General features: G+C 42.9%; 1 protein-coding gene across 1 annotated transcript; it reads left to right on the top strand.

Moving 5' to 3' along the window:
- Window positions 1-13,722: 13,722 nt before the first annotated feature.
- cbln4 (cerebellin 4 precursor) lies at window positions 13,723-126,518 on the top strand. Its single transcript, XM_068000831.1, has 3 exons — window positions 13,723-13,998; window positions 15,492-15,608; window positions 126,321-126,518. The coding sequence occupies exons 1-3, from the start codon at window positions 13,723-13,725 to the stop codon at window positions 126,516-126,518; spliced, it is 591 nt and encodes a 196-aa protein (XP_067856932.1).
- The last annotated feature ends 6,812 nt before the right edge of the window (window positions 126,519-133,330 follow it).

Raw genomic sequence — 133,330 nt, 5'->3', positions numbered from 1 at the left:
GTAAACAATTTTACAACACCAAGTTATAGTCCAACAAATTTATTTTAAATTCCACAAGCTTTCGGAGGCTTCCTCCTTCCTCAGGTGGTGTGGAAATGAAATTTTCGAATCCTTCGCATTTGAAAATCACAGAACAATGCCTGGTGATTACTGCCCGTTGCCAAGGCAATCACAGTGAGCAGACAGAGAGGTGTCACCTAAAAGGCCACCGAATATACAAACCCCCCAAAAAAAAGAGAGAGAAGGAAGACCCGTTATATTAAAAACAGATAACATTTGTTCGCTGGTGGGGTTACGTGTAGTGTGACATGAACCCAAGATCCCGGTTGAGGCTGTCCTCATGGGTGCGGAACTTGGCTACCAATTTCTGCTCGATGATTTTGCGTTGTCGTGTGACTCGAAGGCCGCCTTGGAGTATGCTTACCCGAAGGTCGGTGGCTGAATGTCCATGACTGCTGAAGTGTTCCCCGACAGGGAGAGAACCCTCCTGTTTGGCGATTGTTGCGCAGTGTCCGTTCATCTGTTGTCGCAGCGTCCATGCTGGTTATAAATTTATTGCTGGTGCAGATTCTCCATGCACAACAGCCTTTTTAGAAGTGTCATGGTTGTTTCCTTTGTAGGGTTTCCTTTTGTTACGCAGTAATTGCTGTTGCTGTATCCTTGTAGTTGGGTAGAGGTTTTCTCATAGTTTTTCATTGCAATATTAATCTCAGTTGTTCTGAACAATTTCCTGCTGCTACACGTGTTAAAATATGTCAGTCATTAATTTACTGGTGGGTGGCTTGTTTTATTTATGCTACACTTATATTAGAGCACAGCTATCAAAGGCACTGTTATTCTATTGGAAGTGCTGTAATGTAAATGAGCTGGCCTCAAGAGGTGATTTCTCACTATGTCACTGGATGTGCATTGCTGCCATTGACAAACATAACCAAATGCTACTACTGACATTGTTGAAGGTTCACAATCAAGATGATAAAGACAAGTAATGCAAAATGGAAGTATGCGTACAATTGAATGATTGTGCATGAACAGAAGCTTCAATGTACCACTAGCGCTCTAAAGGCCACCTGCAATTAAACAGATTAAATTCGGAGCACTAGGGCCCTTTAATGCATTTTGAAACTATTTCCACTGAAATATATTGCACTATTCCACAATATAATGTGCTCATTGTGAACCAAACACAAGGGGCTTCTTTTGTTTTGTTTTCCTTTTTTCCACTTCCTGGTTATAGGATTAGTTATATCACATGAAATCTTATATACCCTGTTTCTTTCATATGTTTAAGAAGTTGAAAACTTGTATTTCTGAGCTATTGCAATTGTGTTTGTTTGATAAGTTGCTATTGATCTTTTTCTGGTTTTACTTGAGGCCATAAAGTTACATTAATAAAAGCAAAGATGGTAAATAGGAAAAAAAACCCCCACAAAGATGTAGAAACTACAAAACTAAGGACAAAGCTTACTATCCCATCCATCTGATACCACTTGTATTGGACCTCATAATTATTGGGGTGGTATAGTTTAATGCTTCACATTTCAAATTCTAGTAATTTCATGTACAGCTTAAACACATTTGGGTTATTAACATACCTAAGACCAATGAGTTACAACAATGCTAGTAAATCCAGGTATTGGTACAAGTAGTTGGTAGAATGGATGCATCAATGTACCTTATCCATACTTTTTAAATTTGTAGTTAATTTCATTGATTAACTTTATTTATTTTGCCAAGCTGCATTTATTTTGTAAACTGAAAACGCTTTGTAGCTATGTATGGTTTGTGGGTTCCATGGATCATGGCTACACCACTCTGTATAGCCAACGATGTGACAGTAGGAACTCACTGCCAATTTTTCTACCCTGCAGGGAGAAAGACAAACATTTTGGGGTAGGTTTTCTGATCAGTTACTTTGGAATAACAGGCATAAAATGGGTGGAGATTCATTGGACCAGATTTCTGCCCATTTAGTCCACCTTCAATCTTCTGCTTGGCTTTTACACTGGTATCAATGTTTCCCACCATTTCAGTATTAATTATATTGAAATTAGGTCCTGATGACATAATTTAGGCATTTAGACAATTTCTTGCTATTTATACCAGAAGAGCACTTATTTATCACCTGCTGATTTAAAATGGCCACCAAGAGCTGCTAGGATGTGCTGTTCATGAAGTGCATTCAAAGAATCTTACATTAAGATTCTTAGTGGCCTTTTGAGGCTATTTCTGAACCTTTTCTCTTGCTTTTTTTTGTTGTTTGACTGCTACTTCCGTTTGATTGATCAGGAGGCTCTGTGCCAAACATTGTGGCTATGCCATTTTTTGGAAAATACATGATATTGGAACAATGGGTTACCCAATGGGAATCTCTTTTTAATTATGTTTTTTAGGGGATGAACAGGGAGGCAATAGAGTGGTGGGGGGGAGGGTTGTCAGGCAGGTTGATTACACCAGAGGTAGAGTGTGCCTAACTGCCAAAACCGTCCCATCCACAGTTACAGGCAGAGGTGTATCTACCTGGCATTGACCATGCAGAACTAGTTACACAGGCTCTGGATCACCAGACAGCCAGATGCAGAGCCACCCATCTGCTGTAAGGACTCCAGTAGCTAATGTGCCCCAGAGGGTTTGTAATGCCGGTGTCAGTAATGGTCAGCTGTTCTGTCAAGTTCTCTTTTTCTGCCTCCTTCCAGGCATGCTGCAATGCTTTTAAGAGGGTGCCCTAGATTGGTAAGGAAGGCTATCCTTCTCACTACCACCTCGTTCTGCAGCACCTCTACTTCAATAGCCATCAAACACTGGGTTGGAGTGTTGTGCTGCTCCACCATTTGACCACAGACTTGGTTACCTGCCGTTATATTTATTATTCTGGCAAATAGGATTTTCCAGGTAATTTTGTTATAAAAAACAACCTTTGGAAAGTCTGAAATATATACATTAAAAATACTAACAGCTTTTGTACAATCTATCAATATTTTTATCCACATATATGGTTAGTTACCTTTAAGTGGCTTTACCCTTTTATATTTACCCATCACCACTTGTAAACAGTCCTTAAAGGGTTGCTTACACATAATTATCACCCCCTCTTCCAAGCTTTTAACACCTGGGCCAATATGCAAAATCGGTGCAAATTCATGCAGGGTCATCACACTAATCGTTAGGTAGGTGTAATGATTCACATCTGACTAATGACCGATGGGAGGCCCAATTGAAAAATCTAACCCTTTAACTCGACTTGTCACTTTCCTGTGCAATGTAGCTCCGAGCAGCAGGGAAGCAGAATGAGGATTTAGCCAGTCTTCTCTAACTTTGTGGCAATAATTTGTTCTGCAAGTTATTTTTTCAGTAGCTCAAAAACCATGAGCCACATCTTTAGAAAACCCTGATGGTGTATTCTTCATCCCATTTACATGTCATAATTTCTAATCATACAAATAATATTTAGGTGCTTAAAGGGGAAAATTTCCTCTGTGTGTTTCGTGTAACATCATAACCCCATCTATAAAGAAATCATTTACAATTTTGCTACACATAATGTGGCGATGAAATCTTCCCCTGTACAGTCTAGACTTTATCTTATGATTCAAAATATGTAATTCTACTTGAATAATGCAGATACTGTGCTAAAAGGGGAAAATTATAATAATCTTAAATAATTTTTATATGTAAATTGGAACAATAACAAATTAGATATCCCCTTAACCCAAAAATCATACCTCAAATCTTTAAGAGATCTGAAGTGCACAATTACTATTCTGTAAGTCATAATACTAATGAATTGAACAAAATTAGAGCCATTTTTAATATAGGCTCCATTGTAACATTTTCAGTCTTTTAACTGTTTGGGCCCTAAGGGATTTCTGGTTTCATTTATATTATGCTGTCAATATAAAGTCAGGCTCAGATGACTAAAGGTTAAATCCCAGAGACACACAAACCATTTAGAATGTTTAATTAGGACATTTAAGTAGAATACCAGATTGAAAAGCCATCAAATTATGTACTTTTGCTCATTGCATTAGTTTTGAGACAATGGGAAGTCATTGAGCACATCCCAGGGCAATTCACATCCAGATGTTAGAATGGGTTTTCATTCAATAGATATGGCAGGGGGGAGGGGGGACTTCCAAATCAAGGGGACGGCATTTCATTCAAGGTGATAACTTTGATTGGCAGCTTGGTGAGTCAATCCTTGACACAGAGCTGAGGGCGGGGCAGAGGACAATTTGTGTTCCCTCCCTCTCACAAGAAATGAGTATAGTGCAGTCTGGAGCAGATAGAGAGATCTCACTTTCTAATCAGTCAGGAAGGTTGAGAGACTCCAGACTTAGGTATAAACACACACAGCATGTAACAGAAAAGGTTAATCCCTGTTTGGTCAAGGGCTGCTAACTTGTAAATGAGTTCTGCCAGTAGTAGGAAATAGATGTGTCTAAGTGGAAAATTGTATTCTGTTCATTCATGTATTCTATGTAAAATTATTGTTGTTTTACAATCAGCTCCATCTGACTATAGCGCTTTTCAGTCTACCGTCACACAAACCGCTCACAGTTTGTGCTATAGCATTGACTATTTCACTTACATAACCAGAGTTGCTGCACTCCAAAGGCAGTGTTGTCTGAACCACCTTGAGACATCAATTAGCACAAAGGCTCATGTAAACCTAAGTGCCAACAGCAAAAGAAACAGAAAAACAGTTAAGAAATACCTAAAAAGGAACTCACCTAGAATTTCCATGGCATTCTCCTGATTTACTGTTGTACTTCAGTGGAAGATTGGCAGAACTCCGGGAAAAAAAACAGGGAAAACAGATGTTTTTAAGCCACTTATGCCATTTCTCCAGAGATTCCACCAAAGTTATTATGGGCGATCAGGAGAGCCATGTGAAATTCTCCCCCACTGTGTCCTTTCAGTGACCTCCAGGATATTTACCACCTACAGCAGTGAGAAAAGGCATAGAGGACCAACAATCACACCCATCCAAATTAATATTAAATTAAACCACCTGTCCATTTGGTGCGAGCTGTGTTATTGCTGTTGATCCAGTCCAGGACACTAACTTGGTGCAGTTCCAGTGGGAAAGGACTGCCACACATTTTCCGTGTCCGGCTGCTATAATACTGCCCGAAAGTGAGAAAAGTCTAGGCTTAAGTGTCATTTGTTATACTTGCAGGCTTATCAATGGGAATTTATGGATGGTTCAGTATCATTATTGCAGAGGTGTTCTGACTGGCTAGTCAATCATGTATTAGTTGAGATACAATGATCTCCGCAATCAGTGTGTTAAAGAGAAAATGAAACCTGAGTAGTTAAGTTTTATTCGCATATTGTATTAAATGTGGTCTGTAAGTGTATAATGAATAAACTCTAACATTTTTTCAAGAACACAGCATATGGTTTTTTGAGCTAATGAGAGATACTATATGATTTTTAATTGACCAATTTATACAGTTTTTCAGAATAATCTGTACAAAAATATAATTAACATAATTTGTCAATAGTGGCAACCTAATACCATAATGAGTATAGTCCTGAGTTTCATAAACTGGGATTTCCTATTTTACGTTATTGGGGAACATCAACTTTGTAGTTAGCCTCATTAGGATAATCAATTAACATGTTATTCAAATAGGAGTTACAAGTTTCCATCTGTTATTGGAAATGGGAAAACGTTTACACTTCGATTAATTACACTCCTTATCAGTTCTACTCCAATATTTGCCTTGTCACATATGCAAACCAAAAAGAAAATCCTAGCTCCACTGAGGTTATGTCCTCTTTAGTGTTTAAACAGATGTCAAATTTGCAGAGTTTGTTTACGTGTACAATATACATTTTCCTGCTATCTCCGAAAAATGCTCACTGATAGGGGGAGGGGACGAAGGAATGACCATCACTCCCAGCCTATCATAGCTGTGTCCACAGCTTACACTACTTGCTCATGATCAGTTTATTCTACTTAAGAAACTCAGATCTCTTTAACAGTGTAAACGTTTTCCCATTTCCATTTACAGAGAGGTGCAAAAACTGTAGAGTAGTGATAATGGGGGACTTCAACTATCCTAGTATAGACTGGGATAGTAATAGTGTGAAGGGCAAAGAGGGGGAGGAATTTCTGATGTGTGTTCAGGAGAACTTTCTTGATCAGTATGTTTCTGGCCCAATGAGGAAGGAAGCATTGCAAGATCTGGTTCTGGGGAATTGGTCAGTCAAGTGGAGCAAGTGTCAGTGGGGGAATATTTAGGGAACAGTGATCATAGTATCATAAGATTTAGATTAGTTATAGAAAAGGACAAGGAGAAATCTGGAGTAAAAATACTTAATTGGAGGAGGGCTAATTTCAGTGGATTGAGAACGGATCTGGCCTGGGTAAATTGGAATCAAAGATTGGCAGGCAAAACTGTAATCGAACAATGGGTGGCCTTTAAAGAGGATATGGTTCGGCTACAGTCTAAGTACATTCCTACGAGGGGGAAAGATAGAGCAACCAAAGCCAGAGCACCCTGGATGACAAGAAATAGGGAGTAAGATGAAGCAGAGAAAGGGGGTGTATGACAGATGTCAGGTTGATAATAGATGTGAGAACCAGGATTAACATAGAGGAGAAGTGAAAAAAGAAATAAGAGGGGCAGAGAGGAAGTATGAGAACAGATTGGCGACAAACATAAAAGGGAATCCAAAAGTCTTCTCCAGGCATATAAATATAAATGGGTAGAAAGAAGAGGGGAATGGTCAATTAGGGACCAAATAGGAGATCTATGCATGGAGGCACAGGACATGGCTGAGGTACCAAATAAGTACTTTGCATCTGTATTTACCAAGGAAGCAGCTGCTGCCAAAGTCACAGTAAAAGAGGGGGTAGTTGAGATACTAGAAAGGCTGGCTGTACTTAAAGTAGATAAGTCACCCGGTCCAGATGGGATGCATCCTAGGTTGCTGAGGGAAATAAGGGTGAAAATTGCAGAGGTGCTGGCCATAATCTTCCAATCCTCCTTAGATGCAGGGGTGGATAGGAGAGGACTGAAGAATTGGAAATGTTACACCCTTGTTCAAAAAAGGGTGTAAGGATAAACCCGCCAACTACAGGCCAGTCAGTTTAACCTCGGTGGTGGAGAAGCTTTTAGAAACGATAATCCCGGACAAAATTAATAGTCACTTGGACAAGTGTGGATGAATAAAGGAAAGCCAGTACAGATTTGTTAATGGCAAATCGTGTTTAAATAACATGATTGAGCTTTTTCATGAGGTAACAGAAAGGGTTGATGAGGGCAATGCGGTTGATGTGTACATGGACTTTCAAAAGGCATTTGATAAAGTGCCACATGATAGGCTTGTCAGCAAAATTGAAGCCTGTGAAATAAAAGGGGCAATGGCAGCATGAATACAAATTTGGCTAAATGACAGGAAACAGAGAGTAGTGATGAATGGATGTTTTTCGGAGTGGAGGGAGGTGTACAGTGGTGTTCTCCAGGGGTCGGTTCTGGGACCGCTGCTTTTTTAAAATATATATATATATATATATATATATATATATATATATATATGACTTGGACTTGGGTGTACAGGGCACAATTTCAAAATTTGCAGATGACATAAAACTGGGAAGTGTAGTAAACAGTGATGAGAATAGTGAAAGACTTCAAGAGGACATAGACAGGCTGGTGGAATGGGCAGACACGTGGCAGATGAAATTTAATGCAGAGAAGTGCAAAGTGATACGTTTTGGCAGGAAGAATGAGAAGAGGCAATATAAACTAAATGGTACAATTCTAAAGGGGATGCAGGAACAGATAGACCGCACGGGGTATAGGTGCACAAATCATTGGAGATGGCAGGAAAGGTTGAGAAAGCGGTTAAAAAAGCATACGGATCCTGGGCTTTATAAATAAAGGCATAGAGTACAAAAGCAAGGAAGTTATGTTGAACCTTTTATAAAACATTGGTTCGGCCACAACTGGGGTATTGTGTCCAATTCTGGGCACCACACTTTAGGAAGGATCTTAAGTCCTTAGAGAGAGAGTGCAGAAAAGATTTACTAGAATGGTTCCAGGGATGAGAGACTTCAGTTATGTGGATAGACTGGAGAAGTTGGGGTTGTTCTCCTTAGAGCAGAGAAGGTTGAGAGGAGATTCGATAGAATTGTTCAAAATCATGAAGGGTTTAAATAAAGTAAACAAAGAGAAACTGTTCCCATTGGCAGAAGGGTCGAGAACCAGAAGACACATATTTAAGGTGATTGGCAAAAGAACCAAAGGCGAAGTGTGGAAAAACTTTTTACGCTGTGAGTAGTTATGATCTGGAATGCATTGCATGAAAGGGTGGTGGAAGCAGATTCAATCATGGCTTTCAAAAAGGAATTGGATAAATATTTGAAGAGAAAAAAATTGCAGGGCTATGAGGAAAGAATGGGGGAATGGGATTACCTGGATTGCTCTTACGTAGAGCTGGCACAGGCTCGATGGACCAAATGGCCTCCTTCTGTGCTGTAACAGTTCTAGGTCCTCACACAACTAAATTAGGTTTGATTCTGATCATATGATGCTCGTAGCATCTTGGAAGGATTTCTACTGAGAATTGAAAAAAGACAAATTATTATCATTAGTATATAACAAGAAATTGTTTTCCTGGCTTATTTGTGTCTTTAGGGCTTGATGGAAATTTTCCATACATCTCCCCTCCCTTTACCCCACCATTGGTGGCTTTGCCTTCAGCCACTTAGGACCCATGCACCAGGATTCCCTCCCTAAGACCTTCTGCCTTTCCACCTCCTTCTCCTTCTTTAAGACATTCCTTAAAACTCACCTTTTTGACCATGTTCTTGGCCACCCCTCCTAATATCTCATTCTTTGGCTTGGCATCCATTTTTTTATTACACCTCTGTGAAGCACTCTGGGATGTTTATCTATGTTAAGTGTACTATTTAAATGCAAGCTGTTGACTCACTGGTGCAGTGGAGAACATCCTTCCAGAGTTAAAGTAAACCATAATGTTGGATCGGGATAGAGAAAACTTAAGGGGCTCGAATTTAGCAGGCCTGCGGGTTCCCAGCGGGTGGTCCTCCGGGAGCGTGGTCAACAAGCTCGGCGAAATTAGTGGGTTGCCCGCGCGATCGTAGCAGGCAATCCACTAATAGGAATCAATTACCTGCTCCTCCGGGGTCCACGGCGCGGGTCTGCGCGTCGGGCGGGCTGCGCATGCGCAGTACGATCTGTCAGCTGGAGGCTCTCCAGTTAAAGGGGCAGTCCTCCACTGACAGATGCTGCAACCAATGGGACAAATTGCAGCATGGAGCAGCCCAGGGGGAAGGCTGCTCCCAGTTTAATGATGCCTCACCCCAGGTATCATCAGATGGGGTGAGGAGGAGGGGGAGGACACAGATCTTCCCCCGGGCGGGCGGGAGGAAGCGGCCTGCCTCTGCCACCAAGAAGGCCTGGCTCGAGGTGGCAGAGGGGGTCACCTGCGCCACCAACATATCGCCCACCTGCATACAGTGCAGGAGGCGCTGCAATGACCGCAGTAGGTCAGCCACAGTGAGAACACGAAGTCTTTCCCCTACACTCCGTCTGCCATAACACTGCCCCCACCCCACATCTCCTTCGGCACCGCCAACACTACTCTGTCACATCACCCTTCATACCCACTCAAACCCCATCCTCATCTTACCTCCACCTACTCACCTCGCCAGTACTCATCCTGCCACTAACACGCGACCCAATCCTCATACAATCTCATTGCTCCATCCCATACTCAACCTCTCGTGCATCTCCCTCACGGCCAGCCTCACTCAACCTGCCACCACCTGTGCTGCAGCCACAGGGCATGCATCACATATGTGCAGTAGGCAGCGTAAGGCAAAAGTGTCGTGAGCATGAAGGGGGTGCACAAGGGTGTCTGAGGGTTTGTCCTGGGTGTTACCTATATTGAATTTCAGAGCAACAAACAGCACACATTATATTGACACCACCACTGCCATGTCTCCGCGAATCCTGTCCATTGTGTCCAATAATGCCCGCTCCTGGGTATCACTATGAGGACCCACCACTGATGCCACCCATCGTGTTACTGCAGAGTAGGTGCAGGTGTATTTGCAGGGCTCTTCCGCGCAGATGACTGAGAGACATCGGCGGTGTAGCCGGCTGCACCCTGGAAGGATGCGGAGGAGAAGTTGTGGAGGGCAGTGGTGACTTTGACAGCGACAGGTAAGCAGTTGGTGCTGGGGCCAGCCAGGAGCAGCTCGGCATGAAAGAGCCTGCAGATCTCCACGACTACATGTCGAGCGAATCTGCGCCTCCCTGTGCACTGCTGCTCGGAGAGGTCCGGGGAGCTGCGCCTCAGTCTATGGACCCTGCGGCGAGGGTAGTGCCCTCTGCGATGCGTCTCTCCCTGCGGTAGCCCTCCCTCCTGCTGTGCTGGTGGGCGTGCAACAACACCGTGTTGGGGGGCTCCACGTCTCTGCGGCGGACGGCGTGGACTGCGAGGCTGCTGGGGCTGGTCATGCTGTTCGTCCTCCAAGGGTGTCCACGCACCACCCATCTGGCAGGTGTTGGTCTGAGGGGTTGTGCAGGGTAGGTGGGTGGTTCCTCGCACTAGGGCTGCGGCTTTGTGTCGGTCTGTCCTCTGGCTTGGCGGGGGGTGGTGGAGGGCAGGGGTTGCCCTATGTGACGCGGTGGCCTCCTGCGTGGGTGAGGGCTCTCCCCCGTGGAGTGCACCTTGGCAGCTGCCACAGGCTGCTGGCTGCAACACGCCTGGTTGGAGAGAGACTGTTTCCCCCAGTGTGGGAAACTCACAGCCTTGAACCTAAAATCCCACACTTCCTCTTTTGACAGCTGCTTCAGCTCATTAACTGACCACAACGAGCAAGGTAAGTGCTCTCAAGTGGAACCCCGCTGGCTTTAATTGCCTGCGGGATTCCCACCAGCGGGGCTTGCGCGCGCAGCCCCGCACGTCAGCGCGGTACCCGGAAGTGGGCGGGATTTCGGCGCGATCCGGTCACGTGACCGGATATCGGGATTTTCGGGGCCCCCCCGCTGGAAACCCGCAGGTAACCCGACGCGAAAATCGAGCCCAAGATAACTGTGAATAGTCTGTGCTGACTTGGTGCATATATGGAAAAATATGATGTTTCCATTATGGACATTCCCAACCTTGCTGACAATTACTTGACCCAGAAAATTAAAGGGAAAAAAGTAACTGGGCACTTAATATCAATGAGTGACAGAGAGTAGGGATGAGGGGAATGTTCTCAAATTTTTAGGATGTGATATGTGATACTGTACTGAGGCCTCAACTTTCCACCACATATATTAATGACTTGGATGAAGGAATAGGGTATATTCAAGTTTGCAGATGTCACTAAGTTAGGAAGCATAGTAAGTTGTGTAGATGGGAGCAGAAACTTACAAAGGGACATCGACAGACTAAGTGAGCAAAACTGGGCAAAACTTTGGCAGATGGAGTTCAATGTGGGGGAAGTGTGAGGTCATCCACTTTGGATCTGAGAAAGACAAATTGGAATATATTCTTAAAGGTGAGAGACTAGGAGCTGTGGAGGAGCAAAGGGATGTAGTTGTCCATGTAAAACATCACTAAAAGCTAGTGTGCAAGTAAAAAAATAATCAAAAAGGCTAATGGAATGTTGGCCTTTATCTCAAGGAAGTTGGAATATGAAAGTGTGGAAGTGATGCTTCAATTGTATAGAGCCTTGATCAGACCCCGTCTGAAGTACTGCATTCATTTCTGGGCACTGAACCTCAGGAAAGATATATTGATCTTGGAAGTGGTACAGTGCAGATTCATCAGAATGATAACAGAGTATGATAACAGGTCGCATAAACTTGGTTTGTATTTCCATGAGTTATAAAGGTTGAGGGGTGATCTAATCGAGTTTTTTTTTAAATGGTGAAGAATTTGATAGGGTAGATACAGAAAAAATATTTCCTCTGGTGTGGGAATCCAGAACAGGACGGCATGATCTTATTTAGGAGTGAAATCATGAAGCACTTTTTCACACAAAGGGTAGTAGAAATCTGGATATCTCACACCAGGTAGTGGCTGCTAGGTCAATTGAAGACTGAGATCAATACATTTTTGAAGGTAAGGTATCAAACAATATGGAGCAAAGGTTAATGGAACTGAGGTACAGATCAACCCTGATCTACTTGAATGGCCTGCTCCTGTTCCTATGTGCCTATGTTCCTAATGGTCTTCAATGATGAATCTCAGGGAACAACAAACTCGGCAAAACACGAGGAAATATTTCTGGTTTTCAAAGTACACTTTGGTTGAATGGTGCAGTAAATGAAATGTTGACTGGAACATTTTGAAGCTATTTGGTTCCACAGTTAAGTTACAGAAGTGGCATCAAGTGCATAATATTATCCTCAGGCTTCGGGTTTGAGTATTATAACACACTCTCCGAATCACTTTTGCAACCTTCTGAACAATGATTTTCCACTATAATCCCTCAAATACTTATATAGTTAATATTGATAGAGCATTGAGTAATTTATTGGATATTTCTGACGCGAATGAATCAATAACGTTAGCTGCCACAAGGCGGCGCCATTGAAAATTAAACAGGGAGTCCGATTTAAAGCAGTATTGAGCCTCATCAGGGGTGACATTTTACTGTAGATGAACGATCAGATTAATGTTTCTTTAAAACACACACTTGCTTAAAATTTCCTATCCTTGAAACAAATGCAAGTACCGTACACTGAGTATTATTCACGAGTTGCAGCTGAACTTTCTAACCATTTATAGACAAAAATAATCCTTAGGAGTATTTCCAGTTGTTAAGTTGATATTGCATGATTTTTGCAACCATCAAAATTTTGCTGGCCAAAAGCAGATTCATTCGTGAATAAAAAAAGATTAGATAAAGAGAAACGTAGGTAGAGCAAAAATGGGAGTAACAAACTGTTAGCCATCTCTGGGTATAAAGTATTGTGAGGGTTACTGAGTAATTTTAATATGATCATTGCTTATCTATTACATCTTTAACCGTGTTCCACTTATTGTTACTTGCTTGTGTCTCTTATTTCTTTACCCTGACGTCTTACTGGAAAGGATCATTTACATTCAGACAGAATTTTTAACAAGGCGATGAAGAGCATTCATTAGCGCAACTCTTCCCAGTCTTTGAAAGTGGAGTAGGTTTGTGACATAAGACCTGAGGGATTCGCGATTACACCGACTCCAAACTGCAACCACCCTGGCACTTAGATCAGACAGAGAGCTCGGCATTTGGCAGGCAGAATCAGTAGTAAACCTCGGGAATCGATATCTCGCGTTGCATCCCGCCCAAATCGGACAGGGGGAAATGAACTGATATAGAAAGTCATGGCAGCGTCAAATAATGTTTTGTTTGGCTATGGTCTTTCCCATCAATAATTCACAACGGGACTTCTAGATCAAGAAGGGTTTGCTTTTTACTCCGAGAAGAGAGATCTACAAGAAGACAAGAAGACGGGAGGACTTTAAGGTGCAATGCAATGTTTTCTGGAGGGGCTTCTGCTAACTCGTGTTGGGATATCCAGACGTAGAACAGGTTAAGAAGAGCTGCTTTCGCTCGTGCAGCAGAAATCCAGGAAGAAGAAGAAGAAGAAGAAAAGAAGGAGGGGTGGTACAGAAGTTCGGCTGGACGGAGATCTGGGGCTTGTTTGGAGATCTTGGTTGGCCAGTGTCGCCGTGTGCTCTTGGTGGGTGCTGTTGAGAATGGTGCTGTCCATGGTACTGATGGCTGTGGCCGGACTGGCGCTCTCCACGGTGCCGGTGCTGACACAGAATGACACGGAGCCCATCGTTCTGGAAGGGAAGTGCCTGGTGGTGTGCGACTCCAATCCGACCGGCGACTCCAAGGGATCGTCCTCCTCCCCGCTTGGGATCTCTGTCCGAGCCGCTAACTCCAAGGTGGCTTTCTCTGCCGTCAGGAGCACCAACCACGAGCCATCCGAGATGAGCAACAAAACTCGGATCATTTACTTTGATCAGGTAATTTGGGAGGATTTAAAAATATAACACACACAAACAGGAGATTTCACTTCAGAAGACAGCGTGCATGTAAAGGGCTGGTGTTGAAAGATGGATAGGTGTGATTCAGTATTAAACGTTATATCATTAAAACAGTGAAGGTGGTTTAGGAGTTCGCTTGTTTAAAGCTAGAGATGCAGTGACATTGTACAAAGGGTTAAATATTTAATGGGTAATTCATACGTCTATCTGTAAATAGAGCCAGTATAAAAAAGGTTGATTAAGACTGGGTTACGCGGGCGAAAGATGCAACAAGTGTTTAATGGAGAGAGACTCGATTATATGGAACTGCCTGGTATTGCTGATATTAAATACACTGGAATGTAGCGATAGACATCACGATGAAACGGTGTTAGATTAAATAAGAGATAATTTTAAATGAGAAAATAGGAATGGATGCGCTCAGAATATGTAATTACATAATCATTACTAAGTAAATAGGAAAGGACGCATTGCCGCTGGCTGTCAATAATAAAAAAAGCTAAATATAAAACAATTCATTCAAATGGTACATTATCTGCACTTTAATATTCTAGTAAGTGAGAGATATTACAGCCATGGACTCAGCTTCATAATGTTGCGCAGTCTCGAGTTTAAAACTGCCCGTGCGGGATTTGTATTTTAATAGATAAATAAAGTTACAGGAGAGAAGTGGCTTTTGATTCTGGTTTCAGGTTATGGGGTCTACTTCACAAGCCTTAAGTAGATGTGCATTTCTTATATATATATATATATATATAAGCCTCATAGGGAATCACAAACACACATTGCATTAATAACTTCACTCACTCTTTAAAATCAGTTTGGCCTAATTACTGCGGTGATTCGTTCTGAATGGATAATGGATGAGGAAATGCAAGAATTTAATTATCAGAGCCAGGGGAGTGATTTTTGAACCCAGCGCTTTAAAATGAAAACGTCAGTGAAATTTGCATGTTGTCAGTTTATGGAACAGAGAGAATATATTGCAATTACAAGCAATCAGCATTTTGAATCACGTTGGTTAAAAGAAAAGATTATTTTTCCACAAAGCGGTGAATTATTTAAATTTACTAAACTTTTCATGTTTTTTTTCAGGCAATCAGCTGCATCAGTGTGCTAGACATCATTATTCAGCACCTGCCAGTGACTGTAGCTTGTGTCTTTATTAATATCACTCGCAGTGTAGGTTTGGAGGAATATCGATTGATCAGAAATATATTAACTCTTTCATGCCAACTTAATATTGAATCCATACAAGTATTATCTGTACCAGGTGCCAATATCCAACAGGACAAATGCTGGGGTGGAAAGTCTATGATTTTTTTTTCCATTTGGTCATTTTAAAATAGCACTAGCTTGGGAAATAATTATATGTTGAATTAACACGTGATCTCCCAGTAGCTATGAAACGCAGTATTTTCCCTCCAGGCTGACAGCGTGGAGTGATCGAGTTCTCTCTCTCTCTTTTGCAGATCTTGGTGAATGTGGGTAATTACTTTACCCTGGAGTCAGTCTTTGTAGCCCCAAGAAAAGGCATTTACAGTTTCAACTTTCATGTTATCAAAGTGTACCAGAGCCAAACTATTCAGGTCTGTATGTTTATAGCTACTGACATGCCCATCACAGCAATGTGATAATTTAACCCTTAATGTACACAATTTCTTCCGAGCTATCCAAATGCAAAAAAAAAGCTTAATCCCATAACAAGCGTGATGTGTATTTTAATGACTAACACTGCAATGATGCGGGGATAGATACAAAAATGAGCTCACGACTTTTTAAATGTATTTTAATTTTGGCATAAATCTACCACAGGCATCACTGAAGGACATTTTATCATTGCATTCTTTTTATAGGATGCTTGAGATATTCTTAAAAGTGTGAACTTGTATTATTTTAAATGTTACTTTATTATTTTCAATATGAAATATGTATATATCACAAATAGGCAATTGGGGGCAAACGCCCAATTATAGGTACCTTTAATTTCTTCTGAGGACTAACTCTGTCAGTCGAATTTGCAATTGATAAATTGGAAACTGTGTACAGATAAAATAAAAAGAGGATTCATTGAACAGAGGGCAGAGAATTTGATTAGGATTACAATGTGAGAGAGGAGAGAGAGCCAGAAGGTCTCTGGCTATAGAAAATGTGTAGGGAACCTTTCCCCTAGCTTCAGTTCTTCTGGTATAATGGATTCTATCCTGTAGCACTAACCAACTCTTCTAGTATCATTCAGTTCATCAGTTAATACTGATTTTAGCATTAAAAAAATTAAAACATTTTAAAGTTTATTTAAATTCCACCATTTTGCAATGGACTCCTAAAAGCATATTTACTTCCTTTATATTTGTGATGCCTCGTCTCGATATTTGTAATGCGACTTATTAAACCCACATTCTTTAATGCTTGTTTATTTCTGGTTAATTTCTTTTGTAAAATTTGATGCTTATAAAGTTGAGGAATATCACTGTTGGAGCAGCGAGCACTTTTTCCATTCTCAGTATCAAATATTCAGGTATAGTGGGGTTAGTTGCAGATCCAAGCTTCCTCTGTACTAATCCAAAAATATTCTTTAACAGCAGCTGTGTAACTTTTGCCTTTCCTACACCAGCAATTCTTTTTCTCAGTGAGCCTAGCAATTTAAAGCAATCCATAACAGATTACGAACATTTCATGCTGTGGCTGTATGTCAATTTGGAACTGAATTCAAACTGTCTGAGCTAGTTTCACTTAGAAACTTCACAGTCATTAGAGAGAGTTCTTTTGTCTAGGATGGACTTAACTTGAAACCCCAAAGTGAAAATGATAGAGTGCTATCCCACTCCATCCTCAATCATCATCTATACTGCTTATTTCTAATTGAACTTTACTCTGTCACTTTAGTAACTTCTTTCTGTACATGTGCAACATTGTGAGGTGTTTAATAAAGCTGGAAATTCGAAGGGTGCATATTTCAACCTCATTTTAAAAAATGATCAATAATATGTTGGATCTCTGGAGGCCTTTCTCACAGATTATAAGGCTGTTCCAACACCAGCTTTCATTTATCTACCTCCTTTAACATAGAAAAGCATCCCAAGGTTCTTCACAGAGGTGTAAGGAAAAATGGACACTGAGCCAAAGAAGGAGATATTAGGAGGCATCAGACGGATGGGTTTTAAGGAGGGTCTTAAAGGAGGAGAGGAGGGTAGAGAAGCAGAAGGGTAAAGGGAGGGAATTCCAGTGTGTGCAATCTAGGTGGCTGACAGCATAGCTGCTAATGGTGGGGTGAAAGACATGGGAGATGCGCAAGACGGTGGGTTCAGTGGAATGGAGAATTGGGATGGGGGGGGGTGGTTGTAGGATTGAAGGAGGTTAAAGACAGTGTGGGGTAGGACCATGGAGGGGTTTAAACACCAATTGCTGACTCAAGAGCAATAACCCCAACTGCTCCATCCTCTCTTGCTATTCTTCCCGTTCAATCCACCTATTTGGGACTAACCTCAACTACCTCTATCCCATCACACTCACCCACATACCACCAGCCACTGGACTCTGCTAACAGATTAACAATCATTGCCCCTCTTCACATTATCCTCCAGAATGTCACCCATTACCCTCCAGAATGTCACCCATGAACAAGGCCCTTGTTCTCCATAACCATATTATAGATGGTTGCATTGATAGTCAATGTTGAAAGTATGGGAGTAATTTTAACCTAACTCGCCCAATGGGAAACTAACAGGATCGGATTGGCCACCTATTTCACACCCTGCCAGATTTTACTTTTTGTTGACTTCAATGGAAAGTAAAATCGGACGGGTTGTAAAAAGGGTGGCTGATCCAATCCCATCAGTTTCCCACAGGGTGGGTTAGTTTAAAATTATCCCCTAAGACTTTTTCCAAATCTGCTATATCGTCATATTGTGAAATGCTTCACAGAAAACGTGAGCGATATGCCACTTCATTCAGAAGTTTTCTTTCCCTGCCAATGTGTATCACATATTTTTGCAATTCTAAATGTTAGCTAGCTTGGTTTGGAGTTTGTTTCAACATCACTGTTACGGGATTCATTATTGGCCTCAATGTGAGACATTTTACTTTCATTATATCATCATCACCACCACCACCACCATTACTTTCCTTGACCTCTTTGTTCTTATTATCTAAGGAGACTACCATTTTCTGCCCCTTTGTCATCTGCAGGTTGACTTGATCTATCATCTGCATTGACTTTTTTAATATAATCTTTTCTGGTGTTTTCAACGCTTGTACAATCCTGATTATGGAAGCAGAGCAGTAACATTGGCTTCAAAAACATCCAAACTACAATCCACCCAATGCTCGGTGAAGGACTTTGGGATGGTGATTTTATTTTAAAATTTTGTAATTCCAGAGCTCTTTCAAATCTCTTTTTATTTTCCTTTTCCTCTAAAATGTTGAATTCTAGTAACTCCATTTTTAAATTTTCGTTCATTGTATTTTTGGACTAGGATGTTCTTCCGTTCTCCTTAGTTAGTGATGCTGTTTATTTTCATCTTTCGCATCACATTTTGCTTTAACTTGCATTTTCCTTGTTATAGTTTTATATTCTTATCAAATCATCCACTCCCCATTACCGACACCATTTTGTGCAGTCATTCTCACTTCTTGCGTTTGGTTCAGCACATCCTCTGATGATAATGTTTCATCCTATGCTTCTTCATCATCCTGTAGCTCTGTCATTACCTCATTCCAACTTTTTTTAACTGCTGCTCCCACCAATGATGATGTAGGCCTGCTCCATTCGCTACATCACTGTTTCCATGAACCACTCAATACTTGCTTTCAAGTGCTTCAGATTCCCAGGTCCATAAAACTAAGTTTTCCTTCTCAATTTTAAGAAATTAGTAGATTTCCTGTGGTATTATTAATTGGTAGTCTGGGGTCTGGAGCACAGTTGTGATGTTCATGGGTAGTCTGGGGTCTGGAGCACAGTTGTAATGTTCATGGGTAGTCTGGGGTCTGGAGCTCAGTTGTAATGTTCATGGGTAGTCTGGGGTCTGGAGCTCAGTTGTGATGTTCATGGGTAGTCTGGGGTCTGGTGCACAGTTGTAATGTTCATGGGTAGTCTGGTGTCTGGAGCACAGATGTGATGTTCATGGGTAGTCTGGGGTCTGGAGCTCAGTTGTGATGTTCATGGGTAGTCTGGGGTCTGGAGCTCAGTTGTGATGTTCATGGGTAGTCTGGGGTCTGGAGCTCAGTTGTGATGTTTATGGGTAGTCTGGGGTCTGGAGCACGGATGTGATGTTCATGGGTAGTCTGGGGTCTGGAGCACAGATGTGATGTTCATGGGTAGTCTGGGGTCTGGAGCACAGATGTGATGTTCATGGGTAGTCTGGGGTCTGGAGCACAGATGTGATGTTCATGGGTAGTCTGGGGTCTGGAGCACAGATGTGATGTTCATGGGTAGTCTGGGGTCTGGAGCACAGATGTGATGTTCATGGGTAGTCTGGGGTCTGGAGCACAGATGTGATGTTCATGGGTAGTCTGGGGTCTGGTGCACAGTTGTAATGTTCATGGGTAGTCTGGGGTCTGGAGCACAGATGTGATGTTCATGGGTAGTCTGGGGTCTGGAGCACAGATGTGATGTTCATGGGTAGTCTGGGGTCTGGAGCTCAGTTGTGATGTTCATGGGTAGTCTGGGGTCTGGAGCTCAGTTGTGATGTTCATGGGTAGTCTGGGGTCTGGAGCACGGATGTGATGTTCATGGGTAGTCTGGGGTCTGGAGCACGGATGTGATGTTCATGGGTAGTCTGGGGTCTGGAGCACAGTTGTGATGTTCATGGGTAGTCTGGGGTCTGGAGCACAGATGTGATGTTCATGGGTAGTCTGGGGTCTGGAGCACAGTTGTAATGTTCATGGGTAGTCTGGGGTCTGGAGCACAGTTGTGATGTTCATGGGTAGTCTGGGGTCTGGAGCACAGATGTGATGTTCATGGGTAGTCTGGGGTCTGGAGCACAGATGTGATGTTCATGGGTAGTCTGGGGTCTGGAGCACAGATGTGATGTTCATGGGTAGTCTGGGATCCATTGAAATGAAATTTGGGAGAGTAGTATAACAGGCAGCTGATCTGATATCGCTCATTTTGCACTATCGTGCAAAGTAAAAATTATCCCCACCGTGTGCAAATTGGCTGTCGTATTTCCTTACCTCACAGTGACCACACTTCATTGGCTATGAAGCAATTTGGGATGTTATAAGTCATGAAACATGCTATATAAATGTAAGTTCATTCTTTTTCTTTTTCTTTCAATTTATTATTAAATCAATAAATATTGATTCATGGAAATGTTAAATTTATTTGCCGCAGATGATTAAATTAATAAATATTTATGAAACGAAAGTAAAAGATCTCAGGAGAATAAAGGTCTGAAAAGTTAGAATAACAAATTCTTAAAAAAATCAATCGCAGAGTGGTAAAAAGATAGCTAAGAATGAATTATTGATGTGGGGAGAGGCCAATTGACCACCAGAGATTGCACAGGAGGTCCAAGGTGCTTCAGGCAGGAGTCAGAGTTAACAGGAGGGATGTGAAGTCAGGCGGCCCAATATCAGAAAAGGTAAGCCGTAAAAGTTGTATAAAAATTGAATACTGAGAAGAAAATCAATTAGGTTCAGCAGTTGGGGTGTAAGAGCCAGAGGGCAGGAGAGACCTTTACATTTTTTTATGGAGCCAGCTGGACTGGGGCCAAGAGCCATTGTGATGATGCATTATAAATGCAGCAAGGGGTAAATTATCAGGTTGATAGGCCACAAAAAATTATTTTTCTACAGAGAAATCATACTAGCAGATGGCATACTGTCTTGTGCTGAATAATATACTGTTTTATAAAGAAAAGAGTGTTAGATAGATTTGCCAACTCTGGTTGGACCGTATTCCCTCCATTGGTTGTCTGACTCGGGAATCAGGGGGAAAACTCTCCAGTGGCTGGAGTCATACCTAGCACAAAGGAAGATGGTAGTGGTTGTAGGAGGCCAATCATCTCAGCCCCAGGACATTGCTGCAGGAGTTCCTCAGGGCAGTGTCCTAGGCCCAACCATCTTCAACTGCTTCATCAATGACCTTCCCTCCATCATAAGGTCAGAAATGGGGATGTTCGCTGATGATTGCACAGTGTTCAGTTCCATTCGCAATCCCTCAAATAATGAAGCAGTCCGAGCCTGCATGCAGCAAGACCTGGACAACATCCAGGCTTGGGCTGATAAGTGGCAAGTAACATTCGCGCCAGACAAGTGCCAGACAATGAACATCTCCAACAAGAGAGAATCTAACCACCTCCTCTTGACGTTCAACGGCATTACCATCGCGGAATCCCCCACCATCAACATCCTGGGGGTCACCATTGACCAGAAACCTAACTGGACCAGCCATATAAATACTGTGGCTACAAGAGCAGGTCAGAGGCTGGATATTCTGCGCTGAGTGACTCACCTCCTGACTCCCCAAAACCTTTCCACCATCTACAAGGCACAAGTCAGGAGTGTGATGGAATACTCTCCACTTTCCTGGATGAGAGCAGCTCCAACAACATTCAAGAAACTCGACACCATCTAGGACAAAGCAGCCCGCTTGATTGGCACCCCATCCACCACCCTAAACATTCACTCCCTTCACCACCGGTGCACAATGGCTGCAGTGTGTACCATCCACAGGATGCACTGCAGCAACTCACCAAGGCTTCTTCGACAGCACCTCCCAAACCCGCGACCTCTACCACCTGGAAGGACAAGAGCAGCAGGCACATGCACGTTCCCCTCTAAGTCACACATCATCCCGATTTGGAAATCTATCACCGTTCCTTCATCGTTGCTGGGTCAAAATCCTTGAACTCCCTTCCTAACATCACTGTGGGAGAACCTTCACCACACGGACTGCAGCGGTTCAAGAAGGCAGCTCACCACCACCTTCTCAAGGGCATTTAGGGATGGGCAATAAATGCTGGCCTCGCCAGCGACGCCCACATCCCATGAATGAATAAAAACTATCCGTGTGGCAATTGATCAATAATGGCGACGATAATATCCACAATTCTCGGTGCTCCAGAAAACACTTCATCCATCGCATGATTATGCCAGTTAGAGCACACATGCGCCAGGGCTGTAGCGCATCTCAGGTGCGTTGCAGCCCTGCTGTTTATTGTGAGTCTGGCTGGAGCAATTTTCCAGAAGATTAATTTTTAATTCCGGGAGACTAAAGGACAATCTGAGAGGGCTGGCAATCCTAGTGTTAGACCATGTAATGCACAATGTAAAATGTACATGAGTCCCTTTAAGGCCACAAAGTATAATCCTGATAAGTAAATAAATGGGTCGAGCAGAGTTTAATCGTTGTTTGGTAAGAGGGTTTTTCAGATTGTATTGTGCTTGTCAGTTTTAGGCTGCACATCAGGTGCACCCAAGATTTTAAGAATGCTTTGCATTGGTCAACAAAGTGTAACATTTGGATTGTGACACCTGCACATGATAGACACGCAGGCCCTGAAATTTCATTCGGGCCACTTTATTGGCAGAGGGAACCCTAAGGTCACCTGAGTGGAAAGGCCCAGGTCACCACCCCGAGTTACGAGGATGGGGTCATTTTAAAATGCTTGATGGGTGCATTGTGCCAGTAAAGACACTTCAGCAGCCAGCCCAAATGGAGGACTAGAATTTCGCAGCACCACCATGTGGAAAAAAAGGCAGGGGAAGGGCTCAGTGGAGAAATCTTCAGCTCCTCAGGAGATTTGTTTTTATGGATAATCGATTCCATCCAGGATCAATTACCTCGAGTTTATCAAGTTCTGAGACCTTTCCAAAGACCTCAGCAGATCTCACACCAGCTCTCAGCTGGCCAGAGTTCTAAGCATGCGCAGTGTGCACAATTTCCTAAGATACATCAGTAACATTTAAGCTAGCCATGTGATAGAATCCTTCTCTGTCAGTCTTCAACAAAATCCAATTGGTTGCTTTTCAAAGTTATTTGGAAAAAAAGCTGCAGGACAAATTTCAAAATTATTATTTAAGCAAAATTAATGGCCCAGATTTAGCTGTGAAAATATTGGTGAGGCTAACAGCACTCACCGTTATTTATTCACAAATCGGACAGCAAATTCAGGCGAGCGCACATGCGCAGTTAATCGCGGAAATCCGGAAGTTGCTGTCCGAGATGTGCTGCCCTGCTGTCAGCTTTGCGAAAATGGCAACTTGCTGTCTGATTCACCATTCAAATGTATTGAACAGTGTGAAGTTCCTATACTTACGTGGTAGATATGGACTAAACTTGCCACCAAAAGTTAGCGCTTGCCCATTCTAGTCTAAATACCCTTTTAACGGTGAGGTAGGTCTTAATTACTGCCAATCAACCTCTCTGGCACTGAGAATTAACTTTTACAAGTGTGGAGTCTCATTCCTTCAGGTTTTAATTATTGTTGGAGATTTATATATAAAAAAGTAAATACTTTTTTTTACTTTTCCTTTCAGTCTCATTTACCTCTCTCTTAATCCAATCTTTCTTTCTCTCTCTTTATTTTGCTTTCTGTACCTGATTTGACATTGAATTCACTATTCTAACTTACACTTCCTGGTTCAGACTCTGTGCCGTTATTAATGATTCTTCAAACTGATTGGTTAAGGAGATATGTAAGGAATCTTACAACACCAGGTTATAGTCCAACAATTTTATTTTAAAAACACAAGCTTTCGGAGATTATCCCCTTCGTCAGGTGAATGAGTGAAAGGTTCTCAAATCGCATATCTTATATTAGGCTGGGACACCATCACACCAATCAAAAGGTGTCGTTGTTGTTCAAACAGGCCAGTCACGGAGAACAGTACGTCCCAGCACACTGAATATACATTGTATCAATTACACAGACAGAGAGAAAGAGACCCAAATGGCAGAGAGAGAGAGAGAGAGTATTAAAAACAGATAATTTTTTTTCCCCTTTTGCTGGTGGGGTTACGTGTAGCGTGACATGAACCCAGTTGAGGCCGTCCTCATGGGTGCGGAACTTGGCTATCAACTTCTGCTCGACGATTTTGCGTTGTCGTGTGTCTCGAAGGCCGCCTTGGAGAACGCTTACCCGAAGATCGGTGGCTGAATGTCCTTGACTGCTGAAGTGTTCCCCGACTGGGAGGGAACCCTCCTGTCTGGCAATTGTTGCGCGGTGTCCGTTCATCCGTTGTCGCAGTGTCTGCATGGTCTCGCCAATGTACCATGCTCCGGGGCATCCTTTCCTGCAACGTATGAGGTAGACAACGTTGGCCGAGTCACAGGAGTATGAACCATGTACCTGGTGGGTGGTGTCCTCTCGTGTGATGGTGGTATCTGTGTCGATGATCTGGCATGTCTTGCAGAGGTTGCCGTGGCAGGGTTGTGTGGTGTCGTGGATGCTGTTCTCCTGAAAGCTGGGTAATTTGCTGCGAACGATGGTCTGTTTGAGGTTGGGTGGCTGATGAAGGCGAGTAGTGAAGGCGTGGGGATGGCCTTAGCGAGGCATTCGTCGTCATCGATGACATGTTGAAGGCTGCGGAGAACATGGTGTAGTTTCTCTGCTCCGGGGAAGTACTGGACGACGAAGGGTACTCTGTTGGTTGCGTCCCGTGTTTGTCTTCTGAGGAGGTCTATGCGATTCTTCGCTGTGGCCCGTCGGAACTGTCGATCGATAAGTGAGCGTCATATCCCGTTCTTACGAGGGTGTCTTTCAGCGTCTGTAGGTGTCCATCGCGTTCCTCCTCGTCTGAGCAGATCCTGTGTATTCGTAGGGTCTGTCCATAGGGGATGGCCTCTTTGACGTGGTTGGGGTGGAATCTGGAAAAGTGGAGCATCGTGAGCCCACGGACAACGTCACGATGCTCCACTTTTCCAGATTCCACCCCAACCACGTCAAAGAGGCCATCCCCTATGGACAGGCCCTACGAATACACAGGATCTGCTCAGACGAGGAGGAACGCGATGGACACCTACAGATGCTGAAAGGCGCCCTTGTAAGAACGGGATATGACGCTCGACTTGTCGATCGACAGTTCCGATGGGCCACAGTGAAGAATCGCATAGACCTCCTCAGAAGACAAACATGGGATGCAACCAACAGAGTACCCTTTGTCGTCCAGTACTTCCCTGGAGCGGAGAAACTACGCCATGTTCTCCGCAGCCTTAAACATGTCATCGATGACGACGAACGCCTCGCTAAGGCCATCCCCACACCTTCACTACTCGCTTTCAAACAGCCACCCAACCTCAAACAGACCACCGATCGCAGCAAATTACCCAGCTTTCAGGAGAACAGCGTCCATGACACCACACAACCCTGCCACGGCAACCTCTGCAAGACATGCCAGATCATCGACACAGATACCACCATCACACGAGAGGACACCACCCACCAGGTACATGGTTCATACTCCTGTGACTCGGCCAACGTTGTCTACCTCATACGTTGCAGGAAAGGATGCCCTGGAGCATGGTACATTGGCGAGACCATGCAGACACTGCGACAACGGATGAACAGACACCACGCAACAATCGCCAGACAGGAGGGTTCCCTCCCAGTCGGGGAACACTTTAGCAGTCAAGGACATTCAGCCACCGATCTTCGGGTAAGCGTTCTCCAAGGCGGCCTTCGAGACACACGACAACGCAAAATCGTCGAGCAGAAGTTGATAGCCAAGTTCTGCACCCATGAGGACAGCCTCAACTGGGTTCATGTCACGCTACACGTAACCCCACCAGCAAAAGGGAAAAAAAAGTTATCTGCTTTTAATACTCTCTCTCTCTCTCTGCCATTTGGGTCTCTTTCTCTCTGTCTGTGTAATTGATACAATGTATATTCAGTGTGCTGGGACGTACTGTTCTCCGTGACTGGCCTGTTTGAACAACAACGACACCTTTTGATTGGTGTGATGGTGTCCCAGCCTAATATAAGATATGCGATTTGAGAACCTTTCACTCATTCACCTGATGAAGGGGATAATCTCCGAAAGCTTGTGTTTTTAAAATAAAATTGTTGGACTATAACCTGGTGTTGTAAGATTCCTTACATTTGTCTACCCCAGTCCATCACCGGCATCTCCACATCATGGTTAAGGAGATACACAGCTGCTTGCCCTGTCCACACAGGCCCCAGATGCCCTGTAGAGGGCGCCGTGCTGTTTAGTGCTCCTGCATACAGCCACTAGTCATGCAAAACCCCATGGGAAGTCTATGGGCAAGTGCAAGGGCTGTGCCATTCATTCGCTGCTCACAGCAAAATCTGTCCCAATATTAAATGTTTTTTTGTTAAAGCAGGCTGTGTACGTGAGAATGTGAAAAAGATGACAGTGCACTGATAATACATCTGTTGTGACTTGAGTTGGTGTTCCAATTACAAATACTCTACAAACTTCAGAAAACATTTTAAAATGGAAGAGAAAGAGACATCTTAAATTGAGTTTATCAAAAAAAATTAATTGAATTTTGAGAGCAAAAAGCAAGTCTAGTTATCACCTGATTATCATTTGTGTTTTGTTGATACTTAGAAAGTGCAAACATCCTAATTACTGGTGCCTGTGAGACAGAGAGGCAGACAAATAGAGAGAGAGACATGGAGATGCACTTTCAGGAACCAATCACCAAATAAAAAAATAACGTTAGGAGAGATTACTGAGAAAGTTACAAACCATTGCTGCCAGACCTGGGATGTTCCTTTTGGTTTTCAGGCCATGCTGTTCCTCTCCTCTCACAGCTGACAGACACCAGGAATCTATTAGTGACCCCAACCCCACATTCCACCCCCTTCTTCCAAGCCACAGGTGTCCCCCTCCACAGTGATGCCAGACTAAAGGACTCCATCCTACCCCCACTGCTGCCAAGCCCCAGCAGCACACATAGTGCTGCCAAACTCTGGAACCCTCTTCCCAGGACTAAAACCTAGGACCATCCTCCAGTGCTATAAAAGTCCAGGTTCATCCACAAATGCAGCTAAACCCCACTTCTGCTACCCTGTACTGCAGTATTGCTGTGTATTATCAGCTATAAAATTAGTAATGAGTAGAAGTTAAATACATATAGGTAAAGGATCATTTATGGTTTTCACAGAATAATGCGCAGGATTGTGAAATTCAATCCCCAATGCATCAATAAAAATCATAGAATACTATTATAAAAATGGAATTAGACTTTTTCAGGCACTGTAATTAGTGGCCCTGATGTTATTCCCTGCATGGCATATTGTTATAAACCAACGAATCCTCTGACTCACTGTAAGCAATGCCATGGGTGATCCACTAGTAGTTATAAAAAGCTAAGTATATTCTATAGGGCAATTCCCTAATCAGGCAAAAGTTTGGTGCTCGCAGGGAGCATTGCTTGAGAAATAGTGGGCCTATAGACCGTAACTTTCCATCCATTTAAATTAATAGTTGGAAGATCAGAGCCCAGGCTTGCAATTTCTTAACTAATGCTCCCTACTAGCACTGCTCCTCACTGGAAGTGCCTGATTGTGGAATCAGCCCTTATATGTATTTTTTAGTATAAGTTAAATACATGATTTTGCTATGCTTTTATGGTCCCAGTTATCGTAGAAAGACTATGTCACAGTGATGTATCATGTTTGCATCTTTAAATTATTTGAAAGCAGCATTGCTATAAAAACTGGCAACTTTTGAATTTACTGCTGTTTTTGAACTCTCCTAAGACTGTGTACAGAGCTTTAGTCTTACCATCATAAAATCCTGATACCAAAACCATTTTAATGAACCTTAATTATAACTGCATAAGATTAAATGGCTCTGTGCAATTACACTAAATATCAGTAAGGAAAGCTCCTAAGGTTAGATTTGTAAACAATTTTGAAACCATTTTCTCTGTAATTATTCATTCCTGTCCAGAACATTTGTCTTTTAAGTAACCTGTCTCTGAATTGTTCTTTAAGCAGTCAAACATAGTACAGTGTAAACACAATAATCACAAAATTACAAAATGAAGCATTTCTTTCACAGTATTAGATCTAGTCCACATATGGTTCTAAATACCACCCTGTTCTACATATTAGCATTGAAAAAGAGAAACTTCTCCTGTGTTGTTTTGAAATGAGCTGTCCAGAGTCTTTATTTTACATAGCGCTCCCTGGAAAGTAAGTGGGAACATGCCAAAACTGCGGCATGAGAAGATAACTCATTTATCTATAAACTGGAGAACTTTAATATTTTAGGCATAGGCAACTATTGTTTCCTAAAGGAATCGTTCTGCAGACAATATTCTCCAAAAAATATTATTTCTCTCATTCACTTTAGCTGTGCTTCTAATTTAAGCCCTATTTGAATTTTCCGATTTGGTGAGCTGACCCTTTTTAAATCCTTTCTTTTAATGTATTTTTTAATATATTGTGTACATTTCCTTCATCTTCGGTTCACATGGCCCAGCTACCTTTTATTGATGACACATCGAGCAGTTGGTCTAATGTCACAGTTTTACTGGTTTCTCCTGCACTTGGTTTTCAGAGGCACTACAGACTCCCACGCATAACTTTGCCCTCTGATTTTCCCTCTCCCTGTGGGCAGATAGCCTCCACTCTGCAACTCCCTGATCAGCATATCAAAGATTGAGAATTGAGTAGGTGGAAGTTGAACCTCCGTCAATCTCTCACTGCACAAGGATGATTTTTTTAGCTCGTCAGTGCATAGTATAATTCGCAACACCACCAGTACTAGCTTTCTCCTATTCTTTTATTTGAGAAGGATTGGCTAGTATCAACATCAAAGCTTCTGTGGTACTTGTTATCTCATCGTCTTTCTAAAGAAACTGGCAAATTTTCCCCATAGCGTTCTATATTCGCATTCCCATTACATATGGAATAATATTCTTTCTTGTGGATCACAGGTACCCATTCTATATAGTTTACTAGGATTAAAAAAAGTTCTTTTCACTGTTTTAAGATGAATTAGCTTCCGTCTACCATTCCCTGTTGTAGTTGTGCAAACTTTCCTTCAACTATTTTAATTTATTTGAATATCTAAGTCTTTCCCAATCTTTGCAGAGACTCTCCAGTACCATGGGAATTAATTTCATCTGTGAAAAGATAAATGATTGAGAAATAATGACCCAGAATTTGCTGAGAAAATAACGACGAGCTAAATCGGGAGAGATGTATAATGGGCGAATTAATCAATATCGCCTGTTTTACTCTATTACACAAAGTCAAAATTACCCCCTTTTCCTGAATCCCAATTTGTATTTCCCAGATCAGAGTCTGCAGCCTTTGGCTATTTAAATTTGTGAAAATTTGCTTTATTTTATAAAACAACCCTTAAAAATATCTCATTCCCAAATCCTTCCCATGAAAAAAAAATCCAAAATCTGAAACGTGATAGCGCCCTTGGGTTGGTTAAATGGAGGAATGCCTGAAAAAAGCTGTGGGTGGGCTTGGGACAGGGCTCTCCATAGACCAGCGGATCTCTTGGAATCCCAGGGGCAGCCGAAGGATCCATAGACGTTCCCCAAAACCATGATCTTCAAGCCTGTCTGTTGCTCTGGTGTAGCAGCCAGCAGGGTCAAATGCTTCACGACCCTGCACCACCAGTATGCTATACCTGTTAGGTACCCATCAGAGGGCTGAGAAGAAAATTGGCCCTAATATGTTTAGCTATTTCATTAAAAGTCTCATTGAAGATTCAGATGAGCTCTCTTTGGGGCAATTAGAACTGATTTGGATCTCTACATCCATTTTTGCCCTCTACTGCCTATTTTCAAGCCCAGCAGTTGTTTTAGGGTCTGGATTGATGTTTATTCCTAAAAGCCTAATGCTATCTTTTAGCTATTAACAAATATTTCCTAGTCATGCTTCAATCCAATGACAATTGCCTCTTCCTTTGATCAGTTAATTTTGTATCTAGACAGAGTATATTAACATAGATTGATTAATATTGATCAATTTGGGAAGTCTTGTGTTGGATCCTCTAAGTATATCATCTGCTTAGAGGACCTTTTGTATATTTCAACCCCAACCAACACCCTCCTCCCCCTCCAAAAGTATGGCCGCCAAGGGCTAGAAAGAACAAAACTGGAGACAGAGGCTGCTCAGTCCATTACTTCTGAAAAGGGTACCTGAGGATAATAGGCTTTTGCCTTCTTAGTAAATAACATGATCAATGCAATGCTTAAAGTTTTATGCATCAGTCTTTCCTTAAATGCAAATGGCAATCGGTCAGTAGTAAACAACCAATTAGCCAATGCAAATACTGTTTTATTGTATGGGATCTGTAAGATAACATGATCCTGATGTTTTATTTAATGAGAACCCTCTGATTAATCTTGTAACATTTCTTAAATGTAATGATTTTTCTTGTAGTTCCCTTTGTTTCACAGAAACACATTGTTGCCCTTAATCTTTAAAGAACTTCTCCAATGCGGCCTGCAGTGGGTTACACTCAGACATATACAACACTGCTTAAAAACCTCTAAATATTTTAGTAACCAGAGAATGCTGTGTTCCCTAGTGGCTCACCGGCTAAAAGGACCATATAATCTGGTGCTGAACCATAGAACTCAGAGATGTAAAACGGGCTGCCGACTTGTTATCACCCGCTTTACACTATTGCACAAAGTCAAGATCTACCCCATAGTCTTTCAATTTTTCTCTCCAAAATTTGAATCTTCTGTTTATTTTTCTTGAAATTAACATACATTATCATGCTCACTATTGGGGCCCGATTTTACCAGGGGTGCGGGTACTCGGCGGGTAGGCCAGCGGGCGCGTTGAAAACGCGCCCGGTGAAATTAGTGGGTTGCCCGCGCGATCGTTGCAGGCAACACACTAATTGGATCCACTTACCTGCTCCTCCGGGTTCCCCGATGCTGATCTGCGCGTTGGGCGGGCTGCGCATGCGCAGTAAGATCTGTCAGCTGGAGGCACTCTATTTAAAGGGGCAGTCCTCCACTGACACATGCTGCCACAAACAGCAAAAATTACATCATGGAGCAGCCCAGGGGGAAGGCTGCTCCCAGTTTAATGATGCCTCACCCCAGGTATCATTAGATGGGGTGAGGAGGAGGGGGAGGACAGAGATCTTCCCCCCGGCGGGTGGGAGGAAGCGGCCCACCTCTGCCACCAAGAAGGCCTGGCTCGAGGTGGCAGAGGGGGTCACCTGCGCCACAAACATATCGCCCACCTGCATACAGTGCAGGAGGCGCTCCAATGACCTCGGTAGGTCAGCAACAGTGAGAACACGTAGTCTTTCCCCTACACTACGCCTGCCACAACACTGCCCCCACCCCACATCTCCTTCGGCACTGCCAACACTACTCTGTCACATGACCCCTCATACCCACTCAAACCTCATCCTCAACTTACCTGCACCTACTCACCTCGCGAGTACTCACCCCGCCACTACCACGCAACCCAATCCTCATACAATCTCATGGCTCTATCCCATACTCACCCTCTCGTGCATCTCTCTCACGGCCAGCCTCACTCAACCTGCCACCACCTGTGCTGCAGCCACAGGGCATGCATCACATATGTGCAGTAGGCAGCATAAGGCAAACGTGTCGTGAGCATGAAGGGGATGCACAAGGGTGTTTGAGGGTTTGTCATGGGTGTTACCTATATTGAATTTCAGAACAACTCACATCACACATTATATTGGCACCACCACTGCCATGTCTCCGCGAATCCTGTCTGTTTTGTGCAATAATGTCCGCTCCTGGGTATCCCTATGAGGACCCACCACTGATGCCACTCATTGTGCCACTGCAGAGTAGGTGCAGGTGTATTTGCAGGGCTCTTCCGCGCAGACGACTGAGAGACATCGGTGGTGTACCCGGCTGCACCCTGGAAGGATGCGGAGGAGAAGTTGTGGACGGCTGTGGTGACTTTGGCAGCGACAGGTAAGCAGATGGTGCTGGGGCCAGCCAGGAGCAGCTCGGCATGAAAGAGGCTGCAGATCTCCACGACTACATGTCGAGTGAATCTGCGCCTCCGTGTGCACTACTGCTCGGAGAGGTCCGGGGAGCTGCGCCTCGGTCTGTGGACCCTGTGGCGAGGGTAGTGCCCTCTGCGACGCGTCTCTCTTGCGGTAGCCCTCCCTCCTGCTGTACAGGTGGATGTGTCACAGCACTCTGTTGTGGAGCTCCACGTGTCAGAGGTGGACGGCGTGGATGGCGAGGCTGGTGATGCTGTTCGCCCTCCGAGGGGGTCATGACTGCAGCTACGACGGCCCCCATCCGCAATATGGACATCTGAGGGGGTCCGCAAGGTAGACACGTGTCTCCGGACCCCGGGGTGAGTGTGCAGGTTGGTGACTTTGACCGTCAGGAGGTGGGTGGTGGAGGCCACACTTTGTCCCAAGTGACAGAGCGGCCTCCTGCAATGGGTGAGGGTCTCCCCCCCCCCCCCCCCCCCCCTGTCAAATGGACCTTTGCAGCTGCCACAGGCTGACGGCTGCAACACGTCCAGTTCAACTAGGACTGTTTGGCCCAGTGTGTGAAACAGTCCCATGTTTCTCCAAAGTCATGATGTGGCAACGGGCAGTTGCAGGGGCAGTCTGTAAACACCATGTATTGTTCTATATGTATAAATGCGTAGGCTTCAAGGAGATCCTGAACATTTACCTGAGGAAGGAGGAAGTCTCCGAAAGCTTGTGAATTTAAAATAAAATTGCTGGACTATAACTTGGTGTTGTAAAATTGTTTACAATCTCCAAAGTCACACACAGTCCCTTAATCAGGTCAGTTAATGACCTGAACAAGCAAAATAAATACACTCAAGTGGCATCCCGCTGGCTTTAATTGCCTGCGGGATTCCCACCAGCGGGGGCTGCGCACGCACCCCCGCACGTCATCGGGGAACCCGGAAGTGGTCGGGATCGTGGCGCGATCCGGTCACGTGCCTGGATATCGGGATTTTTGGGGCCCCCCCGCTGGAAACCCACAGGAAACCCGACGGTAAAATCGAGCCCTTGATGTCTGCCTCCCAAAGAATATTCAGAGTGAACTGTCCATTATCATTATAACTATTCTAAAAAGAGCTTCATTACAATGTACTTAAGGATTAATATTTACAATTATCCTAGTTGGGCAATAATCAGAACTGTTGATAAGACTTATCTTTAAGACCAAAACTTGTAACAGGAGGGGTGGGATCAAAATAATATTGGTATCTATTTAGGAATATATATTCGGGCATATATGTGAATCTCCATTCCCATCATGGAGCTTTGCTCCTTGGGGCTGCATATTGAAGAATCAGGCACAGAGGACAGCACGACTGATTCACAGCATTCCCAATTTTCCAATGATTTCTAAAGAGTTGAAAGAGTTGAAAAAAGATGTATCCTCATGTGGTAGATTTTGAATGCATGAGACTGTTTGTTTGAGATGGTGGAGTACATCTTAGATCTCTCTATTACTGGATCTAGCATTGCATTTCAGCCCCCACTATGTACCAGTAATCTTGCAGATTTCAATGCTGAATAAAAAGTCCTTACTTGGGAGTTTTGAAAGTATATATTTCGAAGTACTAGCTCTGCATGATGTAAGCAAACACTTGGAGCAATATTTTTGCCTCCTGTTTCTCCTAATTTAAGGGTAATTTCTCCACTCCCAGAGGGGGAAGGCCATGCTCTAAGTAAGCATGGGTCAGTGATGGGGCTATAACATAGTAGCCACGATTCCCTTTGAGTGTGGCTCTCTCTGATAGCTTGGGAGCACTGAATTTACCTTATAATATAATGCAAAATCTTTTAAAAAAGGATTACAATATATTTGATTTTTGAGTTCTAAGACTTGTGCAAGACTTTGCTGACCAAGCTGTCTTCAGTTTAGTTGCTTTGTATTTGGTTCAATATGCTTCTTAACTTAAGGAGATATAGGGCAGTAATGCCCACAGTTTAGAAAGAATACAGGGGTCCTAGATTTTCTTCTGATTTGTCCGTTCATTTTTGGTGGATCTGAGGCAGCAGGAAGAGGAAAATGGATCGGCAATGTGTTGCGCCAAATCCCCTCCCCCAATAACTTCCCTCAGTGATGTTGGGTCTGGAAGGGCCCACGGAAGTACTGCCGACCAATGCAAATTCAGTTTATTTGTCCTATGATGTCTGACGTCCAATTTCTCTCCATTGCCACCTGAAGCTCACCTGTTGCTCAGAATGCTGCTGTAAAGGAGGTGTTCAGTGTTGCTTGGCCATTGTCGACAGAAATGGGTTTAAAGAGAGTCTGGTGAAGACATTGTACTTGCTTTAACTTTGCTTGTAAATAATTTCAGAGTTTTTTTTTGTTGCTCTTCACTGCCCCTTGTTCAGTGGGACCTCTTTTTTTTGCACATTTACTTACTGGAGGCAATGGTATTTTCCTGAGGAATTCCTTCCAGCTGTGCAATGAAGAAAAAAAAGAGGAGGATGAGGAAGCACTCAGGCTAATCAGGCATCATAGGAAGCAGTTGGCACCCGCTGTATGTACCCTTACCCCCATATTTACAGACCAAGGCACTCCTATCACAACCTCAGCAATGAGCAATACCTTAGGAGGCTTGCTTCCCCTTGTGGCTGTACAGGAGTTATGGCACCTGTTTGCCCCAGACCTGGAGCCCACTTTCACCAGAGGGACCACACGGTCAGCATCAGTGAGGGTACTAACTGCGATTGACTCCCTTGAGGCTACATCAGGAGATATGTGTAACATCAGTCAATCGTCTGTCCCCCAATGCAGCAAGTGACTGATGCATTGTTTGCTTGAGTTGCCTAGTTCATAATCTTTCCTATAAACATACCGCATCAGCGTGAGAGGGATGTTAACCTTCACTGAATGCAAGGTGCAATCGACTGCATTCACATCTCCCTTTCCGGAAGGCTATCAACAATCTCAACAGGAAAGGTTTTCACCCTATGAGTGGTAACTGATCATAAGCACCTAATAATGTATGCCATGATTCTTTTATTTTAAGGCAGTCAACCACACCACCACTATTTTCATCTTAACTCCACATGCTTGAATGGTTGCTCAGAGATCAGGGCTACCCTCTGCAGCAGTGGCTGACGATCCCATTTGGATCACTGCTGAGCACCAGTTCATAAGAACATAAGGAGAAATAGGAGCAGGAGTAGGCCACATGGCCCCTTGAGCCTGCTCCACTATTCAGTAAGATCATGGACAACCTTTGACCTCAACTCCACTTTCCTGCCCAATCCCTATATCCCTTGATTCCCTTGGAATCCAAAAATCTATCGATCTCAGTGTTGAATATGTTCAACGACTGAGCATCCCAGAGAGAATTCCAAAGATTCACAACTTTCTGAGTGAAGAAATTTCTCCTCATCTCAGCCCTAAACAACTGACCCCTTATCCTGAGACTATGACCCCTAATTCTAGACTCTCTAGCCAGGGGAAACAGCCTTTCAGCATCTACCCTGTCAAGCCCTCTCAGAATCATATATGTTTCAATGAGATCACCTCTCATTCTTCTAAACTCCAGAGAAGATAGATCCATTCTACTCAATCTCTCCTCATAGGACAACTCGCTCATCCTAGGAATCAATCTAGTGAACCTTTGTTGCACCACCTCTAAAGCAAGTATATCCTTCTAGCCTCTAATGAAGCTCATGAAGGCACCAGAGTCATAATAGAATAGATCATTGGTATTCTGAAGGCATGCTCAGGTGCCTTGAGGGGGAGTTCTCCAATAAGGTCCACCCAGGGTGTTCTCAAATTTTCTGCATGTTACATAATTTTGTAATTCTGAGAGGACGCCTAGTGAATGGCCTGGAGGAGAATGAAGAAATTGTACAAGTCCAGCAGGGTAAGCAGGCAGCCCAGGTCCCTCTTTATGAAGAGATTGCGCATGACAACTCTTTTCCATCTACGAGCACTTTGTGGCACAGCTCATAAAGGACACCGTTTTGTAACTACTACCTGTGGCCATTGCAAAAACAATCCTGGCATCTTTTGGCAATCCGTACACTTTTTCCACAAACACCAAATTATTTGTGTCGAGACATTTTGGTCTCATCTACAATCACAATGGATCCTATTTTTGAACATTCATGAACGCATTTTCAAAAGCATTCTCCCACCTTGCACCAAAACAATCTGCACATACTGGGACAGAAAATCCTATAGGCCCGAAAACGGGCCTGAAATGGGTGTCGCGCATGGAGCCGCACCCCAACCGGGAGGCCCAAAATTGGGCCTCGGGCCTCATTGACATTATCTGGGCGAGCTGCCGGCACCTCTTGCACCTTCACAGGCAGCTCAGCCATTTGATACAATTGAATTTTGGGTCGTTTACCTCGCTAACTTCAGCGGATATCCCAGGAGGAGGGCTAAAGTGGCAATGGAGGGGGCATCAATCGGGAGTACTGTGGAGTCGAGAGAGGACTCGAAGAGATTTTCCCATGGCAAAATTGGAAAATTTCCTTCGATAACTGTGTTGGAGCTTGGAACAGTTGTGTATGTGCGACCTGATCTAGTACTTGTGGCTGCGTTCCAAATAGCCAAGGTTTCTCCACGCAGAGGAGAGCACAAAGGATTGTTTCTAGTTAAAAAATAAATTAGAATGTAAGAAGAACTTGAAGGACAGCAGTCACAAATTAACTACAAAAAAGTTTAATGTCTGGATTTGAATCTATTTAGGATCACACTTTAGGTATGGAATATGGTCATTTATGTTTTCTGCCATTTTTGTGGCTGCTTTTAGCTGTATTTTAACTGTATAACTGTGATGTATATTTTTAACATAATCATTCAGAGTGCTTTTGACATTCTCACCATTGAGTACGATCAACGATCAAACTCTTTAACTCCAAAGGAAATGTTGGTATTCTGATTGAAAAGTCGATGGGAAAGTTTTTCAAATTATCGTTACAACTCAAATGGTCATTATTCATGGCTGGAATAATAAACTACAACCAAGGTGGATAATCAGTACATTTCAGAAGATAGCAGCTGCCATTCGATAAAATGAATAAATCATCTGAATTTTGTTGCGGGCAAGGAATCGTCTATCCTTCCTTAACAATTATGTGAGAAATTTCACTGAAAAAAAAAATCGCATTTTTGAAACTTAATCAGTCTCTCAGTTTGAGTGGCACCTTTATAATTATGAACAAAGTGCTCCACTAGCCCTACCTCCCACGGGGCTGCGATGCTTTCAGAATTAATCTTTGAAAGCAGAAAGTTCTGCACCCACACATCAACTGTCCAAGTATCAGAATATTACTTGAGCTGTCGTAGTTTGATTACATTGTAGTCAGTTCACAAGCATTTGGTTAACATCAACACTAAATTATTCACATGTGATTAAATTTATACATAACTGCATATAAATGAAACTACCATTATTTAGTGACTTCTATTTTATTTTTGAAGACTGATTTGGGTTTGAATAGCATCACCAGCTTCCATTTTTACTTTATCTAAAGAGGACTTCAACCTGATTTTACAAAAGTTTATTTATCCAACAACTTGCACAACTTATTTGCAGAGAGAATTCTCAGAGGCAGTGATCAAAGAGTAGACATTGAGCAGAAAGGGGGTAAGGAAAAAAGGGTTGGTGGAGATGATGGCACCATCAAAGATTCTGAAGGAGGCTTTTAAAGACAGGGAGGGGGTGGTGACAAGGTGGACATATTAGGGAAGAGAGTTCCAGAAGGTGGGAGCATAGTGGCTTAAGGAACAGCCACCAGTGGTGGAGGGGAAAGAGTGGGAAACAAGGGACAGGCAGGTGTTGGTGGAGCTAAGGGTGCAGGTAGTGATATATGACTGGAGGAGATTGCTGATTAGAGTCTGGGAGGACCATGCAGGCAGTTGAAGACACAGATGAGGGGCTTAAAGTCAATTCTCCAGGCTGAGGGGAACCAATGGAGCTTGGTGTGAACACGTTTAATGGGGGTGCAAGTCTTGGTGCAGATCAAGATGCAACATTTTGGATGGTTTGTAGTTTGTGGAAGATGGAAGCTGGCAATAATAGCATTGGAAAAAATGGGATTTGAAGTAATGAAGGCATGGATGACCATTTCAGCATTTTGGAGGGGGAGAGGTAGAGGGGGAGAAGGAATCTTACAGAAGTGAAAGAGAGCGGTCTTGGTGACGGAGGAGGTTGAGCAGTTGACTGAGGTTCTGGGCTTAGTCTGAGATGGCAGCTGGGGCAGTTAATGGAGTCGAAGTCAATGGTTTGTAAGTGCTTGCTGGAGCTGAAGAGAATTCAGTCTTGCCAACATTTGTCTGGAGAAGTTTCAGCTCCTCCAGGTCTTAATGTTGGACAGGCAGGTGGAGAGACTGATGGCAGAGATGGAGGAGGCAATGAGATAGAGATAAGTGTTGTCTGTGTATACGTTAAAGCTGACCGCATGCCTTCAAATTACATCACCAAGGTATATGATATAAGTTATGAAGAAGAGGAGGACAAGAATGGGAACTTGGAATACACCAGTGTGAACATGTGGCTATGGGAGGGGAAGCCATTGCAGGTGATGTAAGGGTAAAGATTCCACTGCGCTGCTTATAGTGGATGTCAGGAGGCAATGGTGTATTCCAAGGTCTTAGGAAGAGAAAATTGGATATGGGGCAGAAGCTGGAGAGAAAGCAGAGGTCAGTGTAGGTTTTTTGAGGAGGGGATGATGACAGTAGTTTTGAAGGATGTAGGGATAGAGTCAGATGATGTTGGCAAGCTTGGGGCTAAGGAAAGGAAGCTGTATGATTAGGAGCTGGTACATGAAGCAGTGACGGAAGCAGCTGAAGGGCTTCATGGACAAAATGAGGGCTGGAGGACAGATTGGTAGAAAAACTGTGAGGAAGGGGTCGGAGCTCAGATAGGATGATGGCTGGGAATCAGGAAATGGCCTTATAATGTCAAGATCCTGCCATTCTGGGCAGCATAGTGGTGCAGCATTTTGGAACACTATGGAATAGAAAGACACAGACTATTATCTGTGATTTAGATTTCCATTATCAGCCATACTGAACAGATAGAAAAAATGGAAGGTCGGTCAGTCATTTCAAGCTGCTCCTGGGGATTACTTCACCTTATTGAAAGAATATCATTGCGTGTGTTTGGAGATAGACCAACTTCTTGCTGTGGAGAATAAAGATAGAGGGAGAGAAAAAAGAAACAATGTCAGGGAAAAATCCAGTCCTGCTTATGGTAAAAAAAAAGACTGTCCAATTAATTCCTCCTGCATAAAGTTAAATATAAAAGAAAGACTTGCATTTATATATTGCCTTTCATGACCTCAGGACATCCCAAAGTGCTTAACAGCAAGTGAAATACTTTTGAAGTGTAATCACTGTTGTCATGTCGGAAATGCTGCAGCCAATTTGCCCACAGCAAGGTCCCACAAATAGCAATGTGATAGTGACCAGATAATCTGTTTTAGTGATGGTTGAGGGATAAATATTGGCCAGGACACCTGGAAGAACTCCCCTGCTCTTCAAGATAGTGGATCTTTTACACCCACCTGAAAGAGTGGACAGGGCCTCAGTTTAACATCTCATCTGAAAGACATCACCTCCAGCAGTGCAGCACTCCCTCAATACTGCATTGGAATATCAGCCTAGATTTTGCTTAAGTCTCTGGAAGGAATCTTACAACACCAGGTTATAGTCCAACAACTTTATTTTAAAATCACAAGCTTTCGGAGATTATCTCCTACGTCAGGTGAGTGAGTGAAAGGTTCTCAAATCGCATATCTTATATTAGGCTGGGACACCATCACACCAATCAAAGGTGTCGTTGGTGTTCAGACAAGTTAGCCACGGAAAACAGTAGGTCCCAGTATGCTGAATACACATTGTGTCAAATTACACAGACAGAGAGAAAGAGATCCGAAAGGCAGAGAGAGAGAGAATATTAAAAACAGATAACTTTTTTTTCCCCTTGCTGGTGGGGTTACGTGTAGCGTGACATGAACCCAAGATCCCGGTTGAGGCCGTCCTCATGGGTGCGGAACTTAGCGATCAATTTCTGCTCGATGATTTTGCGTTGTCGTGTGTCTCGAAGGCCGCCTTGGAGAACGCTTACCCGAAGATCGGTGGCTGAATGTCCTTGACTGCTAAAGTGTTCCCCGACTGGGAGGGAACCCTCCTGTCTGGCGATTGTTGCGCGGTGTCCGTTCATCCGTTGTCGCAGTGTCTGCATGGTCTCGCCAATGTACCATGCTCCGGGGCATCCTTTCCTGCAACGTATGAGGTAGACAATGTTGGCCGAGTCACAGGAGTATGAACCATGTACCTGATGGGTGGTGTCCTCTTGTGTGATGGTGGTATCCGTGTCGATGATCTGGCATGTCTTGCAGAGGTTGCCATGGCAGGGTTGTGTGGTGTCGTGGACGCTGTTCTCCTGAAAGCTGGGTAATTTGTTGCGAACGATGGTCTGTTTGAGGTTGGGTGGCTGTTTGAAGGCGAGTAGGATCCGCTCAGACGAGGAGGAACGCGATGGACACCTACAGACGCTGAAAGACGCCCACGTAAGAACGGGATATGATGCTCGACTTGTCGATCGACAGTTCCGATGGGCCACAGCTAAGAATTGCATAGACCTCCTCAGAAGACAAACACGGGACGCAACCAACAGAGTACCCTTCGTCGTCCAGTACTTCCCCGTAGCGGAGAAACTACGCCATGTTCTCCGCAGCCTTCAACATGTCATCGATGACGACGAACACCTCGCTAAGGCCATCCCCACACCCCCACTATTCGCCTTCAAACAGCCACCCAACCTCAAACAGACCATCATTCGCAGCAAATTACCCAGCCTTCAGGAGAACAGCGTCCACGACACTACACAACCCTGCCACGGCAACCTCTGCAAGACATGCCAGATCATCGACACGGATACCACCATCACACGAGAGGACACCACCCACCAGGTACATGGTTCATACGCCTGTGACTCGGCCAACATTGTCTACCTCATACGTTGCAGGAAAGGATGCCCCGGAGCATGGTACATTGGCGAGACCATGCAGACACTGCGACAACGGATGAACGGACACCGCGCAACAATCGCCAGACAGGAGGGTTCCCTCCCAGTCGGGGAACACTTTAGCAGTCAAGGACATTCAGCCACCGATCTTCGGGTAAGCGTTCTCCAAGGCGGCCTTCGAGACACACGACAACGCAAAATCATCGAGCAGAAATTGATCGCTAAGTTCCGCACCCATGAGGACGGCCTCAACCGGGATCTTGGGTTCATGTCACGCTACACGTAACCCCACCAGCAAGGGGAAAAAAAAGTTATCTGTTTTTAATATTCTCTCTCTCTCTCTCTGCCTTTCGGATCTCTTTCTCTCTGTCTGTGTAATTTGACACAATGTGTATTCAGCATACTGGGACCTACTGTTTTCCGTGGCTAACTTGTCTGAACACCAACGACACCTTTGATTGGTGTGATGGTGTCCCAGCCTAATATAAGATATGCGATTTGAGAACCTTTCACTCACTCACCTGACGAAGGAGATAATCTCCGAAAGCTTGTGATTTTAAAATAAAATTGTTGGACTGTAACCTGGTGTTGTAAGATTCCTTACATTTGTCCACCCCAGTCCATCACTGGCATCTCCACATCATAAGTCTCTGGAGTGTGATTTGAACCTACAACATACTAACTCAGAGGCAGGAGTGCTACCCACTGAGCCATGGCTGACACCTTATGGAGGAAAGATACACAGCAGAGGGCTCTTTTAGTGACTAAACCATTCAAATACCATTTGGACTTATAATTGATTACAACTGCTGTAATTAATTGTTATACATTACTGAGGTCAATAAGGTTTGAAGCACTTGCATCTGAACACAGTGTATAGAAACACTTATCAAATGTTGCAAATTATTACTGGAACTGCTTTTAATTGCTGTTTTTTCAATGGAGGAAGGGAAATTGACTGTAAGCATTTTTATTTAAGCTTTTAATTCGTAGCCTACCATCAATAGTAGCTTAATGAAAATACCTCATTTAAATAATGTTTATAACTTTCCCATAATTTGCCAGAATAAATAATGAAAACCTGAGCTCAAAACATATAAACTAAGTAATTATGTAGTTAAAACAGTAGTCAGAACACTTCACAGATTTATTCAGTTTACATTTTACATCTGACTGGCATGTATTGAACAAACAATAAATGAACTGCTGCTGTTTGAATTCACAGTACAGAATTACTGGCAAAGAACTGGCAAATAGGTACAGAAAGATCTGATTTTGATCCCACTCTTTCACATGAGATGCAATAAAAATTTTAAAGATCAGTTTAATCACAATAAATATTTCTATTTCAAACTTTACTAATGCATAAACATATAAACATTTTGCTGATCTGTCAGAATTCTTTCCTTTCAGTAATGTTTCATTCAGTCTTTTCTCCATCTATTCCATTTCTCTTGGCTTGTTTTTTTATTTTTTTCTTCACTCTACACTTCCTGGTAATCCACTGTTCTGTTCTCTCCTGTTATATCTCTTCCTTCCTTTTTTCTTTTTGCTTAGCTGTGCCTCAGCAATCTGAATGAAGATGTTAGTTTTGAATGATTTCCAATTGCTTATTGCATATAATGGACATCAGTCAGAGTGATTCCATTTCTAAAATGGCTTCTGGACAGTACAAAACAGCCTGAGATCCTCAAGCACTTTCACATCAAAACCTGGTTAAATGTACAAAGCAAATATTTTGCACAAAACTTTCAAAAAAATATGATTCCACAGATGGCCTCAACATCTGGGAAAAAATAGCAGACTGGTGGGAAATGACTGCTATAATTAATAAATATATAATTGAGCATATATTGACATACATTAAATACTTTTAGAATTTACTAAACATATAAATTAAGTAATCTCCTGATTTTTAAAACCTTTTACGTGCTATTCTATATCTAAAGCTTATTAGTGGGTAGATTAATTAAAATTAGTGATTATCGTGAGTTAAGATGGGAGGCAATAAATACAGATTCATAAGCCCCATTCAACTTTGGGATATTACCCCTGCAGCCCCTGGAGTAAATGGATAATTCTGTAAAATTCTAAGAAATTAAGGGTGCTATTTAAATTATCTGCAAAAATGGTGATATGTGTTTTCTGCTAGGAACAGGTCCTTAAGGAGCACATATGATACAGCATTGTCTCTGGAAATACTGTCATCCCATATTAGTACTCTGGGGATGGTAATATATCAGTGCTCTGGAGATAATGGACCAGATTTTGATGTGAGCGATGCCAGCCGTTCGTTGGACTTGTACTTGGCCATAGACTTTCTATGAACTTTTGCACGGCAAGTTCCTGTAAATTAGAGATCTAAAAAGCACGGCACCCCCTTCAGGGCATTTGGGACCTGCGTGAACAGGGTAAGCAGCTGTGTATCTCCTTAACAAATCAAATTGAAGCATCATTAATGAGCAGCGCAGACTGAACCAGGAAGTATAAGTTAGAATAGTGAATTCAATGTCAAATCAGGTATAGTAAGTGAAATAAAGAGGGAAAGAAAGATTGCATTAAGAGAGAGTTAAAGAAGACAGAAAGAAAATGTAAGAAAACAAATTTTGATTTAATTTTTTTAAAATGTTGAATAATAATTAAAAGCTGAAGGAATGAGACTCCACACTTGTAAAAGTTAATTTTCAGTGCCAGAGAGGTTGCTTGGCAGTAATTAAGACTTACCACGCCATTAAAATTGTATTTAGGCTTGAATTGACTTAACTTTTGTTGGCGAGTTTTGAGCGAATCTGCGATGTCAATACAGGAACTTCCCGCCGTTCAATACATTTGAACAGGGAGCCAGCTGGTGAGATGCCGTTTTTGTACAGCTTTTGGAGGAGCAGGGCATCTGGTACAGCAACTTCCGGATTTCAGTGTTTAACTGCGCATGTATGTTCGCTGGAAGTTACTGTCCGATTTGCACATGAATAATGGTGAGCGGTATTAGCCTCACAATTATTTTTACAGCAAAATCTGGCCCACAGCTGTAATATATCAGTGCTCTCGAGACTGTACTGCAACACATTAGTACACCCTAGATAGCATTGTAATGCATTTGTGCTCTGGAGATAGTGCTGAAATATATTAGTGCTGTAGAAATAGTACTGTAATACAAAGATAATCTGGAGATAGTACTCTAATGTTAAATCTCTGGAGATAAGGCTGTAATATATTAGTGCTCTGGAGATACATGCACTGGAGATCATGGTGTCATTTATTAGTGCTCAGCAGATAGTACTGTAATGTTTTAGTGCTCTTGAAATATATTAGTTCTCTGGGAATAGTGCTGTAATATATTAGTGCTGTTAAGATGATGCTGTATAATATTAGTGCACTACAGCGAGTGCTGAAATGCAGTAGTGTTCTGGTGATTGTGCTGTAATATATCAGTGTTCTGGAGATGGTGCTGTAACATACAGGTGACAGTGCTGTAATACATAGGTGTTCTGGAGATAGTGCTGTAATACATCAGGTGATAGTGCTGTAATATATAGGTGTTCTGGAGATAGTGCTGTAATACATCAGGTGATAGTGCTGTAATATATAGGTGTTCTGGAGATAGTGCTGTAATATATCAGATGATAGTGCTGTGTTATAATAGTACTCTGGAGTTAGTGCTGTACGTTATCAGTACTCTGGAGATAGTGCTCTAGAGATAGTGCTCCATGTTATTAGTGCTCTGGAAATGGTGCTCTATATTATTAGTACTCTGGAGATAGTGCTCTGTGTTATTAGTACTCTGGACAAAGTGCTCTATATTATTGGTACTCTGGAGATAGTGCTCTAGAAAGAGGGATGAGGTTCCGCAGGCAGATTTTAAGGAGTTAGGACAGAGATTAAGAAGCCGGACCTCAAAGGTAGTAGTTTCCAGATTACTCACAGTGCCATGCGCTAGCAAGTATAGAAATAGAAGGATAGAGCAGATGATTGCGTGGCTGGGGAGATGATGCATTATGATGGGGAGAGGGGGAGCATTAGATTCTTGGGGCATTGGAACCAGTTCTGGGGGAGTTGGGACCTGTGCAAGCCAGATGGGTTTCACCTCAACAGGGCCGGGACCAATATCCTCGTGGGGAGATTTGCTGGTGCTGTTGGGGAGGGTTTAAACTAGCTTGGCAGGGGGATGGGAAACTGAGCATAGATTCAGAAGGAAGAGAAGCAGGGCTGGAAATGGAAGGCAGAAAATTAGTAAATGAGTTTGGAAGGCAGAGGAAACAAAGGTTAGAAACTAGACATCAAAGGAGTTTGGCAGTGCTTAATGGTATATACCTCAATGCAAGGAGAATAGTGAATAAGGCAGATGAGCTAAGGGCACATAGACATGTGGAAGTACGATATCTTAGCTATTACTGAAACATGGCTTAAACAGGGGCAGGAATGGCAGCTCAACAGTCCTGGTTACAGGGTTTTTAGTCGAGATAGAGAGGGGGATAAAAAAGAGGGGGAGAGGTTGGCAATATTGGTTAAAGAAACAATTACGGCTGTGAGTAGGGATGATATGTTAGAAGGATCATCAAATGAGGTCATATGGGTTGAGCTAAGGAACAAAAAAGGGGCAGTCACACTTCTGGGAGTGTACTATAGACCCCAAACAGTCAGAGGGCGATAGAAGAGCAAATATGTTGGCACATTTCTGAGAAGTACAAAAACAATAGGACAATAATAGTAGGGGATTTCAACTACTCTAATATTAACTGGGTTAAAATCAGTGCAAAAGGTATAGAGGGCGCAGAATTCTTAAATTGTATTCAGGAGATCTTTTTTAGCCAGTACGCAGCAAGCCCAAAAAGAGGGGGGGCAGTTCTGGATATAGTTTTAGGGAATGAAGCTGGACAGGTGGAAGGAGTATCAGTGGGAGAGCATTTTGGTTGTAGTGATCATAATTCAGTTAGATTTAGCATAGTTATGGAAAAGGACAAAGATAGAACAGGCATAAAAGTTCTAAATTGGGGAAGGGCCAATTTTACTAAGCTGAGAAGTGATTTTGCAAAAGTGGACTGGAAACAGCTACTTGAAGGTAAATTGGTTCAGAGCAGTGGGAGGCATTCAAGGGGTTCAGAGTAAACGTGTTCACACAAAGAAAAAGGGTGGGACTGCCAAATCTAGAGGCCCCTGGATGACAAGGAGCATTCAGGGTAAGATAAGGCAAAAAAGGGAAGCTTATGTCAGACACCAAGAGCTCAATACTGTAGAAAGCCTAAAGGATTTTAGGAAGTGCAGGGGTGAAATTAAAAAGGAAATTAGGAAAGCAAAGAGAGGACATGAAAAAATACTGGCAAGTAAAATTAAGGAAAACCCCAAAATGTTTTATAAATACATAAAGAGCAAAAGGATAACTAAGGAAAGAGTAGGGCCTATTAGAGACCAAAAAGGTAACCTATGTGTGGAGGCAGAAGATGTGGGTATGGTTCTTAATGAATACTTTGCATCTGTCTTCACAAAAGAGAGGGACGATGCGGAGATTGTAGTTAAGGAGGAGGAGTGTGAAATATTAGATTGGATAAACATAGTGAGAGAGGAAGTATTAAGGGGTTTAGCATCTTTGAAAGTAGATAAATCACCAGGCCCAAGTGAAATTTATCCCAGGCTGTTAAGAGCAGCAAGGGAGGAAATAGCAGAGGCTCTGTAGGGGGTGGTGGTGTGTGTCAGCTGCACCTCTGACTTCTGAGCGGTCCGAATCGCTCCCACTCCCTGGGTTCTAGACCTTGGACTTATTTGGGGGTTGTGACAAAGTGCAGCAGCCAACTGGCAAGAAAAAAAAACTGGGTTTATTGAAGTCACAAATGAACTTATAACATTAGGATAACACTGAGATTATACAGACATACAAAGTACACTTAGTTAAGAATGGGGAACACACGGCATAACGAGGGAAAATCACCCTACTAATCCCCTTACCCTTGTCCCACCCCCAAAACCTAACTAAATTGAACTAGGAGAGGTCAGGGATCATGCTCACCAACCAGGGTTCCTTGACAGTTTGAAATCCAGCCAGGTAAGCCGGTTGCAGTTTTGGGGTACACTCTTTGTGTCCTCTGGGCCCTGCCGTCCCCACGTGGTCCTGGTCTGTGGAATCTGCGAAGGTTCTTCAGTTGGATAGAGTCTGTTGGTGCGGTAAGGCGCAGTTGTGGGTGGGCGATCTTCATGGAGGGCTGCGGTTGCACCTTGTTGCTGCTCCAAAACTGCTGTTTAAAACCTGTTCCAAAACCAACTTAAAACCTGCTCCAAAATTGCTGTACCAAAAACAAAACTGCTTAGAACCTGCTCCCAAACAAAAACCCTTTTTTTCCTTCGTAACTGGTGGCCCAGTTATACTGTTTTTTTCGAATTTCTTATCTGAATCCAAATCAAGGTTAGTTCTTTGTCCGATTATGGTGGGCTTCTTCAGGTGATTGTTGGCTTCCTGTCCCCGTAACTAGTCTTGAACTGAAAGCCATTGTATATGTGAAGTATTGATGGGTTTGCATAATTGCATTGATTGCTACCTTCCTGCTTTAGTAGTTAGTAGCGATAATTTATGCAAGGTTTTGATGGGCAATAGTTTCGTGTAAGATGAAGTCTTTCTCTGGGTTGATTGTTTTAAAGGGAAGAATGCGTATTCTGTCTTCTCTCATTGTCTGGTTTTCAGGCAACAATCCACACTGCACCCAACAAGCCCGGGCATGTCATAAAAGTCCAAAAGTTATATCCTTGTTGATGATATGAAAAAATGTGGAATTTTGAGAACCTTTCAGCCACCCCCTGTGATACTTAAACCTTGCTTCAAGTATCATGCTGGTAAAAGGTGAGCAAAATTCCCGACCCTCCATAGTCAATCTTCCCCTGTAATTACCTAACTAAGATCTCATGACACATACATTCCCCACTCTTTAAAACGTGGTGTACGTAAACATGCATAGGCAAAAATACAGTTATTTGCATACATCCAAACATTTAGGGGGTCCAACACCCCATTTGGTGCACATACATCTTTATTAAAAAGAAAACAACACGTAAAAGTCTTTCTTAAAAATAACCAAACACAAAACAAAAACAACAATCTTTATTCAGGAACACAAAAAAAATTCAAACAGGTGTGTCTCTCTCCACCTTAGCAGAATGCTTCTTCCAGGTCCTTTTGTTTTGGAACTCTAGGATTTTGCCTTTTCCCTTGCACTGAGAGCACAACAGGTACAACACTATTCCCAGCTGGCAAACCACGAGGATGTGGGAAGCCATTCTGACCCAAGACGGGACCTCTATGTTTTTGAAAATGTCCCACCAGGGCGGGACTGTGATACCTTGAATCTCTCCCTCTATCTCGTGTGTTTTCTGTTCCAAAGTATAGAAATGCTTTTGTGGTAACTCTACAGCTTTTAGTAGTTTAGTAAGATGTTCTGGTAGAGGGGGAATTTCATAACCGAAATGTGTGACATAGCTCTGCAGGTTGGTAATGTTTTCCCTAACAGTGAGGTGAACAGTGGAGGGTTCAGGAATGGGGACAATCCGTTCCTGGGCCACTTGAACTTCTGCCTCGGGTTTAAAACAAAAACTGATGTCACTCACCGGACACCAGATGTGCTGTCCAAGCTGGTAGTGGGGCGCACTTGTGGTGACACAATATGTCCCACCCCCTATATATGCGACCTGTGGGGGAACATGGCCTTGTGCCATTACCTCCATGGTACAGTTTATAGGTCGTGCAGCAGCAGTTTTAAACCCGCACTGTGGTCTGGAATAGGCATTCAAGTGCTGAGGACACAGTACTACGTGTGCACCCCAGCTTCGGCACCCAGAGAGGTCTGTACCTGTCATCATGTGCTCCCACTTTATGACGTAAGGTGGGACCGCTGCGAAACGGATGTATGCACCCCCTTGAATGACTCCAATGTTCTCCACCCTATATATCGGTGCAGGTCGGGCTGTCCCACCCATGACCAGCATCCTCACTACGATACCCATGATAGTGTGGTTGTAGCGCCCACAATCTACTGGGACAGGGTATGCTTCAGAGGCGGAACTGACACGGGCTTAGTGAATTCTCAAATGGGTGGAGGGCTGCGAGGTGCTTGTTGCTGATCCAGGAGGGGACTAAACCCTGCTTTACATCCTCCAGGTTGCTGCGGCCCTCGCCCAGCAACCATGCCCCGTACAGCACGCACACCTCATTCTGTGCAGCCTGGTCTGATGCATTCCGATCCTCTCGAATGAGTGCATTCACTGTTTTGGCGTGCCTTTCCAACTCAGCAATAATCTCCTTTAAATGGACCGTCATGGCTTGGTCCTCGTGTTGCTCTGAGCCTACCACTGTGTTTTCCTCTGTTAAGATTTTTCGTAATTGTGTTTTTAAACCGTTTATTTGTGTCTGCAATTCTATGTCATACAGACTGTTTATCACAGAGGATTCTGTATTATATGCTGTGAAAACATCATTCCAGGTTCCCCTTCTTTGTCTCCCCGCATTGCTAAAGTACTCAGTGTAGGCAGTGTACAGTTCTGTTTTGTCCACATTGGCAAAATCGAACTCGTAGAATTTCCTGAACATTTCTCTTAACAGGGCCTGGTATAGCTGTTCTGTCTCCTTGGGGCACCACTCAGGTAAGTGTACCTCTGTGAGGTTTAGAATCATGGAAGCTACCGCGTAGTGTACCCCCTGGTATAGCACCTTTTCGGTCGGCACTAGTACCAGCCCATTCCCTGGTCCCTTGGTGGTGGCAGGGCACTTCTCCATATGTGTCCTTACTGTCGGAGCCGTGGGCAGGGCCTTTCGGGCGCGTGCCACGAGTTCAGTGGCCTTAACTGAGGCTTGATGTGGAGATGCCGGTGATGGACTGGGGTTGACAAATGTAAGGAATCTTACAACACCAGGTTATAGTCCAACTGTTTTATTTGAAAATCACAAGCTTTCGGAGGCTTTCTCCTTCTCCACTTGCTCACCTGACGAAGGAGAAAGCCTCCGAAAGCTTGTGATTTTCAAATAAAACAGTTGGACTATAACCTGGTGTTGTAAGTTTCCTTACATTAACTGAGGCTGGAGAGGATGGGGTTATGCAAGTGTGTAGTGGGAATCCCATTCCACCCCCTTCCCCTTGTCCAGCCATGCTGAGGAAAAGATAATGGATATGCCCATGGGGCAGGTCTTCCGTGACCCCCACATGCAGACATAGATACCCTGTTCCGATTTCCACCACTTGTCCCAGCACACACCTACCCCCCCCATGGTTCCCCGTAATGGTCCGATGGGTGTCGTTCCCCAGTCGCTCCCAGTCAGCTGTACGGTCCCCCATGTCTCTGCTCAGCTTCCTGAGCCACCACCACCTTCCCAGGGGAATCTGTCCTCTGCAGGTCAGGCACACGCGTTTCCCCTTAGTGACCCCGACCTGTGTGGCCACAACCTGTATGCTGGGGCAGGGGAGGGAGGCCTCCCCGTAGGTGAACCCGGTCTGACTGGAGTATCGGGTGGAGTGAGATCCCAGCCACTCTGGCCATCGTCCCACATGGGAATAGGTGGTGATCTCCTCCACGTTACCTTCGCTGCCCCCCGCAGTCACAACCGGTGCTCTCTCCCCTGAGCACCCAAAAATGTGGGAGTCCTCCACGTCACCTCGTCTCCCAGCGGCCATTCCTATCAGGGCGAGTAGGAGTATGCCCCCCATCCTATCGAAATCTCTTCTGTAGGGAGACATAAGAGCATATAGCCAGGTCCCAAACAGATTCGCTGGTTTGGGTAAAGCATAGTCGAGTCTTGCGACCCCAACTCAATACAAACATTCTTAAACAATAATACTTAAACTACCAACCACCTTATTTAAAATTTAACTAAAACACCCAAACTTAACAATCTCAAAATTAAATAACAGAAGCTATGTACATCCACCGCCCGTCCCCGGGCGGCCAGGCTAATCCCTGTTCGGGCTACAGTACACTACTCCCTTCGGTGTGGCCGCCCTGTCCTGTACCTTTGGTCCCTCGCAGCCTGCGGCTGCTGGCTGGGGACCTCTGTCCTCAGATCGATCCCCGACTTGAGGGGCTGCCCTTTTAAACTGGGGAGCTGGTGACCACGGTTTCTTTGGCCGTGGCGTTCGTGGGGACCTTCTAGGGACTCTGGCTGGTCGGGGTTTTCTGGCTGGTGAGTCTTTAACCCGAGCCACTGTCCCCTCTTGTGCGGTCTGTGGAATCTCCACTGCCGTTGGCTGGGGATTTCTATCCTCAGGTTGTACCTCTTCTAAACCTATGTCAGGGGCAGGTAACTCTCTGCCCTCAGGTCCCACCTCGTCTGAGTCTCAGATGAGCGGGGGAGTGTCCCAAACGATGGGTGGGATGGCCCTTCCCTTAAAACAAGCCATTGCACCTGCTTGTGCAGTCTGTGAGTTTGCTCCTGCTGCAGGCTGAGGATTTTTATCCTCAGACCTTGCCCCAACTGGCTGTTCCCTTCTCTCGGATTTAAACAACTTACATTGGTTAATGTGGAACCATTTGGTGCGCCGAGGCAGCTTTATGGCGTATACCATGGGGCTTGCCTTATCTACAATGCTGTAGGGCCCCATGTATAATGGTTCTAGACTGCCTACCTGAGCAAAATTCCTAACCATAACCTGATCCCCTATCTCCCACTCGTGGTGCGAACGGGGTTCTAACAGCAATCGGTTACTCCGATGCTGTTTTCCCATGTTGCTAGCAGCCTGCCAGTGAACCTGTTTAAGGTGTTCAAACAGATTCCTGATGAAGCTGTCCCGGTTCACCTCTCTGAGCTGACCCTCTGTGAGCACTGGGGCTAGCACATGGGTGGGGGTCCGCATAACACTACCAGTCATGAGCTCGTGTGGGGAATACCCCGTGCTTTTTGACTGGCTGGCTCGGATCCCCATTAGGACCAACGGTAAGACTTCTACCCACTTTCTAGGTGAGTCTACTGTCTCTTTCCTCAGCCTTTCTTTCAAGGTTCTGTTCATCCTCTCTACAATCCCTGAGGACTGTGGGTTGTGTGCAACGTGCCATTTCCCCTCTATGCCAAGTACAATAAGGGTATTCTGCATGACCTGCCCGGTAAAGTGGCTCCCTTGGTTGGACTCCACGTACTGTGGTAGCCCCCATCATGAGAACACCTCCCTGACCAGGATCCTGGCTGTACTCATAGCCGTGGCTGTTCGACAGGGGAAGGCTTCTACCCACTTTGTGAACACATCCACCAGGACTAGGCAGTACTTATAGCCTCCCTGGGCGGTGGGTAGGGGCCCGATGTAGTCGACCTGGATCGACTGCCATGGTCCCTCTACCCTCCTGATGTGTCCCATAGGTACTTTCCTTTTGTGGGGGTCAGGGTTGTTAGCAGCACACACCAGACAGCTGGCACAGAACTCGCGGACATCTTCCCTGAGTCCTGGCCACCATCCTGCCTGTTCCACCCGCTGCCAGGTGGTCTCAGGCCCGGGATGCCCCGCTCCTGGACCCTCATGGGCCAGTTGAAGGAATTCACTCCTGTGCTGCTGGGGTACTACCCATTGTTCTCCCTTAAACAGCATGCCCTCCTTTACAGAGAGGGCTGCTGTGCTGTAAGGGCCCTCTACCCTTTTCCCTTCTGCCACTGCACTGAGGACTGCCTTGAGAAAGGGGTCTTGGGTTTGGACCGTCTTAAGGTCCGGGGTTAAAGCTACCCCTGCACTCCCCTGTGTCCCATTCCTACCAGTGACTGCTGCTATAGGACGGGACCCAAATGGGTCCCAGAAAGTGCCTGTGCGGGCAACCTCCTTAGCTAGCATGTCGGCCTGCCGGTTGCCCTCACTCCGGGGTTCTGCGGAGGAATGGGCTTTCACCTTGTGGATGAAAACCTCCCCTTCCTCCCCCACTGCTGCTAAGATTTTCTCCAGCAAGGGTTTCACTGTGAGGGGTCTCCCGTCAGCGGAGGTGTATCCGCGGCGGGACCAGATGGCCAGGTACTCCGTACACGAAATGCATGTGAACATGCTGTCCGAGCAGTCGTGTATGGGGTGGGGAAGATCTCGGGGTGTGTAACAACGTACACTACCGCGGACAGTTCAGCCTGCTGGGCGTTCATGGTGCTGGGGAGCTTAATTGCCAGGGCAAGGTTTGCCGCTGGGTCATAAACTCCACACCCTGTGAGTCGCTCACCAGCAGATACTGTGCTGGAGCCATCCACATAGATTTCACGGCCTGTGGGGTGTATCCCGGCCCGTAAACCTATGTTTACTTCCCAAGCCCCTTCTATGGAACACCGGTGGGCTGTTCCAGGATATACCAGGTTAGCTGCGAGCTTTGGCGGGCGTGTGATGGGTGAGGAGGGTGATGGGAGAGGTGCCTGTGAAGATCAGCGATCTTTTCACAGCCCAATATGTGGCCAAGAGGTTCCTTTCACAATTGGAGTAACTCTTCTCCACATCTGTGAGTATCCTGGAGGAGTAGACCACCGGTCTCAGCTTGCCATGCCGCTCTTGGAGCAGCACAGCACTCAGGCTGTCCCCGCTGGCTGCTACCTCCAGGAAGAACTCTTTCCCTCCATCTATGACCCCTAGAGCTGGTGCGGTCTGCAGATCTTTCTTGAGCCTGACAAATGATGCCTGGCAACCCTCATCCCAAACCCACTCCACTCCCTTATGCAGGAGTCGGAGCAGAGGGGCTGCTGTGGCCGCATAGTCCTCAATGAAGTCTCTGCAGTACCCGGTTAGCCCTAGAAACGATCTCACTCCCATGACTGTGTTGGGGACTGGTAACTCCTGTACTGCTTCCCTTCTAGCTTTATCTATGGCTCTTTCCCCAGCGCGTATTGTCAGGCCCAGGAATTTCACCTCCTGCTGGCCAATCTGTGCTTTCTTTGGGTTCACTTTAAAACCTTCCTGCCCGAGCAGTTCCAGCAGTTCGGCCAGAAGTGGGCCATGCTCCTCTCTCGAATCGGTGAATAGGAGCAGGTCATCCACGTATTGTACCAGCTGCCTGGGCTGGCTGAAGCCCTTTAAACTGTTTGCCATGCATTGGTGGAAAATGCTGGGGCTATTGTGGAAGCCCTGAGGCAGACAGTTCCAGGTGTACTGTTGCCCTTTAAAGGTAAAGGCAAACTTGTACTGATCCTCTCTCCTTAAAGGGATGGACCAAAACCTGTTGGAGATATCCAGCACCGTGAAAGTGGTCGCGGATGCTGGGATACTTCCTATCAGGTCGGCAACTGCTGCTACCGTGGGTGCACAGGCTGGGATGTTACTGTTGAGCACCCGATAGTCCACTGTGGCCCTCCAGGCGTTGTCCGGTTTTCTAACCGGCCACAGTGGAGAGTTCACGTGGGTGGCTATCGGTCTCAGGACGCCCTGTTGCACTAAAGAGGACATGGCTGCTTCCATGTCTGGCTCCGCTTCCCTGGGGAAGTTATATTGCTTTTGTGGTCGGGCCATAGGGTCCCCATCTACACTGACCTCGAACCCGTTGACCCTCCCACAGTCGTGTTTGTGTGTGGCAAATGTGGCTAGGTGGGCTCGCACAAATGCCTGGTACTCCCTTGGGGTATTGCTGACCATGAGTTCGAGGTTATAACCCTCTTTAGGCTTCATGGTGCACAGGGTCCCCTTCCCCTGTTTCCCTGGGATGACTACTACTCCGCCTTCCTTTCCTGTATTTGCTCCCCCCAGGCAGTGATTTCTCAAATCCACTAGGATCCCGTGGCCTACAATAAAGTCGGCTCCCAGGATCCCTTTTCCACCCTCCACTTCCCACTTCATTAGGACACAGGTCCACTTACAGCGGAGTGTTCCTTAACGAATGTTCAGCGGGATGGAAAATGAGCCAGCCTGTTCTTTACCTGTGAATCCCGACAAACTGTATGGGACCCCGTTAGATAGAGGTGAGGGGGTGGGGTTAGCTGAATGGATCACGGTACATGATGCTCCCGTGTCCAACAGATCGGTCCCCTTTACCTCTTCTACCTCCATCTCAACGAGGGGTCTCTTCCATAAGTCGTAGGTAAGGGAACACAGGTAAACAGGCTGCGCTGGTTCTAGTCAGGGTTGTGGGTTCGATGGGGCTGATGGGGTCAGAGCGCCGGTGGTGGCTGCTACCTTCCCTGGGCCAGTCAATAGGGTTCTCATGGCGTCAAAAAATGACGCGACCGTGGGGGGGCAGATTCCTGTCTCTGCCTTTTGGGCTGGGGTTGAGGAATTCTTTCCCTTGATATCTTTCCAAGGATTCTTACACTCCTTCCTCCAGTGTCCATCCTTCCCACACCCATAACAGTTAAGCTTTGTGCTGGAAGGGTTATTCCCTTCCTGATGCCACTCCTTCCTACCCTGGCCGGGTTTCATTTCATGCACTTTCCCTTTAGGTGAGTGTGCATCGGTTCCTTTACCATTACGGTAAGCTATGGTCAATTGTCTGATCACTGTGAGTTCGGTAGTCAGGGGATTCTTTGGGTCAAACCACATTCCTGCCGCGGCCCTGACCTGTGGCAAGCTGTTTGCCACCAGGCAACGGAGCCAGTGGGCCCGCTGATCCTGGTCCAGGTTAGCCCGGTTAGGCGTCCCACTGCTTGCGCTCCTGTACACTGGCCACAACCTGTCTGCAAAAGCCTGCGGGGTTTCTCCTACGAGCTGCACTGTTTTTTCCACCCGGGAGAAAGGACTTCCCTCATTCATCCCCATGGCCTCAAGAACTTCCTCCTTGAGCTCCCCATAATCACACTGTCCCATCTTACATTGGTCAGAGAGGGACTGGAAGAGCTTACTCTCCAGGGAGAATAGCAGCATTTTGGCCTGTTCAGCATCATTGCACTCGTTGATGCTGCTTGTTCCACTTCCCTGAAGTGGACCGAGGGGTCCCCATTTGCCGCAAGTTTAGTTAAATGGCTTACCATGGCCCTAAGCTGTTGGGTGCCGTGGGGAACTACGAACTGGTTTTGGAGGGGTCACTCATCCCGGTTATCAGCGGGCGGGCCGAACCTTTGCTGCCGGACCGGACACATCGGCCCCGGTCCCAGCCTCTCTTGCTGGGGGTTTTCCTCCTCAGCTTCTGCCCCTAATTCCACCCCCCTCTCCTGCCAGATTTCACTAAAGCTTGGCGCTACGGGTGGTGGTCGTGGGCCCTCCTGCTCCTCAACCGGGTCGTCCCTTGGCACTACCTGTGGTGTCTGAACCGTTCTCCCCAGGTTCCCTGTGAAGTCGACCTGGGCTGCACTAGGGCTTATGAGGCATACCATGCCTTTTGCCGTCCTTAGAGCAAGGTTCAGACTCTCTATCTGCTTCTGGCAGGGGCCATGGTCTGCATCCTCAAACCCCTGTGCGCTCACTATCTTATAGGCTGCCTGTAAGCCTTTTACTTTTTCCTCCTGCTCTCTTACTTGACTTGCGAGGCGGGCATTCTTTTCCCGCAACCTCAGTTCGTTGTTCTTGGCCTCAGTGACCTGACACTGTAAATATTCCTGCTGGGTCTTATGCTCACCCACTAACTGCACCCTTTCCTGGTTCAGAGTCTGCAATGCTAACAGTAACTTCTCCCCTGCTAGGGCCTTTGTTTGGACTTCAAGGGCTGACTGCCGAATCTCAGCTGCCTGTGCTTCAACGAGCCTGTCCAAAAACTGGATCTGATTCTTGAAGCACATCAGCCAGACTGCCTTTTCTATGGATTTTTTATGATCCTTCCCTTCTGTCCATTTAGCTGCAGCATCTACCGGGCGCCCAGCCTTTAACAGATTAGTGACCCATTTTTTTTCCATATTCACCTTACTGAACACATAATTTGAGATCCTCTCTTCCATTACAGTTCTCTCTTCCAAATCAGTGTCCACTGCGTTACAACCGTTTTGCCAAGGTCCCATCTGGGTTGCCATTTTGTAGGGGGTGGTGGTGTGTGTCAGCTTCACCTCTGACTTCTGAGCAGTCCGAATCGCTCCCACTCCCTGGGTTCTAGACCTTGGACTTATTTGGGGGTTGTGACAAAGTGCAGCAGACAACTGGTTTTGGTGCAAGAAAAAAAAACTGGGTTTATTGAAGTCACAAATGAACTTATAACATTAGGATAACACTGAGATTATACAGACATACAAAGTACACTTAGTTAAGAATGGGGAACACACGGCATAACGAGGGAAAATCACCCTACTAATCCCCTTACCCTTGTCCCACCCCCAAAACCTAACTAAATTGAACTAGGAGAGGTCAGGGATCATGCTCACCAACCAGGGTTCCTTGACAGTTCGAAATCCAGCCAGGTAAGCCAGTTGCAGTTTTGGGGTACGCTCTTTGTGTCCTCTGGGCCCTGCCGTCCCCACGTGGTCCTGGTCTGTGGAATCTGCGAAGGTTCTTCAGTTGGATAGAGTCTGTTGGTGCGGTAAGGCGCAGTTGTGGGTGGGCGATCTTCGTGGAGGGCTGCGGTTGCGCCTTGTTGCTGCTCCAAAACTGCTGTTTAAAACCTGTTCCAAAACCAACTTAAAACCTGCTCCAAAACTGCTGTTCCAAAAACAAAACTGCTTAGAACCTGCTCCCAAACAAAAACCCTTTTTCCCTTCGTAACTGGTGGCCCAGTTATACTGTTTTTTTCGAATTTCTTATCTGAATCCAAATCAAGGTTAGTTCTTTGTCTGATTATGGTGGGCTTCTTCAGGTGATTGTTGGCTTCCTGTCCCCGTAACTAGTCTTGAACTGAAAGCCATTGTATATGTGAAGTATTGATGGGTTTGCATAATTGCATTGATTGCTACCTTCCTGCTTTAGTAGTTAGTAGCGATAATTTATGCAAGGTTTTGATGGGCTTTAGTTTCGTGTAAGATGAAGTCTTTCTCTGGGTTGATTGTTTTAAAGGGAAGAATGCGTATTCTGTCTTCTCTCATTGTCTGGTTTTCAGGCAACAATCCACACTGCACCCAACAAGCCCGGGCATGTCATAAAAGTCCAAAAGTTATATCCTTGTTGATGATATGAAAAAATGTGGGAATTTTGAGAACCCTTCAGCTCTGACCATCATTTTCTGATCCTCCTTGGCTTCAGGTGTGGTGCCGGAGGATTGGAGGACTGCTAATGTTGTACTGTTGTTTAAAAAGGGAGAAAAGGATAGACCTAGTAATTATAGACCTGTAGACTTCAGTCTAATCTTGGTGGTGGGCAATTTATTGGAATCAATTCTGAGGGACAGTATAAACTATCATTTAGAAACACACAGATTAATCAAGGACACTCATCATGGATTTGTTAAGGGAAGGTCGTGTCTGACGACCCTGATTGAATTTTATGAGGTGGTAACAAGGAGGGTCGATGAGGGTAAGGCATTTGGTGTAGTGTATATGGATTTTAGCAAGGCTTTTGACAAGATCCCACATGGCAGACTGATCAAAAAAGTAAAAGCCCATGGGACATAAGGGAAAGTGGCTAGTTGGATCCAAAATAGACTCAGTGGCAGGAAGCAAAGGGTAATGGTTGTTGGGTGTTTTTGTGACTGGAAGGCTGTTTCCAGTGGTGTACCTCAAGGCTCAGTACTAGGTCCCTTGCTTTTTGTGGTATATATTAATGATTTGGACTTGAATGTGGGGGGCTTGATCAAGAAGTATGCAGATGATACAAAAATTGACTGTGTGATTGATAGAATCATAGAATCATAGAAGTTTACAACATGGAAACAGGCCCTTCGGCCCAACATGTCCATGTTGCCCTGTTTATACCACTAAGCTAGTCCCAATTGCCTGCACTTGGCCCATATCCCTCTATACCCATCTTACCCATGTAACTGTCCAAATGCTTTTTAAAAGACAAAATTGTACCCGCCTCTACTACTGCCTTTGGCAGCTCGTTCCAGACACTCACCACCCTTTGAGTGAAAAAATTGCCCCTCTGGACCCTTTTGTATCTCTCCCTTCTCACCTTAAATCTATGCCCCCTCGTTATAGACTCCCCTACCTTTGGGAAAAGATTTTGACTATCTACCTTATCTATGCCCCTCATTATTTTATAGACTTGTATAAGATCACCCCTCAACCTCCTACTCTCCAGGGAAAAAAGTCTCAGCCTATCCAACCTCTCCCTATAAGTCAAACCATCAAGTCCCGGTAGCATCCGAGTAAATCTTTTCTGCACTCTTTCTAGTTTATTAATATCCTTTCTATAATAGGGCGACCAGAACTGTACACAGTATTCCAAGTGTGGCCTTACTAATGTCTTGTACAACTTCAACAAGACATCCCAACTCATGTATTCGATGTTCTGACCAATGAAACCAAGCATGCTGAATGCCTTCTTCACCACCCTATCCACCTGTGACTCCACTTTCAAGGAGCTATGAACCTGTACTCCCAGATCTCTTTGTTCTATAACTCTCTCCAACGCCCTACCATTAACAGAGTAGGTCCTGGCCTGATTTGATCTACCAAAATGCATCACCTCACATTTATCTAAATTAAACTCCATCTGCCATTCATCGGCCCACGGGCCCAATTTATCAAGATCCCGTTGCAATCCTAGATAACCTTCTTCACTGTCCACAACGCCACCAATCTTGGTGTCATCTGCAAACTTACTAACCATGCCTCCTAAATTCTCATCCAAATCATTAATATAAATAACAAATAACAGCGGACCCAGCACCGATCCCTGAGGCACACCGCTGGTCACAGGCCTCCAGTTTGAAAAACAACCCTCTACAACCACCCTCTGTCTTCTGCCGTCAATCCAATTTTGTATCCAATTGGCTACCTCACCTTGGATCCCGTGAGATCTAACCTTAAGTAACAACCTACCATGCGGTACCTTATCAAAGGCTTTGCTAAAGTCCAAGCAGACCACGTCTACTGCACAGCCCTCATCTATCTTCTTGGTTACCCCTTCAAAAAACTCAATCAAATTTGTGAGACATGATTTTCCTCTCACAAAACCATGCTGACTGTTCCTAATCAGTCCCTGCCTCTCCAAATGCCCATAGATCCTGTCTCTCAGAATACCCTCTAACAACTTACCCACTACAGATGTCAGGCTCACCGGTCTGTAGTTCCCAGGCTTTTCCCTGCCGCCCTTCTTAAACAATAGTGAGGAGGAAAGCTGTAGGCTGCAGGAAGATGTCAGTGGACTGGTCAGGTGGGCAGAAAAGTACTAAATGGAATTCAATCCAGAGAAGTGTGAGTTAATGCATTTGGGGAGAGCAAACAAGGCAAGGGAGTACACAATAAATGGGAGGATACTGAGAGGTGTAGAGGAACAAAGGGACCTTGGAGTGAATGTCCACAGATCCCTGAAGGTAGCAGGACAGGTAGATAAGGTGGTTAAAAATGCATACTGGATACTTCCCTTTATTAGCCGAGGCAGAGAATGTAAGAGCAGGGAGGTTATACTAGAACTGTATAAAACATTGGTTAGGCCACAGATTGAGTACTGCGTACAGTTCTGGTCATCACATTACAGGATAGATATGGTTGCACAAAGAGGGTACAGAGGAGATTTACGAGGATGTTGCCAGGGCTGGAGAATTTTAGTTATGAGAAAAGATTGGATAAGCTGGGGTTGTTTTCTTTGGAACAAAGGAGGCTAAGGGGAGATTTAATTGAGATATATAAAATTATGATGGGACTAGATAGAACGGATAGGGAGGACGTATTTGCCTTAGCAGAGGGATCAATGACCAGGGGGCATAGATTCAAAATATTTGGTAGAAGGATTAGAAGATTGTTGAGGAGAAATTTTTTCATCCAGAAAAATGGTGGGAGTCAGGAACTCACGGCCTGAAAGGGTGGTAGAGGCAGAAACCCTCAACACATTTAAAAAGTTCTTGGATGTGCACTTGAAGTGCCATAAAATACAGGGCTATAGACTAAGTGCTGGAAAGTGGGATTAAACTGATTAGCTCTTTTTTGGCTGGCACGGACGTGTTGGGCTGAATGGCCTCCTTCTGTGCCGTAACTTTCTATGATTCTATGCTATTAGTACTCTAGAGATAGTGCTCTATGTTATTAGTGTTCGGGAAATAGTGATCCATGTTATTACTGCTCTGGACAAAGTGCTCTACATTATTAGCACACTGGAGATAGTGCTCTATGTCATTAATACTCTGGAGATAATGCTCTAAGTTATTAGTACTCTGGTGATAATGTTGCAGCCGATGTGGCTGGATGTCACTGGTCACCTATTTTTCTGGCTATTGGCAGACTGAGTTTACTGGCTGCCCATACAGGGTAGAAGTGTGGGTTTTACATTTCTGGTTTGTAGCTTCCCTTGAAAGTGGGGCAGTTTCTTTTTACTCGTTCATGGGATGTGGGCGTCGCTGGCCAGGTCGGCATTTATTGCCCATCCTGAATTGCCCTTGAGAAGGTGGTGGTGAGCCGCCTTCTTGAACCGCTGCAGTCCGTGTGGTGAAGGTTCTCCCACAGTGCTGTTAGGAAGGGAATTCCAGAATTTTGACCCAGCGATGATGAAGGAACGGCGATATATTTCGGGATGGTGTGTGACTTGGAGGGGAACGTGCAGGTGGTGTTGTTCCCATGTACCTGCTGCTCTTGTCCTTCTAGGTGGTAGAGGTCGCGGGTTTGGGAGGTGCTGTCGAAGAAGCCTTGGCGAGTTGATGCAGTGCATCCTGTGGATGGTACACACTGCAGCCACAGTGCGCCGGTGGTGAAGGGAGTGAATGTTTAGGGCGGTGGATGGGGTGCCAATCAAGCGGGCTGCTTTGTCCTGGATGGTGTCGAGCTTCTTGAGTGTTGGAGCTGCACTCATCCAGGCAAGTGGAGAGTATTCCATCACACTCCTGACTTGTGCCTTGTAGATGGTGGAAAGGCTTTGGGGAGTCAGGAGGTGAGTCACTTGCCACAGAATACCCAGACTCTGACCTGCTCTTGTAGCCACAGTATTTATGTGGCTGGTCCAGTTAAGTTTCTGGTCAATGGTGACCCCCAGGATGTTGATGGTGGGTGATTCGGCGATGGTAATGCCGTTGAATGTCAAGGGGAGGTGGTAAGACTCTCTCTTGTTGGAGATGGTCATTGCCTGGCATTTGTCTGGCACGAATGTTACTTGCCACTTATGAGCCCAAGCCTGGATGTTGTCCAGATCTTGCTGCATGCGGGCTCGGACTGCTTCATTATCTGAGGGGTTGCGAATGGAACTGAACACTGTGCAATCATCAGCGAACATCCCCATTTCTGACCTTATGATGGAGGGAAGGTCATTGATGAAGCAGCTGAAGATGGTTGGGCCTGGGACACTGCCTTGAGGAACTCCTGCAGCAATGTCCTGGGGCTGAGATGATTGGCCTCCAACAACCACTACCATCTTCCTTTGTGCTAGGTATGACTCCAGCCACTGGTGAGTTTTCCCCCTGATTCCCATTGACTTCAATTTTACTAGGGCTCCTTGGTGCCACACTTGGTCAAATGCTGCCTTGATGTCAAGGGCAGTCACTCTCACCTCACCTCTGGAATTCAGCTGTTTTGTCCATGTTTGGACCAAGACTGTAATGAGGTCTGGAGCCGAGTGGTCCTGGCGGAACCCAAACTGAGCATCGGTGAGCAGGTTATTGGTGAGTAAGTGCCACTTGATAGTACTGTCGACGACACCTTCCATCACTTTGCTGATGATTGAGAGTAGACTGATGGGGCGGTAATTGGCCGGATTGGATTTGTCCTGCTTTTTGTGGACAGGATAAACCTGGGCAATTTTCCACATTGTTGGGTAGATGCCAGTGTTGTAGCTGTGCTGGAACAGCTTGGCTAGAGGCGCAGCTAGTTCTGGAGCACAAGTCTTCAGCACTACAGCCGGGATGTTGTCGGGGCCCATAGCCTTTGCTGTATCCAGTGCACTCAGCTGTTTCTTGATATCATGTGGAGTGAATCGAATTGGCTGAAGACTGGCTTCTGTGATGGTGGGGATATCGGGAGGAGGCCGAGATGGATCATCCACTTGGCACTTCTGGCGGAAGATGGTTGCAAACGCTTCTTTTGCACTCACTTGCTGGACTCCGCCATCATCGAGGATGGGGATGTTTACAGAGCCTACTCCTCCCGTTAGTTGTTTAATTGTCCACCACCATTCACGACTGGATGTGGCAGGACTGCAGAGCTTTGATCTGATCCGTTGGTTGTGGAATCACTTAGCTCTGTCTATAGCATGTTGCTTCCGCTGTTTAGCATGCATGTAGTCCTGAGTTGTAGCTTCACCAGGTTGGCACCTCAATTTTAGGTAGGCCGGGTGCTGCTCCTGGCATGCTCTTCTACACTCCTCATTGAACCAAGGTTGATCCCCTGGCTTGTTGGTAATGGTAGAGTGAGGAATATGCCTGGTCATGAGGTTACAGATTGTGCTGGAATACAATTCTGTTGCTGCTGATGGCCCACAGCGCCTCATGGATACCCAGTTTTGAGCTGCTAGATCTGTTCTGAATCTATGCCATTTAGTGCCACACAACACTAATGCATGGTGTCCTCAGTGCGAAGACGGGACTTCATCTTCACGAGGACTGTGCGGTGTTCACTCCTACCAGTACTGTCATGGACAGATGCATTTGCAACAGATAGATTGGTGAGGACGAGGTCAAGTAAGTTTTTCCCTCGTGTTGGTTCGCTCACCACCTGCCGCATGCCCAGTCTAGCAGCTATGTCCTTTAGGACTCGTCCAGCTCTGTCAGTAGTGGTGCTACCAAGCCACTGTTGGTGATGGACATTGAAGTCCCCCACCCAGAGTACATTCTGTGCCCTTGCTACCCTCAGTGCTTCCTCCAAGTGGTGTTCAACATGGAGGAGGACTGATTCATCAGCTGAGGGAGGGCGGTAGGTGGTAATCAGCAGGAGGTTTCCTTGCCCATGTTTGACCTGATGCCATGAGATTTCATGGGGTCCAGACTTCTGCGGCCAGAAATTGCACTATGCATTAGTAGTAGGCAAACGTAATTTTGGTGGCAGCGTTAAACTGTTTAAAATAAATGGTTGAAAACTTCGACTAAAATGGTAGAACGCATTAAGTATTCAGCCACTGTGATCTCACAGTGTACTTTCAGGGCCTACTGGAGTTATTTTTGAGCAATTCAAGTACACAATCACTTTAAACTGACAATCATGAGTAGTGCTTTCCAACCAATGAATTGCCTTTGAAGTGCAGTCACTATTACTAAACAGGCAAACTGGGCAGGCAATTTGCACACAGCAAGATTCCACAAACAGTAAATGAATGATCTGGTCTTGATGGTATTGGTTGAGGGGAGAATATTGGGCAAGACACCAACTACAACTTACATTTACATAGCACCTTTAACATAATAAAACATCCCAAGGTGCTTCACAGGAGCGATTATCAAACAAAATTTGACACCGAGCCACATACGGAGATATTAGGACATGTTGGTCAAAGAGATAGGTTTTATGGAGTGTCTTAAAGGAAGAGAGAGAGGTAAAGCGGCAGAAAAGTTTAGGGAGGGAATTGGAGAGCTTAGGGTCAAGGCAGCTGAAGGCACGGCTGCCATTGGTGGAGCGATTAAAATCGGGGATGTGCAAGAGGCAAGAATTGGAGGAGTGCAGATATCCTGGAGGGTTTTAGGGCTGGAGGAGGTTACAGAGATAGGGAGGGACAAGGCCATGGAGGGATTTGAAAACAAGGATGTGAATTTTAAAGTCGAGGCATTCCTGGACCAGGAGTCAATGTAGGTCAGCGAGCACAGAGGTGATGGGTGAATGGGACTTGCGAATTAGGATAGGGGCTGCAGAGTTTTGGATGAGCTCAAGTTTATGGAGGGTAGAAGATGGGAGGCCAGCCATGGCATGAATGAGGTTTTCAGCAGCAGATGAACTGAGGCAGGGGCGGAGAAGCACGATGTTACGGAGATGGAAGTAGGCGGTCTTAGTGATGGAGCGGAGCAGGAGAATGGTGAGATCGTTTACATCCATCTGCACAAGTTAACATCTCATCTGAAAGATGGTATCTTCAACAATGGAGCAATCCCTCAGTACTATACTGAAGTGGCAGCCTAGATTATGTGTTTAAATCTATTATGGGGTTTGAACTGCTAACATTTTGATTCAGGCAAGAGTGCTACCAACTGATCCAAGCAGAGCAAGCTTATTCTAACTAACCTGGGAGTGCTTGACACTACAATGGGTATAAGCATTAGTTAAAAATGTTCCATTTCTGATAACTGACATACCCCACCTTGATATTCTCCACAAAAAAAAATTATATATTCCTCGCTGTCAATAACAAGGAGTAGAATAAAAAAAGTAAATCCTTAACTATCAGAAGAAAAAGAAACAGATCCTTTTTTACATAAATACCAAACTGGCTCAGCCAAAAATAATCTGGTAAAGCCGCAGTGAATGATGCAGGACTTCACTGCAGTAAAAGATCTCAAGCCAGCAAAATCACTCAGCTTCTATTTCTCTCATAAATTACATGCCTTTGGCCTACCCCATAGTAAAACCTACTGGACTAGCAATTTCTTTGTTATTAGTTTAAAAAGGAACCGGTTATCATAAAGATTTCTATTTAGCAAAAGAAATAAGTTAAAATGTTAAGCAGTGGTGCTAACTCAAAATAGATTCAGTGTTGTGTCCATATACTTAATTGAGGTGCGTGTACAATCCGAGCTAACATCATCAGCTTTACTGAAATAGACCGCAAATCAATCAGCGCTCATTACGACTAGTAGTTAAAAAGGAAACCAAAGGCCTCTTGTCAATTCAGAGGGAAACCATAAGCTGCTTGATTTTTGAAAATTTATTTTATTGTAAAGCATGCAAACAGCCATTTGTAGATCAAACAATAAGTGCTGAATCACCTTCTTCAGAAGAGAGGACGATTGCTTTTGTGGAGCTTAAGTGTTGGGCGCAAATCCCGATTAGAAGCCCACATGCTGTTGAACAGCATTACCAATTCAAATCAGAATAAATCGCTAGCCTGTGTGAAGGTTTAGTTAAAAGAATATTAAAATATCTGCATATGCTTTGCTCTTAGGTAGCAGTTATCAATGCTGATATTTATCAAAACAAATCAGATTTGGGGCAAGATGTAATCTCTTAAGCACCACATCAGTCTAATTTATCATAAAGCATTAATGTAGACTTTAATAAAAGCAGTCTTCAGGCATTACTGAAGGTGCAGTTACAATTTATATAGTTATGACAGAAAATTTTACCACAATGTATGAGCTTTAATACTTTAATGTGTATGAGCTATTTCAATCACTGCTGTTAATGCTAGGATTCTAAGATCAGGACCTAGAATAAATTTTTCTTGCAATTTTGTTCTGATGGTTTTATGGCAGAAACACCCACAAGTAAGGAAAAAGTAATAATGCAGCGATATTCATGGGTGTTAGAAAAAAGACTGCAAGATTTGCAAGACTTTCAGAATCCACACACAATTTAGAACTTTAAAATTCAATTCCAATTGCAAACTCAGTGCTTTAGATCGGCCACCATTTCCTTTCCATCTCCTTCTCCCTCAGCAGAGTTCCATTGCAATTCCCACTCGATACCTTTGCTTCTCTTTACATTGGATGTCTCTATTTTCCCTTGCTGCTGAATCTGTTTTCTCTCTCTTGAGGCAAGTCAAAGTAACAGCGCTAAAACATTATTCAAGTTGTGTTGTTGGTCTCAAAGCTCCATTGTTATAATCAGTACACCTTATTTAACAAAAGAGTTTTAAACCAGTAGCACTTATTGAAAATAGACCAATAATCAATGGCTATCGGTCATCAAGCTGTATACTTGTACCAGCGGAGTGGTCTCAATTCCAGAATAAAAGTTGTTCATAGCATAATTACGGTCCGCACCAAAAATCCTGCATTACAGAATTGAATATAGAGCACAGCTGATTCACAGCCATGGTGGTTAACCTGCTGTTTAAAGTGAATGATTTGGGGTTTCGTGCCATTGCAGAACCACTTCCTCTCAGCTCACTAAAGGATTGAGAGAGATGAACTATTACAATTGCTCAATGTACAGAACCATTGTGTTCCCAACTCATCTAGTGAATGTACCATTTGATTGCAGTACTCAAGAACCCTTGTATTACAATAGAATGTCACCACTCATTGCATTCATTGAAAGCACCAGGGAGCCACACAAAAATCAATCATAATTTTCTATTTTGGTTTCTATGCACAGGCAACAGTTCACAGAAACAAAATACTTAGCAATTAAACCCAGCAAGACCTATTGGCCCTGCTGTAACCTCAGGTACCCAAATTAACAAAACCTGCAGTGTAAGAAGAAGAAACTTGTATATATAATCACACCATAACACATCCTCTGGAAGTCCCAAAACACTTCACAGCTAATGAGTTGCTTTTTGAAGCTTAGATACTGTTGTTTTGTAGGCAAATGCAGTGGTCAATTTGCACAAAGCAATGTCCCACAAAACAGCATTGAGATAAATTACCTGTTTGGGTGGTGTCTGTTGAGGAATAAATTTACCAAAGATGTTGAGATATTTAGTTGAATGCAACATCTGCTGAGGTAAGACCTTAGAAAAAACATTTTGGATGAACAACTCAAAAATTGTTTTGACTTTATTTATGTACTGAATTGTGAGTTTCTCAAACCATTTGTTTAAAGGCAGAACTAGATTTAAAATAACAAAATTCCCAACCTCTGGTCCTCTGGGATCTTTATTCCTTCATAAAACCTCTTCAGCATGTTCAGCTTCTACCTCTCCCATCAGTTCAGGACAATTTCTGTTCTTCGGAATTATCTTGTTGATCAGCACAACAGAACTTCTTTTGCCCATGGTACAATCCTACTCTGTGAATTCTAGATCACAGCTGACATTACTTTGGTGCAGTCAAGACACACTGATCATATCTAACATTATTCTCTAATTATTTTGCATTGTAATCATCTTGATGATATACGTGACACAACCATCTAAGTCTGCATTAATCCATCTGACTGAGAAGTATGAGAAAAACAAATTAAGCACATTCCAGATCAAAATTTCCTTAAACTATGTACCATCAAAATAAGGTGTTAATCTCTGACTGAATATGTGAGGAAAAATAAATTAAGCACACTTCAGAATGTCTTTATCCTTTTTGTTTATTCGTTCATGGGATGTGGGCGTCGCTGGCAAGGCCAGCATTTATTGCCCATCCCTAATTGCCCTTGAGAAGGTGGTGGTGAGCCGCCTTCTTGAATCCTGCATCTCCTTTAAAAGGAATTTACTATATTCTTAAAGTATTATAAACACTTACCACAGATCTCTAAGTAATAAAATGGGTTTCTATTAAATAAAGTATTTACACAACTCTTGGGGCAGATCTCCTAATATCCTTGTGACTCACTTATATTTTTCAGTCAGATCTAATCATTGCACAAATATATCCAATAGGCTGATGTCATGCATCATCTAAAAATTGTCAAATCTACTCCTCATTCTGTATGACAGAACTAGCAATTGCTATAAAATATTGGCTATCAGATCTCCCGTAGTGTTCCTTGTGGCAAATCAGATGATATATTGTTTTATAAAGTCAGGAGTATTACACCATAATGTATATTAATAGTGTTAAAGTGGAGCTATATTAAAGTTTGCTTGTTCCTTTAAGGCCACAAAATCAAATTGCTGTGAGTAAGCACCCCCACAGGTCACTCAGAGATTAAATGTTGCTTGGTCAGGCACCTTTGTAGATTGGAATGTGCTTGCAGCTCAGAAACAGCCAGCAATTTTGAGGTTGCCTTGCATGTGTAACAAAGGGTGATGTCCAAAGAGTGAAGTCACACACTAATGTATCATTTTTAATATATATTGCTCGTGACGTTGTTCGTCCGAACTGGATGATATGCTGTTTATAGTATTATACCATGTAATAGACAAAGGCCCAGAATTTCCACATGGGTGTTCCTGGTCTGCCACTGTCATTTTGTCAGAAGTGCAGCACAAACCATGTTTACCCACTTAAATAGGATTTCCACCACACTGCTGGAGAAGTTATGACAGTGAAGCAGGAGCAGCTCGGAGAAAACTCTGGGCCAAAGTATTATTCTGCTGCTAAGGTGAAGTTACATTTAAAGTGGCCTGTATCTGCAAGGCCAGAAAGCAGAATTGCTTTGAATAACCTGAGACAACTTAGAATTTAATTGTTGTTTAGCAAGGGAACATTGCATATTGGATCACTCTCCTAGCTGGCCTCCCATTATTCACCTTCCATAAACTCCAGTTTGTCCAAAACTCTGCTGCAAGTATCCTGTCCCACACACAAAGCTCTGTTCACCCATTGCCCCTACCCTCACTGATCTACACTGGCTCCGTCCCCTAGTGAATCAAATTTAAATTCCTCATCTTTAAATGCATCTATGGCTTTGCCCCACCCTATCTCTACAACCTTGCCCAACCCTATCTACGCCCCGAACCTTTGTTTCCTCTGACTCTTGCCTGTTGTGCATCCCCCGCATTTACCCCACCATTGGCAGCAGAGTCTTCAACCACCAGGGTCCTATTCTTTGGCACTCCCTCCTTAAATCCCTTTTTCTCTCCAATTCTCTCACCTCCTTAAAAAAAACTCCTCAAAAAAAACTCCTCAAAATCCATCTGTTTGACCAATTTCTGGTTAAACCTCCTAATCTCTCCTTTCCTTCCCTGTTTTCTATATGCCTTTTATGAAGTATTTTCGAATGTCTTTATATTAAAGGTGCTGTTAAATGCAAACTGTTGTTGCTGTTGTTGTAGTTTGTGCATGTCAGTTTAATGTTGCAACTAATAAGTGTTCAGCATTTTAAGACTGTTTTGCATCTGTAATAAAGTGCACACTGCAGTTTAATGTCTGTGCATACTAACATATTTTATATATCAGATATAATGATAGATTTACTTCAATGAAATCCTGGGCTGGATAGATAGAAACATTCCTTATAACATATAATATTAAGAGTCAAATGGTAATCTTTAATAATAGAATATAGAAAAGTACAGAAAGAGTTAAGTGGAAAACAGTCTCAAAATCTGAACTTTCCTGTGAGAACGTCAGACATTTCCTTTTGGACTTTCAAATGAAAGTAGTTAAGTAGATAATTGGAGCAGGTAGTAGGAATAATTGGACTCCATAGCAGTTGCATGTGTAAGGAGGGACCCATTTTGTCAGTGCTATATGCTGTTTGTTTTTTGAGCCTAAGAAACACCACGTACTATTCACGCAATATGTTGGGACAGAACAAAACTACATGTAATGTTAATGGTTATGCTTATATTGGTTACTTCAATTTAATGCTCCTTCAGGCACTGCTGTACCTTTGAAAGGTTAGGTCACACCCAGTAAAGGACATGGAGAGTTAGGTAAATGTTCAAAAGACTAATTTACACTGAATTGAAATTGTGTTCAATATTTATTTGTTCTCAGGATGTGATTGGTCTGAGTAGGTGGTGGTGGGACTTCTTGACCCTTGCAGCCTTGTGGTGATGGTGCTGCCACAATGGCATTGGGTAGAGGATTCCAGGAAATGTTCCACTGCAATACTCTCTCTTCTAACACTGTATACAAAAATTGCCATTTTAGGGTGTAGTCACACTATAGATCTTAGCCAAGTTGCTACAATATCTATTTTGCAGCCAACAATAACTTATTTATATTGCTGGCTGTGATTCAGACTGTCAGATCCAAGAGAGAGCAAATGCCTGCTTGCATTCATACATAAAGCTCTGCTCCTGGGCTTTAAATTTTAAATATAGTGGGAGTGCCCACACTTAATTTAATAAATTCTAGGTAAGTTTATAAAATTTCCAGATGGTTGAACAAACCCCCTAAGCACCTGTTAAGTGGATTTGACACAGAAGTGGGAATATACTCCATCCAGTGACAAACCCAAGCAGTGAGAGCTTAATTCCTCCTGGAGAGTATCACACTTTTGCCCCAGGACCTGACTTTAAAGCTATGCTTTAATTTTTGCATTACTGCCAGGCAGAAACTACTTTGCTAAAGTCTTGTATAAACACATCCTTAAAATTTGAGACATGAAAAACAGCAACTATGTATATAGTTTTTGAACCCTAATATAAATCTTTGACTCAGTCAGTTTAGGGAAGCTTTAATTACCCAACCAATTACAGCTATGCTAATCAGGCCTGTGTTTCCATTGATGTGTGGCAGAAAATTAACTGTTTCTAGTTGTTCCCCTTCCTACCCCTATTGCTTCGATTTTGATTTTGTTTTAATTGCATTCCTTTCATTGTCAGTTCATGTGATCATTGTTAGTTTTCAGAAGGATGGATATACCTTGTGAGTACCGGTATTGTTTTAATATTGTGGGTGATTGCAGCTTTGAAATTTGACAGCCGCCATGTTGCAAGCAGTTGGTGTTCCAAATTCTGAAAATAGCACAAAATAATTTCATTATCATGTGCAGGCCCATTTGGAAAATTTTCAAATATCAACAAAATTACCTTTTTAAAAAAAAATGTTTTAGCTGGAAATAACTGGAAAAATCAGTAATGAAGAGGGGGAGGAAAGTTCATTCGAACATGGTTACCAAATTACCCCATTACAAAGTATAGTGAGAAGCTGCAGGATTAACCTTGTACTGTGATGATTCAAGGATTAGTGTTAAATTTTCTTACTTGCCGGTTTTTGGTTCAGTGGAAAACAAAAAATGGCATTGCTTTTAATTGATGATCCACCATTTATTACAAATTGTTGTTTGTTGTGTATGTAAGTAAATGAAGGGAAACAGTTGAAATCAAAGTAAATGTTCCACTGCTAACTTTATTTTTCATTACATTTAGATATAAATCCAGAAGTATAGCTGTACTTTTGTAGCCTTGCATTATTTTCTATATCAATGGCGCTATATAAGTATAAGTTATTGCTGTTGCAAGTTTAAACAAATGGGGAGGTACACACGAAACCACAGTCCAAACTGCACAGAATTTTGTATTCGTTCAAATGCTCCCTTCTAGTGGTAGAACTTTTTAAATAGGTGTTCTGGTAATTGGTATGACTTTGGCTGCTGAGATAATGTAAGGGCATTGTAATACTATGGTGTGATGTGCAGTCAGCTCAGCTGGATCCTGCTACCAGCTTCCCCGGTGATGGAGGAGCACTGCACTGACTAGTTGCTTGAAAATCTATGTATTAAAGAGAAACAGGATGTGAAATGAAGGGGTCTCTGCTGCTGGATTTATACTACATCTGTAGTCTGGGTATGAAGTAGGTTTTGTCAGGGAGTCTCACACCAATTTTCTCTAGAGTCATGTCAGGAGATGACTCTGGATTTGCAGTAAAACTTCAGCATCAGTGCAAAGCAAGACGACTTTCAATCAAAACTACAGCTCTAGTGTAAATGCAGCCTGAAAGGTTATTGCACTTGGTTCAAATGTGGCTCTTGGTTCAAATGTGGCACCTCAAAGAAGAAACCCAATGGGGGTAATATTGATTTTGAATGATAGTGGAAAACGGGTGATATCTGATCAGCCGCCCGTTATACACCTCTCCTTATTTTTATTTCTATTGAAGTCAACGGAAATGAAAATCGGGAGAGATGTGTAACGGGCAGCTGATCCGATAGCCCCTGTTTTACGCTATCGCTCAAAGTCTATGTAGCAGCAATTTGCACTCAAACACATTTATACATGTGCACATATGGATGGGTTTGGATGTGCATTTTTTGCTGAGTATTTCAGGGCTTTGTGTGAGCTTCTGCCAGTTTCATATTGAACATTTTCATAGGATCTGCCCATTTGCAGCCCAGAAAAAAAAGCAGGCCCAGTAATGCTGCACCTTGTACAAAACTCAAGTGCTGTAAATACCTCCTGGAGGTGGTGTTATACTCTTTGGTTATACCCACTGCATGAGTGCCATGGCCTCGCCCCTCCCTATCTCTGTAACCTCCTTCAGCCCTACACCCTCCGAGATCTCTGCGCTCCTCCAATTCTGGCCTCTTGCGCATCCCTGATTTTGATCGCTCCACCACTGCTGGCTGTGCCTTCAGCTGCCTAGGCCTTAAGCTCTGGAATTCCCTCCCTAAATCTCTCCGTATCTCTACCTCTCCTCCTTTTAAGATGCTCCTTAAACTGACCTCTTTGGCCAAGCTTTTGGTTACCTCACCTAATAACTCCTTAAGTGGCTCAATGTCAGATCTTGTTTGGTAACGCTCCCGTACAGTGCCTTGGACATTTTACGACATTAAAGATGCTATATAAACGCATGTTGTGGTTGTAAAGATAATTTCAGAATAGTTGTGCTTTGAAGGCGAAGTATTGTAATGTTATTTATGATTAATTCCCCTTCCCCACAATTTGTCACTACGATGTGTCATGTGATTTAACTTTCCAACTTCTAATTTTATATTACTTTTAAAGAAGTTGCCCTGCATTAGTGCACCAGTACATTCTGCCACCGAATAGCAAGACACGCATTGTCTCCTTGCAATTTCCCTTCTACAATGAGTTTGACCTCAAGCAACCCAACTTGTAAAGGCATCAGTGAATTGTTTGAACAGATCATGTTACCTGTATTTGTACCTTACTATTGAGTTTAGAAATAATGGGCCAGAAATTGCTCGTAAAATAACGGTGAGACTAACAGCACTCACCGTTACTAATGGGCAAATCGAAGAGCAAGTTCTGGCGACCACACATTCGCAGTCAAACGCGGAAATCCGGAAATTGCTCTTCCTGATTCAACAGTGATGTGAAAGCTTCACGTTAAAGGGACCTTGCTGGCTACAATCAATGGACCAGCGTGAACTTGCTGTCTTGCCCAGCTGGAAACAAACTAATTTCACCACATGAAAGGTACACTGAGTTTTTTAGGTTTAAACTAAGTTTTAATGGCGTGGTAAACAACCTCTCTGGCACTGAAAATTAACTTTTCAAAATGTGGGCCTAAATTTTAGCAATGAGGCGGGACCTCAGCGGGGAGGTCAATAAGCAGGTGGGAAACCAGGAAAACATTTTCGTGCGTGTTCCCGAGCAATCGCAACTCAATTGAAGGCATTTAATTCAACTTCTGGGTTTCGCGTCTCCAAGCTGCGCAGTGGATGTATTGCACACCCGCATGACGTGATTTAAAGCCCACTATTTAAAAGGCCAATGCAACAATGCATTTTGAAGGAGAAAGGAGTAAACAGCAGAATGGAACGACATAGAGGAAAGGTTGCATCCAGGTTCTCAGATGCTGCCCTGGAGATACTACTGGCTGCTGTGAGAAGCAGGAGGGTGGTGATATACCCAGGTGACAGGAGGAAGAAAGCTGCTTTTGCCACCAAGAAGGCGTGGCTGGAGGTGGCAGAACAGGTCAGCAGCAGGGCCACGACCGTGCCCCGGTCGTGGCTGCAGTGCAGGAAGCGATTTAATGACCTAACTAGTCAGGAAAAGTGAGTACAGTTACTGATTGACCTGCGTTCTGTGGTGAACATTACCCCCCCCTCCCTGAACACTGTCCTGCGAAGCCTACTCCATCACATCACTCCTCACACCCACTCAGTATCAAGTTACCTTCACTTTCTGTGCACTTCTTCACCCCCCCATTTATGAACCCACCACTCCCACTCACCTCAATCCTGATGCAATGTCATGAATCTGTCTGATAGTCGCCCTCTGATGCATTTCTTTCATTGTCAGCCTGACCCAGAGCAATGCATCCATCGGGTGACCCTGTCATCCTCACTCACTCACACGTCTGTACTTTCTCCCCTTGTAGGAGAAGAAGGTGCAAAATGCAAGGGAGAGGAGTTGGACTGGAGCTTGGCCACTGCAAATAATGGTCCTGACAGAGGCGGGGGGAGGAGGCCTCGGGCATTAGCCGAACGGTGGAGTGTCTGGCCATTGAGAATGCTGAGACTGGCACCCTGCAAATGTCTGGTGACAGAACTTTAACATCCCTCACACACAACATGGATTGATGTTATCAATGATTGACCTGTTGCACACCTCAGTATGCTCATCGCAACATTACTTCTGCGATGATTCTTAATATTGCTGTATGTTCTCAGCCAGGGCCATCAAGCAGTGAAAATATGGACAAGGGCGATTCCTCAGAGGAGTTTCCTGCCTCTGAGGGCACACCATAACATCTTAGTGAGCCATGCACCAGCGCAGATACTCACACCTCGGTGAGTCCCATTAGAGAGGTAGTTGGGTTGTCACCTGGTGATTCACCACACACAAGTGAGCATGAGCAGACACTGGTGGCAGGGGCAGCTGTGGAGAGTCCGTGTCAGTGGGCGCACTCCTTTCCAAGCTCTGCTCAACTGGACACAGATGCTGAACCCTGAGGGCCATCTTTGAAAAGGAGAATGATCGAGGTACAGACACATCTTAGCGATGTACTGGAAGACTTGCCATGCTCAGTCTCCACATTAATGCAAAGGATGGAGGGGTCCACCACCAGCATTGGTGGACTGGTGGCACAGGTAAGTGTGGGAATGACTGTGATAGAGAGAATGGCAGCCTCCATTGAGCTTCATGCACGGCTCACAAATGAGTCCATTCGGGCCCTGGCAACGCTGTGTGGACTCAGGGTGAACAACGTTCTGCTGCCTTAAACAGGCAGTCAGAAACATTAGCACTGGGCTCACAAGGCATTATACATGTCCTCCAAACTGTTGTCCAGCAGAGAGGTAGGAGTGATGTGGCCCTGGCCCACAAGAAGGATGATGGCTAAAGGGGACATGGAAGTGGGAACTCCACTCAAAGCGATCCCATATCTCACCAGGTGCCCCACCTCCTCAACCAGTACCCACAATGCAGCCTCCTCTCCTGGCGGCCAAGTCTGCCCCTGCACAGGCACAGGTGGAGCAGTCTTTGGCGAGGCCCTCATGGGCTCCAAAACCCAGAGGTCATAGGCCGAAAGCATCTCAGCACTCCAGGCATCAATCTGAGTAATCTGCCACTACCTCTGCTGCAGCCATAGGGGATGCGCCCACGTAGAAGCGGTAGGAAGAAAAAGGCTAAGGTTTTGTAATCACCAAGGGTATGCACAAGGGTGTCGGACAAAATGTCATGTTTTTCATTTATATTTGTTTTTTGTTAAATTCATATTAAATGTTATGATTCTCACAACCACTGCCACGTCTTGTCCATTCTTGAGTCCCTTTTGTGAAAGCGCCCTTTCATGTGCTTCATCATGAACGGCGAGACTTGATGCCACCCATTGGGTGCGTTTACAATGGATGTATGTGTGGTTGTAGGACTGTTTTGTGCAAAGGGAGTGAGGGAGTGGGGGTGTGGGGGTGGGCCTGGTGTTGGTGTTCATTCCAGGTGGTCTGAGTACTTGACTATCGTCACTTTGCAGATCTCCTTATCAGAATCTATCAAATATGGGTGACTCTTTGGCATCACGAGCAGCCAGGTGAGACGCTACTCCACCGATGGTTCGCCCACTGTCCCCCTCTTCCTCCTCTTCTTTAATGTTGATGGTTGCTTCATGAGCGCGTGGGACTTCATCCACCTGTAACCCTCTCTGTTGAGCGATGTTGTGCAGGACGCAACACAGGACTATTATTCTACACACCCTCGCTGGTGCGTACTGAAGGGCTCCCCCAGATCGATCCAGGCACCTGAAGCACATCTTGATCATTCCTATGGCTTGTTCAGTGACAGACCTGGTGGTGATGTGACTGTCATTGTACCACTGCTGTGCCTTGCTGGTGGGGTTCCTCACAGGTGTCATGAGCCACGTCTGCAGGGGGTATCCCTTGTCTTCAAGGAGCCAGCCCTTAAGTCCGTCTTTTGCGTGGAAGAGGGCCGGGATGTTGGATTCGTGCAAAATGAAGGAATCATGGCAGCTGCCAGGAAATTTGGCACACACCTGCAGAAACCTGTCCTGGTGATTGCGAACCAGCTGCGCATTAATGGAGCGATATCTTTTCTGGTTGATGAACATTCCTGGCTACGTGCAGGTCCTCAGACTGCTACATGTGTGCAATCAATTGCATCCTGTACCCGTGGGAAACCAGCCTGGGAGTGGAAACCCACTGCCCTCTCAGTCTGGCTGATGGTGTCGATGAGGAAATTGACTTAGTCAGATTCCCTGGCAAACAAGCCATCTGTGACCTATTGTATACACACTTACGTGCAGATGACTGAGAGATGCTGGTGATACCCTGGAAGGATCCTGAGGTGAAGAAATTGAGAGCAGTGTTATCTTTAACTGCGACGGGCAATACCTGGCCACCAGGCCCAGCTGGGAGCAGCTCTGCATGAAGGAGCCTGCAGGTGTCTGCGACCAAATGGCGACTCAATCTGAGCCTTCATAGGCATTCTCCTCAGAGATGTCCAGGAAGCTCAGCCTCTGTCTGTAGACCCTCTCACATGGATAGTGCCTCCTGTGGCATCGGCCCCTCCGCTGGTCCCCTTTTTGCTCTTCTGCAGGACCTTGTGGCGCACCTCTGTCTTGTGGAGCTGGAACTCCCAGGATATGCATGCCGTGCCTGCTGCAGATGCTGATGTGCCTCCTCCTCAGATGTACTGCTGAATAAATCCACTGTGCCCCCCCCATCCTGATGGTGTCAGTTTGAGGGGGTCCAAAATGTAGGTGAATATGTGTGAACACAAGAATTCTGAGTGTGAACCAAGAAATCTCAGCCTAAACACAAAGAACTCCCAGCCAAAGGTTTGTCTGAGAGAACTGATTGCCCTGCTGCAAAAACTCACCTTTTCTTCACGTGTCAATCACTGGTTTAAAGATCCAAATGGGTGCCGGCTGCAACTCTCCTGCGTTTCCATGGCATGTTTCAGAGTCCACGGGAGACACTTTCAGGTTAGAGCTAAAATCATTTGTCTGCCTCAATACACTATAATTTAATTCCCTTAACTAATTCAAATACCTTAATTGCCCCTTTAATGCTGGCGGGACTTTTGGGTTTCTGAAGTGCGTGCGCACCCAGATGCGTCTGGATAAAATGCGGAAGTCGATGGGCTGGAGCCAGGATTCCTTCCTGCTCCCAACTTTTGAAATTTTTTCTGCCCCCCACTGCCCTCAACTCACCCATTCTTCTGGGTTAAAATTTACCATGTGGAGTTTCATTACTCCTGATTTTAATAATTTTTGGACACTTAAAAAATTTTCAAATAAAATTTAAAACCTTTAAATTTTTAAAAACTTTTTGTTTGTCTTTTTTTATCTTAATCTTTAAATCTTACCCTCTCTTTATTTTGCTTTCTCTATCTAATTTTATAATAGAGAACAATACCTGGTGATTACAGATAATCTTTCCAACTGTAACTGATTATCTGTAATCACCAGGTATTGTTCTCTGACTATAAATGCGGTAACCTTCCATGGAATCCCACACTCACCTGACGAAGGAGAAAGCCTCCGAAAGCTTGTGGTTTTCAAATAAAACAGTTGGACTATAACCTGGTGTTGTAAGATTCCTTACATTTGTCAACCCCAGTCCATCACCGGCATCTCCACATCAAGGAGGAGATAGTGAGGGGTCAGAGCAAATATGTTCCCACAAAGAAAAAGGATGAGACTCCCGAATCCAGAGCCCACTGGATGTCAAGGAGCATAAAGGGTAGGATAAGGCAGAAAAGGGAAGCTTATGTCAGATACCGGGAGCTCAATACTGCAGAAAGACTAGAGGGGTATAGAAAATGCAGGGGTGAAATTAAAAAGGAAATTAGAAAAGCAAAGAGAGGGCATGAAAAGATATTGGCAAGTAAAATCAAGGAAAATCCAAAGATGTTTTATAAATACATAAAGAGCAAAAGGATAACTAAGGCAAGGGTAGGGCCTATTCGAAACCAAAAAGGTAATCTGTGCGTGGAGGCGGAAGATATGGGTATGGTTCTTAATGAATACTTTACGTCCATCTTCACAAAAGAGGGGGATGATGCAGACATTGTAGTTAAGGAGGAGGAGTGTGAAATATTGAATTGGATAAACATAGTGAGGGAGGAAATATTAAGGGGATTAGCATCCTTGAAAGTAGATAAATAGCCATGCCCAGATGAAATGTACCCCAGGATGTTAAGAGAAGCAAGGGAGGAAATAGCAGAGGCTCAGACCATCATTTTCCAAGCCTCTCTGGCTGCAGGCATGGTGCCAGAGGTCTGCAGGACTGTTAACGTTGTACCGTTGTTTAAAAAGGAAGAAAGAGATAGACCGAGAAAATACAAATCAGTCAGCCTAACCTCGATGCTGGGCAAATTATTGGAAAAAATTCTGAGAGACAGTATTAATTGTCATTTAGAAAGGCATGGATTAATCAAGGACAGTCAGCATGGATTTATTAAGGGAAGGTCATGTCTGACTAATTTGATTGAATTTTTTGAGGAGGTAAAAAGGAGGGTTGATGAGAGTAGCATGTTTGATGTAGTCTATGTGGATTTTAGCAAGGCTTTTGACAAGGTCCCACATGGCAGACTGGTCAGAAAAGTAAAAGCCCATGGGATCCAAGGGAAAGTGGCAAGTTGGATCCAAAATTGGCTCAGTGGCAGGAAGCAAAGTGTGATGGTTGACAGGTGGTTTTGTGATTGGAAGGCTGTTTCCAGTGGGGTCCCGCAAGGCTCAGTACTAGGTCCCCTGCTTTTTGTGGTATATATCAATGATTTAGACTTAAAATGTAGGGGGCATGATTAACAAATTTGCAGATGATACAAAAATTGTCCACATGGTTGATAGTGAAGAGGAAAGCTGCAGACTGCTGGAGGATATCAATGGACTGGTCAGGTGGGCAGAAAAGTGGCAAATGGAATTCAATCCAGAGAAGTGTGAGGTAATGCATTTGGGGTGGGCAAACAAGGCAAGGGAATACACAATAAATGAGAGGATACTGAGAGGTGTAGAGGAACAGAATGACCTTGGAATGCGTGTCCACAGATCTCTGAAGGTAGCAGGACAGGTAGATAAGATGGGGGTTAAGCAGGCAAACGGGATACTTTCCTTTATTAGCCGAGACATAGAATATAAGAGCAAGGAGGTTATGCTAGAACTGTATAAAACACTAGTTAGGCCACAGCTAGAGTACCGTGTACAGTTCTGGTCACCACATTACAGAAACGATGTGATTGCACTAGAGAGAATACAGAGGAGATTTACAAGGATGTTGCCAGGACTGGAGAATTTTAGCTATGAGGAAAGATTGGATAGGCTGGGTTTGTTTTCTTTGGAACAGAGGAGACTGAGGGGAGATTTAATTGAAGTGTATAAAATTATGAGGGGCCTAGATAGAGTGGATAGGAAGGACCTATTTCCCTTAGCAGGGAGGTCAATAACCAGGGGGCATAGATTTAAAGGAATTGGTAGAAAGATTAGAAGGGAGCTGTGGAGAAATTTTTTCACCCAGAGGGTGGTATGGGTCTGGAATTCACTGCCTAAAAGGGTGGTAGAGGCAGAAACCCTCATCACGTTTAAAAAGTACTTGGCTATGTACTTGAAGTGCTGTAACCTGCAAGGCTACGGACCAGGAGCTGGAAAGTGGGAACAGACTGTATAGCTATTTTTCAGCCGGCACAGACATGATGGGCCAAATGGCCTCCTCCTGTGTCGTAAATTTCTATGATTCTATGACTCAATGAATTTGGATCTCATGAGTGGAGAGCACTGTTGGTTCACTGCTCAAAGCAATTTATGGGCCATTAATGCCTGAAGCCGGCTGTGTGTCTGGCCTTGCTTGTGGATAATGACCCATGGTTTGGTAATAGGGAGGTAAAGGAGCTAAAGAGTATAACTTGTGAAGAAGTGAAGCAATATATTTTATGAAAAGAAACTACACCCACTGCAATTTTGCCTCTAAATTTATCTTCTCAAGTAATTGTACCTTTACAATCCCTTGTATCTCATTTTATGAATCGATTTTTGGTCCATCATTGTTATGATATTGTGTTTTAAAGGAATTATTATAATCCCAACCAACTCTCATTCAGCATTCAGAAATGTTCCATCTTATTTGTACTGAGCCAAGTGTTTTTTTTTTAATGTGTGGGTGATGTTTTAAATTGCTTAGTCAGTGACACATTAATGTATAAAATCAAATCAACATCACCTCAAGACGCTACAAGATAGAAAGAACAAGAAAGTTCAGACTAGAACGAAACACTGACATTACTCTCCTCCTTTATCAAACAGCCACTCCAATGGAAGTGATCCTCACGCAACAGTAATGGTTGGGAGCACAAATGTCTCTGGTTACAGCTAGTACAGATATTCCAGCTAGAAATTATTCCACAACTTTTAATTTGTTCCATTACATTACCCTTGGGTTCCAAAATTATTTGTACAAAAACCACTGTAATCTTGCAAATATGAATAAAACAAAGCATTATTTTGAAGAGCTAGGAAAGCGTGTAATGAGAAAAGCCCATTTGGTCATCAAACCTGTTCCTTCGGACCATGTACAATCTGCCGGATCACAGATTTTACACCATATACCTAATCTCCTGAGTGAAGGTTCTTAATTGTTTTGAACAATTGGCAACAAATGAATTGTTCCTGGAAATTGAAATGAATGTCCATTATTTTGGAGTTCTTTTGCAACTCCAAATAATATATTGATTTATTTTATTTTATTGATCTATCTGAAACTATTGCTTTCTTCCAAAGTGCATATTGTGTTCTTCTCAATATACTCGTGGCATGAGATTATAGTTTTAATTCCAGTCTGTTACATTTGAACAATATGACCATGACAAGCAATGCTATAAGAACGCATGCAAGAGGTTTTCTGACTTTTAAAAAAGACCATTTTGAAAAGAATCATAGAATGCTAACATTTACACTACGATTATTTTGAATTATAGGTAATGATGGGGGATAATAATGCTGCATTTATATGTGTAGAATTTTAGAACAAATTTATTCTTGAAAATATTTAGTGATCACATCTTTTAACATTTAGTTTTACTTCAATATATTTATATTTCTCAATCCGTTACTTGGCAACAGCATTATTTGCTTGGGTTTTATGTGCTTAGAACCTTCAACAGTTCCAACCAAAATTAACATAAAAATAGTTAATAAGTTTTTATCAAAATGCAAAAGGTTAAGATGCTGACTTCCTATAGCAATCATTTTGGGCTCAGATGGATGGGAAACTGTTAAGCAATAATTGCAATGATGTGGATTTTTTTGTCTGTCAGGCTACTAAGTGGGATGTTTCATTTTGTAAAGCTCAATTTTAATGAGGGTGGAAGAACATTGATGCTGGAACACATTAAGTAAAATAATAGTTCTGTGTAACGCATCTTTCAGCTGAGAAAATGGTATATATGGAGATAAATGTGCAAGATAGTGAAGGGTTAAAATGATACATTAATAAAAGAAAACATCCTTTATTTCTGAATTTTATCAGTAAGAGTACTCACAGATTAAAATGTTGGATCAGATGATATGTGCAGGTTATATCTATCTATAAACATATAAAATATTCATCCAGTTTAATTTTCCATCACACTTGGGATGTCACCCTTCGGCCATGACACTACCAAATTCCTCTCTCACACTTGCACTAGATTGGCTTACATTTAATATTCATTAAACAACAACAAATCACAATTGAATAGATAGAGAACCTAACAGCATATAGGAATGGAAACTATCACTTGTGAAGTTCAAAAACTACAAATCAAAAATAGGCAACACCTATCAATTTCTTTAACACGGTGAACAAAATACTTCTTAAAAATCTTTTTAGATGCCACCATTCTCCACCAAACTAACAACTTACTACTGGAAATAAAGTTTGTAATATAGTAAAGGTCTAAAAATTACATAATATACAATGATTTAACTTACCAATAGAATAGTTTGAAATGCGCATGACAATGTTTCCACTGAAGGCCTTGGTCCATTTGAGAAACCCTGCCCTACAAATCCTTGGGTTGCTTGGAGACAACAGCACCTAGAATACATTTGTGCCTACATTTCTCAATTTTTTCTTAATGATTGATGGCAAGACTGGACATTCATTAAGCATGCCAGGACTTGCTACTTATAAACCCACCTCTTCTAAACTCTTGTGTATTGGTGAAAAATTACTACAGATGAAAACCGCTACAGAAACTATTATTAATAATAGTTAAGCTAATTTGATTTTTTGTATAAAATATCAAAAATAAAGAAAGCATGAACTCTTCATTTTTTTCGTGAGGTAACTTTGAAAGCAAAATTTATATATATTGTATACTGACTGACCTTCTGTAACTGCAGTCAGCAAGTACTGTAATGGGGCCAAACACAGAGCAGAGGAGAAAACTGTGTGAGCGAGGACCTTGGCAAGAACTATTCAGAGCATGCCTTTATATTTTGTAATGTATTTTAAATTATTACACCAGCCACATTTCTTTCATTTACATTTACCTCAAGAACTCAAAAACAACCAATTTCACATAAATAGAAACAACTAATATTCACATAAATAGCAGTAAGTTCTTTTCAAGTTTCAAGGGAGATTCTGAATAAAAGTCTTGAACTTAAATATACTTATTTTAGAATCCTTGATAACACTAAGCAATGTTCCAGAAGGTATGACCGAGGTACTAAATGAATACATTGCATCTGTCTTTACCAAGGAAGAAGATGCTGCCAGAGTCTCAGTAAAGGAAGATGTAGTTGAGATACTGGATGGGTTAAAAATTGATAAAGAAGAGGTTTTATTTTTATTCGTTCATGGGATGTGGGCGTCGCTGGCGAGGCCAGCATTTATTGCCCATCCCTAATTGCCCTTGAGGAAGTGGTGGTGAGCCGCCTTCTTGAACTACCGCAGTCCGTGTGGTGAAGGTTCTCCTACAGTGCTGTTAGGTAGGGAGTTCCAGGATTTTGACCCAGCGATAATGAAGGAATGGCAATATATTTCCAAGTCGGGATGGTGTGTGACTTGGAGAGGAACGTGCAGGTGGTGTTGTTCCCATGCGCCTGCTGCTCTTGTCCTTCTAGGTGATAGAGGTCATCGATTTGGGAGGTGTTGTCGAAGAAGCCTTGGCGAGTTGCTGCATTGCATCCTGTAGATGGTACACACTGTGGTATGCTGGTGGTGAAGGGAGTGAATGTTTAGGGTGGTGGATGGGGTGCCAATCAAGCGGGCTGCTTTGTCCTGGATGGTGTTGAGCTTCTTGAGTGTTGTTGGAGCTGCACTCATCCAAGCAAGTGGAGAGTATTCCATCACACTCTTGACTTGTGCCTTGTAGATGGTGGAAAGGCTTTGGGGAGTTAGGAGGTGAGTCACTCGTCACAGAATACCCAGCCTCTGACCTGCTCTTGTCGTCACAGTATTTATGTGGCTCGTCCAGTTAAGTTTCTGGTCAATGGTGACCCCCAGGAAGTTGATGGTGGGGGATTCAGCAATGGTAGTGCCATTGAATGTCAAGGGGAGGTGGTTAGACTCTCTCTTGTTGGAGATGGTCATTGCCTGGAACTTGTCCCGCGCGAATGTTACTTGCCACTTATCAGCCCAGGTAATAGAAAGGGTAGCTGCACTTAAAGTTGATAAGTCACCGGATGGGATGCATCCTAGGGTGCTGAGGGAAGTAAGGTTGGAAATTGCGCAGGTACTGGCTATAATCTTCCAATCATCCTTAGATACGGGGATGGTGCTAGAGGACTGGAGAATTGCAAATGTTACACCCTTCTTCAAAAAAGGGTATAAGGATAAACCCAGCAACAATAGACCAGTCAGTTTAACCTTGGTGGTAGGGAAACATTTAGAAACAATAATCCAGGCAGAATTAACAGTCACTTGGACGAGTGTGGATTGATTAGGGAAAGCCAGCATTAGCCTGATAGAGTTTTTTGATGAGGTAACAGAGAGGGTAGATGAGGGCAATGCAGTTGGTGTGTGTATATGGACTTTCAAAAGCCATTGGATAAAGTGCCGCATGGTAGGCTTGTCATCAAGATTGTGGCCCATGGAATAAGAGGGGGCAGTAGCAATATGGATACAGAATTGGCTAAGTGCCAGGAAACAGAGAGTAGTGGTGAATGCTTGTTTTTCGGACTGGAGGGAGGTGTACAGTGGTGTTCCCCAGGGGGCGGTGTTGGGACCACTGCTTTTCTTGATATATGTTAATAACTTGGACTTGGGTGAACAGGGTACAATTTCAAAATTTGCAGATGACACAAAACTTGGAAGTGTAGTGAACAGTGAGGAGGATAGTGATCGACTTCAAAAGGATATAGACAGGTTGGTGGCATGGGTGGACATGTGGTAGATGAAATTTAATGCAGAAAAATGCAAAGTGATGCATTTCGGTAGGATAAATGAGGAGAGGCAATTTAAACTAAAGGGCACAATTCTAAAAGGGGTAAAGGAACAGAGAAATCTGGGTGTATATGTACAAATCGTTGAAGGTGGCAGGGCAGGTTGAGAAAGCGGTTAAAAAAGTATACGGGATCCTGGGCTTTATAAATAGAGGCATAGAGTACAAAAGTAGGGAAGTCATGATGAACCTGGTTTGGCTACAACTGGAGCATTGTGTTCAGTTCTAGGCACCTCACTTTAGGAAAGATGTGAAGGCCTTAGAGAGGGTGCAGAAAAGATGTACTAGAATGATTCCAGGGTTGAGGGACTTTAGTTACGTGGATAGACTGGAGAAGCTGGGGTTGTTCTCCTTGGAACAGAGAAGGTTGCGAGGAGATTTGATAGAGGTATTCAAAATCATGAAGGGTCTAGACAGGGTAGATAGAGAGAAACTGTTCCCATTGGCGGAAGGTGCAAGAACCAGAGGGCATAGATTTAAAGTGATTGACTAAAGAACCAAAGGTGATATGAGGAAAATCTTTTATACGCAGCGAGTGGTTAGGGTCGAGTGGAATGCACTGCCCGAGGAGGTGGTGGAGGCAGATTCAATCATGGCCTTCAAAATGGAACTGGATAAATACTTGAAAGGAAAAAATTTGCAGGGCTACGGGGATAGGGCTGGGGAGTGGGACTAGCTGGATTGCTCTTGCATAGAGCTGGCGTGGACTCGATGGGCCGAATGGGGTCCTTCCGTGCTGTAACCTTTCTATGATTCAATGATTTTAATAGTTGGTATCGATGAAACATGCAAATTATTTCCTTATTTTCTTAACTTTTAGATATTTGTTGGCATTCATTATAAAAACCCACATTAAGGAGGTGGACAATAACAAAAGAACAATGGCTGTATATTATGTAGTGGGTAAGGAAAACCTTATTTATTTTTCCAGAAAACACTTACTGCACCATCCTTGAGGAGAACTCTTTCAAACTTCTTCCCAAATTCTTTCAGTATAGATGTGCAACTCTCCTCACTTCCATACCCCAGCAGCTCCTCCCTTGCAACAATGTAACCTTCGACACACTATCATCTGATTTGCTCTGAGCAAAGTCATGGGAAATTCACCAATAAATAATATATATATTATATATAAAAATTATTTGTTGTGTCTAGAATGCTTCCATCACACACCAAGGGCTCAATTTTGAAATGGTGGCTGGATGTTAGTGGGGGGGTGGGGGAGGGGGAGTCAAGGTGCGCGTGGCAAACCTGAATAAAAAAAATCTTACCTTTTCTGACGCGATTGCGATGTAATTGATGGTGATTAAAGTTGTTTCCAGGTTTCGCGCCCGGCAGCCAGCCTGCTTGACAGGCTGGCTGCTGACAGGAGCTGCAATGCCGAGGGCGGAGTAGGGGGGGAGACAGAGAGAGAGAGAGAGAGAGACGTCATCTGGTGCTGGAGCAGAGAGTGGAGGGTGCTGAAGGTCAGGGGGAGAGGGAGGAGATCGGGGGGGAGAGGGAGGAGATCGGGGGGGAGAGAGAGGAGATCAGAGAGGGAGACATTGGGGGGGAGGGGGGAGATCGGATAGGGAGACATCGGGGTCTGAGAGGGTCAGCGGAGAGAGGAGACATTGGGGGAGAGGGGGACATCAGATTTGAAAATCGGGGCCCAAGTATCACACTTTGTCACAGTTATACAATAATTTAAAAAGATAAGCAGTTGTTGAGCTGGGCCTGAAATTCATAAGCAACTCACTAACCTTTAATTGAGCCTAAAATTTAAGCAGCCACTGTCACCTGGCTCCCCACAGGGAATTCTTGAGCAATGACTTCAAAGTTGCAGGCCAGGCTAGCAGATAAACTTAGTAACTGTTTCCCAAACCCCAGAATAACTTTGAGCAACACCATAGGAGCTTTGCATCTATTGGAAAAATATGATCGTGCATTAACAACGTGAAACTACAAAAGTAGAGAATTTATTTGCAAAATTATGTCCAGTGTTAATATGTATATCTTTAACATTTTAAAGTGTCATTATTTCAATCGATAAGGACCCTGTAAAATGCTTCTAAAATAGTGAAGATGCAGTACGAGTTTTGAGGTTAGCAGGGTTACATTTTAAACTGATCTTCAAATCCTCTACTTGACTAATTTAGATGGGTGTACTGGTGACCTTTTGCATTTTCTTTTTAAGTAGCTTTTTCTGGCTGAATTAATAAGGAATGATATTTTAACATGAAAACACACAGCAGGTCAGCCAGTGTGTGAATGACAAAAGACAGGTTAGCATTTTGGTTGGGACCTTCCATTAGAATTTCATGATGTGGCATTTGCAATGTTTTTTTTATCCATAACATTTTTAATAAATCCTTTCAGAACAAGTTAATAGATAAGGGTTTATGACCTTAGCTGGATCGTTGACTGACAGCACATGTCATACTCATAAATTCCAGCACAGGCTGTTAGCCTGTAACACTATCCCAAGGATTAGAGGGCTGATTGATAGTCCATTAAAATTCCTAAGGCCAGAGACTTTAGGCTTTAATACGCTTGTAACCCCAACCTGAACATAATTGTAATAAAGACAAATACAGATATATTTGATTCGGTAATCAATATGTCTTTCCAGTCCCGATTCGACAAAGGTCACTTTGATAAAAAGCAACAATTTTATATAGAGTTAGAACTAACTGCAGATTATAGAATGAATGTATGGTTACTATTTGCAAATGATTGCTCTATATTTAGATGTTTGTTCTAGCCAGTTTCAATGAATTTACATTGTCATCAGTAATCGGTGAGCCATTTAATTATTTAAAATATTTATATAGGGTAAGTACAAAATGAATGTCATAACTGTACAAGACATTAATAATTAAACAACCTAGCTTGGTTTATGACTGAGTCCCATGTGAAATAGAAAGTAAAAAGGTAGATTGAATTAACTCACAACCTCGAGCCGCCTTCAGTCAAATTCAGTAGAAAGGTGAAGGCTCAAAGCAGTGAATTAAAATATATTTTAGAATGACATGTCCACATTCTTATGCTGTATTCACTCTACAACTGTAGAAAACCAGCCCACTGGAAGATATCTGAGAATGACATGCCTATGTTGTGAGGCTGTGTTCACATTATCACTATTATAGGAGTGAAGGAGTTTCACTTCACACAGATGGTTCAGTTTATAGTGTCAATGCAAGTTGAATGTGGATTTGGGATCCGAACTGACATTGGAGTAGAGTGTGACCCTCTGAAAAGAATGTCTAGTCCTGCTTTGCTTTGGACTCAGTTCGGATTTGGGCTTGAAATCTCATTTATATGCAATAAGTTTAGCATTAGTGCAAAGCCAAAATGAGTGTGAATGCACCACTTAACTGATTGTTTAATGAACGGGTTAAAGATACAACATTGTTGCTAGAATCTGTAAGATCAATTTTACACCAGCAAATTGATTTATTTTACATTAATTACATGCATGAACAGAGCACTGTTATGACAGTGAGATTTACTTATTTCCTATCACTCCTTGTAACATCAAAAACAATAAATGATGTGCTTTATACAGGCATACCTCATTTCACATGTCAGAATCACTGAAATGACTGACACTCAGTTTCTCTCCAGACCCAAACCTGCTGCAGACTTAATGTCTGCTCCTCTCCCATGCAAATTTGAAGATACACTTCATAAAGATAATGAGAACAATATCATCAGTGGTCTTGCTGGAGTCCAGGCAGCAGACCATCAACAAACCTGGTGGAGATATAACTTTATGTTGGTTATAATGGTCAAACAACAACAACTTGCATTTATATAGCACCTTTAACAAAGTAAAACATTCCAAGATGCTTCATAGGAGGGTTATCAAACAAAATTTGACACCAAGCCACATAAGGAGATATTAGGACATGTGACCAAAAGCTTGGTCAAAGAGGTAGGTTCAAAGGAGCGTCTTAAAGGAGGAGAGAGAGGCTGAGAGGTTTAGGGAGGGAATTCTAGAGCTTAGGGCCTAGGTAACTGAAGGCACGGCTGCCAATGGTGAAGCAATTAAAATTGGGGATGTGCAAGAAGCAAGTATTGGAGGAGCGCAGAGATTTTGTAGGGTTGTAGGGCTGGAGGAGGTTAGAGATAGGGAGAGATGAGGCCATGGAGGGATTTGAAAACAAGGATGAGAATTTTAAATTTGAGGCGTTGCTGGACTGGGAGCCAGTGTGGGTCAGCGAGCACAGGGGTGATGGGTGAACGGGATTTGGAGGAGGGAGGTTCTTTACTAATGTCATCAGGGTTATAGTTGGAGGAGAAAATTGAATAATGGTTAGTTTTCTCTTGAAACAAACCAGCAAATATACTATCGGGATTTAAGAGCGATGAGATGGATGAAGGCCAGATCAAAGAATTTCAGTTTGCAGATGCTTTTGAAGATAGGAAAGGATGAAACAAATCAGTGGAGTTCAAGGGGAGAATTTCAGAGTGAAGGGCTATGAATAGCTGAAGTCTGTGCTATGGGTAATGGGGCAGAGGGAGGAGAATGCACAGTAGACCAGACTTAGAAGAAAAGAGCTGTGATGTAGGGCTTCAAGAGATTTTGGAGATAGGATGGAGTAATGCCATCGAGGGATTTGTAAACAGTGATGAGAACTTTGAAATCAGTGCATTGGGGGATGAGATTTAGGAGCTCATCAATTAGATTTACAGAAGATACAAACAGAGAACATACAAAGTTGTTTAAGAATACTTCAGAGGATCAAGGCACTCGGTACAATAGGTAGAATTTTTACAAGGCAGCAGAATGTCAGGTAGGACTGAAGCAAGGTGTAGTACTAAATCAAACAGAGGAAGAGTGAGATATGAACCTTCCGTGCCGGCTACAACTTAACATAGGCATGTGAGAAGATGGAAATCAAAGTGATCTGTTCAGCCCATACGGCTTATCTGGTTGCTTAGGTTCTTGTTTTTAGCTTTCATTCTTTTGCGCCAAACTCATATTTTCCTCTATCCTTTTTGAATCAAGAATCTAAATCTATTTATTTTCTTTTTGATTATTTCAGCTGAGGGAGCATTGTTGTATCAGGTGCAATGTAATGACTCTCACAGGGAGCAAAATTGTAAACATGTTTCAAAAAATGCATTAGTGATTCTGCTATATGTAATGCACAAGGAAAATCTTCCCTGTGAGTGCTAAGATCTACACTTATCATCCTGTGTTTAAGTTGGAATTTTATCCTGCTTTCTTCTCCTTGTTAGGGACAAAGAAAGCCCTCATATCTATCCAATTGTCTCACATCATGATTTTTTTTAAAAATCAAGTGCTTTTCCTGTCCAGAATAAATTGAGTCTTTTTGTCACATTGCCCAGTGATGTAAAACTTGGAATTATTCTCGCTGCCTTTTGAGTTCTTTCTAATAACTTTGTCTGTTTATAAGTATAGCAATCAATTTTTAGCATCATGTGGTCTCGTCAATACTTTATATAGTATGGGTATCATTTACTGGGACCTCTTTTTGTCTTGGAAATTGTTGCTTTGATACTTTCAATGGTTGGGTAATTATTTTAGTTAGTGGTATACCCTTAATTGAATGTTCACATTTGCTGTTTTAGCACTGAACTGCATTAGCTCAGGTTTGTGCACTTAAAACAATTAGATTTTAAGAACCTAAGAGGTGCTACATTAGTCTTTTGTTTTTATCCTATTTTCTCTGCCCATTCTAGACTCATTCTCCTATTTCAATGTTATGCTGTTAATTATAACTCTCACTTTTAAAATCTAAACATACTTGTTTTCCTGTGCTTTCTCAGATATGACCTCTGCACCTGAACTGAGTCCCCAAACTTTGATAGGTTGCCTTTTCAGCCAATCGGGCATTAGACATTTAGCTTTGACCTTGTATATTTATGGCAGTTCAAGGACTTGACAAATTATCATTTCATGGACCTGGGCAGAAGGCACTGCTGGAAAAAAGTTATCTCATTGATGATGACCTAAAGGCTAAATGTGATCTACTGTTAATCTGCTTAGTTACTCAGCCTCCCTAGGTCTTGTGGAGATAAAAGTCCTTTGCTTGGTTCACCTATTAGCACTTTTCCGTGCAACTTGGTGTAATTTGCAAATTTGGCTATTCAACTTACAACACTGTAAGTAATGGGTCAGGTGTCAGTACCCACACTATTTGTTATATTTACTGTCATTCATCTGTGGGAGAATGTTCATATTTTAAATTGTTACCATTGATGGCTATAATTTATCTACTATTGTTGAGGCAAATAGTTATCCAATAAATAATTTAATTTTTGATGCCATTGACTCGAATGTTAGGCTTTTGTGAGGGACCTTATTAAAATGCTTTCTGATAGTAAAGATGTAAAACAGCAACCAGTAACTCTTATCACCAAAGAATTCTTATTTACTAGACAGAATCCACTTCTCATAACCCATGTTAACTTGAATTTATTGCTATCAGTTTCACTAGATTTTCTTGCATTCTTTCCTTATGTAACAAATTTTGTTATGTTTCCCCATTGTAGATATCAAGTTGGCAGGCCTATGATTTTGAGGATTATACAGCCATTTAGCAAAAATAAATACTGAACTATTTTTCAATCTTCTAGAATTGCTGCTATAAGATTTTCTCCATAGCATCTATTAACTTTTAGGCTTATTCTTTAAGTACTCTCAGATATATTCTATCTGACCCCTGTACTTCATTAATCACTCAGCTTTCCTAATGAACATTTCATGTCTGACAGTTATTTTTCTCCCTGAACTTTGATGCAATCCCCCACCAGTTTAGCTGCTGGATTGGGAATACTTCAGATGTATTTCGGCAGTAATCAGACTACAACTCAAACATGTAAATCACTCTTCACTACAGAACCCTTTTAATAGGACAGATGACATTAGTATTCTGAGTCAAATATTAACATTTTAAAAAACAAAATTTAATTTTATGGATTTTGTTACTTAAACCTAATTTACAAACACAAACTAGGCTAAATGAATAAATTAGATCTCAGTCTAACTTTAAAAACCATAAATACTATTTTTATAAAATATACAAAATATAAATACTAAGCTGTTGATGATAATCTCTCAATGGATTATATTAAATAGGACATACACATAAACAAAATTACATTTCTGCAATATCACTGAAATAGAACATTTTATGTATGAAAATGACTGCATTTATATGTTACTGCCATACTGGATTATATAATAATTACATCAATTATACTTAATTTCATATGTAAATTAGATTAATTAGGCTTTTGCCTGTACCTCAAAGCACTAGTCTTGCTTTTTACAGAATTTTATTTGCTATGCTATTAGAGATAATGGCCTCGATTTTAAAAGCAAAAAACAGGTGGGTTAGGGGCGAGGGGCATTGAAAATTGCCACCATTTCAGATCTGCCCCCAACCCACCCATTTCCGGTTTTCACCGGGGTGGGACGAGGAGCAGGCGGCCAACCCGCTCCCAGGAGGCAGGTCGGGCCCAAAAACCTTTCAAGGAAGCTTCAGGCCTCCATTTTTAACTAATTCGCGATTTCAACCCTGGGAGGCCGGGATTCCTGGGCCTTCTGTTTTACGCCTCCAGAAGGCCCGAGACTGCAGGTAAGTGCCTAGGAAGGCACAGCTTGTGGGCCCAGAGGAGCTGGAGTGCTTCCCCCAGGCCCAACAAGCCTACCTGCACCAACCCTATCCCCCCGATCACGGACCCCCGACCCCAATCGTCCGACCCCTTTCTTCCCCCTCCGACCCTGACCCTGATCCTCTGATCCCGCTCCTCCGACCCTGACCCCAATCGGCCGACCCCAATCTTCCGAACCCGATCACCAACCTCCCAACCCCCCCCTCAACAATCGCGAACCCCCGTGACTGACCCCCAATCCCATCCCCCATGACCCGCAACCCCCAAGCCCACCTATGCCCCTTGCCCATCTGTGCCCACCTATGCCCACCTATGCCCCTTGCCCACCTCTGCCCCCCGACCCCACATGCAAACAAAGACTTACCTGCCGACTTACCTGCAAACGTCCTCTCCCTGGCTGGTCATTAAAAAAGACATCCTTACGATTGTGACGTAAACCCGTACTAATGTGTTTTCCGATCCCACCCGTCCCCTTCCCGCCTCCGTTTCAAAATTGAGCCCAATAGGTGGGAAATGGGTGCAAGGAGATTCAATTTAGGGCGCAGACTCCCACGCCCAAATAGCATTGGAAACACGTCTGATGCCAGATTGGATCGTGACCAGCTAGCTGCCTCTGGGTCTGTGATTGGTGTTTTCGGTTCGTTGGTAATAAACAAATGAGGTCAGCAGACCAATTTTCTGTGTCCTGTCACTGGACTCTTTAGGCACGTGCACTGTTTCTGGATCGTGACCCATTTGAGTGCAATCCAATTTCTAATCCAACATTTCAATGAATTATGTTATTACACTTGCTTTACGTTTTTATGTGTCTAATCAATAAGAAGATTAGTCACTTCATTTTCTTCAAATCAACAAAATTTAGTTTTCTGTTTCCATAGAGTCTTTCATCTGCAGTTATTTTTCATCGATGCACAGCTGTGCAAGTGGTATTGGTGCTTACCAGCAGCAAGTTCTGGCATGCTCTGTGAATGTTCCACCTTGTTGTCAATCAGTAAATAAATGTAGACATAAATGCATGGTAGGATCTGTAGCCTGATACCTTGCCAAGTCCCTGCAGGTGAGCGTGATGGCTGAAGATTCAGGCAGGTATAGCTCTCCAATGGAAGACATTATTAAAGGCATTTTGAATGGACCAAATTCAGTTGTGTGGGTAAGTTGAACCATTGTCTTCTAAATTTTATAATTGTTAATGCTTTTTAAATTATTTTACAAACCTTATTTGTAAGAGCAAGAAGCACAAATGTTAACCTACCTTTCTCTTTCAGGTGCTGACTGATTGACGCAGATGTTGATTTCTGCATTTCCTGCATTTTCTCTTTTTGTTATGGTGAAATGCAAGATGGGTTTTCAGAAATAAAGAATTGTTGAAATTGTAAAAATAATTTGTACACTGTAGCTACGTGTCGCTGTTATATGACCAGCGCTTGAGCAGAGTCAATTGAACAGCAAAGTCACTAACAAATAAAGCATGTTTAATTTATTTTCAGCATGGTGAAGCATAACCACCTGTCAAGCTTAACCCGTGTTATAAATAAAGGGCCATGTATAGTGAGCGATTCCGATGAAATTTGAACTCGTATGCCATTGAAAAAAACTTGACACAGCAGGTTAATTATTAATGTTAATTATGCTCCTGACATCAAGTAATTAATATTATTGTTTTTTTTTAATTATTGATAAATGTGAAACCAGATTCATTCAAGCAATTACCAGCAACTCAGTTCCGATTAACAGTTCCTCCCAAAGCAAAGTTCCAGATCTTAAAAAGAGTTCAGGAACCACATGAGCTTATCAAGCAGATGGTAAATAGAGATGATACAATAGGGAAGCGTGAAATCCTTATTTATATGTCATTGGTTAGGTTAACCTAACACAAAATAACACAGTCATAAATTATTTGCGTGGTTGATCCTCACCAGTGAAATATAAATTAATTATTTTGCACTTACCCTTACATGTTCTATTTATACTATAAAGATTCAAAATGCAATTAATGATTTTATTTTTAAATATTATAGGGGAAGCGCATCCAGCTGAATTGTCACATAATCCTAAATATTCTCTCCTTTTGTACACTCATCAATGTCTCATTCCCTCTTGTCGGCATGTTTTATGTTTTAGAACTACTGTTTAGAGGCAACCTAGGAGATAAGATTTTGTATAGAGCTCCACTGATGTGGCACCATGGAGAGGGAAGAATATTTCTTCCCATGCTCACCCACGGCCTGCAAATTAGAAGATTCTAGAAATACAGCTGAGATGAGCAACACACAGGTCAGATTCCTGCAAATCACACACTGGCCAACTTATGCTGGGGCATTCAGTTGAGATGAATATTAGCACCACTGATATCATTATGTTATCATTGGAACACAACAACCTTATGGTACCACATTGGATGGGGGGGGGCAAACTTGATAAAATGTCATCACTTATGCTGGATTGCATACTCATCACTTTTGAGTTTATGAACAGTTCTGTGTTTTTTCCAACCAGATTGCATAGACAACATTAATAGACAAAGCATTACATAGCAAATGCTGACTCAGTTGAAATGTTCAGAAGAAATTTGGAAAGATCAGCATGAAGTAACTGAATATGAGTTTGGGACAAATAGTCAGACTTGGTTTGAAAATAGGCATGGCCAGGATTTATAAATTTGTATACAGTTTTGAAACTGTTACTCTCCTCCCCACTCGCAATGGTCTGGGTGGTCATACATAGTGTACAATTATCCAGGCTAATAATGATGCAGAACCTATGCAAAGAATGTTGAAATGAGGCAATACACAGGAATCATTTAAGAAATGGGTGTATACTGTGCTTGGACACTATAAGGTTCTTTTTGGACAAATGAGGTATGATGGAACGGAATGCCTGTCATGTTTTGGGGTTTCTGACTGTACTTACATGGCAGGATCTTGGTGTAATTTATGTTAACAATGCTGCCATTAGATTAAATGTAGGTCTCGAGAGCCTAAATTTTCAGAACAGCAGTGCTATAAAGTGTAGATTATTCATAAGAAGCATCTGAACCAGAGAGCTTTAGATGATAATAGATAGTTTAGAGAATCCAGTGAACATTAACACCTATTGAAGGAGGATGTTTTTATTCCCATGAGCCCAGCATGATGTATCTTCTGAGAATATACTCTTGGGAAAAAGAGTAGTTGATTGGTTGACATGCCTACTGGCAAATCTGTGAATGGGGAAGGAGTCAGAGGCTCCACCCTTCCACTTCCTGCAAATACTAGGAGTTTAAGATAAAGAGACAAAAGGGCAGTCAGTGAGAAGTGAGCCAACTAAGCTAGGGGAAGAAGCCTGGCCTATCAAGGGGAAACTCACACATCTCAAGCCTAGAGCTGGTCAGACTCAGAGTGCTAACCACAAAAAGTAAACGAGCCTGCTAACAGGGATAGTGTAGCCTACATTTCTTCTTCATTGTCTTCTTGAGGAGGGTTCTGTAGTTAGTTCAAACAAGGTAAGATTTGAATACATTTGTTACTCTGAACAGTCACTTACTGTCTTTAAGATAAAGCAGCTTAACAGTTCATACCTGCCCACCAACGTTCCCTCTAATTTTTTTCAGCCATTTGTGGAATGAATTTGGGTTTGTGCACCAATATAAAGGGTGTGAGCACCACAGTAAAAAAAAAACTTTGAATAGCACATCTTTTTAGAAAACATTTTTCAGGGTATGTAACAAACAGAACAGAAATAATGGATAATTGTAAGAAGGTGAGCTGTCAAGGATTTTTAATTAAACAAAACTGGCTGTGGAAACTGGTAGATACTGTCCTCTGATCCTGCGGATCTTGGTCCTTGTTAACCGTACATCTTTGATTGTTGTTAAACAGCTCTTCTGAAAGCATTTGCACAATTCTGCTAGCTCACACAGAATATCATTCAATGGTGATACGGTAAGTAGAGTCTGAGAGCTTCTTCAGGCAAATACTTGGCAACTGGGTTATTATTCTCTTTTTTCATGCTCAAAGTATTGAAGAACAGCAAAATGTCTCGATAGCCACCTCACTTCATTTAGAGGTGGAAAGGAGACAGCTTCACATTCTGTGACATTTGCAATTTCATCAAATTGTTCTTTTTGAACTGAAGATCTGCAGAAGACTGTATAAATGGTTCTCAGCAATGTCTCTATTTCCTTTATCATTGGTACTTTGTTCCAGGCATCAACTGTTCCCAAATCTTCTCGATGGATCACACAGTGTTGCTCTACTAAATGTGGAATGGGCTGCTTAAGCCGTGTGGCAATGCCATTGTTTTTTCCCAGTACGACAGAAGCACCATCTGAAGTGAACATCACCATTTTCATCGTGTCCAGCTGATTCAGAGTGTAGAACTCTTTGATAGCTGTTGTAATGGCTGGTGCATTGCAAGAAGTTAACTTAACAATTCCACTGAAACTGTCATGTGCACTGCAGAAGTTGCTTCTCTGAACTTGAAATAAATGATAAGGATCTTGCTGACTGAAATATCCGTGATCACATCAATAATCAGTGGATGAAATAAAGATTGGCGAATCTCCAACATCGTTTCTGCATGGACGACACTGTCGATTGATCCCAAAAATTCAAAGGCATAGTTTTTGCTACGTCAGCTCGCTGGTACCTGGAGATATTCAGCCATGTGATCGTGTATATGTTGCACAGAGTGCATGGAGTTGTTCATTTGTACTCCAAGCAGTACATTGTCTATGAGAATCTTTATTTCATCTGGCTTCGATCGCTGTCTCACCGTCAGGTCCATTCTATTCTCTCTATCAGCAGCTGTTTCTGTTAACATTTTCTGCAACTCGAATCCCAGTGAGCGAGAACAACCATAGCAGATTCATGTGATTTGCTTGATAAATGCCTCTTCATATAGTCTAACTTCCATCCGTCTTCCCCTTTCTTTGCCAGTGGAGAAATCACCTGATATTTTTGCTCCAGCTGACATTTTTCAGATCAAGCCCACATCTGCACTATATTGGAATACCTCCCTCACTTGTACACGGATTTTGCTTCTTGATTCATGAGATTCCGCCTCTACAATTTAATCTAACCATTGTTCGTTGAATGCGAGACAGGATTTCTTCTTAGTGCTGGCTCCATTGTTACCTGATGTTATTGCCTTCCGCTTAAACATGGGTATGACGGGGTGGTATTTGAGTGAATCACGACTCACGAGCTTTTTGTTGAATCAGCTTAATGACTGTGATTCAAACAGAAATAAATCATGTGTAATCAGAATTTTTAAATTGAGTCTGAAATACAAAACAGCTGTCAAATCAGTCAATATGAATTTGACGATAGGGAACAATTTAATTAAAGCTCCCCCCTCCATTGAATCCTCAGCAGGGCTTAAAAAAATGATTGCACTACTATTGTACATCTTGCAGGTCTCATTAGTTTTGGCTGCCCCATGTAAGGCAGGGAGCAGTTTGATTATGCTTACTGTGCACACTGTGTACCAAACTGCTCCTTGCCTTACAGAGAGGCCCAACCCAACTCAGTCCAGCCAGTGCCCCCAACAAAACTCAGCTCAGCCAGTGCCCCCAACACAACACAGCCCAGCCAGTGCCCCCAACAAAACTCAGTCCAGCCACCAGTGCCCCCAATGATTAGGCTTACACATGTGAAACCATACCACAGAAGAATCACCATATTAAGAATACCAAAGGGCAAAAGCAATCATATACCCATAAACACAAACAGCACACACTTTGGGTAATCCTAAAATTACAAAATCTAAAATAACAATGGAACTCCAAGTTGATTGCATGCCAATAATGTACCTCAGAATTCAGACAATGCTGTAATCTACAAGAGTGAAGCAGGAGTGATTGTAGTTACAAGAGTGATATTTGGATAATCATAGATCAAATACCTGTTATACTTTTTATTTACATATTATATATTCACATACTGTTGGGAAGGGGACTTTGTTAGCTGTAGGTGCTGGTGGACACACACAAACAATGTATCATTGATATAGTGTCCCCAACAGAACTCAGCCCAGCTACCAGTGCCCCCAACTATCAAGCTTACACACATGAAACCATACCGCAGCAAGAATCACCACCTGAAGTACACCAAAGGGCAAAACTCAGCCCAGCCACAAAGTGGCCTGACCTCCACCCCTACCCCCTCAATATAAACTAAATGGCAACATTTTAAAGGGGGTGCAGGAAAAGAGGCACCTGGGGGCTCACATACACAGATCTTTCAAGAAGGCTGGACAAGTTAAGAAACTGTAACAAAAGCCTACAGGATTCCTAGCTTTCTAAATAGAAGGATAGAGTACAATGGGGCTTGACATAGTTCACTACACTGAGCTCCTCCATAACCTATTCTTGGTGGTGAACTTTACATATTGAATTTGTCTTCTGCGAGCCCCGTTGTAGCCTGTGTAACTCCAGCAGTGACCCCCTTCCCCTTGAGGTTTTGTCGTTGACCATTTCTTATCCCTCTTTTGCTGGCAATTGGTACCATTATATACCTAATCATGGGAATAATTTCTACATGTTTGCTGAGGACACCCAGCTTTACCACTCCATGCTGCCCATGATTAATTATTACATCGTGTTGCCCCGACCCCCGCCCCAAACACTGACCTTGAACTGATGTTCCCTGGTGTGCAAAGAGCCGGATCCGATTCCGAATATGGGCAGCACCATGAGGACGACCAGGGCCTGTGAAACTCCAGCACATGTGCCCGCTGGATATGATGATCCAGCTCCTGGGAGTCCTGGCCCAGGTTTGGTGCATGTGCGCGGACAGAGCGCTGAAGTGCGCGGCACACAACGGAGTGCTGCGCGGTCGTGCACGCACGCAGCGTACAGGGAACCGTGCTGCCCACACCTCACTAAAGTATTTCAGTCCACCTTTGTAAAAGTTAGAAAAGCGCATGTGAGGGTATATGTGAAAGATATGAAATTATTACAGTATCGAATATATAACATCAATTACTCACCTTCCTCTTTTTGCAGATACTGAATTGTTAACCTCCAAGCAGGAACTTTGGTAATACAGATATCACGGTAGCATTTGGCTGCCACTTTCACCACTAGGAGCCACAAATAAAAACCAACAGCTCACATTGAAGCAGGAAAATGCATATCTTATTGAATATAAACAAAACAAAATCTTAAAAAGAACAGGCAGCAGCTTGGAAGAAAAAAACAACTTTTGAAGGTGTTAACATTTTTTTTTAAGTATTAGCCTTGGCTCAGTTTGTAGCAGTCTTGTCTCTGTATCTCGTCTCTTGAAACTTGTTCGTTCAAGCCCCATAATGGATTTGAGTACATAATCTAGGCTAATATTTCAGTGTGATGCTAAGGCAGCGTTGCCATTTTTTGGGTGAGATATCATGCCGGCTCAGCTAGATGTAAAATATCCCTTGGCACTATTCGAAGAGCAGGGTGTTCTACCGGTGTCCTGGCCAACATTCCTTCCTCAACCAGCACCACCTAAAACAGATTATCCGGTCAGCCATTTGCCGTGCCCTTCAAAAGTAATCCATTGGTTGTGAAGCACTTTGGAATGCACTTAAGATACGATGAGGCAGCATAAAGATGCAAATTCATTCTTTCTTAAAGGTGGACCTCTACTCAAGCATAAAAGGAAAAATATTAGCTTCAACTAGATTTTGCCTTTTAAAAGATGTCTGTTTTATATTTACTTGCTCTTGCACTATCCTTTGATAGCATAGAAAGTCTGGACGTCAGTTCTCTTGTTGTCCTGGTTTGGCTCTTGCTTCTTTCCAGCATTTCTCATGGTTGAAGGCTTGCAGCTGGTGTGCTGTCCATTGAATGATTTTTTTTTCCACCTTTAAATCTAATTCTTTTAAAAATAAATTAACTGTGCCTGGGCCTTGACATGTTATGAGTCTATAATACCCTAGCAATGCAAGCAACAGGCTAACAATTAATCAATTTCATGTTAAGATCATGTTAAGGCTGCTGACTTCTCCAGATTGCCTCGTTGTCGTTTGTGGCATGTACACTCATGTACATCTGCCGATGTCTGAGTCTGAGAAAAGACCCTAAATGACCAGGTGAACTGGGTGGAATGAATTACTTGTGCATGTTTGCACATCCTTATGTTTTTCCACATTTTTGGAAGACTTCGATAATGAATTAATATTTATGGCAAAATTTGCTGCTTTTTTGGTGTAAATTGAATATGAAGGGGAGAAACAAATGCTGCATTTTAACCACATTCAGCAGCCAATACATCATCCACAGCAAATACTACACTACAGCTTTAGGGGATTAACTTCCTCCTTTAACAAAAAGTTGGAGAATATCTGTTTTCTGCATAATTAATGAATTATCAAAATCACACAAATGCACAACTTTGGAATGTGTAATTTTGTTGAGTTGTTAATTATGGAGAAAAATGGTCACTCCTCTTTTTCATTGAAAACCATGAAACTCGCCCTCCTACCTCAGTGCTGAAAAGCTTATTCAATTCGAGAAAGCACAGGCTCTGAGGCACCCATCCTAACTAGGTAAGTTTGAAGAAGGAAAGAAGCCATAGTGAAGAGGTTATCAAACACTAATTATATAGATTTCTTAGATTTCATTCTGTCACACTGCTTGATTATGACTAGAAGCAAGTTTTAAATCTATGAAATTGTTTACCTTTAGCTATAATGATGGCTTGTAATATCTTTCCTTTATCTTACTTCATATTGTCATGTTTTTGTCATGCTTTTGTGTGAACTTTTTCCATTTGAACTTGCTGCATCCACATTTATAATGGGGATTGCCTATGTAAACGTGTCATGCTGTAATTAAACTTGTCAGTCAATTGTGGTGCTGTAACACCTCAGTTTTGCATCTCCCAGTTCCTCAATTTGCGCTGTAAAGAAACTCTTGTACTACAACCAATTCTAATTCCCAAGTTGCTGTCAGTTTTGCTATTTAGCTATAAATATAAATATCAAATTAAAATAGTATATAAAATAAGGACAGAACATGTGACTTTAAAATGAGGACTGTATATGTATATATTTTACATTATATATCTTATTGAAAATCTTACATCTGCACACCCCACCCTTTAACCTTGCTTCACCTGAAGACTATACATATTCTCACTGGAAAAGGGAAGGTTGAGAGGTGATATGATTGCTGATTTTAGGATTCTAAAGGGACTAGATCATGTAGACCATGACAAGCTGTTTCATCTTGACCAGAACATTAGAACTAGAAGACACAGCCTGCATTTAAAGGGGGTAAATTCAAATATTTCAGTGAGTGAGTGGTCAATCTATGGAACAGGCTCCCTAGGGCAATGATAGAAGCAGTTAGTATTGATTTATTCAAAATTTCATAAAATAACATTTTGGAATACAGTGCATGAATAATTTAAGACATGACATATTTTAAGTGCAGCATGCTTAAGAAGCAAAGGTGACTTTGGACTTATGGTTCCCAAAGCCCTCCACCACTGGGGTTTTCCTCCTGTCATGTCTGGGTCTGATGTAGACTAATTGATTGAGATTGATTGCCATGACTAGTCAACAACTCCATTATTGTTGTATAATGTGACTACCAGGATGGTAGAAGGTGAACTGGGTGGACCTTGGTCTTTTTTCATCTAGCAATTCCTATGTTCCTACATCTTGGCTCCCTGTCTGCAAAGCCGTGGGAGATTAAATTTGTGAGTAAAAGGGGACAAAACTCATTGCAAAACCCACAATCCATTCAAAATGAGTGTGTTTTCTGAAATCTATTAAACAAGAATGCTTGGAAATCATGAAGGTAAGGATTCTGCACAGCGTTATTGAACGTGCCCATTGTAGAGCAGGAAGTCAGTCAGACTTAATAATAGCAACAAAAAGTCTCTAACAGAGAAAGCACATTCGTTTCTGAGAACCATCTGTTAACCTCACCTTGCAACCATTCTAAGTAAAGTTATGTACTTAACGGAATACATTGAAATGTGGGTCCCTGTGCAGTCCATATTAAATCAAAGAGCTGATAGAGTTTATCCATTATTAATGTTATTTGCTAGCCTAACATTAAAGGATAACTTTTTCTATATTGATTAACGATATAAATACAGCTAAAGTTACTCAAATTATTACTGGCAATTAAATTCCTCTTCGCAGAGTTACTTCCTCCTAAGCCAAAACTTCAGATCTTGACAAACAGTTTGCAAACTACATGTCAAAGAACTTTCCAAGCAGCTAACACACAGCCCGGAGTGTATTATGAAGCAGTAATAAGTAGACGACATTTGATCTTCACTCATTAGTCACATCTCAATGCAGAGATGTGTTAATGTCTTAGAAAATACTGTAGGATGTGTTATTCTTTATAATACACATAGATACAGTGATTTCTGAACTTTCACACTTTTGTTTTTTTGCAGACTAAGCTGTCATGGTGGATAGTGACAGGTAGTTCACTCCTACTTGTGTATCACAGGATTAGACTAGAAGCTATAATGAGATTTATTTTACTGCCTGATGAAAGGGAACACCATAGCTTCTCTCTATCGCACTTTTTCTCTATTTACATTAATGAGCTCTTATAAACTTGCACCAAATTAATCAGATGGTATATATTAATGTAAGTACATTGGCCCTGAAATTCCTGGCTTGGGAAGGCAGAATGAATATGCAAGGCAGGCAGTGAGGGGGCAGAGTTTGGGCAGGTTTTGGTTCCACCAGGTCTCTGCCCCTTGTTTTTAACATTGTGAAATTCTGGTGGGAGGCAGCGGGCATTTGTGTTCACCCTCTTCCATGCTGATATCGTCGAAAGAGGCGGGACTGGCGGGATAGTGTTCCCTGCTAGTTCTACCATTACAGTGCGCCTACGTAAACCAATGTGGCAGTGGTTTCCCAGAGGCGATCGATCATGCAATGATCAATTGCTGTTAGGAAGGCAATAACAGGGCAATCAGTTTTTTTTTAAACTATCGTCGGGCCATGATGGCCCGCCCCAGTGATGGAGTGGCAATGTGCCATTCCAATTTTCCAGGTGGGCTGAGGAGTAGATGTTCAGGAAATGCTATAAATAGTGAGGGCACCTGCCCTTTTATGCTAATGATCCCACCCCAGTGTTTGGCTTCTCAATAATGGTAGACGTACAAAAACTCACAGAAAATTAGAATTGTGAACTTCATTGGGGAGAAAACTCAGTGTGTTGAAGCACCAATGCTTTAATTGTGAAACAGACGACAGCTCGGAAATCATAGAAGTAAAGAATTTACAAACTCCCTACAGTATGACAAGTAGTCAGGGAGACGTACTGGCAGAGAAAAGTCATTAATAAAGAAAGCACATTCATTTATATTGCAGTATGATGAGGCAGGAACATTTGTCAACTCAAACTCATACCATTATAAATCAAGACAGGTATATAATCGTACATATATATTACAAATCAATGTAAACTTCAATTTATTGATACTGAATCAAAGCCTTTGCATTATTAAAGGCATTATTTTGAACCTAACTAATGGACAATGCCCTTTATGTACTGTAAATGTAACTAAAGTCACTCATATTTATAGAATTAGCACTAATGTACATGATATCATTAATGTTCCACATCTTAAAGTACAGAAACTTTTTTTGCCAAATAAATTGTCAGATTGTAATGCCTGTTAATCACTATTTATTTTTGATTCTGCGAGCCATATTTTAAAGTCCTACTATATTTACCAGTGTTAACAGAGTAAGGGCACTGTTATATCACAAGTAGCAGTTTGACACTGGTACCTGTTTAGAGCAATCACAGGATCAAACATGCTCTGTGGCTTTATGTCACTTTCTGGTCAGACATAGCCAATCTCTGTGCATGCTTAATGGCATGGAGGCACAGAGCTTTGATTGCTGAAGTCCAAATAGAAAGAAAGAAGAAAAACTTGCGTTTATATGGTGCCTTTCATGATCTCAGGACATCCCAAAATGCTTCACAGCCAACAAAGTACTTTTGAAATGTAGTCACTGTTATAATGTAGGAAACACGGTAACCAATTTGTGCACAGTAAGGTCCCACAAAACAATAAAATAAATCTCACTAAAAAGCAAGAACAAACTAGCCAGTAATGATACACCATGGATGAATAGAGAAATAAGGGCAAAATTGAAACTAAAGAAAAAGGCACACACTAAGTACATAGACAACGAAGGAGAAGATGGGAAATAGGGAAAACGAAAAGCTTAGGAAACAAGTTTAAAAAAAATAGAAAGTCAAAGAGAAACTACAAAATTAAAATATTAAGGAGTATAAAAAGAAATAGTAAAGTATTCTACAGACACATCAATAACAAAAGAAAAATTAGGATAGGGTTAGGGCCACTAAGGGATACACACGTTAAATTCACAGGTAATGACCACGAAATGGCAGAAATATTAAGTAATTACTTTTCCTCAGTATTTACCAGGGAGACTAACATGGTGAGCATGACATTAGAAGAAGAGATCAAAAAAGATATAAAGACATCCAAGATAGAAAGGGGGGAGATAATTGATCAACTAATCAAACTTAGAGAGGATAAAACCTCTGGTCCGGATGGATTGCATCCACGCATATTAAAAGAAGTTAGGGAAGAGATAGCAAAGGCACTATTATATACGTATAAAAATTCATTCAAAAAGTGAATAGTGCCAGAGGACTGGTGGACAGCTAAAATAATTCCTGTATTTAAAAAGGGGGATAATATCAGTCCAGGGAACTATAGACCAATTCGCTTAACATCGTTGGTAGGAAAGATAATGGAATCCTTACTCAAAGGTGTAATAGAAAAACATCTAGAAGCTGAAAATATAATAAAGAATAGTCAGCAGGGATTTCAAAAGGGAAGGTCATGCTTGACCAACCTTATTTACTTATTTGAAGAAGTAACAGAAAGGGTAGACAAGGGTAATGTAATAGATGTAATATATTTGGATTTTCAAAACGCCTTCAATAAGGTAGACTCATGACTAGGGTTAGAGCATGTGGAGTCAGGGGACAAGTAGTAGAATGGATAGCAAGATAGAAAACAGAGTAAGGGTCAAAGATAGTTACTTAGACTGGCAAAAGGTGGGAAGTGGTGTTCCATAAGGATCGGTGCTGGGACCACTGTTGTTCAGCATTTACATAAATCATTTGGACTCGGGAATCACAAATACAATTTCAAAATTTGTGGATGACAACAAATTGGGGGATATAGTTAATGCCGAGGAGGACTGCGACAAAATACAGGAAGACATTAACAAACTTGTAGAATGGACGTGTTATTGGCAAATGAACTTCAATAAAGACAAGTATGAGGTATTACATTTTGATAGGAAGAATAAGGGGGCCACATACTGCTTGGATAATAAGAGTCTAAATGGGGTAGAGGAGCAGAGGGATCTGGGGGTACAGATACACAAATCACTAAAAGTAATGATGCAGGTTAATAAGGCCATAAAATGTAATCCAAGCACTAAGGTTCATTTCTAGAGGGATAGAACTGAAAAGCAGAGAAGTTATGTTAAACTTGTATTGAACCTTGGTTAGACCACACTTGGAGTACTGTGAACACATGTGGTCACCATATTATAAAGAGCATATAGAGGCACTGGAGAAGGTGCAAAAAAGATTTACTAGGATGATTTATCTATCAGGAAAGATTGTACAGGCTGGGGCTCTTTCCTCTAGGAAAGAGAAGACGGAGGGATGACCTGATAGAGGTCTTTAAGATTATGAAAGGGTTTGATAGGGTAGACATAGAGAAGATGTTTCCACTTGTGGGGGAGACCAGAATTCGGGGCCATAAATATAAGATAGTCTCTAATAAATCCAATAGGGAATTCAGGAGAAACTTCTTTACACAGTGAGTGCTTGGAATGTGGAACTCACTACCACAAGGAGTAGTTGAGGTGACTAACATAGATGTATTTAAGGGGAAGCTAGATAAACACATGGGGGAGAAAGGAATAGAAGGATATGCTGATAGGGTTAGATGAAGTAGGGAGGAGGCTCGTGTGGTGCATAAACACCGGCCGAATGGCCTGTTTCTGTGCTGTTCATTCTATGTAATTCTATGTAAGTGACCAGATCATCTGTTTTAGGTTTTGCTTGAAGGATAAATATTGACCAGGTTACTGGGACAACTCCCCTGCTCTTCTTGAATGCACGTCCTTCTGACTTAGAGTCAAAAGTGCTACCACTGAGCCAAGGCTGACGCCTTCAAATGGCAATCAAATTTTTATTAGCGAGAAACCAATGGGACAGTTGTCCCTTTGCCACTATTAAACAGTTTAAAATGAAGTTTGAAAACTCTAGGGTGGTCTAACAAACTGTATGGGATGTTTTAAAGCTCACAGTACACCAGCTGCTGTTAGGATACATATCTTGCATAACCAAAACAGTTTTATACTACCTCCTGGTGGCTTGATTTCAATTGGCTGACTTTACTGCAAAAATATTTTACAAATTCCATTGATGCAAAGCTAAAATTACTTCATTAGATGCAATTTGTGTATTATAACAGGCTTGTAATTATCTCTGTATTAAAGCTCTGGAATTCCTCCCTAAACCTCTTCACCTCTCTACTGCTCTCTCCTCCTTTAAGTCGGTCTTTAAAACCTACCTCTTTGACCAAGCTTTTTGTCACCTGTCCTAATATCTCCTTCTGTGGCTCGGGTGTCAAATGTTGTTTGATAACACTCCTGTGAAGCGCCTTGGGACGTTTTACCACATTAAAGGCGCTATATAAATACAAGTTGTTGTTGTAATTCTCTCTGCCTATTTTGGCAGTTAAAGAAAGATAGTGCAATTAGAGTCTACATTAATGTAACATACATAAGCCTCTCTTCATGCTCCATGCTCCTCCCCCCTCCCCTCCCAATTGTGTGGTGTGTAAAGGTACTGCCTGGTGTAATCTTTGATACCCAGACTCTGTTGAGGTAGCCCTGTACTAAGAGGATGAAAAATCACCTGAAGTTTCCTGCTTCTGATTGTTTTACAGTGAATTCTGCTGCAATGTGCAGGTATGTGGACATTGGGTGACAGAAAGAATGGGTTTAACTGAAAAGACTGCCAATACTCACTCTCTGAGCTCACACCTGCAGAAAGGTCACAAGGTACTGGAGCTCCCATGGAACCAAACACCACCAAAAATCAGCAGCTTTTGGGGAGGGGAGGGGTGGGGGGACAATTAGGAAAATATAATGTTCTGGGAGGTTGAGGTATGGACATTGTAGTTTTTGCCAGAATGCACAGCGGTTGATCACTCAGACTCAGAAAGGACCATTTTACAACACATGAGGTTCCACACGGCAAGATAAACAAATGTCCAATGGTGCTTGGATTGAAATGGCAAGAGTATCATGGGGTATGGAAACCGATGTGAAAACAAGGCTTTAATTGCATAATATCTTATCCATCATTCCAGTCCAATAACATAAATTTAGTCTAGGCATAAGGCCCCAGCAGCTTCTGAACAATTTTTGGGTCCCATGTGTGAAAAAAACACACAACAGGTGATCGCAATTAGCAATACTCACACTTAAAGCAGTGCACGTGAAGTCAGAAGCAGGTAAGAACATTGAGTAGCTTTTTTATGTTGTTGTACATGATCTCAATCTGTTAAATTAGGATTCTAAACTTTTGGACAATTCTGGGAAAACCTGAGATAAAGCTAACCATGAATTATGGTTCAAAGAATACAAAAGACAGGACAAAATAGGACAAAGAATGAAAAGATGGAAAAAATATCAATGATTCTGTCGTCTAAGTTGTGGCTGTGAAGCCATCGGTCAATTCTATCTTCTTTATTGGCCATCTGTTGAAATCTGTGCTCCTTTTTCCTAATTGGCTCTTTTCTATCTTTATTATCCACTAACGATAATAGTCGATCTTCCAATCAGAGTTGCTGGTGCAGGCCCTACGCCCGCTTAAAATGGGCACCCTGCTGGCATTACTAGAAGAAAAGTAAGTGGGTGGGGTACCCAAGCAGAAAGAACAGGAAAAAGTGTGAGAACTTGAGTTGCTGTGGTTGGAGCCTTCTGGCTGTCTTCTCACATCGTTTTCCTCTAGTATCGCCAGCGGTGCACCCAGAAGAAGTGGCCCCTGGGCCCTGTACCCCGTCGCTCTCTGATCGGAGAGGGCCAGTCACCAAAAATAAAGGCCCTAAAGGTAAGCCCTTTTTATTACAGAGACATCATCAGGTCAGGGATGAGCATTGGAACTTGCCCCAGGCACAAGATACGGGAAAATGGTCCCTTATAATTCGCTGGAATCACCATTCAAACATACTATCCCATTCTCTTGGCTCATTGTTCAGAGACATGGGCCGTGATATTTACGGGGAGGCAGGGAGGGAGCGGGGGCGCTTGTCAGCGGCCAGGAGACGAGGAAATACCAGGAAGGTGGCAGGTCCTCACTTGAATGTTGTTACTCCATTTCCCACCTGGCAGCCAGCCAAATTGAGAGGCTGACTGGCTGGTGTGCGGGAAAGCCTACTGTAGGATGTAGCAGCCAGGGACTTTGGGGGGTGGTCCCCGGCAATCGAGAAGATTGAAGGTTGGTGACGGGGAGCTCAGAGCGTGGCAGTGGTGGGGGGGGAGTGGAGAAGAGATCGTGGGTGGTTGGCCGAGCGTAGGTGGGGAGGGGTCGCAGGGGGTCGGCCGACCTTGGAGGGGGGGGGGCGGTGGGAGAGGGGTCAGCTGATTGCAGGAAGGGAGGTAGATTGCAGCAGAAGGTTAGCTTGTGGGGGTTGGGGGGAAGCACTCCTACTCCTCCTGGCCCACAAGCAGCGATGGAAAAGCACATACCTGCTCGATCTGGCAGCTCCCACCTCCCTTCAGCTGATGGGTTTCCTGAGCTCTGGGAAGCCTAGCCCGCAGCTGTTAAATTCAAATGACTGCCAAAATATGAGGAACGGAGCCTCATTTAAATATTATAATCATTGACCCGCCTCTCCAGAGCGAGTTACTCGGCCGCCCCCCCAACCCGTCGCTGTTAAACCAGAAGTAGGAACATCTGTGGCGGATTGGGGTCGGGTTTCGCATTTTTAACAATTCACCCCCACGCCCCCCGCTGCCCCCCCACCCCCGACCCTCTCCTGACCATCGTGGGTTAAAATTCCCCCCATGCTCTCTCAGATCATTCAACGGCTGGCTCTCTCATTGGGATCGCTGTCAGCGGCACTTGCTGGGATCAGTTTAGCGGCATGGGAAGAAAAAGGGAGAGGAAAAGAAGTGCAAGAGAGACAGTGAAACAAAATGAAAGAGGAGCTGAAGAGAGAGAATTAGAAATTAATAAGCAGTAAATTAGAGAGAAACAGAAATTAAGAGAGTTTTTTGGGCAGACTTATTGGTACCTTACGTCTTAGGGGAGTGAGATCCTATCACAATGCTTTGTCCTAAAATAGTGGGGCAAATCTCAAAGTAAAACCACTAACATAACCAATGACTGCCTCAATATCCAAAAGTACAGGAGCAGGTCTCCAAACATCTAACTTTTATTTCAAGCAGAGACTCAGGAAAGGCAGACAGATAAGAGGGATTGAAAGAAAATGTATGTATTTGTGGGTGAGACAAATTGATGGGTGTGTATGAAAGATACCGAGAGCTTCTTTGTGTTCTGTTTTTAATTTAAATACATTTGAATGATGGGCCTAGTGGGGCAGAGAAGGGAGAGCAGCAGATAGTTACTGATGGATAGAAGCTTTGTGGATAAGGAGAAACAGGGTCTGAATACATAGGGTCACTGGAATTAGAGAAGGGTAGAGAAATCAGAGAGGGAGAGAGAAAATATTACAGAAATGGCAGAGAGGGGTCCAGAAACAGACAGCTAGAGAAATAACAAGATATTACAAAAACTGCAGCAAAAAAGAGAAGGTAGGAAAAAGGAGGTGGAGAAAATAATACAGAAATTGGAGAGAGAGATAAAGAAAGACCAACAAGGATAGAATCACCCTGGAAAATTATTACAAAAGCTGCAGAAAAGAAGAGAGAGAATGAAGGAAGGAGAGAAAGTTATAGAAAGAGGGAGAGAAGGTAATCTTACATAAACTGCAGTGAGACAGATAAGAAACCAATGGCCATAGAAAGAAAGAGAAAACAGAAACTAGAAATGGAGAAAGATGGTTGGAGAGAAAATATAGAAACCACAGAAAATATGCTGCAGTTGGAGAGATAAAAGTCGCTGAGGGGCACACCCTGCTGAATGGTTGGAGAAGTGAGAGATTAATATCCTATTGAGTGGTTTGGCGGGAGATAAAGGGTAAAATCCTTGGGCACAATTTTTAATATGCCGGCAGGAAGAGTCCGGGAGGGTGATTTGCGGGCTCCAAACCCAAAAGGGAAGTAGGTGGGATTGCGAGATCACAATCCTCATGAGGCCAATTAAAATCTCTTCCAGGCTTTGTGGCCGACAGCCAGCCTGATTGACGGGCTGGCTGCCAACAGGAGCTGCACATCCAAGGGGGGAGGGGACGAGAGAGAGAGAGAGTGAGACCTCATCGGCCGTTGGGAGAGAGATTGGGTGTGGGGGAGAGACAAAGATCGGAGGGGGGTGGGTACATTGGACATGGGGGGAGGATGTAAGTGGCATCGGACGTCAGAGGGGGGTGCAGGTGACATCGGACATGGGGGGGTGCAGGTGAATTGGACATGGTGGGGGGTGCTGGTGACATTGGATATGGGGGGGTGCTGGTGACATTGGACATCGGGGGGGTGCTGGTGACATTGGACATCGGGGGGGGTGCTGGTGACATTGGACATCGGGGGGGTGCTGGTGACATTGGACATCGGTGGGGGGTGCTGGTGACATTGGACATCGGGGGGGTGCTGGTGACATTGGACATCGGGGGGGTGCTGGTGACATTGGACATCGGGGGGGGTGCTGGTGACATTGGACATCAGAGGGGGATTGCAGGTGACATCGGACATCGGAGGGGGGTGCAGGTGACATTGTTTGTAAGGCATGATTATTTATTTTTTTACAATGGGAAATGTAATTTTATTTTATTTATTTAGTTTATTTTTCACTGATCCAGCCCGGTTTCACCAGGGTGTGAATCAGAAGCCATGGGCAAGCCACCCAGGTAAGTTTAAAATCTTTTTAACTACCCAATACACAAAAAATAAACTACCTTATATACCGCATTTGCTGCTTTAAATATCGTCCCGCCGACTTTAATTGTCGGTGGGACTTCCGGGTTCGGGAACGGCGCTGGGTTGTGCGTGTTCTTCAGCACGTTGGAGCCGGGATTCCTGCTCGCTCCAAAAAAAATCACAATTTTTTTTGGCACCCCCGCCCCCACGCACCTGGACTTTCATTTTAAAATTGAGCCCCTTGTTGTGGGGGAGTAGAATTTCTGGCTTGACTGGGAGCAGGAGAGTTGCTGCTGCAGATTAATTGGCCTGTTTTGTAAAACATTGAATTCTGCGAATTCCTCTCCCTTCCTCTCGTGGGAAATGTCACAGGAGATCGACCATTAACAGAAACTAATTCCAATATGCATTATGTGGCTTTTATTTTCCTTTTACTACTCTGGATTTCTGTGTAAAGATCCTTGCTGTCTATCACATCTAGTTGATGGACAACATGTCTTACAACAGAAGCGTTGTCTATTTCCGTAAAATGTCACCACCAAGCTTAATTCATGTCTTGTAACTCAACTTGGATTAGGGCTGGCTCCAAAAGATTTAATGCAGAACAACTGTTATGAGGGAAAATTATCTCTCCCCGAGGGAGATAAATCACATCTCCTCATGTCATCTGACAAGCTCAGAACATCCCTTTTTTCACTTGATGGCCCATTTCAGTGAAGATTGTGTTTTTAATATATCTTTAAAGCTGTTATATTATTCCAGTCCATTTTTTGATGTGAGGGTCAGTAAAATCCTCAGCAGTGAAAGAAGTTGTAAGCCATTAATACAGCAACATGTTCCTGAGTTGATAGTGTGCCTATTTGTAAATGTATATGGAGACAAGAGTAACAAGTTGAAAGATGATTACATATTTTGTGGTCTCACTGGACTCTGACACTGGGTCACTCTGGTACCATATTTGGCCTATGGGTTTCGAAGAGATGGAATTCACAGCACTTTATTGAGGACTCTCATCACAGGCAGTCCTAGCTCCACAACTTGTTCAGTTCAGAATAAACCTCTTTTGGAAGTGTAATGCTGGGAATAAAGTGTAAAAATAAGATGGCTACTTGGAGAACTCTCCTACATATTTCTAAATTCTAACATCAAGCTTCAGTGTAGTGAAGGGAAGGGTCCAAACCTTTTATATGGACTGTTCCGAGATTGTGCCCTTCTCAACCCTTTTGAGTTATCAAAATAATAATTAATTATGCACGTGGATAATATTTTTTGCATTTTGCGAACAGCTGTGGTCTTTGGACAACTTTCATTTTTCCATGGTGTTGGCTTGTATGCCAGGATTTTAGAAACTAACTGTGGATTACCATTTATGGAGCAAGCAGTAAGCAAGGCCGTATCCATCCTTGTATATAGAATCATAGAAGTTTACAACATGGAAACAGGCCCTTCGGCCCAACATGTCCATGTCGCCCAGTTTATACCACTAAGCAAGTCCCAATTGCCTGCACTTGGCCCATATCCCTCTATACCCATCTTACCCATGTAACTGTCCAAATACTTTTTAAAAGACAAAATTGTACCCGCCTCTGGCAGCTCGTTCCAGACACTCACCACCCTTTGAGTGAAAAAATTGCCCCTCTGGACCCTTTTGTATCTCTCCCCTCTCACCTTAAATCTATGCCCCCTCGTTATAGACTCCCCTACCTTTGGGAAAAGATTTTGACTATCTACCTTATCTATGCCCCTCATTATTTTATAGACTCCTATAAGATCACCCCTAAACCTCCTACTCTCCAGGGAAAAAAGTCTCAGTCCATCCAACCTCTCCCTATAAGTCGAACCATCAAGTCCTGGTAGCATCCTAGTAAATCTTTTCTGCACTCTTTCTAGTTTAATAATATCCTTTCTGTAATAGGGTGACCAGAACTGTACACAGTATTCCAAGTGTGGCCTTACTAATGTCTTGTACAACTTCAACAAGACATCCCAACTCCTGTATTCAATGTTCTGACCAATGAAACCAAGCATGTTGAATGCCTTCTTCACCACCCTATCCACCTGTGACTCCACTTTCAAGGAGCTATGAATCTGTACTCCTAGATCTCTTTGTTCTATAACTCTCCCCAATGCCCTACCATTAACGGAGTAGGTCCTGGCCCGATTCGATCTACCAAAATGCATCACTTCACATTTATCTAAATTAAACTCCATCTGCCATTCATCGGCCCACTGGCCCAATTTATCAAGATCCCGTTGCAATCCGAGATAACCTTCTTCACTGTCCACAATGCCACCAATCTTGGTGTCATCTGCAAACTTACTAACCATGCCTCCTAAATTCTCATCCAAATCATTAATATAAATAACAAATAACAGCGGACCCAGCACCGATCCCTGAGGCACACCGCTGGTCACAGGCCTCCAGTTTGAAAAACAACCCTCTACAACCATTGATGGAACAATGCCGCAGAAGGTTGCAGAGCTGCATGGGTTGGCAATTTCCTTCAGGCAAATTTGGAATCAAGTACCTTCAAAGTCTTTTGAACAGAAGTACTTCTCAATGAAGCTAATCAGCCTACTGACCCTGAGCTATAGTAAATTTTGTTTCTTTCTTTATTCTCATTTTGTGCATAAATCTTGTCAAATCAATACCTGGATCCTTTAACTGTTAACATTCATCGTATTTTGTGAGCTGACTTGCATCTACGTAGTTTTGGAATAACAAGACTCATACTGATGATTTGCTGAAGATTAAGGAAAGTCAGAAAATCCCTTACGATTGAGTAGGAAATGGCACTTATGGAGCCTCCAGTGTCTATATTCTTGGAAGTAATGATCACTAGCATCTACTGTTGTGTATTGTAAGATTTCCTACGGTATGATTTCAGTAACAAGAGAAAAAGAGCAGGTGGCCTTAGCAATCTGAGGTAAATCTTACATTCAAATGGAAAAATTAGATATAATTTTCTAATTGTATAGCAGTGGTGCAAGAAAACAGAATAATACACGATGATTGTGATAACTGAACTAGAAAAATGGTTTGAAAAATAAATTAAACTTTGCAATGATACTTCAGTGGCTGTACACTTTACTGTATGCAAATTGTGGGCAAAAAGCCAGAATGTATTGCTTGAACTGCAGTAAATTTAAAAATGAGGATGGTTCATAAGAACAATAAAGCATGAAAATTATGATGGAAATGAATTTTCCATAATACAGATACTATAAAGTGCCAAGCAGAAGGATAAACACTTCCTGGCAGTGACAGTTCCTTTCATCAAAGTGATAAAGCAGGATCACCTCCAAATCCTGACCTGCAAAGATTGTAAATAAAGATATTTAATTTTATTCTATGATCGTGTAAGTGCAGGTCCCAATGCAATTAATACTGAATCAAACATCCTGACCTGGCATATGCATTATTGAGGGTGTTTGGAACCTAACATTAAAGGATACAGTTCAATTGTATTTATTATTCAGTTCTGATCTGCTAAAGTCATTCCTAATAATTAGAAATGAAATTCCGTTTGGAATTACTTTCTTCAACATCAACGTTCCGGACCTTAACTAGCAAAGAGGTCAATAACCAGGGGGCATAGATTTAAAGTAATTGGTAGAGGGATTAGAGGGGAGCTGAGGAGAATTTTTTTCACCCTGAGGGTGGTGGGTATCTGGAACTCACTGCCTGAAAGGGTGGTAGAGGCAGAACCCCTCAACTCATTTAAAAAGTACTTGGATGTGCACTTGAAGTGCCGTAACCTACAGGGCAATGGACCAAGTGCTGGAAAGTGGGATTAAGCTGGATTGCTCTTTCTCAGTCGGCACGGACATGATGGGCCGAATGGCCTCCTTCTGTGCTGTAACTTTCTATGACTCGATAACAAAGCACTAAGAGCATTAATGGAATAATTCTTTTTCTAAATGTTTTGAGCTTTCAGTCATATCTTTGGACTAAAAATACAAATGACTTCCAGCAACATAACTCTTCCAGCAGATGCTAAACCAAGCATAGCACACACAGCTGTCCTTTTCTGCCCCAAAAAGAACAATTAGACACAACAAACTAAAAAGCCAAATACTTTCAAGGCGAATTAATTATATTTGATCGTCCATTTTTGCTCTTCTCAGCTTGAAATTAAGATAAGTGAAGACATAGGGCCCGATATTACCATGGCGGCGGGTTCACGGCGTGGAGTAGATTGGGCGCGTGGGTAATGCGCCCGTCAAGTGCAGGCAATTGGGACTAGCTTAGTGGTATAAACTGGGGGACATGGACATGTTGGGCCGAAGGGCCTGTTTCCATGTTGTAAACTTCTATGAAATTAGTCTGCTCCGCGCGCAATCGCAGGATGATTGGATCCACTTACCTCTTGTTCCGGGTTCTCCGCTGCTAAGCTGCGCGGCGGGCGGACTGCGCATGCGCAGTAAGGTCTGTCAGCTGGAGGAGCTCTATTTAAAGGGGCAGTCCTCCACTGACTGATGCTGCAAGAAATAGGAAAAATTACAGCATGGAGCAGCCCAGGGGGAAGGCTGCTCCCAGGTTTAATGATGCCTCACTCCAGCTCTTATTGGATGGGGTGAGGAGGAGGGAGAGGACAGAGATCTTCTCCCCGGCGGGTGGGAGGAAGCGGCCTGCCTCTGCCACCAAGAAGGCCTGGCTCGAGGTGGCAGAGGAGGTCACCTGCACCACCAACATATCGCGCACCTGCATACAGTGCAGGAGACACTGCAATGACCTAAGTAGGTCAGCCAAAGTAAGTACACGTACTCATTCCCCTACACTCCGTCTGCCACATCACCGCCCCCACCCCACATCTCTTACTGCACAGCCAACACTACTCTCACATCTCTCCTCACACCCACTCAAACCTCATCCTCATCTTACCTGCACTTACTCACCTCGCCAGTACTCATCCCGCCACTACCACTCAACCCAATCCTCATACCATCTCATGGCTCTATCTCATACTCGCCCTCTCATGCATCTCCTTCACAGTCAGCATCATTCAACCTGCCACTACCTGTGCTGCAGCCACAGGGCATGCATCACATATGTGCAGTAGGAAGCGTAAGGCAAACGTGTCGTGAGCATGAAGGGGATGCACAAGGGTGTTTGAGGGTTTGTCATGGTTTTTACTTATATTCAATTTCTGATCAACTCACATTCCATATTATATTGTCACCACTACTGCCATGTCTTTGCGAATCTTGTCTGGTTTGTGCAATAATGCCCTTTCCTGAGGATCACAAGGAAGACCCACAACTGATGCCACCCATTGTGTCACTGCAGAGTGGGTGTAGGTGTATTTGCAGGGCTCTTTTGTGCAGACGACTGAGAGACGTCGGCGATGTCCCTGGTGGCACCCTGGAAGGATGCGGAGGAGAAGCTGTTGAGGGCAGTGGTGACTTTGACAGCGACAGGTAAGAAGATGGTGCTCGGGCCAGCCAGGAGCAGCTCGACATGAAGGAGGCTGCAGATGTCCACGACTACATGTCGAGTGACTCTGAGCCTTCGTGTGCACTGCTGCTCAGAGAGGTCCAGGAAGCTGAGCCTCGGTCTGTGGACCCTGTGGCGAGGGTAGTGCCTTCTGTGACGCATCTCTCTCTGCGTTTGCCCTCCCTCCTGCTGTGCAGGTGGATGTGTCACAGCACTGTGTTGTGGAGCTCCACGTGTCAGAGGTGGACGGCTTGGCCGGCGAGGCTGGTGATGCTGTTCGCCCTCCGAGGAGGTCATGACTGCAGCTACGGCGGCCCCCATCCAGAAGATGTACATCTGAGGGGGTCTGCAAGGTAGGTAAATGTGTCTGGACCCCGGGGTAAGTGTGCAAGTTGGTGAATTTTATTGTTAGGAGGAGGGTGGTGGAGGCCAAACTTTGTTCAAAGTGACAGAGTGGCCTCCTGCAATGAGTGAGGGTCTCCGCCCCCCCCTCCCCCCCCCAACTGTTAAATGGACCTTTGCAGCTGCCACAGGCTGATGGCTGCAACACGTCCATTTGAACTGGTAGTTTTTCCCCCAGTACGGGAAACAGTCTCTGTCAATTGCAAAATCCCATCCCTGCTAAAATAACAGGTCAATCAGGTCTGTAAACAACCTGAAGTACCTGTTTAAGTACTTTAAGTGGCACCCCGCCGGCTTTAATTGCCGGTGGGAGTCCCACATGCAGGGGCTGTGCGCGCAAGTCAGCGCGTCAGTGGGAAACCCGAAAGTGGGCGGATTGGAGCCGGGCTCTACGCAGCCCCCCCGCCACGAACACACCCGATCGCGGGTGCGAAAATCAAGCCCATTCTCTCTGTCTTATCGTTCCCCCCCCCCCCCCCCCCGCCCCCACCCCCCCCATGCCACTTTCTTGTCAATCCCGGGGCCATGGTAAACAGTTTCTCAGTGTTCAACTTACTGACGCCCTCAAGGAGCTTAAATGCCTCAATAAGATCCCCTCATCTTGCACAGTTAAATGATGTTATTTCGTTCCACAATTACAATTGGGTTGAATAGGCCTGCGGCAACTGACAATGGTTGCTGTTTAGTATTGACAAATGCTCCTACCTTTCTATATTACTGAACAAACTTAATCTTTGGTAAGAATTTTGCTGTTGCCAGTAAGTCGGCCTGGCATTCAACCACATATTTAAGGTGTGCAGCACTAATGTGCAGATCCCTTAAGTTTGTAACTTTCACTTCCTTCAGTAATATATTTTCATCTGAACCATCCTTACTCTATTTGACAAAATGTTTTGCAATGAATATATTTAAATTGAAAACATTGTACTGTTTCCTTTTAACATATGAGTCGCAGAAATTAAATCAGCGGACCGATACTATTGGTATTGATATAAATCCATTGTTATATTTTGGGATATTTTCACCATTTTTGTACAAAAATGAATTGAAAAAGAGTTACATTTAAATGTTCAGTTTTTAAAGCAAAGTGTATTCGCACAAGTTTTAAAAATTACGGATACAAAAGGTAGTTAAAATGTTAAGGAGCTAGGCACTGAATTTTTTTCAATAAGACTAAAAATAAGAAGAAATTTGTTCGCCTGTCTTTGGTAATTGATAAACACCTCACACCCATTTTGTTGGGAAGTCTCTCATTCTGGGGGCTTGGCAGGGTTGTCTGGCATCGGCTCTCCTCTCTGGTTGTGAGCACGGGGAGATAAATTTTATTAAAAAGCAGTATTAGTTATATAGTGCTGACTGCTGCTAAGAAACATTTGTAGTACAGTATTATGAGCACACTTTTTAGTATTGTTAAATGGGTAAATCTAGAGTATAAAATGTTTAAAGTGTGATTTATTTCCTCATAAATATCATTTACTTATTTAAGTAATAAGTCAACACTTTCTAACATTGTTTTCTTGCTGAATTATTGGTCATCTGACTTCTTTATGGACAGAGAACCTTCAATAAAAGGGAGAGCAGTTGGATTAAAATAAATTATAAGACGTAACCGGGAACCCTTGACGGAGACTATTAATATTAAATATGAAACCCTCTATGCATTAGGGGAAACTGTTGATATTTGAGTATAAGAAAGAAATATAAACCAAAATAAACACAATCCTTGCAGCTTAAAAGACTAACAGTGAAATATAAATGCCAAAGCCCAATAAATATGTATAATCCAATAAATCCAAACATGGTCCAATATTAGGTGTCTTGGAATAAATGCCAAGACATTACCGAGGAGATATGTTATATATTCTCTTGATGTGCAGGATAGTGGTGATAAAGAAAGTAATATTTATCATTTGATTTTTAATGGCCATAATAAGCAGTTGTAGTTATGACAATATTGAGTTGTTTCGGACCTTATTTGACACAAAGCAACCCTTAGCACTAGTCTCAGAAGTGCACCCACTGTTACAGTATTTTCATTTACCATCCACCCTTCTGAGAGCTGAAAATAATTAAATAATTTAATTTTTTGTGCTTGTTATGGATTGTGGGATCTCGGATGAGACTCGATGAAGTCATTGTGCCTGTGTGATAGAGGAGGCAATTATTATTGCCCTCTACTCCCTTACATCTTAGCCCCAGAGGTGATGTTCAACACTAGTTCAGGCTTTAAAATGTGTCTCACTAATCGCTCCAGAACACTGGTAAAAGATACTTCACGAGCTTATTTCACAAGTGTGAATGATTGTGATGGGCAGCAGTGAATCCTGGGATTCTCACAAATGAAGCAAGTCCAGTAGTGCAGCCTATACTGGTGCGTTATTTTATTTATCGTAAATCCTTTCATGCTGTTGCATATGTATTTAAAAGGTAAAACCATTACTTTAAATTGCGAAATGTTGCTGAACAACTTTACCATAATAACAATGGTTTCCATAGCAAAGAGACTTCAGGATCTCTTAAATTGGTATTCTTTTGATCCCGTAATGCCATCGCAATCGTTGATTGACTGCTGTCATCAGTTGGAGCATGAATGTTAATGAATGAAGATGGTTAGCTTGTGTGGAGGTGTCTGATACCATTGTGACTATTTTTTAAAATTGTGTGTAGTAATTTGTTCTGTGTTCTTTAGAATCATTAGATATTTTGCAGTTTTTGTGTTAATGGTGTGACAGGTTTATGAGATGTAGGGGTCGATTTTCCTGTCCAAATTGAGTAGGGTAATTGGGACACCCGCCCACTGTCAGTAGTGAACAGCCCAAATCTTTTTGATTGTCGGCCATCATTTAAATCTCATAGTCGAGTTGCCTGCATATTAGTAGCGTTGATTGGAAGCTCACCACTTTGGAGGGCAAGATTTCCGATGGACCCGATGCCTATTTAAGGTGAGATTGCACCTCTTAAAGTGAAATGTGCTTTAAATTCGAAAATATTTGGTGCAGTTTTTGGAACTTTCTGTGATAGATGTCTCTTGCAAGGTCTCCGAGGTTCAATGATGCAGCAGTGGAGGTCCTGGTGGAGCAGGAGCAGGTGATAGATCCTCTTCTGCACAAATGGAAAAGGGATGCCCAGGTCAATCCTGTATCAGGCCTGGAAGGGGATGATCTAGAATACCAACACCAGAAACAACATCCCAAAGCCATGGGTACAGTGCTGGAAGAAGTTCAGTGATCTTACTCGGACAGTGAAGGTAAGAATGATGTCTTGCTACCTCTTTTTCTCAGGAAGAGACCTTGTAACAACACTTCTACCCCCTTCCTGCTCCAGATGCTTCTCCTCTAATCACAATGGGACAGTGCACCAACGCTCATTCTCTTTCTAATCACACTCGTCTGCTGCCCTTAGAACAGGCACAAACAGCATTCAACATTTACTTGTAACAGCTGGAAAGCATTTCACTCTTCTGCTAACTTCTTTCGCATTGGAGCCACTTTCACATCTTGCTCACAACTTGCAGCTTCTCACTCTCAGTATGCAAACTATATCAAGCTCACACATCTGCAAGACCCTTTACAAGAGCCAGAAACTAAATCACTCACACACTTCCAGCAGTACAAGCTCACAGGGACTAGAACTGGGGATAAGGCATCCTTACAAACCCTTACCTAGATGGAAGAGGAAGCCTTGGAGATCATTGGGACGGCAGCAGAAGCTTCGGAGATAACACAGCTGGAGGCCAACTCCAGAAGGATGTCTGCTTATTCCTCTTCCCTTTTCTCTTTCCAGAAGCAATCACACCTACAATTAGTGTGGTAACCTGGTATTGCTTTGTGTTACCACTTATCTGCTATTGTGTAACTTTCCCGCTACTTGCTACACTTGTCTTCCGCCCCTTTTTCTCAGCTCCATCCCGTGACTCGGGACCTGCTACACAAAGATACATTATTGCTTGCTCCACTCCTCCCAAGCATCATCACTGAAATTGGCACCCCAGTTGGGACAGAGAGTGAGTTAAAGGGTTCTGCATAGGGTGAATCATTTAGCGCTGGCGAGGATGGACTGGACAGACCAGGAGATGGCTGACCAGAGGGCAAGCTTGGATCCTAGCTCTGCTGAAAAGGACAGGGATGCAGTTTTCAGCAGCCCAGCCTTTGAAAAAGAGATTGTCTATGTGCACGAGGCATTGGACTGCTGCCTAAGAGCTACCGTACCATGTTGGAAAGTATGGAGAAGTCCACTTCCAGCTCGTGTGGCATTCTAGCACAAAAACATCAACACCCTGCCATGGAGTGTGTGGTCACCTCTGTGGATGCTGCAGCTGGGCTAACTGTCCAGGAGTCTATGGCACCAGTACTAGCATCTTTGGTGGAAGCTCAAAGTGGTGCAATTCAGGCTCTGAGCTCCACCATCTCCACCGGCTTAGAAAGGTTGGCGGAACACATTGATAGGGGCTTCATGATGTAATTGATCTCTTACAGTCTGCTCTCCTTCTGATCGATGGGAGTGCAGAGCTGCAGCCTCGTGGAAGTGGCAGTGGTGCAATGGAAGGAGCACGTATAAACTTCCCTCGTGATGGCAGCTGCCTCCTCCCCCACAATTTCCTCAACAGCAATAACAACAACTTGCATTTATATAACGCCTTTAACATAGTAAAACATTTCACAGGAGCGATTATGAGACAAAATTTGACTCCGAGCCACATAAGGAGATATTAGGACAGGTGGCCAAAGAGGTAGGCTTTAAGGAGCGTCTTAATGGAGAGAGTGAGGTAGAGAGGCATAGGGGTTCAGGGAGGGAATTCCAGAGCTTAGGGCCTAGGTAGATGAAGGCACGGTTGCCAATGGTGGAGCAAAGAAAATCGGGTACGCACAAGAGGCCATAGTTGAAGGAGCACAGAGATCTCGGAGGGTTGTAGGGCTGGAAGAGGTTACGGAGATAGGGTCCCTTATAGTTCCCTGATGCTGGGTGGACTAGACTGTCCCAGCAGCAGCTAAAATGCAGTCTGCAGCTGGGTCCGAGCTTCTAGAGGTCACTGACCACGAACATCTCGGAAGCCCTCATCTGAGCACCAGCAGCTTTCCATCGCCCATGGTGAAGTCACTGAGAGAGCACCTCATATTAGTAACAGATTAAGACAGAAGCAATGTAAAAAAAGGTACCATAGGCTGACACCTGGGTGTTTATTATTCCATTTGCCAAATGTGAACACGATTAAAGTATAAGACTCTTTCAATTGACGTTGTCTGCAGAATATTTCTGTTGTAGCTGTAGACTCTGCAAAGCCAGGTGGCCTGTATATGATTGATGGTTAGTGGGATGAAAGTTCTTTAATGGAGGGTGGCTGGACTGGTTCAGATGATCTGGGTGGGAAATGGGGGTGTGCTCGGGTGGGAGAAGAAGTAATGTAGAAGAAGCAATGGGTAATGAGCTGCTGACACACAGTTCTTGGTGCAGACTGATGATGCAGACCTCCCGCCACTGCTGCCTCCTCTGGCTCATCAGCTTCCTCCTCTTCATGTGGTGGATCGTCCTCTTCATCTCTCTGCAACAGTAGCTTTCCCCACTGCATGGCAAAGTTCTGTAGGAGGCAGCACACCACCACTATCCTCCACAGTCTCTCATTGAATTGTAGGAAACCCTCCAGACAGCAGAATCATTGCTTCAGCACCCCTATGGACTTCCTGATGACTTCTCTCGTTGAGCTGTAACTTTGTTGTATCTGATCTCCACTGGTGCCCTTGGGTTTTGGAATGGGATCATCAAACAACTCTGAAGAGGATGTCCATTGTCTCCTAGCAGTCAATCTGGGCACATTGCTCCTTCTCAAAGAGAGAGGAACTGCTGGACTGCCTCAGAATGTAGACATCATGAGAGCTGTAAGGACAGTGGACACACCCCTGCATGAACTGCCGATTGTCACAGAGCAGCTGGACATTAAGGGAGTGAAACCTTTTGCATTTAAGAAGGTGCTGGGTTCGTTGGCAGGAGGTCTGATGGCCACATGTGTACAGTCGATGGCACCCTGCACTTGTAGGAATCCTGCAATGGCTGCAGACACCACCGTCCTTTGCTGTTGGCTCCTAGGGTCTACGGGGAACATGATGAAATCATTAGCCCTGCCAAAAACATGTCTGTGACTTGATGCAGCCTGATTGATATTACAGATGTCTCCAACTGCAGCCTAAAATTACCCTGATGCACAGATGATTGCCACAGGCAGTGCAGTGCCAGCTGTGGTAGTGGACTGAAACTCCTCCTGTAGTATTCTGCAGATTCCTATGATGACCTGTCATGTGAAGCATAATTTCCCCCTACACTCTAACTCACTGAGGTTGGTATAGCTCACCCTGAGCATGTAGCAGAAAGAAAGACTTGCATTGATATAGCGACCACAGGATGTCCCAAAGCGCTTTACAACAAATTAATTACTTTTGAAGTGTAGTCACTGTTGTAATATAGGAAACAAGGCAGCAAATTTGGGCACAGCAAGGTCCCACAAACAGATAATCTGTTTTAGTGATGTTGGTCAAGGGATAAATATTGGCCAGAACACTGGGGAGAACTCCTGTGCTCTTCTTCAAAATAGTGCCATGATCTTTTATGTCAACCTGAAAGGGTAGACGGGGCCTTGGTTTACTTCTCATCTGAAGGATGGCACCTCCGACAGTGCAGCACTCCCTCAGTACTGCACTGGAGTGTCAGCCTAGACTCTTTCAGCAAGATAAGGCCGCCTGCGAGCAGCCCTCCTCCTTCTCGGACTGCTTACAGGGCCAGGTGCTACTCTCTCAAGCTCTTCCACCTGTTGCTGCTGCTGTTTCTGTTCTTCATCTTCTTGCAGCCAATAAGGGGTGGCCAATCTCACTCCCATTCTTGAGTGAAACAAGCACCTCTCTTTGTTAACAGAATGGTTGAAATGGCAAAAAATGCAAAGAAATAAAGTACAATTTCCACCAGAAAATGCACTCAGTAAACCTCCTTCAACTCTCCAGTTGGATACCAATGATCTGACTATTTGCAGGTGAGTACCCCTTTAAATACCACCGGAAATGACGATTTCCAACCTGTACCACCTGGGCGGGTCCAGCACTGAGTGTTCACCGTGCTAAAGTCATAATGATGTCCTAGGAACCTGATTTGCATACATTAACGAGGCTCCCGCCTGTTTCAGCTGGCCACACTTGCTGCCTGTGTCTGGGCCCTGAAGAAAATGGTGGTGGGTGGATCAGTAGCAGGAACGGGGTGGTAAGTTCTGTGCTCCTGCCCAAAAACAGGGGCAAAAACTGGCCTCATCGAGCTCCAAAGATGGCATGAGATTTGGATTTCTAGTAATCATTCAGTACCTTTTTAACAGTAACTCATAGAGGGCAGTGCATGGGAGCTGCTATCAGTGTGATTTGTGTGTATTTTTAATTTTACTGTCACACTGATAGCAGCTCCCATGCACTGCCCTCTCTATGAGTTACCTCTATGAGTCACATTGTAGTGACAGTGGAGACTATGAAAATAACATTCATTGGCTCTATAATAAATGGTCATTTATGATTTTAGCTCAGAAAAGCCATCCATGATTGCCTAACTTGCCATCAGCCTCTTCACCCTAATTTACATGTACTGGTAAACAAAACATCTTATTGACAAATATGTATTTCTCTGCCATATTTTGGCAAGTTTCATGGGGTATCCTATATTTCATGGGGTATCCTATATTTCATGGGGTATCCTATATTTCATGGGGTATCCTATATTCCCTAAGCTATTGATGTAACCTTTTTAGAAGAGGTATACCATAACTCACAAGTAACAACTCATAAGTGAGTTATTAATTAATCCCTTAACAGTTTGATCAATAGTATATTGCACTCCAGAGGCTGTAGCATTCTTTTTACACAATGAAAGCTAATATTTTGAACTATTATTAATTCATCTGAGACATAAAATTAGTCTCTTCTTACACGGTAAGTAAAGTGGTTTTGGATAGGAAGGATGCTTACATTACCCAGAATGACTTGCATAGGATTAGCTCTGGGTAGATTTTATTGATACATTTATGTTTGGGCCTCTTGCAGCTCAAGCCAATACAGTCAGTAGAAACAAAGCAATGCCTACAATAAAATGCTTGATCAGAATACATTCTTCAGGATGTGCTACTAGGAAGTACCTCACCAAGAGAACATTACTGCGCATTTTATAATTCCATGAAAATGACAACATTTTGATTTTGCATCACTAGTTTAACAAAGCACAGCAGCCAGATGCACAGTGCCACCATCTTGTATAACAAGTTGTCAGATTTAAATTGGCATTCATTCTTTAGCACTGCTTTAACAACAAGTAATATTTCTTGGCAATGGGAAATACAAAGGCAAAAGGAACTATTTAAACCTAATAAGGAACTATTAAAACACTATTTAACAAGAAAACGGTTTACTGATGTCATGGGTTTCCACTTGAACATAATCCCACAGATGGTACAAAGTCCCGGTGTGTATCTGACCAATGGTATTGAGATTTGTTGGTTAAGGGACTTCTTAAAATGAGAGGTATTTAGAATAAATGTTGACATGTGTAGTTAGCTCACTGTCTGATGATTCATATTGGGGAATGCAGGTTTGTGGATATGGGATGGCAATTGGATCTGGCTCAAATGAAGTTTTAGCTACAGAGATTGGGGAGCGGTGAAATGTATGGATCTTCATAGCAACTAGTTATAAGCTTTTTGGCTGTGTCTTATTTATAGCAAAGATTGTTTCATCAATTTATAGTATATTATAACAATTGTTTCTTTTTTAATCATAGGTCAATCTTATGCTTAATGGTAAACCGGTAATTTCAGCATTTGCTGGAGACAAGGATGTGACTCGTGAGGCTGCCACTAATGGAGTCCTGCTGTATTTAGACAAAGAAGACAAGGCATACCTGAAACTGGAGAAAGGTAACCTGGTTGGCGGATGGCAATATTCAACATTTTCTGGCTTCTTAGTTTTCCCTCTGTAAAGCCCAACAAAATATCCTTGAATCCACGCGCATAAGTTTCTTGATATAAACCGGTTGTCCTACATGTTGTTTTTGAGGATCGTTTAAAAATCGTGGATCATTGTCCCAAGTTTAAATCTGGACTATATCTGGTCGTATGAAGCAAACGCTCTCGATGGATGTGAATTGTCTGGTTTTTTTTGAACCGCTTTAATGACCTCTGGAGGGAAAGGAAAGTTTTCAACCTCTTATCTGTTCTGTGAAAGGTGAGAAAGGACTTAAAGTGGAAAATTGTAAACAAAAGGAAAACACCCTAACTGCAGTTGACGTTAAGATGGAACAGTTTGCCTGCAACATTAGTGACAAATTGTCTGGACTGGATACATCTGTGTACATTCACAAATAAGTTTTGCCTTTAACAAGCCGGTTGATGAGGTTAAATGCATTTAACAATGGCTTAAAGTTTTGTTCCATTATTTAATATATCTTAGCGAGGAGAAAAAACCATACTAATTTACCATAAATGTATAGTGGATTTGGGATACCTTATGTTCATTACCATGCTACATATGCTTACATTGCCTTAAAATACATAGAAATAGATGTACAACTCTAATCTGTCATTGTGTATCTTTAATATTGAAAACTGGATGTTGCTTTAGGTTTTCAATGCACTTTACCTGAAGATTCTCTTCTTTTGTAAAGGAATAATTTCAGACCAAATGAGCTTTATTAATCTTGCTAAAGTTATAAGGGAAGGAAACTGTTGAACTGTGTTCTTTGCCTGCTAGTGGTGATGTCATGTTGCCTTCAGGACAACGTATTATCAGTGTTGATTTCGTACTGATGTGCTTGGAGGGTGGTGTCATTCTGGAAAGTAGCCGCAGATGGTGGCATTGCTTCTGACACCTGCATGTACTCTTGGAACAGCGAAGCACCAAGTTAACACTTGGGAGAGGGTTGAAGCTGTCCCAAATTTGTTTATTGTTGCACCATCTTTTCAGTTCATAACCCATCTGCCATTGAGAACTGAGGGACGTGACACAATTCTTATTAAAGCTACAATGTTTCGTGTTTAGATTCTGTAATTTCCGGTGAACAATTTTACATGGGGTTTTAATTTAATTTTATTATCTATGCCTGAATTAGCTATCCGAAATTGAAATTTGTGACATGGGCTTGGAATTTATATGTTGACCTTTATAATAGTAAGGATTCAGCAAATCTAAAGCTGACTTTACAGGGGAGTTGAATTCAAAGATTTCAGTGCAGCATCCACCTAATATAACTTCTAATCTGGTCCATTTCCCAACTGAATGAACATGAAGCAAGATATTACAACTATGCTCAACATGTTTTATATAGTTTTGCCCCTGCTAATCTAATGGGGATGAGTTCATTAATGTCGCACACCAAGAATATTTCATAATGCCAACGTTGAATCTAACTCTGAAGTGAAAATAGCAAAGTTGAGTGGTGGAGTTTTGAAATATGAGTATTTCATTATTGTCTGTGACGTAAATATATTATTTCTAAAAACATATCATTTGCATTCTAAATTTATGGTTGATCCCTTTGTAGTTGATAGTTTTAGTTTTACAAGAAGATTCCCTGTATTGTGTGTAATCCAAAATGGCAGCATGCCTAGTGAAGACTCAGTTTGCTAACCTCTGGAATTCCAGATATGAAACCAAGATGGAGAAATGCAAATATGGTTGCCACATTTTGCCGGTTACTAAGGCTCATGAGAGAACTAGATTTACACTAGACACTGGTCTAGTCTTATTGAATATGATAAACAAAACAAAATTGCTCTAGCTAACACACATGATATTGCATCATAAAGTGGCCTGTGTGCCTGTGAAATACCTTTACTTAAATACGACAGACCTGCTGTTTTTACAAAGTATACTCCATAGTAACATTGTGATTTAAACCATATTCCCAAACATATCTATGTAGAGCTCTACTCTTTTGTAGAAGTAAGTTGAAAATAATTAATGTTCGGTGTGGTTGAAAAGCCAAGTTTGCACAGCATGGTTTAAACAGAATGTATTATAAATGCCATTTTCCCATGGGTCAATAGTATCCACTTTGGTAAACTTCACTGTATTTACAAGTCTAGTTTTCATGGATAAATACCTTTTTGAACGGAACATAAAAAATGAACCAATTTCACCTCGCATTGTACAACTATGGTTCTGTGTCAACAGAATGTTTGTGGTTCAGGGTTCAATCTAGAAATCAATTTATATACAGCTGAACATGTTTGGTGGTGATTTGGAAAATAATGAGAATGAACTCGGAGATGTGCAAGAGTAAGAATTGGAAGAGCGCAGAGATCTCAGAGGGTTGTAGGGCTGGAGGAGGTTACAAAGATAGGGAGGAGTGAGGCAATGGAGGGATTTCGAAACAAGGATGAAAATTTTAAAATCGAGGCATTCCCGGACCGGGAGCCAATGTAGGTCAGCGAGCACAGGAGTGATGGGTGAACGGTGTTTGATGCGAGTTAGGATACAGGCAGCAGAGTTTTGGATGAGCTCAAGTTTGTGGAGGATGGAAGATGGGAGGCAAGCCAGGAGAGCATTGGAATAGTTGAGCCTAGAGGTAACAAAGGCATGGATGAGGATTTCAGCAGCAGATAAGCTGAGGCATAAAATAATGTAAAAAGATGTATATGATATGTGATATGTGATAGTATGCCATCAATAGGTAAATATATTCAACTCATGATCCAGTTTCACAATCAACACAATACTTAATGATCAAGGATTATGTGGTCAGGCCACTCACTGAGATCTTTTTGATAGTCGAGATCTTTTTGATAATCAAGTTCCAAATCCAGCATATCCTCAACTGATCTTTGAGAGGTCCGGTTCACAGAATGTAAGAACAGAAATGGATAGATGGTGAAGCGCTTTTGTTTCTTCTTTGCATTGAATCATAGAAAGGTTACAGCACAGTGGGAGACCATTCGGCCCATCGAGTCTGTGCATTCTATGCAAGAGTAATCCAGCTAGTCCCACTCCCCCGCCCTATCCCCGTAGCCCTGCAATTTTTTTCCTTTCATGTACTTATCCAGTTCCCTTTTGAAACTTCCCTTTTATTTTGTTTTCTAATTTTCTCCTCTCATGCATTGGCTGGAATTATTGACTCATGCTAAGCTATAGTTCCATGGCTGTCAGCTGCCCAATGGTACCTCACTCCAGTGGCTATCTTTCATTTGTGAGTCTAGGCAGTCTGAGCAGGATATGCAGTTTGTGGAAGCCATCAGTCCTTGCCCAACCACTACACCTACACACCTTCCAGCACAAGTCAATGGATAGCACAGACCAGTTGTGGCATCATTACTGTCATCTTGACTGAGATTGGCTACTTCCTTCCTGGTCTGTTTGGGTCCCTTCCACACCAAATGGATGTATTGACCCACTAAGCAATCAGGGAAGTGGTGTGTGTGTGTTTGTTTATAAAGCTGAGGTGATTTGACAGGTTAAGAGGAAGGGAAATTTCTCACTGGTTGATTATTTTCTCCTAACTTATGTTACTGTCATTTATGGAAAGGTGGTGGGGTGGTGGGAGAAAGAAAGTTCAAACTTCAAGTAATATCAATCTTCATTTTAATGAGAATGAAAGAAAACCACTGCAAAAAAGGAGACAACTTCAGCCTTGTCTCACCCCTTTGCTCAGCTGTCTTTTAGTCTAAACTCTTGATGATATTATTATAGTGCCGTCACTGCTGTGAGAAAACACTTCTTGTATTTTCTGACAGTAATAGTGGTCTGGTAAGAAAACATGTTGTTGTTTAAATTAGCCTGTGACTTATTCTGTAAATCAATATTTGGCTGTCAAAAGATTTACACAAAGATCTTGACGGAATAGTAGCCAACAGTGTGTGCGTGTGAAATATACTGTACTGAAGAAATAAAGATGGGCTGATGAAAAGGTTACGTCCTGCAAGTCCATCAGCATTAGTTTAGTTCCGATATACGGCAGGTACATATTTATTACTGCTCTTCAATTCAGAATAAAGTTAATTTAGTAAAAGCAGAAAACAGTCACAGGTTTGCTTAGTTTCTTCCATGCCACCATCAACTGGATGAATATTTTCAATCTACTAACATGACTGAGAGCCCTTAACTATAGCTCTATTTAATATTACACAGCAATCGACCCTACCCCAATTCAGATAGCAAAAAAGGTCTTTGTCGAAGCCTATTTAATATTCATAAGAAAATGTAATCAATTATTCATTATCAAATCCTTCTAATTTGTCTAAAGTTGTAATGGTCTTTTATTTTTCCTTTCAAATTTCATGAGTTACACAAGACAGGAGATCTTGATACAGCCGTTTTATTTCAATTCACTTGATTTCAAATCTCTTAATTCTGAGATATTTGTGTTATTTGAAATAGTTCTTAATGGGGCTATGACAGCTATAGCCCAGTAGTGAGGTATGATTTTTTTTTTTGGCAGTAATTGGTTCCATGCTAGATCAATAATATACTTATTTGCAAGAAATATATAAAACAAATAATGGGCAAGCAGTGAGCCCACTCTCAACACACCCATCAATATTTTTTAACTTCCACACGTATTTCCATATGTCTCTCTGTAAATAAATCTTGCTCTTTTTATCCCTGTGTTTCTCTTTTATCACTTTTTTTTATCTCTCTTTAAATCTTTCTCTCGCCTGCTAATTTGTTTCCCTCTCAGCTTTCTTCCTCTGCCCTGGTATTCTCCCAATATGCCAGTAAAGTAGTGTAAGGATGGATGGCCTTATAAACCAACGTGAGATGGTGGTGGTAGTAAATGATTTACAACTGTGCAATATCCTCATAACACACGTACTAATACAAATGCACAATGTTTTTTGTTTAAAGAAATAAATCATTGTACGGTCCACAGATGATGGTGCCTCCATGGGTGACTCACATTTCTACAGAATCATTGTGTGCCCACAGAATCACCATTGCCCAGAAGCTGTAGATATCAAATACGTTGCTTATGCCATTCTCTCTTTTAAAACAAAATTCTTCTCGACAATTTTTGCTCCCTTCTCCTGAATAAGTTGACCCCTTGCTGAGGGAGGAGGTAGAGATCCATGGGTATTAGTCATCCTCCAGTACTTTGTCCAAGTAGCCATTATGCCTATGTGAGTGTTGGCAGACTACTTGACCGTAGCATACGTCACAGGCCAAACTAGTCCTGTTCTCACCCAACATCGACATGCCTGCAGATCCAGCTGGATCAGAAACAAGAAACTTGATTTTCTCCTGCTAACCTAGAGGCACTGAGGCCAATTTTAACACGTGTTTGTCTCTCTAACACGGAAGCCATATAAAACATCTTATCGCTAATATGCCTTTCACTACAGTGCCCTTTTTATGTAGTTCTCAAAGGTATTATAGAAGGATTCTAATGAGTAGAGTGTCTGTATCAGTGTGCAGGTAATACTTGAAAACAGTACTGAAATATTCATGGAGTCGGACATTTGTAATTTGAAAAATGAATTATTTCTGTGTCTTTTGAACGCTATTGAAATTTTCAATTACGTTTTCAATGGCGTGTCTAGAAAAGATAGATAAAATTTTCCATCTATCTCTGTTTAGTTTAAGATAAATATGGAACTGTTGAAATTTGTTAAAGGATCCTTATAATGAAGTCTGCTGAGAAAATTTTCAATCCCCTTTGAGGTATGCTCAACTCAAGCTTCATGAACACAAAATTGAGAATATAAACTTAATTTGTATTCCTTGTCATCCTTGTTGCCTCGCCCCGTTTGTGTAATTGTATCATATCTAAAGTAAAAAGAAACTATGGGGGAGCATGTCCACGGGGTTCTTCTGATATCTGGTGAAAGTTCAATGGAAACTCTGGAGTAATTGGCCAGTTTAAACTATTTATGCCATCTCCAAGGGTCCCAGCAATCATCCGTTGAACTCATGGTAGTATCGTAGTAGGTACAGCACAGGAGGAGGCCATTCAGCCTATCATGCCTGTGCCGGCTCTTTGAAAGACCTACCCAAATAATCCCATTCCCCTGCTCTTTCCCCATAGCTCTATTTTCCCTTCAAGTATTTATCCAATTCCATTTTGAAAGTTACTATTGAATCTGCTTCCACCCCCCTTTCAGGCAGTGCATTCCAGATCATTACAACTCGCTGCGTAAAAAAAATGTTTCCTCATGTCTCCCTCTGGCTCTTTTGCCGATCACCTTAAATTTGTGTCCTCTGGCTACTGACGCTTCTGCCACTGGAAACAATTTCTCCTTATTTACTCAATCAAAACCGTTCATGATTTTGAACACCTCCATCAAATCTCCCCATAATCTTCTCTGTTCTAAGCAGAATAACCCCAGTTTCTCCACTCTCTCCACATGACTGAAGTCCCTCATCCCTGGTATCATTCTAGTGAATCTCTTCTGCACCCTCTCTAAGACCTTGACATCTTTCTTAAAATTTAATGCCCAGAATTGAACACAATACTCCAGCTATGGCTTAACCAGTTTTTTATGCAAGCTTAGCAGAGCTTCTGTGCTTTTGTACTCTATTCCTGGATTAATAAAGCCCAGGATCCCATATGCTTTTTTAACAGCCTTCTCAAATTGTCCTGCCATCTTCAAAGATTTGTGTACATACACACCCAGGACTCTCTGGGGGCTAAATTGGACTGCCTAGTCCCCGTTTTGTAGGCACTATGTGGACACCTAAGCACCAAAAATGGCGTCTGAGATGCGCAGGCAGACTTCCGGCGTGATGTGCGCAGGACGCCATATTGGTAAAGGTGGTTGCTTAACGAGAGCCAAAAGCACGTAGAGTAAGGAGATTAGAACG

This window comes from Heptranchias perlo, chromosome 19 (genome assembly GCF_035084215.1).
Source record: "Heptranchias perlo isolate sHepPer1 chromosome 19, sHepPer1.hap1, whole genome shotgun sequence".
NCBI lineage: Eukaryota > Metazoa > Chordata > Chondrichthyes > Hexanchiformes > Hexanchidae > Heptranchias > Heptranchias perlo.
The sequence above is the reverse complement of the archived record's forward strand: the minus strand, read 5'-3'. Positions and strand labels throughout refer to the sequence as shown.

Excerpts from the sequence above, each read along its gene's own strand:
- cbln4 (XM_068000831.1), top strand. The coding sequence starts at position 13,723 with ATGGTGCTGTCCATGGTACTGATGGCTGTGGCCGGACTGGCGCTCTCC. Across the intron at positions 13,999-15,491 it reads GGATCATTTACTTTGATCAG|ATCTTGGTGAATGTGGGTAA; the intron begins GTAATTTGGGAG and ends TCTCTTTTGCAG. Across the intron at positions 15,609-126,320 it reads ACCAGAGCCAAACTATTCAG|GTCAATCTTATGCTTAATGG; the intron begins GTCTGTATGTTT and ends TTTTAATCATAG.